This window comes from Heptranchias perlo, chromosome 1 (assembly GCF_035084215.1).
Source record: "Heptranchias perlo isolate sHepPer1 chromosome 1, sHepPer1.hap1, whole genome shotgun sequence".
Taxonomy (NCBI): domain Eukaryota; kingdom Metazoa; phylum Chordata; class Chondrichthyes; order Hexanchiformes; family Hexanchidae; genus Heptranchias; species Heptranchias perlo.
In genome coordinates, this window is record NC_090325.1 from 49,472,127 (window position 1) to 49,604,114 (window position 131,988).

Below are 131,988 nucleotides of genomic sequence, written 5' to 3' on the forward strand. Positions count from 1 at the left end.
CCCTTAACAAATCCATGCTGACTGTCCTTGATTATTCCATGCTTTTCTAAATGATGATTAATACTGTTCCTTAGAATTGTTTCCAATAATTTGCCCACAACCAAGGTTGGGCTGACTGGCCTGTAATTACTCGGTCTAGCCCTTTCTCCCTTCTTAAACAATGGTACGTTAGCAGCCCCCCTGTCCTCTGGCACCATGCCTGTAGCCAGAAAAGCTTGGAAAATGATGGTCAGAGCTTCTGCTATTTCCTCCCTTGCTTCTTTTAACAGCCTGGTGATTTACCTACTCTCAAAGATGCTAAACCTCTTAATACTTCCTCTCTCACTATGTTTAACCCATCTAATATTTCACACTCCTCCTCCTTAACTAATGTCTGTGTTGTCTCTCTCTTTCATGGAGACAGATGCAAAGTATTAATTAAGAACTATACCCACGTCTTCCACCTCCACATATAGGTTTCCTTTTTGGTCTCTAAGAGGCCCTACCATCCTTAGTTGTCTCCTTGCTCTTTATGTATTTATAAAACATTTTTGTTTTTTTCTTGATTTTACTTGCCAATATTTTTTCATTCCTCCCTTTACTTTCCTAATTTCCTTTTTAATTTCACCCCTGCACTTACTATACTCCTCTAGGCTTTCTGCAGTATTGAGCTCTCGGTATCTGACATAAGCTTCCCTTTTTTTGCCTTATCTTACCCTAAATGCTCCTTGTCGTCTAGAGGGCTCTAGATTTGGCAGTCTCACCCATTTTCTTTGTGGGAACTTATTTGTTATGAACCCTCACTATCTCCCTCTTGAATGCCTCCCACTGCTCTGGCACTGATTTATCTTCAAGTAGATGTTTCCAGTCCACTTTTGCAAAATTACATCTCAGCTTTGTAAAATTGGCCTTTCCCCACTTGAGAACTTTTACTCCTGTTCTATCTTTGTCCTTTTCTATAACTGCGCTAAATCTAACTGAATTATGATCACGACCACAAAAATGCTCTCCCGCTGATGCCCCTTCCACCTGCCCAGTTTCATTCCCTAAAACTAAGTATAGACCTGCCCCCTCTCTTGTTGGGCTTGCTATGTACTGGCTAAAAAAGTTCTCCTGAATGCAATTTAAAAATTCTGTGCCCTCTATACTTTTTACACTGGTTCTATCCCTGTTAATATTAGGGTAGTTGAAATCCCCTACTAATACTGCCCTATTGTTTTTGCATGTCCCAGAAATTTGCCTACATATTTGCTCTTATACCTCTTTCTGACTGTTTGTTTGGGGGTCTGTAGTACACTCCCAGCATTGTGATTGCCCCTTTTTTGTTTTTCAGTTCCACTCATATGGCATCATTTGATGATCCTTCCTCTTTAACCTAATTCCCACTCTCACCAAATTCTCAAGTTTCCACTCTGTTCACAATCCATGCTCTTTGCTTCAGCTTCACTGGACAAGTATGAAAAGAATTATCACTGTTTGTTGCTGGAAGTCTTTTAACTTGAATTTAAAAAGGTTTAAAAGGTGTGTGAATTAGATTCTGACCATTGTATTATTGAAGTGAATGAGCGTAGCAATGCAACAGGCAATTACAGTAATTATTAAAAAAATAACTGAACTAAAAAATTAAATTGATGTAAAGCCTCTTCAAACTTTGAAGTCATCCTAAAGGCCTTGAAATCTAATTTTTGTGTTATAAAATAATGTTGAATTATAAATCAACAGTTTCAGCTCTGCTTTAAACGGAAAGAGGCCTTCAGGCAAACAAAAGCTAGACTGAGAAATCTGAGGAAACAGACTAATTGGAAACATATATTACTCTAAAAGCAGTTTTTGCATTCAGAGCAGAAACTACATTAAAGCTGAAAGTTTGTCAAAATCTTTATTGTAGCAAATTCAATACCCATAACAGCATAAGACCATAAGAGATAGGAGCATGAATAGGCCATTCGGCCCCTTGAGCCTGCTCCGCCATTCAATGAGATCATGGCTGATCTGATTTTTACCTCAACTCCACTTTCCCGCCTTTTCCCCATATCCTTTGACTCCCTTGCTTATCAAAAATTTGTCTAATTCAGCCTTGAATGTATTCAATGACTCAGCCTCCACAGCTTTTTGGGGTAAGGAATTCCAAAGATTCACGACCCTCTGGGAGAAGAAATTCCTCCTCATTTCCGTCTTAAACGGGCGACCTCTTATTCTGAGACTATGCCCCCTAGTTTTAGATTCCCACATGAGGGGTAACATCCTCTCAGCATCTACCCTATCGAGTCCCCTTAGAATCTTGTCTGTTTCAATAAGATCACCTCTCATTCTTCTAAACTCCAATGAGTATAGACACAACCTGTTCAATCTTTCCTCATAAGACAACCCTTCCATACCCCGAATCAACCTAGTGAACCTTCTCTGAACTGCCTCCAATGCAAGTATATCCTTCCTTAAATAAGGGCACCAGAACTGTATGCAGTACTCCAGGTGTGGTCTCACCAGCACCCTGTACAGTTGTAGCATAACTTCCCTGCTTTTATACTCCATCCCCCTAGAAATAAAGGCCAATATTCCGTTTGCCTTCCGCATTACCTGCTGCACCTGTATGTTGACTTTTTGTGTTTCATGTATGAGGACACCCAGATCCCTCTGTACCGCAGCATTTTGTAGTATTTCTCCATTCAAATAATATTTTGCTTTTTTATTTTTCCTCCCAAAGTGGATAACTTCACATTTTCCCACATTATATTCCATCTGCCAAATTTTTGCCCATTCGCTTAACCTGTCAATATCCCTTTGCAGACACTTTGTGTCCTCATCGCAACTTGCTTTTCCACCTATCTTTGTATCATCAGCAAATTTGGCCACAAGACACTCTGTTCCTCCATCCAAGTCATTGATATATATTGTAAATAGTTGAGGCCCCAGCACTGAGCCCTGCGGCACCCCACTAGTTACAGATTGCCATTTTGAAAATGACCCTTTTATCCCGACTCTTTGTTTTTTGTAGTTAGCCAATCCTCTATCCATGCCAATATAGTACCCCCAACACCATGAGCTCTTATCTTGTGCAGTAATCTTTTATGTGGCACATTGTCGAATGCCTTTTGGAAATCCAAATATACTGCATTCATTGTTTCCCCTTTATCCACCCTACCCATTACTTCCTCAAAGAACTCTAAAAAATTTATGAGATATGATTTCCCCTTCATAAAACCATGTTGACTCTCCTTGATTGTATTGAGAGTCTCCAAATGTCCTGCTACTACTTCCTTAATAATGGATTCTAGCATTTTCCCAATGACAGATGTTAGGCTAACTGGTCTATAGTTACCTGCTTTCTGTCTCACTCCCTTCTTGAATAGGGGTGTTACGTTTGCGGTTTTCCAATCCGCTGGGACCTATCCAGAATCTAGTGAATTCTGGAAGATTCAACCAATGCATCCACTATCTCTGTAGCCACTTCCTTTAAGACCCTTGGATGCAAGCCATCAGGTCGAGGGGACTTGTCAGCCTTTAGAACCATTAGTTTACCCAGTACTTTTTCTCTAGTGATAGTGATTGTTTTTAGTTCCTCCCTCCCCTTTGCCCCTTGATTTTCTACTATCATTGGTATGTTATTAGTGTCTTCCACTGTGAAGACAGATACAAAATATCTGTTCAATTCCTCTGCCATTTCCTTGTTTTCCATTATTATTTCCCCAGTCTCCTCCTCTAAGGGACCAATGTTTACTTTAGCTACCCTCTTCCTTTTCAGATACTTGTAGAAGCTTTTACTGTCAGTTTTTATATTTCTTGCTAGTTTACTCTCAATTTATTTTCTCCCTCTTTATTATTATTTTAGTCATCCTTTGCTGGTTTTTAAAATTTTCCCAATCTTCGGGCTTACCAGTAATCTTTGCCATGTTGTATGCTTTTTCATTTAACCTGATACCATCCTTGACTTCCTTAGTTAGCCATGGTTGGTTCACCCTTCACGAACAGACCTCTATCTTGCGGAGGCTGAACGCCAACTCTCCGACACCTCCTCCTACCTCCCCCAGGACCATGACCCCACCGCCGAACATCAAACGCACCTCCTGCGCTCACACAGGAAGGTGCCGTAGGGAGGAGAGCGGGTGTTGGGGGTGATGGAAGAGTGACCTTCCTCTCTCTGACCCTGAATGATCAGTCCTCAGCAAAGGCCATAGCTTAATCCCCATATACCCCCACCTTAATGAATTTCGAGCTTGACATCGCCTTCACCTCCCCACCCACTTCTTTGGCCAGGAATCTTCCCCCCGCACAGCGGATCCTTTCTCCCGTCTCCAGATCTCGTTCCACCTGGACACCTCCCTCTGGCCTCTTACAATGCGAACTGCCAGCGTGACATCGGCCGTCTTAATTTCTCTACTCCCCTCACTCACTCCAACCTATCTCCCTCTGAACTCCCAGCACTCCGTTCTTTCAGGCCCAACCCTGACATTGTCATTAAACCTGCTGACAAGGGCAGCTGTTGTTGTGTGGCAAACAGACCTCTATCTTGTGGAGGCTGAATGCCAACTCTCCGACACCACCTCCGACCTCCCCCGGACCATGACCCCACCGCCGAACATCAAACCATAGTTTCCCAGACCATCACTGACCTCATCTCCTCCGGAGATCTTCCTTTCACAACCTCATTGTCCCCCAACCCCGCACAGCCCGCTCCTTCCCAAGATCCACAAATAGGACTACCCTGGGAGACCCATCGTTTCAGCCTGTTCGTGGCCCATGGAACTTTTTTTTTTATTATTTGGTCATGGGATGTGGGCGTCGCTGGCGAGGCCAGCATTTATTGCCCATCCCTAATTGCCCTCGAGAAGGTGGTGGTGAGCCGCCTTCTTGAACCGCTGCAGTCCGTGTGGTGAAGGTTCTCCCACAGTGCTGTTAGGAAGGGAGTTCCAGGATTTTGGTTTGTAGATGGTGGAAAGGCTTTGGGGAGTCAGGAGATGAGTCACTCGCCGCAGAATACCCAGCCTCTGACTTGCTTTCGTAGCCACAGTATTTATGTGGCTGGTCCAGTTAAGTTTCTGGTCAATGGTGACCCCCTGGATGTTGATGGTAATGCCGTTGAATGTCAAGGGGAGGTGGTTAGACTCTCTCTTGTTGGAGATGGTCATTGCCTGGCACTTATCTGGCGGGAATGTTACTTGCCACTTATCAGCCCAAGCCTGGATGTTGTACAGGTCTAGCTGATCAGGTCTGAGGGGTTACAAATGGGACTGAACACTGTGCAATCATCAGTGAACATCCCCATTTCTGACCTTATGATGGAGGGAAGGTCATTGATGAAGCAGCTGAAGATGGTTGGGCCTAGGACACTGCCCTGAGGAACCCCTGCAGCAATGTCCTGGGGCTGAGATGACTGGCCTCCTACAACCACTACCATCTTCCTTTGTGCTAGGTATGACTCCAGCCACTGGAGAGTTTTCCCCCAATTCTCATTGACTTCAATTTTACTAGGGCTCCTTGGTGCCACACTCGATCAAATGCTGCCTTGATGTCAAGGGCAGTCACTCTCACCTCACCTCTGGAATTCAGCTCTTTTGTCCATGTTTGGACCAAGGCTGTAAGGAGGTCTGGAGCCGCGCGGTCCTAGCAGAACCCAAACTGAGCATCAGTGAGTAGGTTATTGGTGAGTAAGTGCCGCTTGATAGCACTGTCGACGACACCTTCCATCACTTTGCTAATGATTGAGCGTAGACTGATGGGGCAGTAATTGGCCAGATTGGATTTATCCTGCTTATTTCCTCCTATCTTGACTCTATTTTTTCTCCCCTTGTCTAGTCTCTTCCGACCAACATCCACGACTCTTCTGACGCCCTCTTCCACTTTAATAGTTTCCAGTTCCCCGGCCCTAACCGTCTCCTTTTCACCATGGATAACCAGTCCCTCTACACCCCCGTCGCCCACCAGGACGGCCTGCGGGCTCTCCACTTCTTCCTCGAACGGAGGCCCATCCAGTCCCCATCTACCTCCGCCTGGCTAAACTTCTTAGGTTGAACAACTTCTCCTTTGACTCCACTCACTTCCTCCAAATAAAAGGTGTCGCTCTGGGAACCCATATGGGTACCAGCTATGCCGGCCTTTTTGTGGGATATGTGGAACATTCCTTATTCCAGTCCTACTCAGGTCCCCTCCCTCATCTGTTTTTCTGATACATTGATGACTGCATTGGTGCTGTTTCCTGCTCTTGCCCTGAACTGGAAAACTTCATCAACTTTGCTTCCAATTTCCACCCTTCCCTCGCCTTCACATGGTCCATCTCCGACTCTTCCTTTCCCTTCCTCAACTTCAGTATCTCCATTTCTGGGGATAGGCTGTCAACCAAAGCTATTATAAGTCCAACCATTCCCACAGCTACCTTGATTACACTTCCTCCCACCCCGCTTCCTGTAAGGACTCTATTCCCTTCTCCCAGTTTCTCCGTCTCCGTCGCATCTGTTCTGACGCTACCACTTTCTGCACCAGTGCTTCCGATATGTCTTCCTCTTTCCTCAACCGAGGATTCCCCTCTACTGTAGTTGACAGGGCCCTCGAATGTGTCCGTCCTATTTCCTGCACTTCTGCCCTCACCCCTTCCCTTCCCTTCCAGAACCATGATAGCGTCCCCCTTGTCCTCACCTTCCCCCTACCAGCCTCCATATTCAACATATCATCCACTGCCATTTCTGCCACCTCCAGCGCGATCCCACCACCAAACACATCTTCCCCTCCCCTCCCCTTTCAGCATTCCGAAGGGACCGCTCTCTCCGCAACACCCTAGACCACTCTTCCATCACCCCAACACAATGCGGTCTCCTCTACATTGGGGAGACCAAACGCAGACTGGGCAATCACTATGCTGAACATCTCCGCTCTGTCCGCAAGCATGACCCTGACTTGCCGGTCGCTTGCCATTTTAATTCCCCTTCCTACTACTCTGACCTCTCTGTCCTTGGCCTCCTACACTGTTCCATTGAAGCACAACGTGAGCTCGAGGAACAGCACCTCATCTTTTATTTAGGCACTTTACAACCTTCCGGACTCGACATTGATTTCAATAACTTCAGATCATAACCATTGCTCCCATTTTTTCGGTCAGCGAATGCTGGTAATGGTTCTGCTGCTGCCATTTACAGCCATTCCTGATCAACCTTTTGTTTGTTAACCTGTCCCGTTACCACCTTCCTTGCCTTGCACCATCATTCCCTTTTGTCATTTAATCACTTGTGCCCTCTACCTGATCACAGACCTTCCCTTTTGTTCTTTCCTTCTCTCCCCTCCCTCCTCCCCTTTCCCTGGTTCTGTACTTGTTCAAAAACTTTAACTCTTTTAACATCTTCCAGTTCTGACGAAAGGTCATCGACCTGAAACGTTAACTCTGTTTCTTTCTCCACAGATGCTGCCTGACTTGCTGAGTTTCTCCAGCATTTTCTGTTTTTATAATACCTTATTCACTATACTCCTTGCATTGAAGTATATACCATTAAGCACTGCCAAACTCCTTTGTTGTCTAGTTTCTAACCTTTGTTTCCTCTGCCTTCCAAACTCACTTACTAATTTTCTGCCTTCCATTTCCAGCTCTGCTTCTCTCCTTTCTGAATCTACACTCAGGTTCCAATCCCTCTGCCAAGCTTCCCCAACAGCACTAGTAAACCTCCCCGCGAGGTGCAACCCGTCCGGCTTGTACAGGTCCCACCTCCAGCAGAACTGGTCCCAATGCCCCAAGAATCTAAAGCCCTCCCTCCTGCACCATCTCACTATTTCTATACTCACTAGCGCGTGGCACCGGAGTAATCTGGAGATTACTACCTTTATCTTCTTAATCTCTTTCCTAGCTACTTAAAATCTGCGTGCACGTCCTCGTCCCTCTTTCTATCTATGTCGTTGGTACTGACATGGACCACCACATCTGGCTGTTCACCCTCCCCCTCCAGAATGTTCTGCAGCTGCTCAGTGACATCCTTGACCCTGGCACCAGGGAGGCAACATACCATCCTGGAATCACATCTGCAGCCACAGAAATGCCTGTCAGCTCCCCTAACTATAGTAGCAGTGGGGGAACATTTAGGGAACAATGATCATAGTATCATAAGGTTTAGATTAGTTATGAAAAAGGACAAGGAGTAATCTAGAGTAAAAATACGTACTTGCAGGAGGGCCAATTTCAGTGGGTTGAGAACAGATCTTGCCCAGGTAAATGGGAATCAAAGATTGGCTGGCAAAACTGCAATCACTGCAATAAAGAGGAGTTGGTTCGGGTACAGTCTAGGTATATTCCCACGAGGGGGAAAGGTAGGGCAACTGAAGCCAGAGCTCCCTGGATGACAAAAGAGATTGCGAGTAAGATGAAGCAGAAAAAGACAGATGTCAGGTTGATAATATAAGTGAAAACCAGGCTGAATATAGAAAGTGCAGAGGAGAAGTGGAAAAGGAATAGCTTTTTGGCAATCAAAGGTATTAAGGGATATGGGCCAAAGGCAGGTATATGGAGTTAGATCACAGACCAGCCATGATCTTATCAAATGGCGGAGCAGGCACGAGGGGCTGAATGGCCTACTCCTGTTCCTATGTTCCTATGACCTTCCTATATCCTATGAAATAAGAGGGGCAAAGAGAATATAAGAATAGACTGGCGGCTAGCATAAAAGGGAATCCAAAAGTCTTTTATTAGCATATATATAGTAAACAGGTAGTAAGAGGAGGGGTGGGGTCAATTAGGGACCAAAAAGGAGATCTACACATGGAGGCAGAGAACATGGCTGAGGTACTAAATGAGTACTTTGCATCTGCCTTTACTAAGGAAGAAGATGCTACTAAAGTCACAGTAAAAGAGGAGGTAGTTGAGATAGTGGATGGGCTAAAAATGGATAAAGAGGAGGTACTAGAAAGGCTGGCTGTACTTAAAGTGGATAAGTCACCCGGTCCGGATGGGATCACCCAAGGTTGCTGAGGCAAGTAAAGGTGGAAATTGCAGAGGTGCTGGCCATAACCTTCCAATCCTCCTTACATATGGGGGTGGTGCCAGAGAGATAAAGTAAATAAAGAGAAACTGTTCCCATTGGCAGAAAGATCGAGAACCAGAGGACACAGATTTAAGGTGATTGGCAAAAGAACCAAAAGCGATATGAGGAGAAACCTTTTTACACGGCAAGTAGTTGTGATTTGGAATGCGCTGCCTGAAAGGTTGATGTTAGCAGACTCAATTGTGGCTTTCAAAAAAGAATAGGATAAACACTTGAAGGGATAAAATTTGCAGGGCTATGGGGAAACAGCAGGGGAATGGGCTAACTGGATACAAAGAGCTGGCATCGACTCAGTGGGCCGAATGGCCACCTTCTGTGCTGTAACTATTGTATGATTCTAGTACCATTCAGTAAACTCACAAACCAACAAGTACTGCTCTTTGCTTATAATATACAAGTGCTACAATGTTTCAACGTGGCAAGCCAGTCTCAATTCATTTTAGCCCTTTAGGGTAGGAACAAGATGATAAGAATTATTCCTTTATTCAGGGACTACAATCAATCTATTGTGCGAAAAATTATGCAGTTTTTAAATAATCTATTTTATGATTGAGACCATTCCTGCCTCAGACTATGTACCGACCTGCGCCATCGTGAACTCTAATCAATTTGCTAAGTGCCCGCTTGGCTCAGTGGTAGTGCTTTTTCTTCTGTCAGAAGGTTCTGAGTTTAAACTCCACTATAGAACTGAGTTACATAATCTAGGCTGGCACTTTAGTGTCATACTGAGAGAGTGCTGCCTCCTCACAGGTACTGTCTTTTAGATGTGACATTAAACCAAGGCCACATCTGTTGCTCAGGTGGATGTAATAGGCCCTGTGTCAGTATTCGAAGAGCAGGGAGTTCATAGTCAACAGTTCTCCCTCAACTAACACCATTAAAAACAGATTAACTGGTCATTCATTTGCTGTTTTGGGGATCTTGCTGTGTACAAATTGGCTACCACATTTGCTTGCATAACTGCAGTGACTATACTTCAAAAGGCTGTCATTGGCTGTCAAGTGCTTTGGGATGTCTTTAGGATGAGCAACAGATGTGGCCTTGGGTTAAAGTCTCATCTAAAAGACAGTAGTTGTGAGGAGGCAGCACTCTCTCAAAACGACACTAAAGTGTCAGCCTAGATTATGTAACTCAGTTCTATAGTGAGGTTTGAACTCAGAACCTTCTGACAGAAGGAAAAGCACTACCACTGAGCCAAGCTTAAGATGTTACAGAAGTGCAAGTTCTTTTTTTTAAACTTGATTTCAGTGAAGTGATTAACCATAGGCAAAATTTTCACAGAAATAAACTATCAAACTGGCTTTAACATCTCTCCCCAGGCTATCAAACTAATATTACAGCCTGCATTATTCAACCCTGAGCAAGTGCATTTGAGAAATTATATTTTCATGGTTCTGGCAGAGCAGCAGCTATAATATTGCACAATGGGAGGGGGTCCAGTGCAGGGGTGGGAAGAGAAGCTATTGCTAGAGCTGCTCTGGCTACAATTGGCTAGGTAAGAGTGGAACCAAGGAGCTGGACACTAGAGGAGAGGTGTTTGAGGAGGATGGTGTGGTTGACAGCATCAAAGGTTGCACAGTAGTCAAGGAAGATGAGGAGGGATATTGCACCACAGTCACAGAGAATGGAGTTCATGACTTTGGTTAGGGCTATTTTGGTGTTGTGGGAGGGCAAAAACCTAATTGGAGATATTTGAACAGAATTGTAGAAAAGATGTGCAGGTCCTAGGAGGCAACAACATGATCAAGGACTTTGGGGAGGAAAGGGAGGTCAGAGATGGGGCAGTAGGAGGGGCAATGACAGCAGATTTGAAAGGAAGAACGACCGTGCCTAAAAGAGAGGGAACCATTTGCACTGTCAGCTAGCATGGGGGCCAGGAAGAGAAGTTAGATGGTCATCAGTTTACTGGGAATCGTGTCAAGGGAGCAGGAGGTGGGTTTCATGGACAGGATGAGCTTGGCAAGGTCTTGAAGGGAGATGGGTGAGAAACTAAAGAAAGACACGGAATTAGGGCTCGGGCTAGGGCCAGGGGGAGCCTGGGGGCAGGTTTGGCTTAGTGGGCAAGGGGAAGGGGGAACCCATCTTAGTGACAAAGAACTCCATGAGGTCCTCATACTTCTGGTTAGAAAACTAGTAGACCAACAGCTTCAAAAAATTTCACACAGTTCCGAAAAAAGCTGATATTTCGGGAATAGCCCTGATTGTAGCCAACAATGTGTGAAAACAAGTCGTTACGTGGGCTTATTAACTTAGCCTGTAGGTATACTTAACAGCCTAGAAAGTCTACAGGGGAATGCTACATGCAGTTACACCAGGATCGTGCTCTCCGCATAATGGAGTCCGGGGAAGGGGCCTCCACAACCAAGTCTACAGTGGATTGGGGAGGGTTGCATCTGTGGCAGCCTCCTAACTAAAGACCTTGGAAATGCCAGAAGTAGCTAGTCGGCTAGCGAGGGAGATGCATGGTAACCCCAGAAGCAGAATTTAGGTGCAAGAGTACAAAGTGGCTGATTCAAACCAGCGCACCCGCATGATGCGATTTAAAGCCCACTATTTAAATATTTGAAAATCTTTTGGGGCCCTGAACATAAGGGGTTTGTGCCCCAACCCCAGCCTGGACCCCTAGGTGGGCCTAACTTGTTCCTGGATTGGGCAGGTACACTTGGTAAGACTGTGAATACCTGCACCAATTGTATACCAGGTTCCAAACTTAGGGAGTCCCTGCCTCATGGCATTGCCCCCACCTTTCGTTGGTGGCTTTGTAAGGAGCAGACAGAAGTTCTGCAACAACAAAGCCAACCCAAAAACGTTTGTGCAAATCCAGGTCCCAGATCAGTTTACACCCATTCCGGTGGATTCCCTCCTGCCAGTCTTATAGTGGGAGTCTGTCAGAACAGTCACACAATTTTGGGATTAACATTCCTTCACTTGTACTGAAAAAACATAATTACATGAGAACCCGAAGGAGGTGGCACAAGTTGAAGGTACAAAATTGGTGGTACATATCCAGGGGGGTCCCGGAGTATGTGCCCGTAGAAAATCTTAAATTTTGACATGAAAAATGATACATTCTGGTAAATTTTAAACAGTTCTTTATTTCACAATTAATAGATTTTTAATCTTAAAAAAAAACAAAGTGACATTTGGATTTTCAAGACACCAACCAGACCATTACTTTCTCAAAAGTTATTTTAACAGTCAGCATAAAATGAGGGCACTCACAAGGTTGATAGTCACCAATAACAAGGATCTTAACATAGGTAAAGTAAAATCAAATCACTATGATTTTTATTTTCTTTTACCTGCGTGTAACCGCATCCCTTTTTATGGAATACAATAATTGCATCTGGTATGTTACAGAGTACACACTGCACATTTCGCTTACAAATGCTACTTTCTGTTACAGTGAAACTTTGAAATGGTCTAGTCGTAAGTAAGAAAGAACAAACCAAATCTATCATTTGATCTGTGTCAAATCTACTGATTTAAACAGAGTACCCAAACATAATCTGAAGTTTTAATTATTTATTAATAATAATTACTTAGAATGTACAGCACAGAAACAGGCCATTTGGCCCAACTTGTCCATGCTGGTGTCTATCCTCTACATGAGCCTCCTCCCACCCCTCTTCATCTATCCATATCAGCATATCCTTCTATTCCTTTCTTCCTCTTCTTACCCTTAAATGCATCTATACTATTCGCCTCAACAACTCCTTGTGGTCAGGAGTTCCACATTCTAAACACTCTCTGGGTAAAGAAGTTTCTCCTGAATTCCCTATTGGATTTATTATCTTATATTTATGGCCCCTGGTTTTGGACTCCCCACAAGTGGAAACATTTTCTCCACATCTACCCTATCAAACCCTTTCATTATTGTGAGTTACCTGTTTTACCGGTTCAGTCATTAATTAAAAAAAAGCTCAGAGATGTTTTGTTCCAAAGTATAACAGCTTTATTAAGAAGTTATAATAAGTAGCAAAGATGTTAAAATACAAGGGTACAACTAAACATATACAACTTGGCAAAGTTTATTACCTCACACCACTCGAAGGTCCACGAGATCAGTCGAGCGGTCCAGCCTCGCTCCGAGAACATTCTAACACATACAATTTAATCTTTATCTTATACGTTTTTAGACACATGGGGCATAATTTTAGCAAGGAGGTGGGAACTCAGCAGGTGGGTAAATAATCGCGTGGGAAACCTGGAAGTAACTTGAGCATGTAGGATCACAACTCAATCGAAGGCACTTAATGTTACTTCTGGGTTTCGTGTCTCCAAACTGCGCAGTGGACGTACTGCGCACCCGCATGATGCGATTTAAAGCCCACTATTTAAAAGGTCAATGCAAAAATGGATTTTGAAGGAGAAAGGAGTAAAAAGTGAAATGGAAGGATGCTTCCCTTGAGGTACTACAGGCTGCTGTGAGAAGCAGGAGGGAGGTGTTATACCCTGGTGTAAGTGAAAAAAAACTGCATCTGCCACCAAGGTGTGGCTGGAGGTGGCAGAAGAGCTGAGCAACAGGAGCACAGTGCCCAGGTTTTGGCTGCAGTGCAGGAAGGGTTTTAGTGATGTAACCAGGTGAGTTAACCTAAAGTGACCTAACCTAAAGTGAATACATTTGCTGATCCATCCTGTGGTGTGCAACACTCCCCCCTCACTCTGTCTTGCTAAGCCTACTCCATCACATAACTTCTCACACCCAGTTAAATTTCAGCATCAACCATCCTTCACTTTCTATGTACTTCCTCAACTCTCCATTTATGCACCCAACACTGCCATTCACCCCAATCCGGAGGTAATGTGATGCATCTGTCTGATAGTCACCCTCTGATGCATCTGTTTTATTGCTAGCATCACCCAAAACAATGCATTTGTAGGGTGAAAACATCACCTTCAGCCACTCACAGGTCTGTTCTTTCTCCCCTTGTAGGAGAAGAGAGTGCAAAATGCAAGGGAGAGGACCAGAACTGGCCACCACATATAGTGTAGCTGACAGAAGTGGAGGAGGAGGCCATGGAAATAAGTGGGCCTATCCATCAGAGATGGAGAGACTGGTGACAGAACTTCAACATCTTTCACACACAGGATGAATTGGTTTTATCAATGAATGAACTGTGCCAGACCTCAGTACGAGCATTGAAGTGATTGTCACTTTTCCAACGAATAATTCATCTGCCAGGGCCTTCACGACTTCAAGAGCAATCGGGGAAATGAAAGAAATCGATTCTTCAGAGGCGCTCATTCCTTCTGAGGGTGCACTGTCACAGGACATACAGCCATGCACCAACACAGATACTGGCACTTCGGTGGGTCCTGTTAGACAGATAGTTGGGTTGTCACCTGGTAATTCACCACTCACAAGTGTGAATGAGCAGACCCTGGTGGAAAGCGCAGCTGTGGAGAGTCCGTGTTGGAGGGTGCACTCGTGACCCAGCACTGCTCAGCTGGACACAGATGTTGAACCCCGGGGGCCATCCTTGAGAATGAGAATGATCAAGGTGCAGCTGCACCGTTGCAAGTTACGGGAAAATGAGACACACACACTCTCCATGATAGCAGAGAGGCTGGAGGAGTCCAACTCCATCGCTGGCGGATTGTTGTCGCAGGTAAGTGCGAGAATGTCTGCAACGGAGAAAGTGACAGCCTCCATTGAGCTTCAAGCATGGTTCTCAAATGAGACTTTTCAGGTCATGACACACCCCTGCAGACTCTGGATGCCAACATGTCTGCCGCCTTGAACAGGCTGACAGATACCTTATCTGTGGCCTTACAATGTGGCACATCTGTTGACCAACTTGCTGTCCAGCAGAGTGGTGGGAGTGATGTTGTGCTGGTCCGGGAGAGCGATGATGGCGAAAGGGAACATGGAAATGGGGACTCCTCTCAAAGCGCTCCCATGTCTCACCCGTTGCCCCCCCCCCCCACCTCAACCAGTACCCATAATGCTGCCTCCTCTCCCAATGGCTGAGTCTGCCCCTGCACAGGTGCAGGTGGAGCAGTCTTTGGCGGGGCCCTCAAGGGCTCCAAAACCCAGAGGGCGTAGGCCGAGAGCATCTCAGCAGTCAAGGCAGGGATCTGAGCAATCTTCCTCTACCTCTGCTGAAGCCATAGGGGGTGCACCACTTAGAAGTGGCAGAAAGTGAAAGGTTAAGCAATTGTAGTTCACCATGGGTATGCATGAGGGTGTTTGACGAAATGTCACGTTGTTCATTTATATATTTTTTTTGTTATGCCACATTAAATGTAATTATTATCACCACTACCACGTCTTAGCCATTATTGCGTCCCGTCTGTGAAGTCGCCCTTTCATTTGCTTCATCATGAATGCCAAGACATGACGGCACCCACTGGGCGGGTGTGCTATGAGTGTATGCGTGGTTGAAGGACTGTTTAGTGCAGGGGGGTGGTGCTGGTGCTGGCGGTGATTGTTCCAGGCGGCCTGAGTATGTCAAATTCTTCACAATGCACGTCTCTTTATGAGAACCTGTTAGTAATGAGAGCAACCTTGACACCACGGGCAGTAATGTGCGCAGCTGCTCTGGCAAAGGGTACCCCTCTTCATACCTCCTCATCCTCTCCCTTTTCTTCAATGTTGGCGCCAGCACAGGATGCTTGATGAGCGCATTCATCCTCCTCCACCTTTAAACCTCTCTGCTGTGCTCTGTTATGCAGGATGCAGCACACATTGATTAGTCAGGACACCCTCGCTGGCGAGTACTGAAAGCTCCAACAGATCTATCCAGGCACCTGAAGCGCATCTTCAACATGCCTATGGCTTGTTCAATGAAACACCTGGTGGTGATATGGCTCTTGTACCGCTACTGTGCCTCGTTGCTGGGGTTTCTCATAGGTGTCATGAACCACGTCTTCAGGGGATATCCCTTGTCGCCAAGAAGCCAGCCCCTAAGCCTGTCTCCTGTCTGGCAGAGGTCCGGAATGTTGGATTCGTGCAAAATGAATGAATCATGATAGCTGCCAGGGAATCTGGTGCACACTTGCAGAAATCTCTTCCGGTGGTCGCACACCAGCTGTGCATTGATGGAGTGATAGTCCTTTTGGTTTATGAACATTCCTGGGTCATGCGGAGGTCCACTGATTGCTACATGTGTGCAATTGATTGTGCCCGTGGGGAGCCAGCAAGAGGGGCGAAACCCACTGCCCTCTCATTCTGGCTGATGTCGTTGCAGGGAAGTTCACCTAATCTGATGTCCTGGCATACAACCCATCCATCACCTGTCTTATACACTAATGTACAGGCGATTGAAACATCCTGGAGATGTCACTGGTGGTGCTTGGAAGGATCAGGAGGTGAAGAAATTGAGGGCAGTGGTTACTTTTACTGTGACAGGAAATGCGTGGCTACCAGGTCCAGCAGGAAGCAGCTCTTCCTGAAGGAGGCTGCAGATATCTGTGACCACCTGCCAACTCAATCTCAGCCTGCATAGGCACTGCTCCTCAGAGAGGTCCAGGAAGCTCAGCATCTGCCTGTAAACCCTTTCACGTGGGCAGTGCCTCCTGCTACGATGGCCCCTCCATTGGCCCCCCTCTCTGCTCTTCTACAGGTCCTTGTTGCGGACCTCTGTCTTGTGTAGCTGTAGATCCCAGAACTGCACGACAGTAATGGTCCTCCTCCTCCTCAGGTGTGCTGTGGAATAGATCCACTGTGCACGCCCCCCCCTCCCCATCCAGATGGTGTCACCCGGAAGTGGGTGCGTTGGAGACGGGATGTGATCCCGCTCAGAAAATCAACTATTTTTACTGCCATCCGCCCCCAGCCCACCCATTCTGAGGTTTAAAATTACCTCCATTAGCTATGACTCATCCTTTAAACAACTGTTATTCACATTACTCGACCCCCTCCCCCCTCCTTATCAAAACTGCTCAGGGTCTGTGCGCACAAAGATTCCCTGGATATCCCAGATAACAGAATACCCAACATCACTATCACATATATTATCATAACCAGAATTTCACCGTGGCCACAACAAAAGTTTGGTTTTCATAATTTAATAGGTTAGTTAACCTCAATAACTCTAATTTCATTCATCAATATCTTAAACTTAACACAATACAGAACAGATAGCTATTATCAAAATAGCACGCGCTTACTAAAACCTAGTAAATCACATCGTCTTTCGTTCTTTCTTTAGGTGCCTCTCCAAAAAAATTGTAAAAATACTGAATATAACTGAAGGAAAAATTAGCTTTCACAGTTAAACAAAATCTTTGTAAAGAGAGGGCAGAACCACAGCATCAAAACATTTGCAAAGGCTTTTGAAAGAGTCAGTAACAGTTCCAAGAACTCCAGGGAACCTTGGATGTCAGGGGATATACGAGAATGGATTAGGAAAAAAAGGAGGGCTTTTGGCAGATACAAAAGGCTAAAGACGGAGGAAGCCCTAGAGGAGTACAAAAAGTGCAGGGGGATACTTAAAAAAGAAATTAGGAGATCAAGGAGGGACCATGAAATAACACTGGCGAGCAAAATAAAGGAAAATCCTAAGATGTTTTATAAGTATATTAAGGGTAAGAGGATGACTAGGGAAAAAATAGGGCCCATTAGGGACAAAAATGGCAATCTGTGTGTGGAGCCGGCAGATGTAGGAGGGGTTCTAAATGAATTTTTTGCATCTGTTTTCACTATGGAGAAGGACGATGTAGACATAGAAATACGGCAGGGGGACTGTGATATACTCGAACATATTAACATCGAGCGGGAGGAGGTATTGGCGGTTTTAGCAGGCCTAAAAATGGATAAATCCCCAGGCCCGGACGAAATGTATCCCAGGCTACTGTGTGAGGCAAAGGAGGAGATTGCGGGGGCTCTGACACATATATTCAGAACCTCTCTGGCCACAGGGGATGTGCCAGAGGACTGGAGAACCGCTAATGTAATACCATTATTCAAGAAGGGGAGTAGGGAAAAATCGGGGAACTACAGGCCAGTGAGCCTAACATCAGTGGTAGGAAAATTATTGGAAAAAATTCTGAAGGACAAAATTAGTCTCCACTTGGAGAAGCAAGGATTAATCAGGGATAGTCAACATGGCTTTGTCAAGGGAAGATCATGTCTGACTAATTTGATTGAATTTTTTGAGGGGGTGACTAGGCGTGTGGATGAGGGTAACGCAGTGGATGTGGTATACATGGATTTCAGTAAGGCCTTCGATAAAGTCCCCCACAGGAGACTGGTCAAGAAGGTACGAGCCCATGGAATCCAGGGTGCCTTGGCACTTTGGATACAAAACTGGCTTAGTGGCAGAAGGCAGAGGGTGATGGTCGAAGGTTGTTTTTGTGACTGGAAGCCTGTGGCCAGTGGGGTACCACAGGGATCGGTGCTGGGTCCCTTGCTGTTTGTGGTCTACATTAATGACTTGGATATGAATGTAAAAGGTATGATCAGTAAGTTCGCTGATGATACAAAGATTGGTAGGGTGGTAAATAGCGAGGAGGATAGCCTCAGTCTGCAGGACGATATAGATGGGTTGGTCAGATGGGCGGAACAGTGGCAAATGGAATTTAACCCGGAAAAGTGCGAGGTGATGCACTTTGGAGGGACTAACAAGGCAAGGGAATACACAATGAATGGGAGGACCCTAGGCAAGACAGAGGGTCAGAGGGATCTTGGTGTGCAAGTTCACAGATCCCTGAAGGCGGCGGAACAGGTAGATAAGGTGGTAAAGAAGGCATATGGGATACTTGCCTTTATTAGCCGAGGCATAGAATATAAGAGCAAGGAGGTTATGATGGAGCTGTATAAAACACTGGTTAGGCCACAGCTGGAGTACTGTGTGCAGTTCTGGTCGCCACACTACAGGAAGGATGTGATCGCTTTGGAGAGGGTGCAGAGGAGATTCACCAGGATGTTACCAGGGCTGGAGCGCTTCAGCTATGAAGAGAGACTGGGAAGATTGGGTTTGTTTTCCTTGGAGCAGAGGAGGCTGAGAGGGGACATGATTGAGGTGTACAAAATTATGAGGGGCACAGATAGGATGGATACTAAGGAGCTTTTTCCCTTCGTTGAGGGTTCTATAACAAGGGGACATAGATTCAAGGTAAAAGGCGGGAGGTTTAGAGGGGATTTGAGAAAGAACTTTTTCACCCAGAGGGTGGTTGGAGTCTGGAACTCACTGTCTGAAAGGGTTGTGGAGGCAGGAACCCTCACAACATTCAAGAAGCATTTGGATGAGCACTTGAAATGCCATAGCATACAAGGCTACGGACCAAATGCTGGAATATGGGATTAGAGTAGACAGGGCTGATGGCCGGCGCGGACACGATGGGCCGAAGGGCCTCTATCCGTGCTGTATAACTCTATGACTCTAACTCTATGACTCTATAACATTCACACAGGCTTTTAAAGAGGCAGTACACTGGAAACAAAAGAACACATTCTGTAGCTTGTAACACTCTCCCATTCTCATTCTTGATTCTATCATAGACTACCTTTTTTCACTTAAACCAAATTTCAATTTCCGATGTTTGTAATTTAATCCCATTCTGTAGTGACTCAAAGTCTCAAGCTCACAGTCTGTGTCCTCACCTTCGGTCCCTCCATCTTTCTTTTTGTTCTTCTTTTCTGCCTCATCTTTCAACCTACCCATCAGAATTTCAACTTCCTCTCTCAACCTCCCTAACTCTTGCGGTTGAAACAAGACTCTCGCTTTCCAATCATCCACTTTGATTTTCTTTTCCTTTACCAGTTTCTTCATCTTAGTCTCCAAATCATACAAAGTCTAACAGATTTTAACTAATAAAACACAAGTTCTTATTTTGTCCTGGATATATTTCTTTGTTTTACCCACCAGAGTTTTTACTGGCTTTCCTCCCATCTTCCCACAACTATCTAAACACACTCTCTATTTTTTTGTTTTCAAAATCACGAGTCCGTGCAAGGATATACTCTCTCGCCACGTGAAACAACCCAACACTAAAATTGTGATTCCGTGCGAGGATATAATCCCTAGCCACGTTAAACAATGCCCCTGGGCTATTACACAGGACTCTCATGACCCAAAACATGTGATCCCAACTTTGTCCGTTTACCATGTACAACAACCCAAATACTTACACTTTGTACAAAACTACGCCTTGCATCCCACATTGGATGTCAACATGTGAGTTACCTATTTTACTGGTTCAGTCTTTTATCAAAAAAGGCTCCGAGGTGTTTTGTTCCAAAGTATAATACGAGAGAACAACATATACAACCTGGCAAAGTTTATCGCCACACAAAGCTCCGAGGTGCACCTCTTGAAGGTCTTTGAGATCAGTTGAGCAGTCCAGCCTTGAGAAGGTTCTAGCACATATGATTTAATCCTCATCTTATATACGGTTTCAGACACATTAGCTCTATATAGGCCAAGTGCAAACATCAATAGCTTTCTCTGTCTCCAAGCAATATTTACCTGAGGAAGGAGGAAACCTCCGAAAGCTTGTAGATTTCAAATAAAAATCGTTGGACTATAACTTGGTGTTGTAAAATTGTTTACAATTGTCAACCCCAGTCCATCACCGGCATCTCCACATCCAAGCAATGACTCATCCTTTAAACATTTGTTGTTCACATTACTCGACTCCCCCCCTCCCCTTTATCAAAACTGCTCAGGGTCTGTGTGTACAAAGATTCCCCGTACATCCCAGATAACAGAATACCTGACATCATTAGCCTCCCTTATGATACTAAACTAAAGACAACACCCTTTACCCATCTTATGTACATGAGATAAAAATGACACAGGTGCTCATTACTCAAGGGGGGCCTCTCTGCACAAGGTAACCCAAAAGCTTGTTGAGGAACAGAAAGCCTTTGTTCACAGGAAAAGCTGACATAATGCTTTCCCCCTAACAAGGTTAGCAATATTATATAGAAAGTTTGTATAAATGCTTTTCTTAGTTATCTTAAAGACCTCTATCTAGTCACTCCTCAACCTTCTCCTTTGTAGAGAAAAGTGCCTCGGCCCTGTTCAATGTATTAAGTATCTAAATACTAGTGAGATCAAAGACTACAATACATCATAGCCATTTTTAAATGATTTTCCTTGAATCCATAAATATAGGGGCAGTTCACCATACACCTGAGTTGCTCTTGTGTCCATTTAGGTTTCTTCTTGTGAGGTGACAAGTAACAATGAGGACAGCCAGTAATTTATACCTCCTGCTATTATCTATTTTTAACAGCTTTTTAAATGTATAAATGTAGTCTCCAGAATGGATGAGGTTATTTACAGATTTCTAATAGAATTATAGCCCATTTATTATTTTTCAGGACTTTTCTCTGGGAAGATAATTCATTTGCACTGGTACCTCTGTGAACAAAATATCTGAGCTTTGGTTTCTGAATCAAACTTGGCAGTTTGTGCCTATGTTAATGTAATTTAAAACCTCTACTGACCCTTTGATTGTTAAAGAGTATTAAAGACCATTCTTTTGCAGGATATCTTAACCCAAGCAAGTCTTTTTAAATACTGGTTTTGCTTGTGTTTCTTTTGGACCATCTTATTAGAGGCAGTGACACAGCAATACTGAAACAGGGCTCCTGTTGTATTATAGATAAATCTCCTCTGCCCATTATCAATGACCTGAACTTTACTTTTGTTCTATTTATTTTCCTTCTTCCCTCTCTTCAGCCAACCAGCACTCCCCTGATGGAGAGTGCAGGGAGCCAACCTGCGCCTAGGCATCTGTCAGTAACCAGGGGGTATATTTTCTTCTTTTTGGGAAAAATAATGAATAATCCTATTTTTTGTAGATCGTAGCTGCTGCCAATTAAAATGGTGGCTGGGCATGATTTTCCTGGCATTGTGAATTCAATGGTGGGAATGATGGTAAACTGGACAATCACGACACACCTCTAATAATGCTCCTTTCACACTGGCACTGAAACTGTTACTGGAGTAGTTCAAACTTTTTAAGAACTTTAATGTCCAACACCAAGAGTGACTCAGTAGTACCACCACTGACCGAGCTTGCCGAATCCTTGAGGACAAAGCTGCAAGACTGGGCTTGTGGCAGGTGGTGAGGGAATAACCTATCTAAATCAAAACCAAAATACTGCTGATGCTTGAAATCCGAAATAAAAACAGAAAATGCTGGAAAAGCTCAGCAAATGAGGCAGCATCTGTGGAGGAAGAAACAGAGTTAACGTTTCAGGTAGAAGATCTTTCGTCAGAACAATAACCTACCTAATCTCGTCCTCAACAACCTACCTGTCACAGATGAATCTGTCCACGATGATATTGGTAGGAGTGACCACCACACAGACCTCATGGAGACCAAGTCCTGTCTTCACACTGAGGACATCCTCCATCGTATTGTGTGGCACTACCACTGTGCTAAGTGGGATAGATTAAGAACAGATCTATCTGCTCAAAACTGTACATCCATGAGGCACTGTGGGCCATCAGCAGCAGCAGAATTGTATTCCACCTGAATATGTAACCTCATGGCCTGGGATATCCCTCACTCCTCCATCACCATCTAGCCACATGACCAACCCTTGTTCAATGAGGAGTGTAAAAAAGCATACTAGGAGCAACACCAAGCGTACCTGAAAATGAGGTGCCAACCTGGTGAAGCTGCAACAGGACTACATGCATGCTAAACAGTGAAAGCAGCATGTTATAGACAGTGACCCCACAACCAATGGTTCAGATGAAAGCTCTGCACTTCTGTCACATCCAGTTGTGAATGGTGGTGGACAATTAAGCAACTAGGAGGAGGCTCCATGAACATCCCAATCCTCAATGAGGGCAGAGCCCAGCATGTGAGTGCAAAAGACAAGGCTGAAACATTTGCAATCATCTTCAGCCAGTAGTGCTGATTCTTCTCGGTCTCCTCCTGAGGTCCTCACCATCACAGATGCCAGTCTACAGCCAATTTGATTCACTCCACGTGATATCAAGAAAAGGCTGAGTGCATTTGACACAGTAAATGCTACCGGACCCGACAACATCCCGGCTGTAGTCCTGCAGACCTGTGCTCCAGAACCACTCGCGCCTCTAGCAAAGCTGTTTCAGTACAGCTAGAACACTGGCATCTACCTGACAATGTGGAAAATAGCCCAGGTATGTGCCGTCCACAAAAGGCAGGAGAAGTCCAACCCGGCCAATTACCATCCTATCAATAAAGTGATGGAAGGAGTCGTCAACTGTGCTATCAAGCGGCACATACCAATAACCTTGGGGGCTTGACAGGGTAGAGGCTGAGAGGTTGTTTCCCCTGGCTGGAGTGTCTAGAACTAGAAGGTATAGTCACAGGATAAGGGGTCGGCCATTGAGATGAGGAGGCATTTCTTCACTCAGAGGGCTGTGAATCTTTGTAATTCTCTACCCCAGAGGGCTGTGGATACTGAGTCTGTGAATATATTCAAGTCTGAAAGAGATACATTTTTGGACTCTAGTGGAATCAAGTGATATGGGGATCAGGCAGGAAAGTGGAGTTGAGGTCAAAGATCAGCCATGATCTGATTGAATGGCAGAGTAGGCTCTAGGGGCTGTATGGCCTACCCATGCTCCTATTTCTTTCTTATGTAACCTGCTCACCGATGCTCAGTTTGCTCTATATAAATGCAAGTAGTAGTTGTTATTGTTGTGTGTTCATCCGGATCTCAGCTCCTGGCCCTGCCAAAGTATCAGAGTTGGGGGAGGTTCCCTCATTTGAATTTAACCAGCAGGCATCTATGGCACTAGGAGCACATCTTGGACTCCCATCAGAGCAAGGGCCACAAATAATGTGGCAATGGGCAGCTGCTCGCTCTTCAGCTGGAAGCCCTGGCTCAATTTTTTTATAGGATGCCCAAGCAGGGCAATCTCTTCCACATGCTGGCTCTTTTCTTTGGAGGACCAGTCCTGGACACCTAAGTGGGCTCCATTTAGCCTGCTGAACTGGCCTCATTTGTCTCAGCACACTGGCTGGCTAATGTAACACAGGTTGGTGCCAAGGAAGTTCCAGCCTGGAGAAATTTCTTCACTCAGAGGGTGGTGAATCTTTGGACTTCTCTACCCCAGAGGGCTGTGGAGGCTCAGTCATTGAGTACATTAAAAACAGAGATTGATAGATTTTTAGATATTAAAGGCATCAAGGGATATGGGGATAGTGAAGGAAAATGGCGTTGAGGTAGAAGATCAGCCATGATCTTGTTGAATGGCGGAGTAGGCTCGAGGGGCCGGATGGCCTACTCCTGCTCCTATTTCTTATGTTCTTAAGGACACCTTCTTCCACGTCCAGAATATTTCCCCCATACTGTTACCTCACTCCCTTCTTTGCTGAATCTCTTTTCACCTCAAGAATCAATTTCTCTAACACTCTCCACAGCAGCGTCTCGAAACTCCAACTTTGTAGCCTGAGCCATCTCCTGCACAGATTCCTACAAATGATGTCCTCAACAAATTGACTTCAAATCCTCATCTTTGTTTCAAATCCTTTCATGGCCCCATCCCATCCCATTTGGAAATTTTTCTTCAGCCATATATCCCAGTCCACACTCTCTACCTTTCTAACTCTGGATTACTGCTTGTCTTCTAACCCGTTCACTCTACCACGGAGGCTGATTTTTCAGCCACTGCCCTTGGAACTCCATTCCAAAACCACTTTTCATTGCTACCTCTTCCTGCCTCCAAAAACCTCTTAAAAAAGGTATATTTTTGATTGCAGCATGGGTCTCTTTCTTCCCCTCCCATCAATTCCTTTAATTCCTGCTCAGTGTCCACTTCTCCCCTTGTAAAAGGCTCAATGACAGTCTTTATATTAGAAATGCAATATATTCTATGAATTCTTTTCTCACCAGTTGAAGAAAAAGTAGTTGTTACTATAGCCAGAAGCTATAAATTGTTCATATTAGGCTAATCCTTCAATTACCACGCCTCTCCTTTTTGGTATTCCCTCCCAAAACTGTCTTAAAAAAAAGCTACCTAAAACCTATTTAGTAGATTGTGCTTTTGTTTTCTCCCCAATTCTTCACCATTCACATCTCCTGTTAGGCAACTATTCTTTTCTACTCCAAGGCGGCCTTTGAGACACACGACAACGCAAAATCGTCGAGCAGAAATTGATAGCCAAGTTCCGCACCCATGAGGACGGCCTCAACCGGGATCTTGGGTTCATGTCACGCTACACGTTACCCCACCAGCGAACAAATGTTATCTGTTTTTAATATAATGGGTCATTTGCTGGCTTTCTCTGCCTTCCGGATGTTTCTGCCTCGGGGGTTCTGCAGGTGACACCTCTCTGTCTGAACACGGTGATTGCCTTGGCAACGGGCAGTTGCAGGGGCATTCTGTAAACACCATGTATTGTTCTATATGTATAAATGCGTAGGCTTCGAGGAGCTCCTGAACATTTACCTGAGGAAGGAGGAAGCCTCCGAAAGCTTGTGAATTTAAAATAAAATTGCTGGACTATAACTTGGTGTTGTAAAATTGTTTACAATTTTCTAAAGTGCTTGGAGACATTTTTCCATATCAGGAATGTTATACAAATACAAGTTGTTGTTGAAGAACAAGTTACTATATCCAGAAGCTAAGTATTGTGCAAATTACATATCTTCTCTCATCAGTTGAAGAACAAGTAGTTACTATAGCTGAAAAAGAACTGCAACTTGCACTTAAGAAGAAAGACTTGTATTTATATAGCATATTTCACAACCTCAGGATGTCCCAAAGTGTTTTACAGCCAATGAAGTACTTTTGAAATGTGGAAACGTGGTAGCCAATTTGCACACAGCAAGATCCCACAAACAGCAATGTGACAATGACCAGGTTGGTTGAGGGATAAATGTTGACCAGGACAAGTAATGGTTTCAGCATAGCAGAATATTCCTCAACGGTTAAGACATAGTCGAAAAGGTAGGTTTTGAGGAAGCTCCTCCCCATCTCCAAGCTCCCCCGTCCCTCCCCTTTCCGAACTCCCCCCGCCCCTCCCCTTTCCGAGCTCCCGCCCCCGCCCCTCCCCTCCCCGAAATCCCCTCCCCCGCCCCTCCCCTTTCCGAACTCCCCTCCCCCGCCCCTCCCCGAACTCCCCTCCCCTTTCCGAGCTCTCCCCCCCCCCCGCCCCTCCCCTTTCCGAGCTCTCTCCCCCCCTCCCCTTTCCGAGCTCTCCCCCCCCGCCCCTCCCCTTTCCGAGCTCTCCTCCCCCGCCCCTCCCCTTTCCGAGCTCTCCCCCCCCGCCCCTCCCCTTTCCGAGCTCTCCCCCCCCGCCCCTCCCCTTTCCGAGCTCTCCCCCCCCGCCCCTCCCCTTTCCGAGCTCTCCCCCCCCGCCCCTCCCCTTTCCGAGCTCTCCCCCCGCCCCTCCCCTTTCCGAGCTCTCTCCCCCCGCCCCTCCCCTTTCCGAGCTCTCCCCCCCGCCCCTTCCCTTTCCGAGCTCTCCCCCCCCGCCCCTCCCCTTTCCGAGCTCTCTCCCCCCCTCCCCTTTCCGAGCTCTCCCCCCCCGCCCCTCCCCTTTCCGAGCTCTCCTCCCCCGCCCCTCCCCTTTCCGAGCTCTCCCCCCCCGCCCCTCCCCTTTCCGAGCTCTCCCCCCCCGCCCCTCCCCTTTCCGAGCTCTCCCCCCCCGCCCCTCCCCTTTCCGAGCTCTCCCCCCCCGCCCCTCCCCTTTCCGAGCTCTCCCCCCCCCGCCCCTCCCCTTTCCGAGCTCTCCCCTCCCCTCCCCCGCCCCTCCCCTTTCCGAGCTCTCTCCCCCCCGCCCCTCCCCTTTCCGAGCTCTCCCCCCCGCCCCTCCCCTTTCCGAGCTCTCCCCCCCGCCCCTCCCCTTTCCGAGCTCTCTCCCCCCCGCCCCTCCCCTTTCCGAGCTCTCCCCCCCGCCCCTCCCCTTTCCGAGCTCTCCCCCCCCGCCCCTCCCCTTTCCGAGCTCTCTCTCCCCGCCCCTCCCCTTTCCGAGCTCTCCCCCCGCCCCTCCCCTTTCCGAGCTCTCCCCCCCCGCCCCTCCCCTTTCCGAGCTCTCCCCCCCCCGCCCCTCCCCTTTCCGAGCTCTCCCCCCCCCGCCCCTCCCCTTTCCGAGCTCTCTCTCCCCGCCCCTCCCCTTTCCGAGCTCTCCCCCCGCCCCTCCCCTTTCCGAGCTCTCCCCCCGCCCCTCCCCTCCCCTTTCCGAGCTCTCCCCCCCCGCCCCTCCCCTTTCCGAGCTCTCCCCCCCCGCCCCTCCCCTTTCCGAGCTCTCCCCCCCCGCCCCTCCCCTTTCCGAGCTCTCTCCCCCCGCCCCTCCCCTTTCCGAGCTCTCCCCCCCGCCCCTCCCCTTTCCGAGCTCTCTCCCCCCGCCCCTCCCCTTTCCGAGCTCTCCCCCCCCGCCCCTCCCCTTTCCGAGCTCTCCCCCCTCCTCCCCGAGTTCCCTTTCTCTCTCTCAGCCTCCGGCTGCGGCTTTAAGGACTCGGCGGCGTCTGCCACATCCCACTGTGACGTCACGCGGGCCGACCCGCTGCCTCCGCCGCCGCCATATTAGTGGAAAGTAACCCAGTTACGGGCTTCTCGGCTCCCCCGGAGTTTTCACCCACACCGCCGGCGTTGAGCGAAAACAACCGCTCCCTTCCGTATTAAATTTATGAAGCCTCATTGCTGACAAGGGAGAAGCAGCAGCGGCCGCCCCCGACCTCCTCGAGCCATGTCGACTCTCACCCAGAGGAGCTCCGGCCTCGTTCAGAGGAAAACCGAAGCTTCCAGGAATGCGGAAAAAATCCCCGACGACGACGAGGACAGGAGGGATGAGCAGGACGTAGAAGACGAGAAATGTGACTCCAAAGAAACTCGCCTGACCCTGATGGAGGAGGTCCTGCTCTTGGGGCTGAAGGACCGGGAGGTCTGATTTGTTTTATTCGGTATTCCGTTAGATGCGATTAAATCATTATTTCTGTCTTTTCTTTTAAAAAAAAAAGGTACGCGTTCTGATTTATATAAGTGTAGGCCTCCAGTATTGTACTAGGCAACCCAACCTCGTTAAACGGAAGGACTTTATGGGGGAGGCGGGTTATTTCGAGATGATCGACGTACTTGTTGACCAATGGTGATCGAAACAGCCATTCAAAAGGAAATGTGGGCTGGAATTGGTCCAATAGGACTGAGACGGGGGCGGGTCTTCCGCGAATCAAGTGCGGTTGGTTGTAAAAGTACACAATACCCCCACTCAAACTCAACACCAGCTCAGTTCCGGTTGACTGGGGACCAGGTGTTGGTGATACGAATAATAATAATAATATAATACAACAAATATACCCACTGTGGCTGGGCTTGTGGAATAGGCATTTAATGGGCATTTTTCAAGCGCGTGGTGAACTGGATAGGAGATAAAAAGAAATAACTGGAAATCTGAAGTTAAAATAAAAAATCCAGGACCGCCAACTGCTGAAAAGTGGAGATAGGTTAATGATTCGGGTAGAGACTGTGAGAATAGAGCTAACATAAAGAGTCCAAACATGAAACATTAGCCTAACTTTTTTTCTTTTCAAATACTGATGGGCCTGTTGTGTACTTCCAGTACGTCAATTCTTTAATGTCTGCTAATTTTTTTTAGACATGCCTACAGTTTGATGCCAGGGAAGGCATGCATAATAACTTAAAATATATACTTAGTGGCACAACTATGTTGCTGAAATCTTGAAATGTCCTTAGAGCTTACATTTCTTTTGTTTAAAAACTCTGAACCAGGAGGCAGGTATAGTTTAAAAATACTTTTAACAGCTGGGCTTCTGGATTTGCTAAAAATGTCTGTATGGCTTGCCATGACTTCAAAAAAACGCATTTGAAGTCTGTTGACATCATACAGCACTGTTCAATGGAGGTTTACATTTTTAAGTAAAACTACAGTGGAATTTTTTTAGGCCGTGATGCTTATTTGTTACAAACTGAATTTTCGGAATAGCGATCTAAATCCAAAAGCAAATCGAGGCCTGTCAAACTTTCCATGCACAGCACATAAAAACTTGCTGATGGATTTTCTATAACAAATTTTTTAATTAAATAATGCTTTTTGCCTCTTGATTTGTGGTTGCAGTACTTCAATAAAGAACATGTCCATAGCAAAGTTTGCTTATTATTTTTGATTTGAATGGTATTTATATTTTTCTCCATTTCTTGAGTACCTTTCTTGCATAATTTTCATATGAATATAAAAAACCTCACATCTACACCAGAAGTTTTTTGCTCTGAGTTTTGGGGACAAAGTTTTTTTTTACTTGTTTGTGGGATGTGGGCGTCACTGGCAAGGCCAGCATTTATTGCCCGTCCCTAATTGCCCTTGAGAAGGTGGTGGTGAGCCGCCTTCTTGAACCGCTGTAGTCCGTGTGATGAAGGTTCTCCCATAGTGCTGTTAGGTGGGGAGTTCCAGGATTTTGACCCAGTGACGATGAAGGAGCGGCAATATATTTCCAAGTCGGGATGGTGTGTGACTTGGAGGGGAACGTGCAGGTGGTGGTGTTCCCATGTGCCTGCTGCCCTTGTCCTTTTAGGTAGTAGAGGTCGTGGGTTTGGGAGGTGCTGTTGAAGAAGCCTTGGCGAGTTGCTGCAGTGCATCCTGTATACGGTACATACTGCAACCACGGTGTGCTGGTGGTGAAGGGAGTGAATGTTTAGGGTGGTGGATGGGTTGCCAATCAAGTGGGCTGCTTTGTCCTGGATGATGTCGAGCTTCTTGAGTGTTGTTGGAGTTGCATTCATCCAGGCAAGTGGAGAGTATTCCATCACACTCCTGATTTGTGCCTTGTAAATGGTGGAAAGGCTTTGGGGGTCAGGAGGTGAGTCACTCGTTGCAGAATACCCAGCCTCTGACCTGCTCTTGTAGCCACAGTATTTACGTGGCTGGTCCAGTTAAGTTTCTGGTCAATGGTGACCCCCAGGATGTTGATGGTGGGGGATTTGGCGATGGTAATGCTGTTGAATGTCAAGGGGAGATGGTTAGACTCTCTCTTGTTGGAGATGGTCATTGCCTGGCATTAGTCTGGCGCGAATATTACTTGCCACTTATCAGCCCAAGCCTGGATGTTGTCCAGGTCTTGATGCGTGCGGGCATGGACTGCTTCATTATCTGAGGGGTTGCGAATGGAACTGAACACTGCGCAATCATAAGTGAACATCCCCATTTCTGACCTTATGGAGGGAAGGTCATTGATGAAGCAGCTGAGGAATGAGGTTATTTGAAATCAGTAAAACTGAGCTGTACTTGAACTGATAAAATAGGAATTGAATTGACTAGTTCAGGTAATGTTGTGTGCTGTAGCAATGATTCAATGTTTGTTGGGGATTTGGTCAACTACATCTTTAATGGAGATTATGGTTGTCTTCAATTACAAGTAAATCTTTCATTTGGTGTTTTTGCAAACTGTCGTTAAAGGAAAAGATCATATTTCCCATTTTTACTCAATGCAGAGGGAGTACTGCAGATTGGAAGGTGTCATAGAATCTTACAGCACAGAAGGAGGCCTTTTGGCCTGTCGTGCCTGTGCCGGCTCTTTGAAAGAGCTGTCCAATTTAGTCCCCCCTTAACCCTGCAAATTTGTCCTCTTCAAGTACATGTCCAATTGCCTTTTGAAAGTTCCAATGGAATTTGGTTCCACCACTCTTTCAGACAGTCCCGTTCCAGAAAACAACCCTCTATTGAAGAAAAATCTCCTCGTTTCTCCTCTAGTTCTTTTGCCAATTTTAAATCGATGACCTCTGGTGACCGACCCACTTGCCAGAGGCAACAGTTTCTCCCTATTTGCTCTATCAAACCTCATCCTTATTTCGAATACCTCTATCAGGTCTTCCGTTAACCGTCTCTGCTCTAAGGAGAACAATCCCAGCTTCTCCAATCCCCACATACTTAAGTCCCTCATCCCTGGTATCACCCTGGTGAACCTCCTCTGTACCCTCTCCAAAGCCTTGACATCCTTTGTGGTGCCCAGAATTGTGCACAATACTTCATCTGCAGCCTAACCAGTGATTTGTAAAGGTTTAGCATGACTTCCTTGTTATTGTATTTAATGCCCCTATTTACAAAGCCAAGTATCTCCTACACTTTCTTAACTGCCTTATCAACTTGCCCTGCCATCTTCAAAGATTTGTGAATATGCACCCCCAGGTCCCTCTGCTCTTGCACCCCCCCTCAAAATAGTACCATTTAGATTGTACTGTCTCTCCATGTTGTTCCTTCCAAAGTGGATCACTTCACACTTATCCACATTAAATTGTACCTGCCCTCTGTCTGCCCATTTCACCAGTCTGTCTATGTCCTTCTGAAGTCTGCTACTATCCTGCTCACTAGTTACTATGTTGCCAAGTTTTGTATCATCCGCAAACTTCGAAATTGTACTCTCTGTACCCAAGTCCAGGTCATTTATGTATAACAAGAATAGCAATGGTCCTAATACTGATCCCTGAGGGACCCCACTGCATACTTCTCTCCAGTCAGAAAAACATCCGTTCACCACTACTCACTGCTTCCTATCCCTTAGCCAATTACGTACCCACATACCATCGTCCTTTTAATCCCACGTGCTTCTACTTTCCAAATAAGTCTGTTATGTGGTACTTTATCAAATGCTTTTTGTAAGTTCATATATACAACATCTACCTTCATCAATCCTCTCTGATACCGCATCAAAGAACTCAATCGTGTTAGTCATACACTATTTGCCTTTAACAAATCCGTACTGGCTGTCCCTTATTGACCCATACCTCCCCAAGTGAGAATTAGTTTTGTCCTTGACAATGCTCTCTAGTAGTTTTCCCACCACTGATTGGCCTGTAGTTACCAGGTTTCTCCCTCCCTTTTTTTGAATGGGGTGTAACATTTGCAATCCTCCAGTCCTCTGGCACCACTCCCATAATCCAAGGAGGATTGAGATTGTGGTCAGAGCTTCTCGTATCTTCACCCTTGCTTCCCTCAGCAACCTAGGATGCATCTTATCTGGACCAGGTGACTTGTTAACTTTGAGTGATACCAACCTATTTAGCATCTCCTTTCTATCTATTTTTATCCTGTCCAATATCTCTACTCCTCCTCTACTGTGACATTAACTTCATCCTCTTCTTTTATGAAGACATGCAAAGTACTCATTCAGCACCTCAGTCATGCCCTCTGCCTTCACAAGAAGGTTTCCCTTTGTCCCTAATCGGCCCCACTGTTCCTTTTACTTTTTATATGTTTATTGGTGATTTTTGGTTCTCTTTTATGTTACCTGCTAATCTTTTCTTCTCTCTTTTCCCTTCTTGTATCCTTTTTCAATTTCCCCCTGCACTTTCTGTATTTTGCCTGGTTTTCTACTGTATTCTGTACCTGACATTTGTCATAAGCCTCCCTTTTCTGTTATATTTTAACCTCTATTTCCTTTGTCATCCAGGGAGCTCTAGCTTTGGATGCCCTATCTTTCCTCCTTATGCAAGTATGCTTGGTATGTACCTGAACTATCTCCGCCTTGAAGGCTTACTGATTAAGAAAGTTCTCCTGTACACATTTTAGGAATTCTTCACCCTCCTTGCCCTTTACTTTTTTTCCCAGTCTATATCAGGGTAATTGAAGTCCCCTACTTTTCTTGCTCTATTATTTTTACATTTCTCTGAAATTTGCTCCTCTATCTCATTCTCACTGTTTGCTGGGTGTTTACTGTAGACCTCCAATGTAACAGCCTCTTTCTGTTGCTTAACTCCAATCAAATAGATTAAGTCTTTGAACCTTCTAGTATATCGTAATATTACCCTTGATCAATACTGCCACCTCTTCTCCTGTCTTTTTCCGTCCCTATCCCACCTGAATACAATTTAGCCAGGAATGTTTAGTTCCCATTCCTGCCCATGTTTAAGCCAGGTCTCTGTTATAGCCACTATATCATAACCCCATGTGGCAACTTGTGCCTGCAGCTCATCAACCTTATTTGTAACACTCCTCACATTGACAGATATGGATTCCAACGCCATGCTAGCCTGCTTAGCTTTTTTCCTCCATCTAATTCCTGCTCTTTCTACATTATTCTTTATTCTGTTCCTGTTTGTCCCTGCTAGTTTTCATTGCACCTTGTTTCTCTGCACTGCTGCTATGTCTTGGTTCCTCTTCCCCAAAGCACTAGTTAACCTCCCTGTGAGGACATTGGTCTTTTATATTAAACCAAGCTCCATCTGGATGCAAATTATCCTTTGGCACTATTTTTAAGAGGAACAAGGAGTTTTTCTGTTGTCTTGGCCAACATTCTTCTCTCAACCAACACTACCAAAAACATTATCTGGTCATTTGTTCATTTTCTGGGACCTTGTATGCAAATTGACTGCTGTGTTTATTGTCATAACAGTGGCTGTACTCCAAAAGTAATCCATTGGCTGCAAAGTGTTTTGGGACATCTTGAGGATGTGAGATGGTGCTATATAAATACAAGTTTGTTCATTCCTTTATGGGCTCATCTGTGCAAAAGCTTTCATTTGTAGGTTCAGATCATTTATCAGTCAATTACAGTGAATCTAACATAGAATCTTATAGATTATAATGCATTTAAAATTTACCGTTGTTGGAAATTTAAAGAAGTAAATACCTAGTCTAAAAAAATTAGAAGCAATATATACATATATAACTAGAAATTTTCTGATTTTAATAAAATGAGAACAGTTCATTATGTCTGACAACAATGTTAATATTAATGCTGAATAAAACTCTGGCCTGTTTAGACTGGGTTTATATAGTCAACATAGGATGCACTGCAGTAACTCATCATGGCTTTGACAGAACCTCCCAAACCTGTGACCCCCACTATCCAGAAGGGCACGGGCAGCAAGTGCATGGGAACAGCATCACCTCCAAGTCTCATACCATCCTGACATGGACATATGTTGCTGTTCCTTCATCATCGCTGGGTCAAAATCCTGGAACTCCCTACCTAACAGCACTGTTCACCATACAGACGCATGGACTTGACCACCACCACCATCTCGAGGGCAGCTAAGGATGGGCAATAAATTCTGGCCTTGCCAGTGATGCCCACATCCTGAGTGAATTTAAAAAAAAATGGCAATTGTGGCACTGATAAATAAGAACAAAAATAAATTGATGCAGCTGTTTTGCTAATTTGGCGATGTCAGGTATTTGCAGTTGCTCTGATCCCATTTTGCAGAATGCACTTTTTCCCCCTTCAGCCAATTTTCTTGCTCCTGTGCTGAAGCCATTGATTCCTTGTTGGGGTATAGTTTTGTGGTCAATGGTCACCCTCTGTTATATTGTTCAAGTGACTATTTTTCATGCATGAACATAGACCGCAAGTGTCAGGATACTTAACTGTCAGGTATTGAAGCTTGGCTTGACCCTGTCCTGACATGACATTAAATCCAATTATGTGTATTTCCAGGAGGGGGGGTCACAGAATAGAAGTCAGGTGTGGGAGGCCAGTCTTATTTTCTTCTCTATACCCCAGATCTGCTGATTCCTGATGCATAGCACAGTTCTGCGAATGAATCTGGCTTAAAAGGCACCAAGTCCCGTTCACCCATCACCCTCGCTGACCTACGTTGGCTTCCGGTCTGGGAACGCCTTGATTTTAAAATTCCCATCCTTGTTTTCAAATCCCTCCATGGCTTCGTCCCTCCTGATCTCTGTAACCTCCAGCCCTACAACCTTCCGAGATCTCTGCGCTCCTCCAATTCTTGCCACTTGAGCATCCCCGATTTTTAATCGCTCCACCATTGGCGGCCATGCCTTCAGCTGCTTAGACTCTAAGCTTTGGAATTCCCTCCCTAAACTTCTCTGCCTCTCTCTCCTCCTTTTAAGATGCTCCTTAGAACCTACCTCTGCGACACAGCTTTCGGTCAGCTGTCCTATATGGGTTGGTGTCAAATTCTGTTTGAAAATAGCTCCTGCGAAGCGCCTTGGGACGTTTTGCTACGGTAAAGGCAAGTTGTTGTTGTTGTTTCTCATTGCCTTAATTAACTGAGCCACTTGGGGCAGCTTTCTTTGTACTTATCACACTACCATGGCATTGGCTGATGGCTATCTTATTTAATTGGCAAATAGTTGCTCAGTTGTAATACGTCTCAGACTTTTCCCACCAAAATAGTTGCCAAGCAGACACCTTTATCTAAGTATGCCTTTTCTTAGAAACCCATAAGGAGACACTGATTTACCCCAGTGTCATCGAACCAAAAAATCTAATAAAAGTGCCCCTTTTTAGAGGGGAACAACTAATAGAAACCCAATTCATAAAAATTAAAGGAAACGTATCAAATTAAATAACACTGCCACCCGTGTCCAATATGCCCTCCAGTCCCTGTGGTGCCTACCTGTCGAGGAAGTTATCAAGTATGTACTTGTAATCTCCTAATGGTGTTTTAATTGATGCTAGAAAAGAGTTTTTGATTGTCTCTCCAGTCTGGTTGCTGGAAGTTCTTGAGCAGAGAATTGGCATGGAACAGATGTAATTGGCAGTGATATTACAATTTTGCTACGCAAAGTCGCTGCAAACTGTATTCTAGTACTAAACAATATCATCTATTATATGTTAAAGAATTATCTTGAGTACATTGCAATATGGTTTTGCTTTGGTGCTGAAAGTAGTTAGTAAATAGGCAAACTGTTTGGTAGTGGTGCAGAACCATCACAATGAATGTGCTGAGACATTCGGAGTGTTCCATCTTCAAAATGGTACTTGTAGAATAAGTCAATGGCAGAGCCATGAAGCTAAGCCAAACATATGTCTCCATCTCTGTTTTTAGTGTAGCAGCTGCACATCATAAGTGCTTCCATGGAAACTGCTCCTTCAGACCAGTCGTGGAATGTTAAATGCAAAATAAAATGAGTGGGTGTACTGTTGAGATTTTGCTCAGTCTTTTTCTTGTATAGACTTACCTTGTGTTGTGAATAAGACTGAATTGAAAACTTATTGTGAAGAAAAATTTGTTGGGATTTGGGTTATTACCTGCAATTCTTACATGGTGAATTCCTAATTGTAATTAAGTCTCCTGGAATTGGTGTACAACACAAGGAACAGATGGGGATGAAAGCCAGGGGGTCGTCATGATTACTAACGCATCTTGCAGGGCCAGTTACTTTACAGTGTTTCCAGTAGCCTTGGAATAAATTGCCAGTCTTTCATCTTAGTGTGGGAGTTCCAAAAAAGAAAACAATTTTAAAAAGTTGTCTGAAAATGGTACAATAGTGATGGTTTTAAAAAAAAGTTGGTTATTGCACATCAAATAGTGTACTATAAAGGATGATGCCCCACCTTGGTAAGTTATTCTGACCACCCTCTTAGAGCAGTAATGCTTTCTTGTAACCTGTCTGAATCTACCCCTTTTTTGTTTTACCTTGTCTTTACCTTGTTTTGATGACTGATCCTGTATATCCTTGAACCTTACTAGTTTGAATACCTCCATCATGTCCCTTCCCGATTTTCTCCTCTCATGAGGCATTCTAGTTTTCTGAGTCTGTCCTTATTTTTTTTTCACTTGTTCCTACATGCTTCCCATTGTGACGATTCTAGAACTGCACCCAGTACTCTTGGGTGCAACCTGACTAACAGGTTGGTTGGCATGGCAGGACCATGGCCGGACAACATCCTTTGTTGTACAACAACTATTTGCATTTATTGTGCTTTTAACATAGGAAAACATCCCAAGGCTCTTCACAGGAGTGTAATCAGACAAAAGGTGACACTCAGCCAAAGGAAATATTGGGAAGAGTGACTAAAAGCTTGGTGTAAGAGGTAGGTTTTAAGGAGGGTCTTAAAGGAGGAGAGAAAGTTTGAGAGGCAGAGGGTTAGGGAGGGAATTCCAGGGCTTAGGGCCTAGACAATTGAAGGCATGGTGGCCAATGAAGGAGGTTAGAGATCGGAGGAGGGTGGGGGTGGGGAAGGCTATAGAAGGATTTGAACATAAGGATGAGACCTTTAAATTTGAAGCATTGGAGCCAATGTAGGTCACAGAGCACAGAAGTGATGCATGAGCGGGACTTGCTGTGGGTTAGGATACAGGAAGATGGGATGCGGGCTACAAGAGCATTAAAATAGTCGGGTCTGGAGGTAACAAAAGCATAGGTGAGGGTTTCAGCAGCAGATCGGCTGAGGCAAGGGTGGAGATGTGCGATGTTAGAGGTCTTTGTGATGGAAAGGGAATGGGGTTTGAAACTCAGCTCGGGGTCAAATAGGTCAAAGTTGTGAACAGTCCGGTTCAGCCTGGGGTTGGAATTGGTGGCCTGGGAACGGAGTTTGTGGTGGGGGCCAAAGACAATGTTTTTAGTCTTCTCAATGTTAATTGGAGGAAATTGCAGCTAACCAAGACTGGATGTCAGATAAGTGGGCTGACAACGCAGAGGCAGTGGAGGGGTTGAGCGTGGTGGTGATGTAGACCTGGGTGTTGTCAGTGTACATATGGAATCTGACATGTCTTCAGATGGTGTCGTTGATGGGCAGCACGTAAATGAGAAATAGAGAGGGCCAAGGAAGGGTGTGCGGGCAGGAAGGGAAGGCATTGCAGGAGATTCTCTGGCTATGACTGAATAGGTAAGAGTAGAACCAGATAAAGGCAGTATCACTCAGCTGAGCAACGGAGGAGAGATGTTTGAGGAGGAAGACATGATCGAACGTGTCAAAGGCTGCAGAAGTTGAAAAGGATGAGGTGGGAAAGTGCACCATAGTCACAGCCACAGACTGTAATTTGTGACTTCGATTAGGGCTGTTTCAAAGCTTTGGCAGGGCAGAATCTGATTGGAGAGCTTCAAATATAGAGTTGTAGGAAAGGTGGGCACGGATTTGGGAGGCGACAACACTTTCAAGGACCTTGGAGAGGACAGGGAGGTTGGAGATGGGGCAGTAATTTGCAAGGACAGAGGGGTAATGGGTGGGTTTTTTGAGGAGGGGTGATGGTGGCAGATTTGAAAGGAGGGGGACAATAAGGGGAGGGAACAATGTATGGCAGCATGGGGACCAGGAAGTTTGGTGGTCAGCAGTTTAGTGAGAATAGGGTTGAGAGCGCTGGAGATGGCTCTCATGGACAAGATGAGCTTGGTGTGGGCATGAGGGGAGATGGAGAGAAACTAGAGAAAGGTGTGAATCCAGAGCTAAGGCAGTGGGGAATCTTAGGACGTTTATGGCATGACGGGCAAAAGGAAGTGGAGGAGGCAGCTGAATGGAAGGTCTCAATCTTGGTGACAAGGAAGTCCATGAGCTCCTTGCATTTGTTGGAGGGAGCAGGGGGTTTAAGGAGGCAGGTGGCAGTGGAGAAAAGCCAGGGGTTATCTTTGCATTCCAGGATGATCCTAGAGCAGGACCCGATAGTTCTTGATGTGGTACAGCCAGATGTGGCGATGAATGGCTAAACTAGTGTGCCATAAATATTCAAGTTTGTGCCCCTTGAACTCAAGGGAGCGAAGATGGGGGCCATGTGAGGGAGAACAACCAGAGTGGGAAAGAGTAAGAGATCTACTGGGGACAAGGGCAGTAACCAGATTTCCAGCTGCAGAGGTGTTGAACAGAGGGCCAAAGGCTATCTGTACTTTTCCTCCTTTTTTGTAACCGCACATCCTGTTTGCTTTCTTGATGACATGAAAATGAAAGTCACAAAAAGACCAGCTGGTCCATCAAGTCTGTTTTATGCTGTAGTCGTGCGACTTCTATACAACATTATCTCCATTCTCCCTCCCCAGGTAATCTGGGAGAGGCAAAAAGGGAAAAATCCGTATGCTAATTTAGCAAACAACTCTGGGAGATTTCTCTCCAACGCAACAAGTTCTGGGAGACACACATCCCCCTCCCCCTCCGCCCCTAATACATTTTATATTAGGTTATGTTGGCCAACTCAGGAACTCATACAGCTCCCTTTTGATTACTTATAGCAAATCTGTACTCACTGCACGTACCCGCAGCTTGGTTCAGAGGTTTGATGACTCTGCGAAAATAAGTACTTCCTAAAATCTAATAGTTGTATGCATGTCCTCTGATCCTCCCATACCTATCTAGCTCGAATAACCTATCCACGTGGACTGAGCCTAATCCTTTTGTTATTTTAAAGACCTCAGTCAAATCTCTTAAAACTTTTCTAGATTAAAAAGTTCTAGCTCTTTCAGCCGATTGTGGTAACTAAGGGCCTTTAAACTAAGTATCAATCTAGTGGCCTTCCTCTGAACCTTTTCCAGGGCCTCTTTAGCACCCGCCATGTGAAGGAACCAAAACTGGACCCAGTGTTCTGGATGAGGCTTGACCAGTATTTCTTGTTTTGCATTTAATAATGTTGCAGAACCATTAATATTAATCATTACCTTCTACACGAATGCAACCAGTTCCTTATCCAACCCAAAATTTGCCACTAATCCCATAGAACTCTATCTTATATAGTAGCCTTTTGTGTGGCACCTTGTCAAAGGCTTTTTGCAAGTCAAGATACACTGTGTCGACTGGGCTACCAACATCCACCAATCTAGTATATGCCTCAAAAAATTTAACCAGATTAGTGAGACAGAGCTACCTTTTCCAGAAGCAATGTCGAAATTCTGTAATAACCACTTCTCTGTAAAGGTGGTCGTACAGTGTATCTTGAATGATCCCTTTTATCAACTTGCCTATAACTGAAGTTAAACGAATGAGCCAGTAATTTCCTGGTTCTGGCGTTTTAAATATAGGCATCGCAGGGCTGCACTCCAGTCAATGGGAATAATCCCAGACACCTCTATTCTGAGAGTCAACCCAAATCAACAGCAGCTCGCGTGAGTAAAATATCAAGACCAAATCCAGGCTTTTGGTGGAGGCCTTCAAGTAAGTACCTTAATGAAGATATTAAACACACAAGTTAATTTAATGGGTAAATTTAATTGTGAAATGCAAATTTTTTGATTTTATTTTGTCTATAACCTTCAGAGAATCATAGAAAGTTATGGCATGGAAGGAGGCCATTCGGCCCATTGTGTCCATGCCGGCCGAAAAAGAGCTATCCAGCTTAATCCCACTTTCCAGCACTTGGTCTGTAGCCCTGTAGGTTATGGCACTTCGAGTGCACATCCAAGTATTTTTTAAATGAGTTGAGGGCTTCTGCCTCTATCACCCTTTCCGGCAGTGAGTTCCAGACCTCCACCACCCTCTGGCTGAAAAAGTTCTCATCAACTTCCCTCTAATCCTTCTCCTATTTATTTTGAATCTATGCCCCCGGTCCCTGACCCCTCTGCTAAGGGAAATAGTTCCTCCATATTCACTCTATCTAGTTCCGTCATAATTTTATATACCTCAATTAAATCTCCCCTTAGTCTCCTTTGTTCCAAAGAAAACAACCCCAGCCTATCCAATCTTTTCTCATAGCTAAAATTCTCCAGCCTTATCAACCTTAATTGGGACATTAGAAATATCAGGTACTGAGAAAAACGTTGGGACAATTTTTTAAGTGTTTGAATGATTTGGTTGGTTTACTGTTTTTATTAAACATATTTTTGATAGGATCTCCTGGTCATTCAGGCTTACTTGTTTTTATAACTCCTTAGTTTTTCATTGGCAATTTTCTCACCATTTTCCTTGCTTTTGATTTGTATGTTCCTTACCCCTTCAGTTCTGATTTGGCTCAAAGTAAAACAGCAGCAATCAACAAAATGTGATAGAGAAAATATTATAGGAGGTGTTTATTGTATGTGATACTTTTAATATATTAGCCATAGATAATTATATTATACATAATATGTCCTGTTGTGCATTTTTGGTCACCTGTGAGACTGGTGAGATTTGTGTTTGGTCATGGTCCTTCATGATTGCTTTTGCAGACAATCTCAAGCTCTTTAGAAGCCTCGAGTTGAGGCTTGAAATGGATTGTGACCAAATTCTATAGATGTTCTTTGGACTTTGCCAAGCCTCTGTGACTTTCTTGATTTTGGGGGGTTGGAATGGGAGATGAAATGACACATTTTGCCTTGGTTAACTGAGCGAAAGGTGGGAGAAATTATTTGTTTTGATACTTTTGTAGCTGTTTGATTAATTCAATGCAAATCCCATTTTACTCTTAGCATTTGGCAAGCAGCTACAGATTACTGCAGACACTAGCTTTGTGGTGAAATTGATTTAAATAATGTCAATAAGAATAATGTTGCATTATTTAATAGGTTAGTTGATGCTTTTTAATTTGGCTAATATACTGTATGGAAAAGTCAATCTCCCAGAATTTGAGAACAATATCATAATAAATAAATCATTTTATTTTTTGGCTGCTAGGGTTAGTACAGAGTTTATGGTGGTCACTGTAGGTAGGTAGCTCAGTGGTTCAGTTATTGTGAAATCATAGCTTGTAAAGTGTCTTTGCACTTGACCAAACAAGTCCAAGGCTAGCAGTGTTAAGTCAATAACTTTTCAGAATTGTTATGGATTCTGAATTTAAAGTATGTAAATATATGACCTAAACTTCAGTGCATTTATCAGAATTGTGAGAGCAAATGTGTTTTGCTAAAGCTTTTTATGAAGTCCAGGCTACAGGAAACCCATAATTTGGAGGAACTATTTTAATTTTAATATACTTTTTGTTTCTGCATTTTTGTGCTTAAAAGGTGAGGGATGTTGGTACTAGGTAATAGAAACACTTTTCATTTTGTATCAGTATCGAACTCAGCGTGCTTGAATCTAAGTATAACAGTTAAATGCAGAGTGAAAACAGAAAATGATGGAAACAGTCAAAAGGCTAGGCAACATCTGTGGATAGAGGAAGATAGGATTAACTTTTCAGATTGATGATCTTTCGTCATAACTGGAAGATGTTACAGATAAAAAAAACTTATTAGGAGCAACAGAGCCAGGGAAAAGTGGGGGAGGGGGGAGAAAAAAAGAGGTGGGGTACAGGAGATGTTTAATTGACAGAAATGATGATGGTACAAGACAAAATCATAGAATCATACAACACAGAAGGCGGCCATTCGGCCCATCGTGTCTTTGCCAGCTCTTTGAAAGAGCTATCCAATTAGTCCCACTCCCCTGCTCTTTGCCCATAGCCCTGTAAATTTTTTCCCTTCAAGTATTTACTAGTTCCCTTTTGACAGTTACTGTTGAATCTGCTTTCACCACCCTTTCAGACAGTGCATTCCAGATCATCATAACTCACTTTGTACAAAAAAAATGTCCTCATCTCTTCCCTCCCTGGTAACATCCTAGCATACCTATGCTATACCATTTACATTGCTTTTATCTTTCCAATAATGGAATGCTCATAGTTTTATGCAGCACTCCATCTGTGGCCTAACTGTAATTTTGTATAAGTTTAACATTTCCTCCTTGCTTTTGCATTCTGTGTTTCTAGATACATAACCAGGGGTTCCATTTGCTTTTTTAATGCCGTATCTACTTATGCTGCCACTTTAATGACCTTTGTATCTGCACAACGAGGACCTTCTGCTTCTTTTCATTAAAACCTTACCATTTAAAGTATATTTCTTTTCCCTATTCTTCCAAAATTTTACTTTAGACTTTTCTACACCGAGTTACATCTGCCGCCTATCTGTCCATCTGGCTAGCCTACCTATGTCTTACATCTTTCACACATCTCATCGCAATCTGCCAATTTGGCGTCATCAGCAAATTGCAATTATTATTCGTTGTATTTATTCAGTGGCCTCCACTTAAAGCAAGACTTGCGTTTATATAGCAACTTTCACATCCTCAGGATGTCCCGAAGTGCTTCACAGCCAATGAATTACTTTTGCAAAGTAGTCAATGTTATGTAGGCAAACTCAGCAGCCAGTTAACTTGTTTTTGGTGACGTTGGCCTAGATGAGCGTCGGACAGAGAACTCCTTGCTCTTGTTTGGAAAAGTGCTATAGGGTCTTTTATATCCACCTGAACATGTCGACGGGGCCTCAGTTTAATGCATTATCGGCAAATCTGCACCTCCAATAATGCAGCAATCCCTCACTGATGTGTTAGTTTAGATTACATGCTCAAAATTCTAGTGAGGCTTGGACCCAACCTTCTAACTTCGAGGCAAGAGTACTACCACAGTGCCAAGCTAACACAGCAGATGTACTTGTCTAATGGTAATTACATATAACTGATTAGTCCTGAAAACCCATGCTCGTTGAGCAAATGTTTTTGAACAAAAATTGGGCTAAATTGATAGCATTGAATGGTTACTAAAATTCTATCTCAACTTTTGTCACCTCATTAACATCTTATTGCCTGCAACTTCAAATGTGAGTTTTGCTCCCTTAGTTGTGCTTAGTTTTAAAATGATTACAGAGCCTCCCAACGTAGCCAGGACCTGCCTGTTTAAATATTCTCCTTTGCCGGGTGAGTGGAGTGCTCTTTGAATGTAGCACCAGCTGGGTTCTGTAGCATCTTGTCGTCAACAACAACAGCAACTTGCATTTTATATAGCATCTTTAACGTAGTAAAACGCCTCAAGGCACTTCATAGGAATGTTATCAGACCAAATTTGACACACTGCTACATAAGGAGATATTAGGATAGATGACCAAAAACTTGGTCGAAGAGGTAGGTTTTAAGGAGCGTCTTAAAGGAGGAGAGAGAGGCAGAGAGGTTTAGGGAGGGAATTCCAGAGCTTAGGGCTTAGGCAGTAAAGTCAACATTCATTCCACTGTGCTCACCAGCACTGTTTAAAATTAAAATGCTGAAGAGTGGAGCAAAGCACATGTTGACTGTGATCAGCATTTAACATGCGTTCCACTTGCTGGCACAAGAACATGTTTAAATAGGCAGGTCTTGACTGCATCAGGAGGCTGCAATAACTGACATATAGTAACCTCTATAATGTTTAAACCTGCTTTCTGCAGTCTCTGACGATATGTTTAATGCTTCTCATGGGCAAACTATCCAATGAGTTTGTTTTAAGTGGCTTGTACTGCTACAATTAAAATAAATTTGAACTGAAATATTGTGCTCAAAATGTCAGTGTCTTTCCCAGATAGCAGAAGTAACTGAAAGGTGTTGGTGTGTTAATTGGTCATGATATTTCAAGCTTGTCAGATTTAAAGGCAGTATTACAGACATCATCTACAGAGTATAATGGAAAGTTATTTAGCAGTTGAGAGGAAATTATTTGCGAGGGAAACTAGCCAGCCTAATTTGTACTAGTAATACTCCTGAATTAGTTTAGTTTTAACTTTTAGCATTATTCATTTTAACAGCCAACGGAGCTTTGCATGTCTTTCTGTGATGCACGCTGTCTCTGGAGATGTTTGCTACGCATCCTATGCCCATTGCACTGCAATAGCTAGCAATGGACGCAATACAAATCCAGATTAGCCACTTGGGTGTTGCTAAAAGGAACTGTATGTATGAGTCTATTGTCTTGCAGCATGTGGATTACTTTCTGAATGCCTGAAGAGATCTATCTCTGGCCCATCCTTAGTACAATGACATGATATGCACATTTTTAAAGCTACTTTACATTACATTGAAAAATATTAAGCTATGTGAAATTAAATTTTGTTTCTGTTCTGGGCCTCAACAGTCAATATTTCTGGCAGCATTTTGGAAGTCTGGTCAGTGTGTCAGCTTTTGCTGACCAGGCTCCCACCCCCCAGCCCAGCCTTGCCCGCATCCTGACACTGATGGACAAGACCAGGGTCTCTGTTCTTAACACTGCTTCTGCTGCGAATAGAAGGGATGCTGGCTTCTGGATACTGTATGGAAGGGATTCCGGCTGCTGTGTATAATGGACAGGAATTCTAGTGAGAACAGGAGTTCCTGCCTAAGGTATGCAGCAGCTGTAATCTCTTCCGTAAGTGCATTGAGAGCAGAGTGAACTAGTGTGGTCCTTTTTTAATGGTAGGAGCAGGACTTAGGGAAATGGGATGGCAGTGAAGGGAGGGGGATTGAAGGGGAGAGGGGAGTGGGTAACTGGGTGGGGACAAGGGAATTGGTGACAACAAAGGGAACGGGGAAATGATGACACTAAGGGGAGAGGGAAGGGAAAATGGATGGCAATGAAGGGGAGATGTGAGAAGCTGGAATCTTTACTTTGGGGTGGAAAGAGGGGAGAAGCTGGGATCGGTGCTTTGAGGTGGAGGAGGAAGAAGAATGCCATCATTAACTGGGGATGGGGAGGAAAGGAGTATAAGCATGAACTATGGGTGGGCTGGAAGTAGAGTACTGGCTTTAGCTGAGTTAGTGAAGAGTAGCAGGTTGAATTGAGGGAAGAGGATGAGAAGAGTATTGGCATGATTAAAAATTCATCTGTTAAATACAAAACTGGTTTAAAATAAACCAGAATAGATCATTTTTAAAGTAAACATTTAATAGGGAGTATGTCCCTGGACCCTTTATGTGTGTGCCCATAAGTGACGAGTAGGTTTTTGCAGAGTTTACTGTAGTAGACTGCTTTCTTTATACTCTGGTTTATAGTGACTGAATGAGTCAGTTGGATCCAGAGTATTAAATTTGCCTTCTGGGAATAACCACAGTCTTATTAATGTGTAGGATTACAGGTTTTATCCCATCGTGTAAAAACAGACTACATTCTTCCAGAAATATGGCAAACATGCACTACTGTGTCTTGATAAATTGAGCATAGGCTCTGTAAGAGTGGGCTACATTTATTGTCTCATTTTATTTTCAGGAGTTTGCTGGAGAATGTGCTAGTTCTTTAAGGATACTGTTTCATTTGGGTGTAATGGAATAATCCTTTTAAGTTGTTTCCATGACACCATTGTGCATCATTGTTTCCCCTATTAAAGAATGTATCCCCAAGTGTTGGAGAAACTTGAGTAATCTTGGATGGAGATGGACAATTCAAAAGTGTGTTGACTTGCTCTAAGAAACACAAAAACAGGAGACTTAACATTGGAACAAATACTGTAGATGCTGGAAATCTGAAATAGACACAGAACACCAAGCATAGCACCTGTGGAGAGAAGTAGAGCTAATGTATCAGGCGTATTACCCTTCTTCAGAACCAGAAAGTATTACAGATGAACATCTTTTTTTATAAGGAGGTTCACAGCAAGGGATAGAGAAGGGGAAAGAAAAAAAACCATGTAGAATCATAGAATGGTTGCATCACTGAAGGAGGCCATTCGGCCCATCGATATGCACAGTAAAAGAAAAATATGAGCTGTCATGTATTAGGTGGAGGACAGGGACTGGTTGACTGACAGATGTTAGAAAATTGGAGACATAGGAGACCCAGAGAATGTCTGAAAAGTTAAAACTGGTTAGTTTAAGTTGGAGGGAGAGCATGAAAACCTGGCAAAGAGCAGGCTTCAGGAGACTGGTGAAAGAAAAAGGCAAGTCAACGTGAGGGGAACAGATGACCTTTCCAGCGGTGTACTGAAAACTAACTCCCCCACCTGTTTCCTCCCCCATCCCCAGAAGCACTGGTGCACCCATCCTACATTACCAGTACCCACTGTCAGAGAACGTAGGAGCTGTAGTTAAAATCTGAAGTTGTATAAGTCAATGTTAAGGCCAGAGGGCTGTAAAATGCCTAATAGAAAGACTATGTGCTATTCCAATGAAGCTCAACACAAGCTTGAGGATCAGTGTAAGAGGCTAAGGACAGAGAGGTCAGAGACTGAGAATTGAAGTGGAAAGTGAACGGAAGCTCGGGTTGCTTCTTGCGGACAGAATGGAGCTGTTCGGCAAAGCAATCTCACAATCTGAGATTGGTCTCACAATCTGAGATTGGTCTCCCCGATGTAGAGTGAATACAATATACTAGGTTGGAGGAAGTACAAGTAAATCACTGTTTTACCTGGAAGGTGTGTTTGGATCCCTGGATGATAGTGTGGCAGGAACTGAATGGGCTGATGCTGCATCTTACATGTGTGGGAAGGTGCCAGGGAAAGGAGAGCAGGTGTTGGGTGTCATGGAAGAGTAGACCAAGGTGTCCTGGAGGGCACGGTCATTCATGATTGCTCAAAGGGGAAGGATGGGGAAATTGAGTTTAGTGGTGGGATCATGGTGGAGATGGCGGAAGATGATCTGTTGACCTAACATTGGCCCTGATTGCAGAGGTTTTTAATATTGACATTGAAACTGGCGCACTTGAGAAAGTTAATGAATTGACACGTACATGTTGGGAGGAAAAAAAATTGTTCCTCAGGTATCATTTTTATAAATAGCCAGACTGGGATCCTGGTAAATGTTGTTTTATATTGTATGCCTTTTTATTTAAAACATTTTTGCCCACTAAGTTTGAAAGCGTGAGCTGATAATTATGCAGCGAGGGAAACAGGGCATCTGGGATCTGAGTGAACAGGGCAAGCAACAGAGTATCTCCTTAACCAATCAGATTGAAGGATTGAGAAATAAACAGCGGAAGGACTGAGAAGGAAGTGTGAATTAGAGTGGGTGAATTCAATGTCAAATGGAAAGAAAGATTGAATTGAGAGAGAGGAAAAAAAAAAGGCAGAAAAAGAAAATTAAATTTTAATTTGACATTTTTTAAATCTCCAACAATTGTTACCTGAAGGAATGAGACTCCATACTTGTAATAGTTAATTTTCAGTGTCAGAGGTTGATTGTCAGTAATTCACACCTATCATTTTGTTAAAAGTATACTTACGCTTAAAATGATAAGACCTAGCTTTCTGTGGCGCGTTTAGTTCATATTTATCGCATAAATACAGCAACTTTAAGACATTCAATGCATGGTCAATGGTGAAGCAAACAGCAAAATGCAGTTTTCACGAAGCTAATGGCGGAGCGGCGCAACTCGGACAGCAACGAATTTTATACGTTTCAATAAGATCACCCCTCATTCTTTTAAACTCCATATAGGCACATTCTACTCGATCTCTCCTCGTAGGACAACCCTCTCCTCTCAGAAATCAATCTAGTGAACCTTTGTTGCAACCCCCCCTCCCGTCCAAGGCAAGTATATCCTTCCTTAGGTAAGGAGTCCAAAACTGTACACTGTACTCCAGGTGTGGTCTCACCCGGCCCCTATCTAATTGCACCATGACCTCCTTACTCTTAGCCTTTATTGCAAAGGGGTTGGTGTATAACATACCATTTGCCTTCCTAATTGCTTGCTGTACTTGCATGTTAACTTTCTGTGATTTGTGTACAAGGACACCCAAATCCCTCTGACTACCAACATATCTTAGTCTCTCACCTTTTAAAAAATATTTTGTTTTTCTGTTCTTACCAAAAGTGGGTAATTTCACATTTCCCCACATTACACTTCATCTGCCACCTTCTCGCCCACTCAATTAACCTGTCTATATCCCTTTGCAGCCTCTTTGTGTCCTCCGCTCAGCTTACTTTCCTACCTAGCTTTGTATCGTCAGCACACTTGGATACATTACACTCAGTCCCCTCATCTAAGTCATTGATATATATTGTGAACAACTGAGGCCCAAGCACTGATCCTTGCGGCACCCCACTAGTTACAACCTGCCATCCTGAAAATGACCCATTTATTCCTACTCTTTTTTTTTTAATCTGTTAACCAATCCTCAATGCATGTTAATATATTACCTCCAATCCCATGAGCCCTAATGTAACACATTATTGAATACCTTTTTGAAAATCCAAGTATACTACATTCACTGGTTCCCCTGCTAGTTACACCTTCAAAAAATTCAAATAGATTTGTCAAATACTATTTACCAGTGTTGACTCTGCCTAATCACATTGTAATTTTCTAAGTGCTCTGTTACTACGTCCTTAAAAGATTCAAGCATTTTCCTACTACCGATGTCAGGTTAACTGGCCTATAGTTCCCTGTTTTTTCCTCTCCCTCCTTTCTTGAACAGCGGGGTTACATTTGCTACCTTCCAATCCATGGGGGCTGTTCTAGAATCTAGGGAATTCTGGTAGATCAAAACCAATAGTTCATGAGCAGTGAAATGAGGAGCAGGTAATTATAAAACATGAAAACCTGTTGCTTGCGGAATAAGAAGGGATCAACTGCATATGCCACTGTGCAGTAACATTTGCTGTTTCAAATGCACCAAAGAAAATTTGGTCAAAAATTCTGTAGCTTTTATATTTAATATAAGTAATGTTTCTTTCATATCTGTCTTGAGACTGAGTTTTTGGATACAAAATACCTGTGGGTAAAATGTCTTAGTTTGAGATGGGGGGAGGACACTTATAATTACTAAATTCCCACAAGCCTTGAATGTAGATTTTGGACAGGATATGTGGGTTGCTCAAATGATTCTTTTTGCTAGTAGGAGCAGAGGAAGCATTTGGGAGGTTTATTGTGCAAAAAGGAATTTTTTGTCTCCTCCTTTATTTAGGTTGGTCCCAGAGAATTGGAAAATAACGAATGTGACTCCCATCTTCAAACAAAAGGGCGAGAGTAAGTCTTTCAAATACTTTTCCAATAGCAGATGAAAGTATTTGAAGGGATAATATAAGAAAGCATCTTGAGCATGAGCTAGTCCGAGACATCATGGTTTTAGCAGTGGGAGGCCATGCTTAACCAATTTTTGGATTTCTTTTGCGATGACTGCCCTAGTAAATAGGGGGAGACGATGGATGTTATCTACCTGGATTTTAGGATGGCACTTGACAGTGTCCCACATAATACGCTAGTACATAAGGTCCAAGCCCACGTCGTGCCATTTTTACACTGTTTTTGCTAGGGTGGTAAGTATGTGTAAGAGATTACTGGCATGGGTGGTGGAGCAAGGAACCTTAATGGGTTTCAAAAAGAACTGGACAGATTATTGTTAACAAATGGGATTGAAGGTTAATAAAAGTGCATCAAGGGAAAACTACATGGGCTGAAGATCTGGCTGAAACTGTTACTATATTACAAATTATTACTCGTCGTGTTCTGTCTGAAAAGGTGGGCTTGCAAACCGGCTCCCAAACTAATCTTGTTGAACTAGCTGCAAGGAGTGGGCCATGGTGACTCACTTGCTTAGTGGAGAAGAGCCTGTCTTCAGTATTATGCCTCCCCTTGATGGCATGAAGGATATTCGATATTTTTACTTGGCTACAGGAGTTAGATTGAGCAGTTTGATTTCAAGGTTCCATAAATAGGCACCCCTGTTCCAGATATGGAATGGCCATCATTTTAATTTTTATGCACATAGGTTAAAATTGATTAATATATCATTTTCATGTACATATACTTTATTTTGAACTGGGACCTTTCAACAAAATGGATGGTTTTGAAAAGTGAAATTCCCTTGTTTTCAATTTATAAAAATGATAGTTGCACCATTAACGCAAGACCAATATTTTTAACCTCAGTCTATTGTTGGTTAGGTTTGGTTTGTTTGATTCACAACTTGTGAAAGGAATTCATTAATGCATGAACCAATTCAAAGATTATTCAGCCTGTCCAGTTCAGTGTGATTGAGGACCTGTTTCAGAGCCTAGTCGGAATGTTAGACTGAACAGAATTTATCAGCCAATAATGTTTAGTGAAAAATTAGACTAACCATCTTGTGTAATATGTTAAAATTCAATGATAAAATTTGTTAGCTGAAGGGTAAATGCTGTCAAAGTGCCTGGTCCTCTAAACCTCAACATCAGTCTAAATATTAAACCCAAATGTTCTATTACTGTGACAGATGGGGAGATGGATCAGATTCAAATCAAAAGAAAACTGTATTTTTTATATCTGTGGGAGTTTGGTGGTAACTTTAAAAATGCTCAGTGAAACTGAATCCACATTTAACCCTTTCTTAAATGTAATCATCCAGTGGAGACAGGCTGTTTGCTTTGTTCTGAAATTTTGGTAATTGTAGAAATGAGAAGTGCCTCAGTCTGTCCAAGTATGAGAAACAGCTTTGTCTCCTTCCCATGAGTTAACCATCACTTAAAGCTGCTGATTTACCATGAGTGTAGATCCAGTACAGCAGCTATCTCTGTTTAAAATCCTTTCAGAACAGCTTTATTTAATTGTGAAAGATAACCTTTTGATTTCCTTTGTCCCAGTTTAAACTTCAAAGAGCGGGGAGGAGAATATATCTCACTTCAGCTTGCAGTAGATCCTTAATTCTTGTTCCATTGTACTACAGCCCATACAGAGGTGAGTGTTCCAAGCCTCCATAGAGATAGACTATAGCTCATGCATCATGTATGGTAGTGCCATGGTTATGTTACTGGACTAGTAATCCAGTGGCCTAGACTGCTAATCCAGAGAACATAAATTCAAAGCCTGCCATGGCAGTTTGAGAATTTCAATTCAGTTTTTAAAAAAAAAAGCTGGAATCAGTAAAAGTGGCTCATGAAGCTGTCTGATTGCTGTAAAACCCCAACTGGTTCACTAATGTCCTTTAGGGAAGGAAATTTGCACTCCTTATCCGGTTTGGCCAATATTTACTTAAAAGGTTGGCAGTACTCAAAGTTGAAAAATAACCCGGTTCAGGTGGGATGCATCCTAGGTTACTGAAGGAAGTAAGGGTAGAAATTGTGGAGGCTCTGGCCACAATCTTCCAATCCTCCTTAGATATGGGGATGGTGCCAGAGAATTCCATTCGCAACCCCTCAGATAATGAGGCAGTCCGAGCCCGCATGCAGCAAGACCTGGACAACGTCAGGCTTGGGCTGATAAGTGGCAAGTAATATTCGCGCCAGACAAGTGCCAGGCAATGACCATCTCCAACAAGAGAGAATCTAACCACCTCCCCTTGACATTCAATGGCATTACCATCGCCAAATCCCCCACCATCAACATCCTGGGGGTCACCATTGACCAGAAACTTAACTGCCAAGCCACATAAATACTGTGGCTACAAAAGCAGGTCAGAGGCTGGGTATTCTGTGGTGAGTGACTCACCTCCTGACTCCCCAAAGCCTTTCCACCATTTACACGGCACAAGTTAGAAGTGTGATGGAATACTCTCCACTTGCCTGGATGAGTGCAGCTGCAACAACACTCAAGAAGCTCGACACCATCCAGGACAAAGCAGCCCGCTTGATTGGTATCCCATCCGCCACCCTAACTGTTCACTCCCTCCACCATCGGTGTACCAGCCACAGGATGCACTGCAGCAACTTGCCAAGGCTTCTTTGACCGCACCTCCCAAATCTGAGACCTCTACCACCTAGGACAAGGGCAGCAAGCACATGGGAACAACACCACCTGCACGTTCCCCTCCAAGTCACACACCATCCCGGCTAGGAAATATATCGCCATTCCTTCCTCATCGCTGGGTCAAAATTATGGAACGCCCTACCTAACAGCACTGTGGGAGAACCTTCACCACACGGACTGTAGCGGTTCAAGGTGGCGGCTCACCACCATCACCTTCTCGAGGGCAATTGGGGATGGGCAATAAATGCTGGCCTTGCCGGCAACGCCCGCATCCCATGAACGAATAAAAAAAAAAGAATTGGAGGATTGCAAATGTTACACCCCTGTTCAAAAAGGGGGAGATGGGTAAACCCGGCAGTTACAGGCTAGTCAGCCTAACACGGTAGTGGGAAAACTTTGAGAGAATAATCTGGGACAAAATTAATAGTATGGACTGATAAATGAAAGTCAGTTCGGACTTGTTAAAGGAAAATTGTGTTTGACTAACTTGATTGAGTTCTTTGATGAAGTAACGGATAGGGTTGATCTGGGTAGTGCGGTCAAAAGTCATTTGATAAAGTCATTTGATTCATTCAAAAGTCATTTGATAAAGTACCACATAATAGACTTGTTAGCAAAATTAAAGCCTATGGGATTGAAGGGACAGCGGCAGCATGGATACAAAATTGGCTAAGCATCAGAAAGCAGAGAGTAGTGGTGAACGATTGTTTTTCAGACTTATGGGACGTATACAGTGGTGTTCCTCAGGGGTCAGTATTAGGACCACTGCTCTTTTTGATATATATTAATGACCTGGACTTGGGTATAATTTCAAAGTTTGCAGATGACACAAAACTTGGAAATGTAGTAAACATTGTGGAGGATAGTAACAGACTTCAGGAGGACATAGAAGAATGGTGATATGAGCAGACACATGGCAGATGAAATTTAATGCAGAGAAGTGTGAAGTGATACATTTTGGTAGGAAAAATGAGGAGAAGCAATATAAACTAAAACTGGTACAGTTTTAAAGGGGATACACGAACAGAGCCACCTGGGGTATACAAATCTTTGTAAAACACACGTTTGGCTGCAGCTGGAGTATTGTCTTCAATTCTGGGCAACACACTTTTTAGGAAGGATATCAAGGCCCTAGAGAGGGTGCAGAAGAGATTTACGAGAATGGTACCAGGGATGAGGGACTTCAGCTATGTGGAGAGACTAGAGAAGCTTTTTTTTTTATTCGTTCATGGGATGCGGGTGTCGCTGGCGAGGCCAACATTTATTGCCCATCCCTAATTGCCCTTGAGAAGGTGGTGGTGAGCCACCGCCTTGAACCGCTGCAGTCCGTGTGGTGAAGGTTCTCCCACAGTGCTGTTAGGTAGGGAGTTCCAGGATTTTGACCCAGCGACGATGAAGGAATGGCGATATATTTCCAAGTCGGGACGGGGTGTGACTTGGAGGGGAACGTGCAGGTGGAGTTGTTCCCATGTGCCTGCTGCTCTTGTCCTTCTAGGTGGTCGAGGTCACTGGTCTGGGAGGTGCTATCGAAGAAGAATAAAGCAGAATAGGTTAAGAGGAGATTTGATAGAGGTGTTCAAAATCATGAACGATTTTGATCGAGTAAATAAGGAGAAACTGTTTCCAGTGACAGAAGGGTCGGTATTCAGAGGACACAGATTTAAAGTGATCAGCAAAAGAACTGTAGAGGTGATATGAGGAAACATTTTTTTACACAGCAAGTTGTGATCTGGAATACACTGCCTGAAAGGGCGGTGGAAGCAGATTCAATAGTAACTTTCAAAAGGGAATTTGGTAAATACTTTTCTTGAAAAAATTTACAGGACTACGGGGAAAGAACAGGGAGTGGGATAGTTATTTCATAGAACCGGCACAGGCACGATGGGCTGAATGGCCTTCTCCTGTGCTGTGAATACTATGAACTCAAAACTCATTGAAGGAAACTATCCCAGTTTTTGCTTTTAATCAATGGGCAACGGTAGACTAAACCCAAAGAGTGAAGACCATACTGACAGTTGGTATTCTAACTTTCCTACAGTGTGCAGAAATTGCAGTGCTCCAATCCTTCCAGTCCTGAGACACCAGCAAGCAGAATTAAGAGTTGCAATTGAGAACTGACTGTGCCATTCAGGTACAATCCAGAGATTAGAACAGTTCACATGGTGGTCTTTCCAAATTCTGACTTGCCCAACTGAAACAACATCCTGTTCCAAATGTTTCAGCTTGCCTCAGTGGTAGCGCTTGTGCGTCTTGAATCAGAAGATAGTGGGTTCAAGCCCCACTCCAGAACCTGAGCGCACAAACTGACACTTCATTGAGGAGTGCTGCATGGTTGAGAAGTTAAACGGAGGCGGGTGGAAATAAAAGATCCCTGGCACTATTTGAAAAGCAGGGAAGTTCCTCCAATAGCCAATATTTTTCCCTCAGTCCGCACCTCTAAAACAGATTAGCTGGTCATTTAAATAAAAAACAAAATACTGCAAATGATAGAAATCTGAAACGATATCAGAAAATGCTGGTAACACGCAACTGGTCAATCAGAGAGAACGATCGACGTTTTGGGTACAAGCCAGAACCGTTGACTATCTGTTCTCTGCAGATGCTGATTAGTTGTGTTTTTCCAGCTTTTTCTGTTCTTGTAGTTGGTCATTTATCTCATTGCTGTTTGTGGAACCTTCTTATGTGCAAACTGGCTGGCAAGCTTGCATACATAACAGTGACTACACTTTAAAAGTGAAGCGTTTTAGAATATCCTGAGGACATGAAATGTGCTATATAAATGCAAGTTCTCAGTTTCTTTAGATAGACTGACATCCTAGAGGTGTAATTAACATTTCCTGTTGTGGTGATCTGACTTTCAGCATTACTGTCTTTTTTTCATTTCAGTTCAGTTTTATATATCTTTCTTTTGCTTGAGGAAATATAATGTATTATTGATTGTGTTCGACATCATTTTTAATTTGAAGTTTTTGCTAAGGAACTGATGGCGATGCATATCTAATGGATTTCTTTCAAATTATTGATTGAAGAGTTAAAATTTGATTAGGCAACAATATTTAAAGTAAATCACCCACAGCAGGAGCTGCATAATGAAATCTGCCATTCTTAGTGGTGAAGGTGAATTTGACACACATCTGTACAACAGCCTTTCTCAAGGGGAACATTATTTAACTATATTTTAAAATTTACCATACCGACATGTCACTTTAAAAACAAAATACAAATTTAGTACACTGCTGCCATTATATTGTCTTTCTTGCATCTCCAATCTCACTCTGATAATAAATTGGAGTAACAAAATGGTTTCTTTTCTGTGTATTTGCCCTGCTACTAGCTTACTAGTGTCCTAGCATAACTGCTATTGTTAATTGACACTGAACTCATTGTGCAATGCTTTTCTTTCTCATCTAATACTCCCATCTTTCCTGATGCTACATCCATTAGAAATTGCTGATTAGCCACAATTGTGGCTACAGCAACACTGTTTTAGCTACATGCACTAATTTTAGTAGAAAACACTTTGCATACACTCACAATACAGGTAAATGTACTTCAGGTGTATATTTACTTAAACATCTGCCACCATTCAGTAACCAAGGATGTAAAGCACTCAATGATCAAAAAACATATTGGACGACTGTGTCATAATGGTGGCAACTTAAGATGTGGTACAGTTCCACAAGTAATGACAGGCCTTTAATGCCTTACTGAAATGGCTATTTCCATACATGCACTGGGATAGTGAGTGTTAACAGGCCATTGAACCATATGGGCATCAGATTTAAACCCAATCTTTTACTGGCATGATGCTCACACACATGCATTCCAGTAGGGAGTTGGTAGTAATGATCAAAGTGGGAACCCTGGCCAATTTTTTTTTCTTTGCAGGCTGGAGATAGTGAGTCCAGTTGTAGTTCTCATGTTTTGCCCCCTTCCCCCATGCCTATCCTGTCCATACCAGTCCGAGCCAATAATTATATTTACAAGATCACAAGAGATACAGATGAAGAAAGCCATTTGGCTCATCCTAACTCCATTTAGAAAGATCCTTCAGACCCCTATCACAGCATTCAACCCTTTTTTAAAGGATTCAGGATTTTAACTTCCATTGCTCTACCTGGAAGTCCGTTCCCTACACAGATCACTTTGTGTAAGAAGAACATCCGTTTACTTGTTTGAGCCTGTGTCCCTGTGTCCCACTCATGGTGTAGTGTTCTGTATCAAACTTTTCCAATGTGTCAGTGAGTCTTGGCAATGGTTTGCCAGAAGGTTACCCTAAATTTCTACAATATACTGTTTTTGGAGCATTCACTGAAATACAGGTTTGGGGTTCACTGGTACCTATGTCATTGCAGAGAAGTAAGTAAGGCAATGGAGGAAGATTTATATCAGTAAGGCATGGAAGGGAGATGAACACACAGTCCAAAAAGAAAGGTAGTTAATAACATTTGCAGAACAATTAAATAAGAAAGGGAATGTTTTGATGGATAGCCTGGAATGTTTTATACAAATGTAGGAAATATCAGTGATAAAGTACTGAAGTTAGAAGTCTCTTCAACAAGTGAGAATATTGCCACCTCAGGAACATGACTAACACCAGAAGATGCCTGAAGGCTGGAGCTGAGGGAATAAAGGCCTAGAATTTGCTGTAGCCGGTCAACGAACGGCATCCGCTGTTAAATAGACTTGCCCATGCCTGTTTAATCTCAATGATATTTTGCATTGCAAGTTGCTGGAAGAGCGAGATGGAAATGGTGTAGCGCCCTCTACAGGGCATCTGGGATCTGAGTGAACAAGGCAAGCAACTGTGTACCTCCTTAACCAATCAGATTGAAGGATTGAAAAATGAAGAGTGCAAGGACTGAATATGGGAGTGCAAGCTAGAACAATGGATTCAATGTCAAATCCGGTACAGAAAGAAAGATGGGAACAAGACAGAGAAAAGAGACAGGGCAAGTCTTTTTAAAAAAAAATTAATTTAAAATTTTTTCAAAAAAATCTCCTACAATGATTAAAACTGGAAGGACTGAGACTGCACACTTGTAATAGTTCATATTCAGTGCCAGAGGAGTTGTTTGGTAGTAATTAACACTTATCATGCCGTTAAAAGGGTACTTGGACTGTAATAGACAATCCTAACTTTCTGTGGCGAGTTTAGTTCGTATCCACTGCGCAAGTACAGGAACTCCACGCCGTTTGATGCAATTGAATGGTGAGTCAGACAGCGAGATACTGTTTTTGCGAAGCTAACGGTGGAGCAGCGCATCGGTGCATCCCAGACAGCAACTTTTGGATTTTTGTGTTTAACTACACATCTTGCGTTGCCTGAAATTGCTGTGTGATTTGTGCATAAATAACGGTGTGCGCCATTAACCTCACCGTTATTTTGACAGCAAATTTTGGGCCAAAATGTTTTTCAAAGATAGACGTATAAAGAGAGTTGGAAAAGTTGTTTTATGGATGTAGCAGCTATAGAAAGGTTGGATATAGCAGTAGATAAGGTTGAAACAATATTTATAGAACTGAGCAATGACAAGAGTGGCAAATTATTAATTGGTAACAGTTATAGATCAGCATCACAAGGTGAGCAGGCAGATGGGGAACCTATTTAGGAGAATAAGGAGGGCTGCAGAACATCACAACATGTTCATAGAGGATTTCAACACCCCAATATCACACGGACTGCAGCAGTTCAAGAAGGTGGCTCACCACCACCACCTTCTCAAGGGCAGCTAGGGATGAGCAATAAATGCTGGCCATGCCGGTGATGTCCACATCCCAAGAATGAATTTTTTAAAAACCCATAGGTTGAATGAACACATCAGGGATGAGTTGAAGGGAGGAGATAAGAATATAAATACATTCATAGAGGCAGTTTGGGGATGGTTTCCTCATACATTAGTTGATTGAGGTCAGTGAGCACGGATTTCTAAAAGGCAGATCACGCTTGATCAACCTTTATAGAATTCTTTGAAAAAATAATAGAGGATAGATAAGGGAAATGCAATGAATGTGGTTTAAGTGGATTTTCAAAAAGCATTTGATAAGATAGCAGATAAGTGGCATGGCAAATATAATGGCTCATGGAGTTAAGGCAAATAACAGAAGGCTAAGGGGAGATTTGATACAGGTGTTCAAAAATGATGAGGGGTTTTGATGAATAAATAGGGAGAAACTGTTTCTACTGGCAGGAGTGTCAATAACCAGAGGACACAGATTTAAGACAATTGGCAAAAGAACCAGAGGGAAGATGAGTTTTTTTTTTAATGCAGTGAGTTATTATTTGGCATGCACTGCCTGAAAAGGTGGTGGAAACAGGTATGATATAACTTTTTCAAAAGGGAATTAGATATATACTTGAAAAGGCAAAAAATTGCAGGGCCATGGGAAAAGAACAGGGGAGTGGGACTAATTGGATAGCTCTTTCAAAGAGCTGGCACAGGCATGATGGGCTGAAAGGTCTCCTGTGCTGAGAGATTCTGTGAACAATGGCTAGGGAGAATTCAGGCCTTGGGGAACTAAATTATGTGGACTAGACTTCTTTTAACTGGACAAAAGAGCATTAAGGGCTGGCATGATAACTGGTTTTCAAAGAACAATATTAGGTTGAAGTAACTTGGACCAGAGGGTACAAAGTACAGAAGTTCATAAGCACAAGAGGTTAATTTTTAAAAAAAATTCCCACAGAATAATGGAAATTTGGAACAGATTCTCAAAGAAGCTAGTCAATTTGGGGTCAATTGGCAACATTGAAAAGGAGCTGGATGGATATTTGTTGAGTGGGGGATTGAGGGTTTATAAGAGATAGTAATAGGTCGACTTAATTTTGTTTTTGGCAAGCTAGGAGAAGTAATTTGATGTTCCCTAAACTTGGGGATCATCAGCTGGGTGGCATTCTCTAAAGCAGTGGATCAACAGATGGGTGGGAAGGAATTCTTGATCGAGTAATCATACATGGACACTGGATAGAGCAGGCCGAATGGGCCAAATGGTCTTTTTCTCATTCTGGATTTCATTATTCAAGTGCATCTTGAATTGAAGTTAATCATGAGAACGAGAGCATTGAATAAGACATTAAATGATGTGTACCCTCTGAATTAATACTGTCTTTTATGTTGCATCCGGGTATGAGTCAGAGAAAACTAACTAACCATCTGATTCATAACCTTAGAAGGCACAGCAGCTCATAAATTTGTTCGGTAACATTGTGTGCTGAGTCCCGCAGAGAAGACAGTCTGCCAGCCTCATGTTTGTTGTCCGACAAAAAGCACACACTGAATTCTGTAGCTGTAGTCTTAAAAAGTAACCCTTTTCATTTGTATGATTCATTGTGTTACATAAGCACTTAGCTATTCACTTCACAGCACAATGCAGGCTAGGTATTTATACAGTAGAAGGCAAATTTGTACATTTCATTGTTTTTAAATGCCTTTCCAAAATAAAGGACTATTGGATAGCATTTTGATCCATTCAAGTGTTAATATATTTTGAAAATGGTACTGCTTGCTGAGTAAATTTTCTACCAATTTCTTTTCCATTCGTCAGTGCTGTGGAGGCCTGCATTTTGATTGTGGTAATGGTAATAGAGGGTACGGTGGATCAGGTTACAAGTTTGCACTTTTAAAATGCTTTTATATTGTACAAGACCTGAGCTAGTGATACAGCTTTAATTGTTTAAATGAATATAATGGTAGCAACTTTATAACATTTAAATTATAATATGTGCTGAATAAGTGTTTAAATATGTATATTTAAAATGGTATTTGTTGTAGTTTCCACCTTAATGAAAGCATTACGTGAACAATCTTGTGTACAATCTTGCAACTTCACAATGAAATTTAGCTTTTTTAAAAAAAATGTTCATGTACTAAGTTTAATTTATTACAGGAGTTCAGCATACTGTTCCTGTAAGTTGTAGTAGTTTACCAGACATTGAAATGATCACACTACAAGGCAGCAGTTGCAAACCCAAATAAAATTTGGGCTCATCAGTAGACATCCATTCATTCTTTATTCTGCTCTTTTTTTTCTTCGCCCCACACCTTATCTGAAGGCATTGAATCCTTGGATGGTTACAGTTTCAAAGGTGGCAGGCATCCTCTGTCAACTTACTTAGTCATTATTCCTGTATGTGCCATAATGACGAGTGTCAACAAGCTGTTCCACCACGGAAGCATCACAGCTGAGCCTGATTTTTCAGTTCCCCCTGACTGATTTTCTCCTCCTTAAACCAGGAGTGCTGAGGCTGATTTAGAGCACCTACTGCCGTCCAAACTGAGATCAGATAACTTGGCACAGACTGGCATTCTATCCTGGGACACTTGTTGAGTAGCTAAGCCATCGGGGAGCTCGATTGTTTTTCTTTTAAATGATAGATTTAGCTTGGTGATCTAAAATCCAGAATCATCCTTGTCCTTTGTATCTCCGTAAACTTGAGCTCATCCAAAACTTGGCTGCCCGTATTCTAACTCGCACCAAGTCCCATTCACCCATCACCCTAGGCATTCCGACCTACATTGGCTCCCAGTCCAGCAACGCCTTGATTTTAAAAATTCTCATCCTTGTTTTCAAATCCCACTATGGCCTTGCCCCTCCCCAGCTCCTCCAGCCCTACAACCCTCAGACCTCTGCGCTCCTCCAATTTTGGCCTCTTGCACATCCCCGACTTTAATCGCTCCACCATTGGCGGCCGTGCCTTCAGCTGCCTAGGCTCCAAGCTCTGGAATTCTCCCCCTAAACCTCAGCCTCTCTCTCCTCTGTTAAGATGCTCCTTAAAACCTACCTCTTTGACCAAGCTTTTGGTCACCTGTCCTAATATCTCCTTATGTGGCTCAGTGTCAAATTTTGTTTGAAAACGCTCCTGTGAAGTGCCTTGGGACATTTTACTATTTAAAAGGTGCTATATAAATGCACAGTGACCATATAAGCACAGTGACCATAATGGGACAGAATATTCACAGGTGACCGTGTCGTATACTAATCATCATTTTATAAACCCTAAAAGTTTTATCCACATCTCTCCCTAGTTATGCCCTCATTTCCTTAGTACTTTTAATCTGGTACTGTTGCATATGAATATTGAAGTACTGTGGCTTTACTGAAGGCCACTTCATTACCAATTTCTGTTTCTCCACAAGCTTAGAAGCATTGAGCATCTTTTTGCAAACTTCTTGCACTTGTTGGAGGAGTGCCCTGGGGCCATCTCCCTCTCAAACAGATATTCTGCTTTGGATACTGTTGGGGGAGATGGCTTATCAGGGGAAAGCAGCAAGAGCCGCGTTCGTGACACCACGGGTGGCTCTGCTGTACAGGAGGGGAGGAAGAGGAGTGGCAGGGCTATAGTGATGGGGGATTCAATTGTAAGGGGAACAGAGGCGTTTCTGCGGTCGTAAACGTGACTCCAGGATGGTATGTTGCCTCCCTGGTGCTAGGGTCAAGGATGTCACGGAGCGGCTGCAGGGCATTCTGGAGGGGGAGGGTGAACAGCCAGTAGTAGTGGTCCATATCGGTACCAACGACATAGGTTTAAAAAAAGGGATGAGGTCCTGCAAGGTGAATTCAAGGAGTTAGGAGATAAATTAAAAAGCAGGACCTCAAAGGTAGTCATCTCAGGATTACTACCAGTGCCACGTGCTAGTGAGTATAGGAACAGGAGAATAGACAGGATGAATGAGTGGCTGCAGGGATGGTGTAGGAGGGAGGGATTTAGATTCCTGGGACATTGCGACTGGTTCTGGGGAAGGTGGGACCTGTACAAGCGGGACGGGTTACACCCAAGCAGGACCGGGACCAATGTCCTCGCGGGGGTGTTTGCTAGTGCTGTTGGGGAAGGTTTAAACTAGAGTGGCAGGGGGATGGGAACCTGAGCGGGGAGTCAGAATGGAATAAAGTTGAGAGTAGCAAGAGAGGGGAAGACCCAGGGGAAATTTACAATACACATAGTACAAACAGTTGTTCAAGAACAAGTGAAAGGGAAAAGCGTAGAGCAGCAGAAAGAACGTGTACTTTAGACACTACAGATAAAGTGAAAACCAGAAGGCGTAAGGCGATTATCCCAGCATCAAAGCTGAAGGTCAGGTTAGGGTGTGTGGCCCAACTAAGAGTTCTATATACAAATGCGCGGAGTATAAGGAATAAATTAAATGAACGACAGGTTCAAATTCAAATTGGAGGGTATGACATGATAGCTATTACTGAGACATGGCTGCAGGATGGTCAGGATTGGGAACTAAATATACCGAGTTATAAGGTCTACAGAAGAGATAGGGAAAATGGAAGAGGGGGAGGAGTTGCAGCCTTAGTGATTAGAGATGAAATCACTTCAATGATAAAGGAGGATATAACGAGAGGTAAGCAGCCAACAGAGACCTTATGGGTTGAATTGAGAAATAAGAAAGGATCTAAGACTATAGTGGGAGTTGTATATAGGACCCCAGGCAGCAGCTCTGAAGTGCAAGATTGTATAAATGCAGAGATTAGACAAGCTTGTAAGCAAGGCATAGTGGTCTTAATGGGGGACTTTAACCTTCACATAGATTGGGGAAAGCAGACTAGCAACTGTCAGAAAGGTAGTGAATTTCTTGTGTGTCCAGGATAGTTTTCTACAGCAGTATGACCTAGAGGCAACAAGGGGGCAAGCCATACTAGATTTAGTAATGAGTAATGAACCAGATCTAGTTAACAGCTTAACTGTGCGTGAACATCTATCCAATAGCGATCATAACATGATCGAGTTCAATGTAGTGTTTGAAAGGGAAAAAAGTGAGTCAGCTGCTAAGATTCTAGACTTTGGTAAGGCTGACTTCAATGAGATGAGACAGAGACTGTCCGCAGTAAACTGGGCAAATCTGTTAATGGGTAAAACGACTGATGATCAGTGGGAAATGTTTAAAGAAACATTTAACGTGATACAGAACTGGTTTATAGCCCTGAGGGGCAAGAACTCTTACTTGCCAAAAAAAACAACCATGGACAACTAAAGAGGTAAGGGACAGTATAAGACATAAGGAAAGGGCATACAAAAAGGCAAAAAATGGCACAGATCCTGATGAATGGGAAAGATACAAAGATTAACAAAGGGTCACAAAACAGATAGTAAGAGCTACAAAAAGAGAGTATGAAAAGAAACTTGCAAGGGATACCAAAACCAATACAAAGAACTTGTATAGTTATATTAGGAAAAAGAGGGTGGTCAGGAGCAGTGTTGGCCCCTTAAAAACTGAAAGTGGGGATATTGTTATTGACAATGGGGAAATGGCGGACACGTTGAACAATTACTGTCAGTATTTACAGTAGAAAAAGAAATGCCGGAAATCCCAAGAAAACTAATATTGAATCGGGGACAGGGACTCGATAAAATTAACATAAGTAAAGCAACAGTAATGAAGAAAATAATAGCACTAAAGAGTGACACATCCCCAGGACCAGATGGTTTCCATCCCAGGGTTTTAAAGGAAGTAGGTGAGCACATTGCAGATGCCCTAACTATAATCTTTCAAAGTTCTCTAGATTCAGGAACTGTCCCTGTAGATTGGAAAATTGCACATATCACTCTGCTTTTTAAGAACTGAGAGAGAGAGAAACCGTGGAATTATAGACCAGTTAGCCTAACATCTGTTGTGGGGAAATTGCTGGAGTCTGTAATTAAGGATAGGGTGACTGAACACCTCGAGAATTTTCAGTTAATCAGAGAGAGCCAGCATGGATTTGTGAAAGGTAGGTTGTGCCTGACAAATCTGATGGAATTTTCTGAAGAGGTGACTAAAGTAGTGGACAGGGGAATGTTAATGGATGTTATTTATATGGACTTCCAGAAGGCATTTGATAAGGTCCCACATAAGAGACTGTTAGCTAAGATAGAAGCCCATGGAATCGAGGGAAAAGTACGGACTTGGTTAGGCTGAGCGAAAGGCGACAGAGAGTAGGGATAATGGGTAAGTATTCACATTGGCAAGATGTGACTAGTGGAGTCCCGCAGGGATCTGTCTTGGGGCCTCAATTATTCACAATATTTATTAAAGACTTAGATGAAGGCTTAGAAAGTCTCATATCTAAGTTTGCCGATGACACAAAGATTGGTGGTAATGTAAGCAGTGTAGATGAAAACATAAAATTACAAAGCGATATTGATAGATTAGGTGAATGGGCAAAACTGGCAAATGGAATTCAATGTAGACAAATGTGAGGTCATCCACTTTGGATCAAAAAAGGATAGAACAGGTTACTTTCTAAATGGTAAAAAGTTAAAAACAGTGGATGTCCAAAGGGACTTGGGGGTTCAGGTACATCATTGAAGTGTCATGAACAGGTGCAGAAAATAATCAATAAGGCTAATGAATGCTGGCCTTTATATCTGGAGGACTAGAGTACAAAGGGGCAGAAGTTATGCTGCAGCTGTACAAAACCCTGGTTGGACCGCACCTGGAGTACTGTGAGCAGTTCTGGGCACCGCACCTTTGGAAGGACATATTGGCCTTGGAGGGAGTGCAGCGTAGGTTTACTGGAATGATACCCGGACTTCGAGGGTTATGTTACGAGGAGAGATTACACAAATTGGGGTTGTATTCTCGAGAATTTAGAAGGTTAAGGGGTGATCTGATCGAAGTTTATAAGATATTAAGGGGAATGGATAGGGTGGATAGAGAGAATTTATTTCCGCTGGTTGGGGATTTTAGGAGTAGGGGGCACAGTCTAAAAATTAGAGCCAGACCTTTCAGGAGCGAGATTAGAAAACATTTCTACACACAAAGGGTTGTAGAAGTTTGGAACACTCTTCCGCAAACGGCAATTGATACTAGCTCAATTGTTAAATTTAAATCTGAGATAGATAGCTTTTTGGCAACCAAAGATATTAAGGGATATGGGCCAAAGGTGGGTATATGGAGCTAGATCACAGATCAGCCATGATCTTATCAAATGGTAGAGCAGGCACAAGGGGCTGAATGGCCTACTCCTGTTTCTATGTTTCCTATGTTGGTATCAAGCCTTCCCCACTTCTTGCACTTGTTGGTATTAAGCCTTCCCCAGTTAAGTATGAGTTTAGATGTAGGGTAAAGCTCTTCAACACCTCACCAACAATTTGTTGTAATGCAACTGAGTAAATTTGCTTCAGCCAAATTGAGGACTAGCCACCAGGTGAATACAAGGCAGTGAGGGTAGAGCTTAAGAAAGTTGTGGGGAGTTGTTTAGCAACACTTGAGCAAAGGGCAAATGGAATATCTTTAAAGCATATTGCTGAGCATACAGGATAAATATATACCTAGGATTACCTCATTTAGTATTTATGGTCATGCTTGTTTAGACATCAACAAGATAATCAGAAATAAGGATATAAGGAAGAAAAACAGACTCTACAAATATGTTGGAAGAAAGGTTGAGGGGGCTCATTGGGATGAATAGGACAATATTCAGACATGTTCATACGGTAAGAAATTCTTACAGTATTGTAACAAAAGGAGGTTAGGCAGGGCAGGTAAGAATCCTAAAGATTCTAATGGGTCAAAACTGAGAATGAACATAAAATACTAAGATTATTTCCTGCAAATTTTACTAGAAAAAAGAATGAGTAATATGCTCTCCATAATCAGTGATAAACTAAGTAGGATTAACATCTCAATGTGGAATCATGGAACGTTACCACACAGAAACTGGCCATTCGTGCACACACAGTCTCTGTTGGTGTTTTTCTCCACCTAGTCTAATCCTGCTCTCTTGCTCACTCGCCATCTATTTTATGCATAATATATTACTTAGAAAATGTACGGCACAGAAGGAGGCCATTTGTCCCATCGTGTCTTCTCTGGTCGAAATAGAGCTACCCAGCCTAATCCCACTTTCCAGCACTTGGTCCATAGCCTCATAGGTTATGGCACTTCAAGTGCTCATCCAAGTACCTTTTTAAACATGATGAGTGTTTCTGCCTCTACCACCCTTTCAGGTAGTGAGTTCCAGACCCCCACCACCCTTTGGGTGAAAAAGTTTTTCCTTAGCTCCCCTCTAATTCTTCTACCAATTACTTTTATTTATGTCCCTTGGTTATTGACCTCTCTGCTAAGGGAAATAGGTCCTTCCTGTCCACTCTATCTAGGCCCCTCATAATTTTGTACACCTAAATTAAATCTCCCCTCAGCCTCCTCTGTTCGAAAGAAAACAACCCCAGCCTATCCAATATTTCCTCGTAGCTAAAATTCTCCAGTCCTGGCAACATCCTCGTAAATCTCCTCTGTACCCTCTCTAGTGCAATCACATCTTTCCTGTAATGTGGTGACCAGAACTGTACGCAGTACTCAAGCTGTGGCCTAACTAGTGTTTTATACAGTTCTAACATAACCTTCCTGCTCTTATATTCTATGCCTCGGCTAATAAAGGAAAGTATCCTGTTTGCCTCCTTAACTACCTTGTCTACCTGTCTTGCTATCTTTAGGGATCTGTAGACATGCACCCCTAGGTCCCTCTGTTCCTCCACACCTCTCAATATCCTCCCATTTGTTGTGTTCTCCCTTGCCTTGTTTGACCTCCTCAAATGCAGTTTCCAGTCCACACTTCTCTGGATTGAATTCCATTTGCCACTTTTCTGCTCACCTGACCAGTCCGTTGATATCTTCCTGCAGTCTACAGCTTTCCTCCTCACTATCAACCACATGGCCAATTTTTGTATCATCTGCAAACTTCTTAATCATGCCCACTACATCTAAGTCTAAATCATGTTGATTGTCCTTCATTAAACCGTGCCTTTCTAAATGAAGATTAATACTGTTCCTCAGAATTGTTTTCAATAATTTGCCCACCACCAAGGTTGGGCTGTCTGGCCTTTCTCCCTTTGTGAACAACAGTACAATGTTAGCAGTCCTCCGGCACCATGCCTGCAGCCAGAGATGCTTGGAAAATGATGGTCAGAGCCTCTGCTATTTCCTTCCTTGCTCCTTTTAACAGCCTGGGATACATTTCATCGGGCCTGGTGATTTATCTACTTTCAAAGATGCTAAACCCCTTAATACTTCCTCCCTCACTATGTTTATCCCATCCAATATGTCACACTCCTCCTCCTTAACTACAATGTCTGTGCCGTGTCTCTCTTTCGTGAAGACAGACGCAAAGTATTCATTAAGAACCGTACCTACGTCTTCCACCTCCACTTACAGGTTACCTTTTTGGTCTCTAATAGGCCCTACTCTTTCCTTAGTTATCTCCTTGCTCTTTATGTATTTATAAAACGTCCTTAGGTTTTCCTTGATTTTACTTGCCAATATTTTTTCATGGCCCCTCTTTGCTTTCCTAATTTCCTTTTTAATTTCACCCTGCACTTTCTATACTCCTAGGCTTTCTGCAGCATTGAGCTCTCTGTATCTGACATAAGCTTCCCTTTTTTTACCGTATCCTATCCTGTATGCTCCTTGACATCCATGGGGCTCTAGATTTGGGAGCCCCACCCTTTTCTTTTGTGGGAACATATTTGTTCTGAACCCTCTCTATCTCCCTCGTGAATGCCTCCCACTGCTCTGGCACTTTCCCTTCAAGTCGCTGTTTCCAGTCCACTTTCGCCAAATTACATCTCAGCTTTGTAAAATTGGCTTTTCCCCACTTGAGAACTTTTACTCCTGTTCTATCTTTGTCCTTTTCCATAACTGCGCTAAATCTAACTGAATTATGATCACGACCATAAAAATGCTCTCCCACTGATGCCCCTTCCGAATGCCCAGCTTCATTCCCTAAAACTAAGTCCAGAACTACCCCCTCTCTTGTTGGGCTAAAAAAGTTCTCCTGAATGCATTTTAAGAATCCTGCCCCCCTATAACTTTTACACTGATTCTATCCCCGTTAATATTAGGGTAGTTGAAATCCCCTACTATTACTGCCCTAATGTTTTTGCACTTCTCAGAAATTTGCCTACATATTTGCTCTTTTATATCTCTCTCTGACTGTTTGGGGGTCTGTAGTACACTCCCAGCAGTGTGATTGCCCCTTTTTTGTTTTTCAGTTCCACCCGTATGGCCTCATTTGATAATTCTTCTAACAGATCATTCCTCCTCACAGCTATAATTGTTTCTTTAACCAATATTGTGACCCCCCCACCTCCTTTTTTAATCTTCCTCTCTATCTCGTCTGAAAACCCTGTACCAGGAAAGTTGAGCAGCCATTCCTGCCCCTGTTTAAGCCATGTTTCAGTAATAGCTAAGATATCATACTTCCACGTATCTATCTGTGCCCTTAGCTCATCTGCCTTATTCACTAGACTCCTTACATTTGTATCATGTAAAGCCATTCGATCCCCTGTGGAGTTGCATGTGGGAGCCAAGAACAAGTGTAGTTTTCGGGTGAAGCGGGTTAGAGGCTGGGCGATAATTGAACTAGGGCACACAGACATCATTCAGTTCCCATTTTGAACTTGGGCATTATGTCCTTATTTTTATATTTTCATTATAAACGTGGACATAGGAATTTATAATGGAAACTGCCTATAAGCTGGGAAAATGTTGATGAAAGATGTGTGCAGATGTCAAGAGTTTTAGTATTATATGGATGAAGGCTACTCATTTATGGTTTTCACAGAATAGTGGATAGAGATGTGGAATTAAATTTCAAAAGCACTAGTAAAAGGCTCAGAATACCATGTAATGAAACATTGTTTGACTTAGTTGGTCATGACGTGTCAGTGGCCCTAATGTTATTCCTTACATGGAACAGGAGATCTGCTAGTAATATATTAAGTCTTGCAAAAGTGCCACACTTAATTCCCTGCTGCACTTCTTTCCCCAGCACACTTTGAGCAGTGCCGCAGAAGATTTGCTAGTATCCTTTTAATATGTCTTTTTCAAACAACTAGTTCATTTTTAAAATAATTTGTGGCCTTTGTTTCAACAGTGGTTTGTAGCAGAAAATTCCTCATTACAACCACCCTCTGTAAAGACATTTCTGATCAACTCATTCTAACCAAATAGATGGAGGCCATGACCCAGGTAAAAAGGTTCTTAACAAATGAATCTGCAGGAGTGACTTATTCAGTTTCTTTCTTTCTTTCTTTCTTTCATTCTCTTTCTTTTTTCTGTTTCTCATTCTTTTGCTTTCTTTTCTTTCTTCTCTCTCCCAACCCTCTTTTAGTCTTTCCTGTCACTCCTTCTCTCTGCATCATTTTTCTTGCTCTTTCTGCCTTCTTTCTTTTGCTCTTCTCTCCTCTGCTTGTCTCTCCCTCCATGTCATTCCTTATCCCTCTTTCTCTTTTTCATTCTTTCTTTTTCTTCATGTCCTTTTCTCTCCTGAGCCCTCCAACCTCTGCCTCTTTATTTATCTCTCCACTTCTCTCCCTCTCTTTGTCCCCCTCTACGTCTCTCCCCATCTGTTGGTTTCTCAAGCTTTTTTCTCTCTGCCCCTTCTCGCTCCCTCCGCCTCGGGCTTTTTTTTAATGCAATTGCGCTCTCCACTTAGAGATTCCTGTATGCACCCTCCCTGAAAACCATAAGATCCTGTTTTAGTTATATCAATGAATAGGGAAATTCTAAAGATATAGTTTAAAGCCTAATTCAGTTAGGAGGTAGATGTAGGGTTCCGAAGAAAACACTTAAATGAAAGAGGCGGACTACTGGGAATAGTGGTCAGCAATATGGTTTTGGGAAGTAGATTGATGCTGTATTATTAATTGTGGAATTGCTATGTTACCAATGCCATAAGCATCCTACATTGGCACAAGTACACCAGTAACATTGGGGCACAAATCGCTCCCGAAATAACGGATACCTCAACAGCGCTCTCCGTTGTTAGTGGCGAATTGAAGAAGCAATGCCGGCATTTGCACATGCGCAGTGAAATCCGGAAGTTGCTCCTAGTGGTTTGCCAGCGATATGACAGCTTTGAATTAAAGGGACATCGCATGCTGCAATCAGGGAAATAATTGAAAAAGCTCCAACTTGATTATCTGCCCAACTGGAAAGTAACTAATTACGCTTAAAAATACCAGGTCTAAAGTAAGTTTTAAAAGTCTTAAGTTTGAAGCCTTAATGACTGCCAAACAACTAAAAATTAACTTTAAAAAATGTGGATTCTCATTGCTCCTTATTTTAATAGTTTTTGGTCATTAAAAATGTTTTTTTTTAATTTTCCCTTCTGTCTCTAATTTAATTCAGCTATTTCTTTGGCTTTTTATATAAAAAAAATAAATTTTTATTTACAATGACGTATAGAATACTAACTTTAAATGAATGAAGTCTGCTTGCCTGCTTGAGCAATGATGCCTGAATCTGTGGGCACGACTTCTCTTCCTGACAGATTTTGTGGGTGTGGCCTGTCCTCTCTCACTTTTTCATGCTGCTTAGAGGCTGGATTGATAGTGCACGTTTTTTTTTGAAGTTCAAATTCAAGCAATTCAATGCCACAGAGCCTGCAGTAAGTAAATTCGTTAATTTACTTGCGCAATTTCTGGCCCACTGTGTTACCAGCTGATGGAATTCTCTACAATCCACTAACCAAAGAGCTCCTTTTAAAGTGACTGGATGTGTAATGAAAGTATGGGTGGAGCAGAAAGAAATGGACTATAATTTTAAAAGCTCTGAAATCTGCTTTGTGAAAGCTTATTGACTGTTCTGCAATGATTAATCTATGTTGTAAGCATAATTGTTCTGTCGTAGTCTGGGCAACTGCAGAAGGACCCTCCCATTTGCCATGGTCTTCCCCCCCCCCCCCCCCCCTATTAGGGTTGCAGCAGCATTAGGTCCAACACAGTCTGCTGTGGTGATGCTGTATAGCCTTATCAGTGCTTTAGCCTTTATTTGACTCCCGGGGTGGGGGGGGGTTTAAATTTTTAAAAATTTGAAACCCAACCCTAACCTGTCGCAAGCGTACCTACTTCCAGTTCAACCGGAGCGGATTGGAGCTTGGACGAGTAACCTGCTCTTGAGAGGTGGATCAGTAGTTTAAATATGTTTGAGGCCTCAGACTTTAGCAGCTGTTTAGATTTAATAGCTGCTGGCCGGGCTTCCCAAGGCTTTTTATAGCACTCCTTGTGGGCTAGGAGGAGCAGGAGTACCCCCTCCAGCCCCCCCCCCCCCCCCCCCAAGCTAACCTGCCCCGATTGGCCTCCCTCCACGCGATCCGCCGACCCATGATCTCTCTTTCTCTCCCTCCTCCCTCCCTCCCCCCCCACCCCCCACACCACCAAATTCGATGCCATCCCGCGATCTCATTAACACCCGGGCAACCCCCGCCCCCTGTATAGTTCAGGATTTCTTTTGTTGATGGTACATCAGTTGATCCTCAACTGCCAGTCATGGCTCAGCGATAGCACTCTCTCCTCCTGAGTCAGAAAGTTGTGGGTTCAAGTCCCACCCCAGGGACTTGAGCACAAAATCTAGGCTGACGCTCCAGTGCAGCACTGAGGGAGAGCTGCACAGCTGGATGTGCTGTCTTTCGGATGAGACATTAAACAGAGGCCCCATCTACCCTCTCAAGGGGGCCTTAAAAGATCTCATGGCACTGTTTGAAGAAGAACAGGCGAGTTCTCTCCGGTGTCCTGGCCAATATTTATCCCTCAACTAACTCCGTTTGTTTAAAAAAAGAACATTATCTGTTAATTATCACATTGCAGTTTGTGGGACCTTGCTATGCACAAATTGGCTGCCACATTTCCTGCATTGCAACAGTGACTATACTTTAAAAAAAAGTGCTTTGGGACGTCATGGGGTCGTGAAAGGCGCTATATAAATGCAAGTCTGCCTTTCTTTCTAAAACACCATGATTGTGGGCTTTGCTGCCTTTCTGGTACTGATCTTTTTTTTTTCCTGGACCATATTGACATACTCGTGAGATTACATTCTATATCAAACAGGTCTGACCAGTCAGTATAACTGGTGTAAATATGACATTGTATTCTACATGAGTACAGCTGTGATGTGCTGAATGGTGATGTGGTTTCAGGTGGCACTCAGTCTTCCTGAATATGTCTCAGACTGCCTATTTGACCAACGTTCACTTACCTCGTGTCTTACCTTATTGTGGTTGGAACTTACATGGAGTCGCCCCTGGACTTCTCACTATATTGGTTTAACTGTACTTGGCACCATGCACAGTGCTTGGCTCTTTTGTCCTGTGTTAAGTCAGAAAAACAAATAATACAGACTTTGTTACTGTAACTTTGAACCATAGAACAGAAAATTTGAAATACCTCTTTAATATGTAGTGCCAAATTGAAGTCTGAATGGAAAAAATAATTTTGTAACTTATAGTACAGGTTTATTAAGGCATTTGCTAGAACATTCCATCAATCTCCTTGAAACTTTCCCAATCTGCTTGTGTCGTGCTTTCTGCAATTTGTAGTACTGAATGGAGTAAAGTAAAATTGGTGAAATTTTAGCAACCTTGGAGGTTTTATATCTTAATTCATATATTTTCTGAGTAGAATGGGGAGGGGATTTATCAATGTTGTAGTTGTGTTCTACACAGAAATGTAATTACATTTCTGCACTGTTAAATTCTAGGTGACAGAAAGTAGATGTGACTGTGTTTTGGTACAGAAAGGTTTCTTTGTGACAACCTGTGGTAACTCTGGGTTAATAAACATGTGAATAGATCTTTGGTGCAAATTGTAGCATTTAGGTCAAACTATTAATTGGTTTGAAAAACATCTTGGATTTTTGTGTTGTACAGGAATGGCTTTGACTCTTAAGTCCTTCTGGACTTCTAATGTTGAGGATCATTGCATATGGTTAATGTACTTTATCCTCCTGACACTCTAGATTTGTTGCCACTTGAAACATTGAAACTGATTTAAAGTTCCTCCTAGTAATTGGTATAAATTAACACTTTCATTGTTCTTTTGATAGCCTACATGCAAAATTTCAAACTTTGGCTTCTGCTAATGCAAGCTGCTTTCTACAAGGATTTCAGTAAATCTTTGGCCACAAAAAATGAGAAATTAGCTTAATGAGCAACTGCAACAGTCCACACTCAGCTTCTCTCTCTGGTGGTTATTTTCTACACTCTTTGGTTAACTTCACTGTTAGCATCTCTGGTTTGGTTATCAACCCTGATGTTGGATACTACACTTCCTCTGTTTTCCCTACTGTAGCTGTGATGTGTTTGCCTAAAGGAGATTCAGGGCTACAGAAATGAAATCTGGAGCTATAATGTAGAACTTGGCTGGACTGGTGCCACATTGAATGGTATCTAGCAGCACTCAGCAGTGGCAAAGATTGAGGACTGTGTAGAAGTCACATGGCATCCCCTTGACCAAACCACCTTCAGCTGCTTCATCAATGATCTTCCCTCTGTCATAAGGTCAGGAGTGGGGCTGTTCATTTCTACACCACTGAGCTCCATTCAACTCAGCATTTGATAAAGTCCCACTTAAGAGACTGTTAGCTAAGATAGAAGCCCATGGAATCGAGGGAAAAGTACGGACTCGGTTAGGAAGTTGGCTGAGCGAAAGGCGACAGAGAGTAGGGATAATGGGTAGGTACTCACATTGGCAGGATGTGACAATTGGAGTCCTGTAGGGATCTGTCTTGGGGCCTTAATTATTCACAATATTTATTAATGACTTAGATGAAGGCATAGAATGTCTCATATCTAAGTTTGCCGAAGACACAAAGATTGGTCATGATGTGGAGATGCCGGTGATGGACTGGGGTTGACAATTGTAAACAATTTTACAACACCAAGTTATAGTCCAGCAATTTTATTTGAAATTCACAAGCTTTCGGAGGCTTCCTCCTTCCTCAGGTGAATGCATTTCCACAGCATTCACCTGAGGAAGGAGGAAGCCTCCGAAAGCTTGTGAATTTCAAATAAAATTGCTGGACTATAACTTGGTGTTGTAAAATTGTTTACAAAGATTGGTGGTATTGTAAGCGGTTTAGATGAAAACATAAAATTACAAAGGGATATTGATAGATTAGGTGAATGGCAAAACTGTGGCAAATGGAATTCAATGTCGCCAAATGTGAGGTCATCCACTTTGGATCAAAAAAGGATAGAACAGGTTACTTTCTAAATGGTAAAAAGTTAAAAACAGTGGATGTCCAAAGGGACTTGGGGGTTCAGGTACATAGATCATTGAAGTGTCATGAACAGGTGCAGAAAATAATCAATAAGGCTAATGGAATGCTGGCCTTTATATCTAGAGGACTAGAGTACAAGGGGGCAGAAGTTATGCTGCAGCTATACAAAACCCTGGTTCGACCACACCTGGAGTACTGTGAGCAGTTCTGGGCACCGCACCTTCGGAAGGACATATTGGCCTTGGAGGGAGTGCAGCATAGGTTTACTAGAACGGTACCCGGACTTCAAGGGTTAAGTTACGAGGAGAGATTACACAAATTGGGGTTGTATTCTCTAGGGTTTCGAAGGTTAAGGGGTGATCTGATCGAAGTTTATAAGATATTAAGGGGAACAGATAGGGTGGATAGAGAGAAACTATTTCTGCTGGTTGGGGATTCTAGGAGTAGGGGGCACAGTCTAAAAATTAGAGCCAGACCTTTCAGGAGTGAGATTAGAAAACACTTCTACACACAAAGGGTGGTAGAAGTTTGGTACTCTCTTCCACAAACAGCAATTGATACTAGCTCAATTGTTAAATTTAAATCTGAGATAGATAGCTTTTTGGCAACCAAAGGTATTAAGGGATATGGGCCAAAGGCAGGTATATGGCGTTAGATCACAGATCAGCGGGCTCGAGCGGCTGAATGCCCTTCTCCTGTTCCTATGTTCTCTGATAAAGCAGATGGAGCCAGCCTACAGCAGTGTGTGACCAACATTCAGGCTTAAGCTGATATGGTAGGTAACATTTGCGCCATTATAAGAGCTAGCTAATGACCATCTCCAACAAGAAAATGGAGATTTAAAGTGGCCTCTTGAAATAGAGAAAAGATTCCTTGACCCCAGTAACTTCCAGATTTGTGCCACCTCCTAGATGGGAGAGTTTTTAGGGCCTACGAAGGAGTCTGCTGTGATTTGAGAAGAAAGTTTAATTAAGAAAAAAGTGATGGTGGAAAGGAAAGAAGTTGGCGTCTTCCTCTCTCCATCAGTGGATATATGGGCTTGAAGGGCTGTACCAAGTGATATTTTCACAACCTGAAATACCAAGTGTAAACATCAAACACAGCTGGTACAGTACATAGAAATAAACTGAATAAGTAACTATCAATCTCATTCATAGGGTCTGTGGATGTCAGTTTGGAAACTTAAGAGGTCACTAAGTGAATTTAAGGTGTCTGTGATTTTTTTCCATCTGAAGTGTAGTATCCCAGTCACCACAAGAACAGTCTTGAGAATCTTGAATTCTATTTTTTTTCCTGCAGTTTATTGAATTACTGATGCATTATTACTATCATGTAGTAATAAAGAGAGTTTTTTGCAATAATAGCACTGTTTTCCTTTTAGTTAGCTAAAACAGGCTTTCAAAAATTAAGAATCCCTGTCACAGGAATGTGTCCATATCGCCACAAAGTTGCCCTCCACTATAGAAAAGCTTGAGACCACTGATCTTATCTACCTCTGGGTATATTAATTCAATTTCCTAGTGACTGTCAAAACTGCCTGGTAAAATGATGTCTGTTGAATTCCCTGCCTCTCCCCAAAGAGAAATGCACAAAAAAGAGCCTTTCAAGTAACCAGGTAATTTTTAGAAATTAGTATCACACAGAATTTGTTTTCACAAGACTGGCTATTGGTAGGTGCTGGCTAAGCTGCCTGCATTCAGCACCCTCCATGGTAGACTTGTGTAGGGAACAGCAAGGAGCTTGGGGGTAGGAGATAACTAATTTGTGATGGTGACATTTTTTGGCCAACCAAAGGAACCTCCAAATTAGTTTTAAGTCTAAGTGGGTACAGCACTCCATACTGCCTCAGTACCAATCTAAATGGGTTGAATTCACAGCCACCTTAAATATCACCAGTTGGATAAGTGATATTCATCTACATTGTGATTCCCTAAGAGCACCACAGAGTACCTTTGTTTATAGTTTAATAATTAAAGCACAAAGGCTCGTCTTGTCTCCATCACCTGACCAGCTATAGAATATTATCTTGACAATTATTTTTATAAGGTATTTATGCCCTACTTCTGACAACTGAAAGCTGGGCTGTAGAAGACCAGATACATCCTTTAAGGGATTCGATCTGGAAGATTAAGATGTGTTGGGATGTTAAAAAATGCAAATTCAACATTGCAGATCCAGTCATTTTGGTGCAGTGATTTGAGACACAAATGCACATCAGTAAAGGATGTGTTATGAAGAAACTCAATAGATTTGAGGGGAGATTTTCTATGTGCATATTGGAAAATTGTACACCCAAGCCAATGATTTTCCTTCCATGAATTTTAATGGATGGGAAATCACAGGCTGGGGTTGTGTAATTTCCTGATATACATGTGATGAGAGCACCAAAGTGGAAAATCACCCTTTAGTGCTTACCAGTTACCTGGTATCCACTGTAGAATGCTGAAGGAAATTAGAGCAGTAATTTGGAAAAATTCTGGTTAATATTTTCATGAGGTTCATAAACATAGGAGCTGTACTGTAGGGCTGGAAGATGGAGGCATTATACCAATATTGAAACGGTCTTAAACATGTAATAAAAATGACAACTATATTGCCAGCTGAAGTTGTCAATTAGCAACATTAACAGAAGTCTGGCAAAGTCAGCGAAAAAACCTGCCAGGTGGCAATCTTGGTTGTTACCTACTTCAATCCATCCATTTGCAAGAAAAAATTAAGTATGGTGTATTAGTTTTGGCTAAACTAAAAAAATAAGTTTTGCGGAGGTCTGGATGTTGGTGATATCAAAGATAAATGGAAATTGTTTGAGATATCTACTTAGTATTCAGGACAAAGCTGGTGCTTCTAGTTAGCATAAAATTAATGAAGAGGCAAGCTGAGTGTCTTAATGTGATGTTTCTCAGTTTGTTAAAGCTAGCCAAAATCCTGCTCACTGTTCTCGTAGGAGCAGCTATAGTTGAGCAGAATCTTAGTGCACTAGGATGATGTCTTAGTTTTGTGTTTTTTTTTGTAATCAGTTGGAATTTTATCACCTGCATATTTTAGTCAAAGGCTCCTCCATTCAGACTTGTGATGTTTTGAAAGGAATTCTGGATGTTTCAAAAAATAAATTGTTCACATGAACATATTAACTAGTGTGCTAAAATCAGCACTTAATAGAGTTTTGATCCCTCAGTAAATTGGTCAGAAAAGTACAATTTCACAGGTTATGTAGAGGTGTGATGAATATATTCACACAGTGCTCATTTATGCACTTACGATAGCTTCACATGCAAGTAAAAAATGTTGTATGTGCAGTTTTCTGCAATGTGTCACTAATTGGTCCATGGCATTCTTCATATAAAAGACTAAAAGCAGTTTATACTAGCAGATTTCTCATGATGTTGCTAACATTGAGTTGGAGGTTTTGTAAGAACGGTGTGTTATGCCAAAAAGAATTACCAGCAACATTGGCTTATCAGCATTGGGGGTGGCGCTGGGTAAGGGGATCCTTGGTCTAGCACCACTGGGATGAAGGCTCTGGATTTAGTGTTATTTTGAGAGGAGTCTCAGCACTGGGAGAGGGTCCAGGGATTACAGGTTCATTGGAGGGGAGGCTTTGGGAGCACTGGGGCAGGATCTGGGATCATTAGCAAGGGTTCCTGTGATCTGGGAGCATTAGGGAGAGTGATCTCACTCGGTGAGCACTGGAAATGCGAGCAATGAAAGGAGTTCCTAGCATCTGGCAACTCTCTGAGGAGGTTTTGGAGCACTTGGGGGCCAGAGTCTGGCAGTAATGGTGGTTGCTGGGTTCTGGCAATATTGGAGAGAGCAGAGTCTAGCAGCACTGTGGGGGAGAGGATCCTAGGATTGTACCCAGAACTCACTGTCAAGAGTTATTTAATCAACCTGTTATATTTATGGCTTTTAATTATTTAGCTCAGTAATTCATTTCTGGCTAATTGTCTACACTATTTAGAAATGGGATCTAAACCCAGCTGAAGTTGAACTGCTGCTGCTTTCATCTGAAATGCTGTTGCATCAGTCCAGAATTGCTGGCATAGACATAATTATTTGCACTTCAATTTTTTTCATGGGGCCTTACCAATTGCATGCAACTGTGAAAAAATTACACATTTAATGACTGCAAATAGAAAAGGCTATTCCTGAATACAGAATTGGCATGGGGACAGAAAGCAGAGAGTAATGGTGAACAGTTGTTTTTCAGACTGGAGGGATGTACACCGTGGTGTTCCCCAGGGGTCAATACTAGGGCCACTGCTCTTTTTGATATATATTAATGACCTGGACTTGGTTATAGAGGGTATAATTTCAAAGTTGCAGATGTCACGTAACTCGAAAATGTAGTAAACAATGTGGAGGATAGAGTTCTGACAAAAGGTCTTCAACCTGAAACATTAACTCTGTTTCTTTCTCCACAGATGCTGCCTGACTTGCTGAGCTTCTCTAGCATTTTCTGTTTTTATTTCAGATTTCCAGCATCCGCAGCACTTTGCATTTGTTCAAAAGCAAGGAAGTTGTGCTAAACCTTTATAAGACACCGGTTCGGCCTCAGCTGGAGTATTGTGTTCAATTCTGGGCACCACACTTTAGGAAAGATATCAAGGCCCTAAAGAGGGGGCAGAAGAGATTTACTAGAATGGTGCCAGGGATGAGGGACTTTAGTTATGTGGAGAGACTGGAGAAGTTGGGGTTATTCTCCTTAAAACAGAGAAGGTTAAGGGGAGATTTGATCGAGGTGTTCAAAATCATGACTGGTTTTGACAGAGTAAACAAGGAGAAACTGTTTCCAGTGGCAGAAGGGTCACAGTTTTAAGAAGATTGGCAAAAGAGCCAGAGGTGACACCAAGAAACACTTTTTTGCTCAGCGAGTTGTAATGATCTGGAATGCACTGCCCGAAAGGGTGGTGGAAACAGATTCAATAGTAACTTTCAAAAGGGAATTGGATAAATACTTGAAGGGAAAAATTTACAGGGCTATGTGGAAAGAGCAGGGGAATGGGACTAATTGGATAGATCTTTCAAAGAGCCGGCACAGGCACAATGGGCCAAATGACCACCTCTTGTGCTATACCTACTATGATGCTATGATAGTAATTGAGTTTAATTTGGCAAAGAGCTGTCCTGGGTTCCTTGCTATTCATAATTAGTACTTGTAGTAATATAAAATTTGCTGATAACAGATTGCATGGTCAGGACAAATTTAAGGGAGATAAATGGCATTGAAGAGCTCTGAACTTATTAAGCAAATGACCCAACGAATTGCAGATGGACTTCAATATAGATAGATAAATGGTAATGTTTCCTGTTTCAACATACATAAAATGTGTGCACAACACAGAGTCAAAAAATAGAGCTCTAACTTAACATTGAGACATTTTCAGAGCTGAACTTGTTTGCATTGGAGAAAAGAACAATGAGGAAGAGTATGATTCAGGTTTTTAATATGCTGAGGGACCTTGAGAATTTAGGTGTAAGCAGCCTGTTTGACTTGGATTGTGACTGCAAACTGGATGTTTAATGTGATACATTTCGGTAGGAAGAACGAGGCGAGGCACTATAAACTAGAGGGCACAACTCTAAAAGGAACAGAGAAATCTGGGGGTATATGTGCACAAATCGTTAAAAGGTGGCAGGGCAGGTTGAGAAAGCTGTTTTTAAAAAAAAAGCAGACTGGATCCTAGGCTTTATAAATAGAGGCATAGAGTACAAAAGTATGGAAGTCATGATGAACCTTTTATAAAACGCTGGTTCGGCCACAACTGGAGTATTGTGTCCAGTTCTGGGCACCGCACTTTAGGAAAGATGTGAAGGCCTTAGAGAGGGTGCAGAAGAGATTTATTAGAATGATTCCAGGGATGAGGGACTTTAGTTATGTGGATAGACTGGAGAAGCTGGGGTTGTTCTCCTTGGAACAGACGTTTGCGAAGAGATTTGATAGAGGTATTCAAAATCATGAAGGGTCTAGACAGAGTAGATAGAGAGAAACTGTTCCTATTGGTGGAAGGGTCAAGGACCAGAGGACATAGATTTAAGGTGATTGCAAAAGACCCAAAGATGACATGAGGAAAAACCTTTTTTATACAGTGAGTGGTTAGGATCTGGAATGCACTGCCCGAAGGGGTGGTGGAGGCAGATTCAATCATGGCCTTCCAAAGGGAACTGTATAAGTACTTGAAAGGAAAACATTTTGAGGACTACGGGGAAAGGGTGGGGGAGTGGGACTAGCTGGAATGCTCTTGCATAGAGCCGGCACGGACTCGATCGGCCAAATGGCCACCTTTCTATGATTCTATGAAGTTTACAAGCCTCAAAACTGGCAGATTTTTTTTCTCCCTCAGGTTTGTGGATGTTTGCAACAGTGGAATATGCAAATACATATACTCTTAGTTTCTTAACAGAAAGCTAACTAAGATTTTTGCTTGTGTTACAGGGTTACACATCATTTTGGAATGACTGCATCTCGTCTGGGTTGCGTGGATGCATGCTGATTGAATTGGCACTAAGAGGACGTTTGCAACTGGAATCTTTTGGGATGAGACGCAAAAGTTTACTAACAAGGAAGGTAAGAACAGCATTGCAAATTGTGTAGAGTTTGTTTTGCAAGGAGAAATAATCGTGCAGGCACATGTTTCGAGTATATTTAACAACATCAACCAAATGTCTGTCCTTTGATCTATGCATCTTTTCAATTCTGAGCCCCACTGCATGTAGAGGTGTTAGTTCCATTTCTATTGCGTGGCTACTATCTATCTGAAACTAAATTTGTATTTTCACTTTGTAAAGATGACTAGTACTCTCAAAATTAAGAGTCCTTTTCAAAGAAAACTGATTCCTCCTTGAGTCTAAGTATGTTAACTTCAAATAAAAAGACATATCGTATATTTACATTGGACCCATAAAACCAACATATCAATGAGCATACCAGCATTGCTGTGGTAGTATAGCTGTATTTGTATATCTGGGGCATGTACAAAAGTGTGAAACAAGGGTGTTTTTACAGTATGCCAGAGTTAGACTGTATGTCTGTCCTTCAGATGAAATCTTAATCTGAAACTCAGGTCCTCTCTTCACATAGATGTTCAAGACACCATGGCATTATTCAAAGAAAAATGGGGCGTTTTCTGTGTGCAAGCCAACATTTCTCCTTCACCAGTACCACCAAAAAAAACCGATTAACCAGTTATTCATCTCAGGACAGCGGAATGACTGCTAGGTTTGCCTACATAACCCGTCAGTTTACTCCCCCAAAAAAATATTTTTTTTGTGTGAAGCAGCTTGAGATGTTTTTACAGTGTTATAAGACACTTTATAAATGCATTCTTTCTTTCAGATCTTTGTGTTCATTGTCCCTTAAATCAACCTTGATGTAACTGAGAGGATTGCATCGATATCCTCACTTTTGTGTTGTTTGGAACGAAGTACAGATTAGATTCTAATTCTCCCTTACACAAATTAAAATTTTCTTCATACATTTTTTCCATAGCACCCATTTGAGAGTTTGAGGGATAAGCTAAAAACTAAGACAGGTGCCCAGTTCCTAAGTTGAACAGGTTTGTCTTTTTCATCATTCAAAATAGAAACGAGGCTCCTTTCGAGGTAATGGTGTACCTGAACGTGAATTTAAGAGGCCCATGCAGAAAAGCCAACGGGAAGCTATGTTTAAAAAAAAAAGTTCTTGCCGCGCATCATTGTAGTCACTAGAGGAATTAGAGGTTGTTGAGTCTGATACTTTTCTAATCAAATATGATTGGAAGGCTTAAAAAAACTAGAAGGACATTCCTTCACCTCTGTAGAGTTGTCTCAAAATTATTCAGTCGTTTAGAGGTGCTCTTGCCTAGAAGATGCTGGTGCTAATTTTTATGTCCTGGTATGTCAGTTCTAATTGGCTGTGAATGGGTCCAAATCTCTTCAAAATGGTAATGTGCTATTAGCACTCAATTTCATAGGCTGAAAAATTGCATGTAGGTGAAATGTAAAGGGGTGTGAGCAATTACAAGGATGTAGCAGAATAGGGGACAAAAATTCTAACCACGTTTGAAAAGGCTCTACAGGCAAGGAAGAAATGGGAAAAGAGGAAAGGAGATCCAATTGTAGGCATGAGTTTGCACGCAAATGACAGAGCAGCTCAGCATTCTGGCTGCTGAAATGGAGGTGATTCAGCTTGCGATGGTTGGAAAGATGGTTGCTCCTGTTTGCTATTCCGTATCACCATTCCCTAAAGTGCTCATTGCAGTGTGCCTGGAAGGAGGTGGAGTCTGGCTTGAGTCTACATCTAACCATTACTGTCACTGGCTGTGCCCATCTTTGCTGTATCATGACTGTAGGTGTCCTGGCAGATGGCACATCCCTGCAATTAACTTTCTGGAGCCCAGTTCCTGAGGATACCTCCCCATGGTTGTTGCCAGTTAAGTATGACAATGGCAACAACACTGGCTGTTGATTACCTTGGAATGGCTTCTTTCATGCAGTACTATTGAATGCAAGGTATATTGAGGGCTGCTTCTAAGGAATCATCCAGCATTATGGTTGGTTAGGAATTTACATGTTTTATTTATGCCATTTCAGTCTGGTGTTTCAGCTTCATTTGCCACAAAGGTTCATGAAAGTCTAAATGGAATACCTTTTGTGCGAAGAAATGCTCCCTGATTTCGCTCCTAAATGGCCTAGCTCTAATTTTAAGATTATGTCCCCTTGTTCTTGATTCCCCCACCAGAGGAAATAGTTCCTCTGTATCTACCCTATCAAGACCGTTTAACATTTTAAACACCTCAATCAGATCACCCCTCAATCTCCCATACTCGAGGGAATACAAGCCAAGTTTATGCAAAAGTGGGATGCTTGCTGTGAGTGAAGGAACACTTGTAGATGGATGTTGAGGGGACAAAGAGTGCCGTAGAATCTCCTGGACATTATTGGTAAGCTCTTGAAGCACTTCAGCAATGAGGGGAATGTGGTTATAAGTGGAAGCATGCTTAGTACAGTGCATTCTTGGCAGGTGTGGCTGACTCGTGCCTTGTCTGATCTGTTACGGTCATCAATCTTATGGCACTGAGTAGCCATGAGGAGGGTTGTGGATGTTGCACTTACTTTCAGGGCCACCTCCTTCCACTGGGTCTCGGCAGTTTCATTATCCAATGCTTTTTTTTTTTGCAGCCTAAACAAGGCCCCCTTCAACTGAATCTGGGTCAACAGCATTTCTGTATATGACTCTGAATATCTGCGCCCTGTGCCTGAGCTCTAACATTTCACCAAAAGCTAATCCTACTTGCTCAAAAAATTCTTCGCTTGCTATGCTTGGCCTTTTTTAAGCTGATGCAGGCATTCAAGTCCTGCAGCAGCGTGCCATTTCCCACTCTTCCTCCTCCTCCCCCCGACTCCCCCCTCTTTTTTTCCCCCTCCCCCACGCACCAAGGTGAGCTCTCAACCTTAGATGAGACTACCAGTGGGAGCCTGTCTTTGTTATGTAAATTGAACTGACCCCAGGAAAGTCAGCAGTTAGTGCTGATGCAGTTGGGCAGACAGAAGTCTCGCCCTGCCACACTTCTGATAGATTTTGCTCTACGGCAATATGACTAAGCTAATGTAAGAACACAAGAAATAGGATCAGGAGTAGGCCATATGGCCCCTTGAGCCTACTCTGTCATTCAATAAGATCATGGCTGATATTCGACCTCAACTTCACTTTCCTGCCTAATCCCCAAATCCCTTAGTGTCCAAAAATCTGTCCATCTCATTCTTGAATATATTCAATGACTGAGCATCCACAGCTCTCTGGGGTAGCGAATGCCAAAGATTCACAACCCTCTGAGTGAAGAAATTCCTCTTTATCTCAGTCCTAAATGGCCAAGCCCTTATCCTGAGACTATGCCCCCTAGTTCTAGACTCTCCAGCCAGGGGAAACAGCCTCTCAGCAGCTACCCTGTCAAGCCCCCTCAGAATCTTGTATGTTTCAATGAGACCACCTCTCATTCTTCTAAACTCCAGAATATAGGCCCATTCTACTCGATCTCTCCTCATAGGACAACCCTCTCATCCTAGGAATCAATCTAGTGAACCTTTGTCGCACCCCCTCTAAGACAAGTATATCCTTCCTTAGATAAGGAGATCAAAACTATACAGAGTACTTCAGGTGTGGTCTCAGCAAAGCCCTGTACAATTGCAGCAAGACTTCCTTACTCTTGTACACCAACCCCCTTGCAATAAAGGCCAACATACCATTTGCCTTCCTAATTGCTTGCTGTACCTGCATGTTAACTTTGTGTTTCATGTACAAGGACACCCAAATCCCTCTGAATGCCAACATTTAATAGTTTCTCACCATTTTAAAAAAATAGTCCATTTTTCTATTCTTCCTTCCAAAGTGAATAACCTCACATTTCCCCACATTGTACTCCATCTGCCACCTTCTTGCCTACTCACCTTAATCTGTCTATATCCCTTTGCAGACTGAGTCCTCCTCAAAGCTTACTTTCCCACCTAGCTTTGTATCGTCAGCAAACTTGGATACATTACACTCGGTCCCTTCATCTAAATCATTAATATAGACTGTAAAAAGCTGAGGCCCAAGCACCGATCCTTGCGGCGCCCCACTAGTTACAGCCTGCCAACCTGAGAATGACCGGTTTATTCCTACTGTCTGTTTTCTGAAAGTTAACCAATCCTTTATCCATGCTACTATATTGCCCCCAACCCCATGAGCCCTTATCTTATGTAACAACCTTTTGTGTGGCACCTTATTGAATGACTTTTGAAAGTCCAATTATACTACATCCACTGGTTTATCTAACTTGCTAGTTACCTCAAAAAAAACTTCAGTGGATTTGCCAAACACTATTTCCCTTTCATAAAACCATGTTGACTCTGCCTAATCATATTATGATTTCCTAAGTGCCCTGTTACCACCCCCTTAATAATAGATTCCATCATTTTCCCAACGACTGATGTCAGGCTGACTGATGTCAGGCTAACTGGCATTTAGTTCCCTGTTTTCTCTCCCTCCTTGCTTTGAATAGTGGTGTTACATTTGCTACCTTCCAATCCATGGCGACTGTTCTAGTATCTAGGGAGTTTTGGAAGATCACAACCAATGTATCCACTATCTCTGCAGCCACCTCTTTTAGACCCGTAGGATGTAGGCCATCCGGTCTGGGGATTTGTCGGCTTTTAGTCCCATTAATTTCTCCAGTACTTTTTCTTTATGAATATTAATTACTTTAAGTTCTTCACTCTTATTACTCCCTTGGTTCCCCACTATTTCTGGAATGTTTTTTGTGTCTCCTACCGTGAAGACACATACAAAATATTTGTTTAAAGTCGCTGCCATTTCCTTATTCCCCATTATAATTTCTCCTGTCTCAGTCTCTAAGGGGCCAACGTTTACTTTTGCTACTCTCTTCCTTTTTACATACTTGTAGAAGCTCTTACAATCTTTTTATATTTCTTGCTAGTTTACTCACATATTCTATTTTCTCCCTCCATCAATTTTTTGGTCATCCACTGCTGGTTTCTAAAAAATCTCCCAATCCTCAGGCTTACTGCTCTTCTTGGCAACATTTTAATCTAATACTATCCTTAACTTCTTTATTTAGCCACGGATGAATCACTTCCCGTGGGGTTTTTATTCCTCAATGAGAATTATGAAATATTTCTTTAAATGTTCGCCATTGCTCATCTACCGTCATATCTTTTAATCTAATTTCCCAATCAACTTTAGCCAACTTGCTCCTCATACCTATGTAATTGGCTTTGTTTAAGTTTAAGACTCTAGTTTTGGACTTAGAATTTCTTATTGAGTTTGAAAGTGACACATTATCATATTATGATCACTCTGTTCCAGAGGAACCATTAGAATCATAGAAAATTTACAGCACAGAAGGAGGCCTTTCAGCACATCGTGTCTGCGCCGGCCCAAAATGAGCCACCCAACCTAATCCCACTTTCCAGCACATGGTCTGTAGCCTTGTAGGTTACAGCACTTCAGGTGCATATCCAGGTACTTTTTAAACATGAGGGTTTGTGCCTCTATCACCCTTTCAGGCAGTGAGTTCCAGACCCCTACCACTCTCTGGGTGAAAAAGGTTTTCCTCAGCTCCTCTAATACTTCTACCAATCACTTTAAATCTATGCCCCCTGGTTATTGACCTCTCTGCTAAGGGAGATAGAATAGAAAGGAAGGACCTATCTAGGCCCCTTGTAATTTTGTACACCTGACCAGTCCATTAATATCTTCCTGCAGTCTACAGCTTTCCTCCTCACTATCAATCACATGGCCAATGTTTATATCATCTGCAAACTTCTTAATCATTTAAGTTCAAATCATTGATATATATACCACAAAAGTAAGGGACCTAGTACTGAGCCCTACGGAACCCCACTGGAAACAGCCTTCCAGTCACAAAAACGCCTGTCGACCATCACCCTTTGCTTCCTGCCACTGACCCAATTTTGGATCCAACTTGCCACTTTCCCTTGGAGCCCATGGGCTTGTACTTTTTTGACCAGTCTGCCATGTGGGACCTTGTCAAAAGCCTTGCTAAAATCCATGTAGACTACATTAAACGCACTACCCTCGTTGACCCTCCTTGTTACCTCAAAAAATTCAATCAAGTTAGTCAGACACTTACTATGAGATTACTAATTAACCCTGTCTCATTACACAAGACAAGATTTAAAATAGCCTGTTCCCTGGTTAGTTCCATGACGTATTGTTCTAGGAACTGTCTTGAATGCATTCCATGAACTCGTCCTCAAGTTGCCAATTTGATTTGCCCAGTCTATATGAAGATTAAAGTTCCCATGATTATTGCATTACCTTTGTTACAAGCTCCTCTTATTTGATTAATGCTCTGCCCAACATGTTAGGGGGGCCTATAAACTACTGCCACCAGTGTTTTCTGCCCCTTGTTATTTCTTATCTCCACCCATACTGATTCTATTTCCTGATCTTCCGAGCCAAGATCCTTTCTCACTACTGTCTTTAGGTCATCCTTTATTATTAGTGCTACGCCCCTTCCTCTTCCATTTTGTTTGTCTTTTCGAAAAGTCAAGCACCCTGGAATATTTAGTTCCCAACCTTGGTCACCTTGCAACCACGTCTCAGTAATGGCTACTAGATCAAACCCATTTGTCGCTATTTGTACCATTAATTTGTCTATCTTGATACGAATGCTTCATGCATTGAGATAAAGGTCCTTTAATTTTAACTTTTTACTATTTTTCCCTGATTTGACCTTATTCACTGATGCACTATTACCGTTGAACACTCTGCCCTTCCTAACACACACTGCTTATCTTCACCCAAATTGCTACACTACTGTACGGCCTTGACTTTTCTCTCTTAGGTTTATAAATTTACCCTTACCTGAACATCCCACCGCCCCCCACATCCCACCGCCCCCCACATCCCACCGCCCCCCACTTTTTAGTTTAAAGTCCTATCTACTGCCCTAGTTATTTGATTCGCCAGGACACTGGTCCCAGCCCGTTTTAAGTGGAGCCCGTCACAATGGAGCAGCTCCCTCTTTCCCCAGTACTGGTGCTAGTGCCCCATGAATTAAAGCCCCTGTCTCCCACACCATTCTTTGAGCCATGCATTTAACTCTCTGATCTGTTTGACCCTATGCCAATTTGCATGTGGCTCAGGTAGTGATCCAGAGATTATTACCTTTTGAGGTTCTGCTCATTAATTTGAACCCTAACTCCTCAAACTCCCTCAGCAGAACCTCATTCCTAGTTCTACCTATGTCGTTGGTTCCTATGTGGACCACGGCAACTGTATTCTACCTCTCATGCTTCAAGTTCTTCTCCAGCTGCGAGGAGATGTCCTTAACCCAGGCACAGGACAGGCAACACAGCCTTCGGGACTCCCGGTCACGGCTGCAGAGAACAGTGTCTATCCCCCTGACTATATTAACTTTTAACACTACCGCATTCCTTTTTGCTCCTCCCACTTGAATGGCTTCCTGTACCACGGTGCCACGGTCAAATTGCCCATCCTCCCTGCAGTCTTTGTTCTCATCCACATAGTACCTCGTACCTGTTGGACAAGGTCAATGGTTGAGGCTCCTCTATCACTGCATCCTGGGTCCCCATACCTGCCTGATTCGCAATCACATCCTTCTGTCCCTGACCACAGACCAAATCTAAATTACTACCTAATCTAAGTGGTGTGACTGCCTCCTGGATCAAAGTGTCCAGATAACTCTTTTTTCCCCCCCCCCCTCCCCCCCCCTCCCACCCCTCTCCCTGATGCATCATAATGGCAGCAGCCTGTACTCCAGCTCAACAACTTTGAGCCAAAGTTCCTAGAGTTGCAGACATTGCAGATGTAGTTGCTCGGGATCTCGCTGGTCTCCACCAACTCCCACATGCTGCAGTTACGACACACCACCTGCCCTGCCATCCCTATCTAACCTTGTTTTATATTTAATTAATTAAAGTTTTTATTCACTTGATATTTTTAGTTTTATTAACTAATGTATCTAGTTTGTTATTAATTTAATAAAGTAATAGCTCTTAGTTTAAACCACTGCCCTAGCTTAGAGATCAAAAAAAACGGTAATACTCACCAACTTGACTGCTGTCCTGTGACGTCACTCCTTGATTATTTTTTGATTTCACCCTGCTCCACGCTGCCACCGCTTTTTAAATCTTCCCCTCAGCCTCTCCCGTGGTGCCCTGCATTGCCGATTCTGCTGCCACCGCTTTTCAAATCATCTTGGCCTCTCCCATAGTGCTCCGTGCTGCTGATTCTGCTGCTGCCGCTTTTTGAATCACCTTCGCCTCTCCCATGGTGTCCAAGAAAGGGGTACTATAGGCTACAGTGGAACACTAAAATTCAGATGGTGTAAACTTGCATGTTTTATGTAGGTTTATTTTTCATCTGATAGTTCAGCAAGTCTAATTTCTTTTCTCAGCTATTTGGAGATAGAAGTTTGTTAAATCGGCAAACATTACAGTGGACGTACACTGGGGAATTTATATTTTAAAAGCCTATGTCACAAACTTTAAAATTTTCAAAAACATTTCCCTCAACTTGGAGGCCACCAGTAGTGCTATGCTGTGGCAGGCCTCTAAAGCCTACCAAAGAAAGTCTCTGACCCACTACTGGCGGACTCCTTAGTAAAAGCTGGACAGCCCAACAAAAATATTTAAGTGGAAGAAATGAAGCTCATCCAGGTCAGGAGCACATCGTTGTGATGGGTAGAAATCAAGCTCTGCTGAGCGTGAGCCCCAACTCTGCAAATACAGTCCCCACTGCTTATAGCGGGCGGGTTCGTGCAAACACGATCTGCCCGCTATACACAATGACTGGAATAACGCCTGAAGAAAGTTTATTTTTCTCATTGTCCCTGTAACAAGCCACCCGCAGCTCTGCGAGGATGACGTCCGGATAAAAAATGTGGAAATGTCAACTTTTCCAAGAAGAACAAACTAACCGATGTGGAAAGAATATGTGAAGCAAAACTAATGAAGGCTGGAGGAACAGAAATTGGAAAGGCTCTTGCAGGAAAAAAAATTGTGGCCTTTTCAGTGCCAATGACTGGCAATGTCAAACCTGCAGGACTGTGAATTGGACAAGATGATCAGAGTACAATATATGCAACACTTCAAAGTATGCCAAACTGGAAGAAAGGACTGGATACGGAGGTGGATTTAAAGAAACCTTAATGAGGTGCTAACTACTGAGTAAGCACAGCTTTTACTGCCCAAAATAAATGGAGCACTTAAGTCGTTATAATTGGCAACTTTGAAATTTCCGTTAATGCAAATGGCTAATGATTATCGCTTTTTGGCCAATCTAAGTGACTGCCTGTTTTAAACGTAGATGTTTTAAGTGGTGGAGACTGTACTGAATATTTTTGGCTATTGAGTTTGGGTGCTCTTGTCATCTGATGACCTGTTTAGTTTGTGCCCCCTTGTGATTGGCTTGTGGAGAGTCATGTGACCAATGATTTAATTGATCTTGTAGTAATTTGACTGGGCTGTAGGACCCACATGACTCTTAGCATTGGCTATATAATCACTGATCAGTCTTGCCCCTTACAGGACTCCTGGATTGAACTTCAGACTCACTTCCCTTTGGGGCCTGCTTCCTGCTCCTTGGACGATCGCAACCTGCAGCCTCCACGGAGTAGCACTGTGCTCATGAATCACAATTTTTTTTTTTGTGTAAATTTTCTAAAGCATTAGTGTCGCTAAGATTAAAATATCTTGCCAAAAGCTTTGCTGTGCTATTTTTTTCTTCTCCCCTTCTGCTTCCCCCCCCCCCCCCCCCCCAAAAGTTGCAGACGCTCTCTCTCACTGTCAGACCTTGGTGCTGATTAGAGGCATAATTACTTGGTCTCCGGGCAACTGTGCAGCAGATCCAAGTTTCTTTGAGTTAAAGCCATGGGGCTCATAGGGGTTGGAAAATATTTTTCTATTTGCTTCATTCATTCTTCCACATTCACATTCTTCCAGTGACAGTTCAACATGTTAGGAAAGTGGAATTGTCACAGACTTCGCTAATCTAAACACTTTAACTTTTTTAGTTTTATTAACAGAAACTTAGAGTGTAATAGAACATTAATTGCTACTAAAAGTTTAAATCATGAGTTAATTTTTCTATATAAGGAAACATGCAGTGTATTCAAACTAAAGACATCGGGTATGCAAGAAGGGACCATGGTTGTTTTTGCATCGTCACACTCTTTCCTTGTAGAATAGTGTGAAGTAGTAGAAGAATTTGCAGGCTGAGTAGCTGTCTGATGGGCCACGATGTGAGTCCTCTTTTCACAGCCATAATCATCTTTATACTAGCTGCAGGGTGGTTACTCCTATATGGCGGAAGGATTTTATCCGCTTGCACAGCCCATACATTGGGGTACGTGCTCAGCGCGGGCATTGCCGTTAGATACCAACCCAGAATTCAGAAGCAGAACTCTGGTCTCCACTTGTGAGACTGTCGGGGGTGGGTAGATTCGAACCCTGAAACTTCTCACTGAAGTGGGATTGCTACCACTAAACTAAAAGCTTGCGCTGGTTGCCATGGTAACAAGCTAGCTTGGTTAGGCAAACTCAGTTTGCTTAAGGAGGAAGTGTACAACCAACTCAGAGGACAAGAATTTGTGGGATTTGAGTTGGGATATTGCTTAGTAAATGACCATTTTGGTATGGTCCAAGATATGTGTAATGTGTTTTATTACTTGATCCATTACACTTGCAGGTCATTTTTTTACCATTTTTAAGTGATTCTTCTTGGGGCGCCTGTACATTTACCATTTTAATACAAATCGCTAGGAAGAAGAATTGTATTAAAATGGTAAAATTGGTGTAGGATACAACGTTACTGTTTCAAACTAAACGTGGAACAATCGGGGATGGAGATCCAATCTTGACATATTAATTTATGTGGCCATGTACACCATGCAAAAAGATAATCAGCTGCCATTGTATTCTTCCTCTTCCCATTGCCTGCCTTCACACTGGACGTGCAAATGAGAATTGGGCACATTCCTACATCACATCTAGATCTGCCTGCATTCATTTTTCTCATCTAAGATCCTTATATCTCATCTTTGCATCATTTGTAAACATGTGACTTATTGCATTGTGTGGCAAACCATTCAGTTATTTCAAACACTTTTTTCCATTAAGGTGGTTCCTCTCACTTGCCTGATGACTCAATGGGTGAAAGTGTTGCCTAGTGCAGTACTAAACCATATAGAACAGGAAGCTATGAAGTTCAATGTCTGGTCTGTGCCAAGTTAGCCGATTTCTGCCAGAGCAGTAGTTGGGGTGCTACGCTAGCTTCACTGCCCCTGTACCATAGAATGGAAAAATCAGACAGGAATCCTCCTGCTGTTTGCTATCCAGTGCCAGTGCTGGGAGGTGTCCATGTATGGATATTTAGTGAGGCCATAATAGACTTGCATGTGAAGCCCTGCATTGTCATATAGTCAGCCAGCAGTCAATATCTAGGCTCTTAAATGAAAATTGGTCACTTGGTGGTGGTGCCACAGGGCAGTCATCCAGAAGCATCCCCCAACATGAATCAAGATGTGGAGATGCCGGTGATGGACTGGGGTGGACAAATGTAAGGAGTCTTACAACACCAGGTTATAGTCCAACAGCTTTATTTGAAATCACAAGCTTTCGGAGGCTTCCTCCTTCGTCAGGTGAGTGATGAAGGAGGAAGCCTCCGAAAGCTTGTGATTTCAAATAAAGCTGTTGGACTATAACCTGGTGTTGTAAGACTCCTAAACATGAATCAACACCTTCAGAAGGGAAGGATAGAAAAACTACAAAAAAGTACCCATCATGTGTTGTAGCAGAGATAAATTATTAACAAGCTGTATAAAAGCTTTGGAAATTATTTTTTTTAAAAATGTAGCTGTTTTCCCCTCTCTTTTAGGTCATCTGTAAGTCGGATACTCCTACTGGAGATGTTTTGCTTGATGAAGCCTTGAAACACATTAAGGAAACACAGCCTCCAGAAGCGGTGCAAAGCTGGATTGAACTTCTCAGTGGTGAGTGAGCAAAAGAGCCCAGAATGGTACATAGAACAAGTACTATAATGTAAAACAAAATTGATTGGTTTGCATTTCTATCATTTCAAATATTGCACAAGAGAGACAGCTAAACTTTAATTGCTTTTAATATGTACTTTAGTTCCCTGGGTAGGTGTGCAAGGGCATGCAGAAATGGTTGATCACCTAAAGTGGATGTGATCATTCAGGGAAAGCTGGCTCATGATCACCCTGGCATGCTGCCTTTCATGCAGTACTGCCTAAAGCATGATGTATTGTGATTGAGGTGCTTCTGAAGAACTATCCAGCACAATGGTTGGTCAGGCAGTCACATATTGTAATAACACATCAGAAGACTGCTGCTGGGAAGAGGAGCCAGCACCAGCACATCTGCCAGAGTGAGGTAATTTCACCCCTCTATTCAGATGCAGGTGCTGGTTGGAGGACATGGAGCATCTCTTGGGCAGCCTGACATTCCTCCATTGGTCCTCTTCTTCCAAAGATCAGCTTGGAGGATTCCTATTGGGAAGCCCTTGGTGCTAGTAAAGGGAGCTGGGAGGAAAAAAATTATAATTAATTGGCACAAAGGCTTATGAAAGCCCAAGTATGAGCCGAAAACCCCGCAGAAATGACCCAAAATCACATCTTTTTTAAAACTGTGACCTTTAATTGATCTCCTGCCTAAAATTTCTGCTCCCAGAACCCCTGCACAATATTTTCCTGAGCTTGCTTTGAGTTTGGTGTGTGGTATGCTGACCAGCTGGGCAATTGAGAAGGGAATTTTTGCATCCTTTTGTATATTGAAATGGAGCTTCTACTTGCTTGGGAGCTTCCAACGCATGGCCCAGATTGGACTGGAAATTGGAGCAGTGCCATTAATAGGTGGATATCAGGCAGAACTGGTTTCGACCTAATTTTGCTGTCCATTATGCCTAAACATCTCATCTGTTTAGACAGGGCATAATGACACCAAAATTGGCCTCATTGTCACCTTTGTGCATGATTATTTCTATGCAAATACATTTATCTTTTTATATGGCTATTCTCACCACTGGTGACAAAAATAGTTGCTGCTCTTTCTCACTACCCCCCACCCACTCCCCAACCCCTAAAGCCTACATGGAGATATATCAGAAAGCTTTGCTGTTGCAAAATAGGAAATTAGTTTTTTTTTCCCCAGAGCTATTTTCCTTTCAGAGCTGAATTTCTATGAGCCAACTCCCCAAAATAATAAAAATGCAGCATCCTGCCAATTAGAACTGGAAGGTATGTGTTTTTGAAGTGCTTTCCTCCATCCATCACTGCTTTTGTTTGTGGATAAGCAATAAGTGACCTTTTTTCTGCACAGTACCCTGCACTTTACAGTTGTGTCCACATGGTGTCACTTGTGCGACATGCAGCATAGGAAATGCTTTTGTAATTTACAGTTGTACAAAGTAACAAGTCCTTTTTTAATAGTGAGAAATAATGCAAACTGCAGTAAAAAAGTTTCCAGTGGTTGGTGCAGTGCACTGATAATTACTGTATTACTAGTATCTTACCAGGCAACTCTTTGAAATTCATTATCTTGTGAAGTAAATAAGTGGTTGGTTGCGACTATTATGCTTTACAGCCGCTTGACTTGGAAAATTCTGTCATGAATGACAACGATCTGCTTTATACATTCTTGTTTGACCAAGCTTTTGGTCACCTGTCCTGATCTCTCCTTATAACACTCCTGTGAAGTGCCTTGAGAGGTTTTACTACGTTAAAGGTGCTATATAAATGCAAATTGTTGTTTATATTAACCAAAGTATCCTAAAATCCTCCGGTTTTATGAAGTCTTACTTTGAGCTTTAAATATGCAGAAATGCTTCTTCGGAAGTTATTAAATACAAAATTTGAGTTTGATTAAAGACAACCTGTGTTTTATTTTAATTGTTTAGTTACTAAGAAAAGTATGTTGTGTTCTGTTCAGCTTATCTGAGGCCTCCATCAATAGTCTTTTTGAGCCCATCCTAGTGATGACTCTCTTGCTACTGACTGCTTCCCTATCCTGGTCCCCTCTACTTGGCAACAGAGTTGAGATTGGGACCTTGAAAGAATTGTAACTGTATGCTGCTACCAGAAAAGTGTTCTCTAAATAAGCAACGGTGTATTTCACTTTCTGCTCCAATTTTGTTCTTGTGCAAATCTTTTGAAGGCCTCTGACACTGTGAGGTTTTTGCTTCAAAACCAGCGTGTGCTGATGGCACTGGGATCTTTTTTGCAATTGCGTCTCAAGTGGTTAAGTGTGATTTGTTTTTGTCGTCATGTTTCTGTTTTAAAAATATCACTAATATTTCTCAATAGTAAAAATGTTATCCAGCAATCTACAAATAAAATAATGTGAATAGCTTTGATGGTAATAAAGTACTCCTGAAGGTAGGCCTGGGTTCTGAAATGCTACTTATTTGTACAGGAAATGAAGGATTTGATTCTGCATATTCTTTTGTAAACAAAAGAGACAAACTAATTTTGATGTAAAAAATTTGAATTAAACTTTTCATATTTAAAGATATATACTTCAGATCATACTGCTTTGGGATTTTAAAAACATCTCTACAGAGGCTGCGCTGTGGGATCACCTGTGCATAGTAATCTTTGAATTTTCTGCAGTGTTGTGATCTTTAATAGTGTAATGTATTAGACTGCTTCTAAACTGCTGTTTGGAAAGTAATGTAACCTTTCCTGGAAATGTCTGGATGGACTTAAAACTGAATAGCATGTGCCCACGACTATTTCCTCCTAGTTGGGAAGAAAGTGTTTTGCGGTGGGTGGGGTGGTGGGGGGGGGGTGGGTAGATCATTGAGTTAAAACTGTCATTGAGAGTGAGGAGAGGTTAGGCGAAATGTATTTATGTGGAGATGTAGGAGCATGGAATGCTTTGCCACAGGGAGTGGTTAAGGCAGAGACCAGCTCAGCATCATCTTTCATTCCTGTAATGGGACTCTGCATCCAATCTAGAGAGCACCTTTACTGACCATCTAGTTAAACACTAGCATGACCCCAGGACATAACAGTAAGGCTCCTTGTCATGTGTACTGGATTCCAGGATCTCTCATGTGCATTCTCCTATCTTTTTGGTAGGCAGATTGGAAAGCACTCTAGTGAGACAAGGCAACTGCAAGCCCACAAACTGATTTATTTTACATGAAATATATGAATGAACAGAATACAGCCTTTTAGTGAAATACATCTATTTCCTACCATTCGTCATAATATCAGAATAATTAAATGTGACACAGTCCATTATGGTCCCTGTACTAACTGGCCTTAGAAAGTGAGATGTGTACGTGTGTGTGTTTCACTTCCACATGCAAGCTACCCTAGACTGGCTGACTTCTCCAGAGAAAGATAGAGACAAAGACTGACTTCTGACCCCTCCCTCAGTGCTTTGGGTCAAGGATTGACTGAGCCACCAATCAAAGTTTCCACTTGTGAGTAGAATGGTAACAAGCAGCTGAGAGCATTGTACACAACAAAGGTCATAGACCTGGACAACACCCCTGCTATAGTACTGAAGACCTGTGAGGGCTGAAGTGATCGCAATCATCTTCAGCCAGAAGTACTGAGTGGATGGGTCCTTTTCTGCCTCCTCTTGAGATCTCCAGCATCACAGATGCCAGTCTTCAGCCAATTCAATTTATTCCGCATGATATCAAGAAATGGCTGAGTGCACTGGACAAAGCAAAAGCTACAGGACCCGACAACATCCAGGATGTAGTGCTGAGGAGCTGTGTTCCAGAACTAGCCACACCTCTAGCTAAGCTGTTCCAGTACAGTTACAACACTGGCATCCATTCGACAACATGGAAATTTGCCAAGGTATGTCATATCCACAAAAAGCAGGATAAATCCAACCTGGGCAATTACTGTCCTATTAGCCTACTCTCCATCATCAGCAAAATGATGGAAGGAGTCATCAACAATGCTATCAAGTGCCACTTGCTCACCAATGCTCAGTTTGGGTTCCACCAGGGCCACTTGGCTCCATTACAGCCTTGGTCCAAACATGGACAAAGAAGCCAAATTTCAGAGGTGAGAGGAGAGTGACTGCCCTTGATATCAAGGCAGCATTCGGCCGAGTGTGGCACCAAAGAGTTCTTGTAAAACTGTAGTCAGTGGGGATTGGGGGGGAACTCTTCAGTGCCTTGAGTTATACCTAGCACAAAGGAAGGTGGTTGTGGTTGTTGGAGGCCAGTCTTCTCTACCCCAGGACATCGCTGCAGGAGTTTCTCAGGGCAGCATCTTAGGCCCTGACTTCAGCTGGTTCATTAATGACCTTCCCTACATCAGGTCAGAATCTGTTCACCGATGATTATACAGTGTTCCGCTACATTCGCAATTCCTTTAGATAATGAAGCAGTCCATGCCTGCATGCAGCAAGACCTGGACAACTTCTAGGCTTGGGCTGATAAGTGGCAAGTGACATTCGTGCCACACAAGTGCCAGACAATCACCATCTCCAACAAGAGAGAGTCTAACCACCTCCCCATGACATTCACATGTCAGGAGTGTAATGGAATACTCTTTACTTGCCTGGATGGGGGCAGCTGTAACAACACTCAAGAAGCTTAACATCATCCAGGATAAAGCATTTGCTTGATTAGCACTTCATCCACTTCTCCACCATCAGCACACCATGCCTGCAGTGTGTACTATTCACAGGATGCACTGCAGCAACTCGCCAAGGCTTATTTGACAGCACTTCCCAAACCCACGATATCCACTGCCTAGAAAGACAAGGGCAGCAGGTGCATGGGAACACAGTCACCTCCAAGTTCCCCTCCCAAGTCACACACCATCTCGACTTGGACATATATCGCTGTTCCTTCATAGTCACTGAGTCAAAATCCTGGAACTCCTTACGTAACAGTACTGCGGGAGTATCTTCACCACATGGACAGCAGAGGTTCAAGAAGGCGGCTCACCACCACATTCTCGAGGGTGACTAGGGATGGGCAATAAATACTGGCCTTTCTAGCAATGCCCATATCCCGAGAATGAATAATAAAAAAAAAAGCTATCTGACCCCCTTGCCAAGCTGTGTCCAGCACAGCTATGACACTTGCATCAATCTGACAATGTGGAAGATTGCCTAGGTATGTCCTAGCCACAAAAAACAGGATAAATCTAATCAACCAATTACCTCATCAGTCTTCTCTCAATCATCGGTAAAGTGACAGAAGGAGTCCTCAATAGTGCCATCAAACAACATCTACTTACCGATAACCTACTCACCGATGCTTAGTTTGGGTTCCAGACCTCATCTGTGCCTTGATCCAGACATGAACACAAAGGCTGAATGTCAGAGGAGAGGTGAGAGTAGGTGCGCTCGATATCAAGGCATCATTCGACAGAATATGGCACCAAGGGCCCGTGGCCAAACTGAGCTCAATGGGGGTCAAAGGGAAAATCCTTTAGTGGCTGCAGTCATACCTGTTGCAAAGGAAGATGGTTGTGTCTGTTGGAGACCACATCATCACAGCCCTCAGACATTACTGTAGGAGTCCCTCAGGGAAGCAGCCTCAACCCAACCATCTTCATCTGCTTCATCAATGACCTTCCTCCTGTCATAGGTCAGAGGTAGAGCTGTTTACTGATGATTCTAGTGTTCAGCCCCATTCACAACTCCTCCGATAATGAAGCAGCCTACAGCAGGATCTGGCTAACATTCAAGCGTGGGCTGACAAGTGGCAGGTAACATTCACACCACCTATGTTTCCGTTTGAGTATCTTGAACAAGAGAAAGCCCAGCTATCTCCCCTTGAACTTCACTAGAATCACCATCAGCATGATTTAGATGAAGGGACCGAGTGTAATGTATCCAAGTTTGCTGATGATACAAAGCGAGTTGGGAAAGTAAGCTGTGAGAAGGACATAAAAAGTCTGCAAAGTGAGTGGGCAAGAAGGTGGCAGATGGAGTATAATGTGGGGAAATGTGAGGTTATTCACTTCGGTAGGAAGAATAGAAAAACAATTTTTTAAATGGTGAGAAACTATTAAATGTTCGTGTTGAGAGAGACTTGGGTGTTTTCATACGAGAAACACAAAAAGTTAGCGTGCAGGTACAGCAAGCAATTAGGAAAGCAAATGGAATGTTGGCATTTATTGCTAGGGGGTTGGAGCACAAAAGTAAGGAAGTCTTTCTACAATTGTACAGGGCTTTAGTGAGACCTCACCTGGAATACTGTGTACAGTTTTGGTCTCCTTATCCAAGGAGACGGTGCAGCGAAGGTTCACTAGAGTAATTCCTGAGATAAGGGTTGTTCTATGAGGCAAGGTTGAGTAGAATGGGCCTATACTCTGGAGTTTAGAAGAATGAGAAGTGATCTGATTGAAACATATAAGATTATGAGGGGACGTGACAGGGTAGATGCTGAGAGATTGTTTCCCATGGCGGGAGAGCCTGGAACTAGGGATATGGGCCAAAGGCAGGTATATGGAGTTAGATCACAGATCAGCCATGATCTTATCAAATGGCGGAGCGGGCTCGAGGGGCTGAATGGCCTACTCCTGTTCCTAAGTTCCTAGGGGGCATAGTTGCAGGATAAGGCATCGGCCATTTATGACTGAGATGAGGTGGAATTTCTTCACTCAGATGGTTGTGAATCTTTGGAATTCCGTACTCTTACCTACTCAGAGGGCTGTGGATGCTGAGTAATTGAATATATTCAAGGCTGAGATATAGATTTTTGGAATCTAAGGGAATCAAGGGATATGGGGATCAGGCAGGAAAGTGGAGTTGAGGTCGAAGATCAGCCATGATCTGATTGAATGGCGGAGCAGGCTCGAGGGGCCATGCAGCCTACTCCTGCTCCTGCTCCTATTTCTTTTGTTCTTATCACTCGAGTCCTTCACCATCAACATCTTGGGTGTCACCACTGACTAGAAACTGAACTGGACCAGCCATATCAGCCACTTAGCTACAGGAGCAGGGCAGGGGCTGGATACTCTGCAATGTGTGGCTCACCTTCAGAGTCTCTCCACCATCTACAAGGCTCAAGCCAGGAGTGTGATGGAATGCTCAACAGCACTCAAGCTCAACACAATTAATCACAGAGCAGTTTGCTTGATCAGCACCTTTGACACTGAATTCTATCTTCCTCTACCACCACTGGTGCACTGTGACTTCAGTATAAGAACATAAGAACAAGGAGCAGGAGTAGGCCAATCGGCCCCTCGCGCCTGCTCCGCCATTCAATAAGATCATGGCTGATCTGATCCTAACCTCAAATCTAAATTCATGTCCAATTTCCTGCCCGCTCCCCATAACCCCTAATTCCCTTTACTTCCAGGAAACTGTCTATTTCTGTTTTAAATTTATTTAATGATGTAGCTTCCACAGCTTCCTGGGGCAGCAAATTCCACAGACCTACTACCCTCTGAGTGAAGAAGTTTCTCCTCATCTCAGTTTTGAAAGAGCAGCCCCTTATTCTAAGGTTATGCCCCCTAGTTCTAGTTTCACCCATCCTTGGGAACATCCTTACCGCATCCACCCGATCAAGCCCCTTCACAATCTTATATGTTTCAATAAGATCGCCTCTCATTCTTCTGAACTCCAATGAGTAGAGTCCCAATCTACTCCTCATCCCCGGGATTAACCGAGTGAACCTTCTTTGTACTGCCTCGAGAGCAACTATGTCTTTTCTTAAGTATGGACACCAAAACTGTATGCAGTATTCCAGGTGCGGTCTCATCAATACCTTATATAACTGCAGCAATACCTCCCTGTTTTTATATTCTATCCCCCTAGCAATAAAAGCCAACATTCCGTTGGCCTTCTTGATCACCTGCTGCACCTGCAAACTAACTTTTTGATTTTTTTTGCACTAGGACCCCCAGATCCCTTTGTACTGCAGTACTTTCCAGTTTCTCGCCATTAAGATAATAACTTGCTCTCCGATTTTTCCTGCCAAAGTGCATAACCTCACATTTTCCAATATTGTATTGCATCTGCCAAATCTCCGCCCACTCACCCAGCCTGTCTATATCCCCTTGTAGGTTTTTTATGTCCTCCTCACTCTCCACTTTCCCTCCCATCTTTGTATCATCTGCAAACTTTGATATGTTACACTCGGTCCCCTCCTCCAAATCGTTAATATAGATTGTAAAGAGTTGGGGACCCAGCACCGACCCCTGCGGAACACTACTGGCTACAGGTTGCCAGTCCGAGAATGTACCATTTATCCCAACTCTCTGCTTCCTATTAGATAACCAATCCTCCACCCATGCCAGAATATTACCCCCAATCCAGTGATTCTTTATCTTGAGCAATAATCTTTTATGCGGCACCTTGTCGAATGTCTTCTGGAAGTCCAAATACACTACATCCACTGGTTCCCCTTTATCCACCCTGTACGTTATATCCTCAAAGAACTCGAGCAAATTTGTCAGACATGACTTCCCCTTTGTAAAGCCATGCTGACTTTGTCCTATTAAATTATGTTTATCCAAATGTTCTGCTACTGTCTCCTTAATAATAGACTCCAAAGTTTTACCCACCACAGATGTTAAGCTAACTGGTCTATAATTTCCAGCCTTCTGCCTACTACCCTTTTTAAATAAGGGTGTTACATTGGCAGTTTTCCAATCTGCCGGGACCTTTGCCGAGTCCAGAGAATTTTGGAAAATTATTACCAAAGCATCCACAATCCCTACTGCCACTTCCCTCAAGACCCGAGGATGTAAGCCATCAGGTCCAGGGGATTTATCCTACAAGGGGATATAGACAGGCTGAGTGAGTGGGCGGAGATTTGGAAAATGTGAGGTTATGCACTTTGGCAGGAAAAATCAGAGAGCAAGTTATTATCTTAATGGTGAGAAACTGGAACGTACTGCAGTACAAAGGGATCTGGGGGTCCTAGTGCAAGAAAATCAAAAGGTTAGTTTGCAGGTTAGTATGTGCAATCTACAGAATGCAATGCAGCAACTCAGCAAGGTTACTGTGACAACAACAACAACATGCATTTATATAGCGCCTTTAACATAGTAAAATGTCCCACGGCACTTCACAGGAGCGTTATCAAGCAAAATTTGACACCAAGCCACATAAGGAGATATTAGGACAAATGACCAAAAGCTTGGTCAAAGAAGTAGGTGTTGAGAAGCATCTTAAAGGAGGAGAGAGAGAAACTGAAATGTTTAGGGGGAGAAAATTCCTGAGCTTAGGGCCTAGGCAGCTGATGGTACAGCCGCCAATGGTGGAGCGACTAAAATCAGGGATGCGCAAGAGGCCAGAATTGGATGAGCACATAGGGTGGTGGGGCTGGAGGAGGTTACAGAGGTGAGGGTTTCATCAGCAGGTGAGCTGTGACAGTACCTCCCTCCCTGCAACCTCGACTACCAAGAAGGGCAAGATCAGGCTGTCATGTGAACAACATCACCTCAAACTTCCCCTCCAGGTCACATACCTTCCTAACAGACACATATCGCCATTCCTTTTTCACTGGGTCAATATCCTGGAGTTCCCTACCTAACACCATTGTGGGAGCCTTAAGGACCGCAGCAGTTCAAGGAGGACTACTGCCACCACCATCTCTGGTCGACAGGGATAGATAATAAATGTGGCCTTGCCAGCGTCATTCAGAGACTGAGAGCAATTTTTTAAAACATAGAAACATAGAAAATAGGAGCAAGAGTAGGCCATTCGGCCCTTTGGGCCTGCTCTGCCATTCAAAATGATCATGGCTGATCGTCTAACTCAGTACCGTGATCCCACTTTTTCCCCATATCCCTTGATCCCTTCAGCATTAAGAAACATATCTATCTCCTTCTTGAATACATCTAATGACTTGGCCTCCACTGCCTTCTGTGGTAGAGAATTCCACAGGTTCACCACCCTCTGAGTGAAGAAATTTCTCCTCATCTCTGTTCTAAATGGCATACCCCTTATTCTGAGACTCTGACCCCTGGTTCTGGACTCCCCAGCCATCGGGAACATCCTCCCTGCATCTAGTCTGTCTAGCCCTGTTAGAATTTTATATGTTTCGATGAGATCACCTCTCATTCTTCTAAACTCTCGTGAATATAGGCCTCGTCGACCCAATCTCTCCTCATACGTCAGTCCTGCCATCCCAGGAATCAGTCTGGTAAACCTTCATTGCACTCCCTCCATTGCAAGGACATCCTTCCTCTGATAAGGAGACCAAAAGTACACACAATACTCCAGATGTGGTCTCACCAAGGCCCTGTACAACTGCAGTAAGACATCCCTGTTCCTGTACTCAAATCCTCTTGCAATGAACGCCAACATACCATTCGCCTTCCTAACTGCTTGCTGCACCTGAATGCTCGCTTTCAGCGACTGGTTTACAAGGACACCCAAATCTCGTTGCACCTCCCCTTTTCCCAATCTATCGCCATTCAGATAATAATCTGTCTTTCTGTTTTTACAACCAAAGTGGATAACCTCACATTTATCCACGTTATACTGCATCTGCCATGTTCTTGCCCACTGACCCAACTTGTCTAAATCACATTGGAGCCTCTTTGCATTCTCCTCACAGCTCACATTCCACCCCAGCTTTGTGTCGTCTGCAAACTTGGAAACGTTACATTCCGTTCCCTCATCCAAATCATTGATCTATATTGTGAATAGCTGGGGCCCAAGCACTGATCCCTGCAGTACCCACTAATCACTGCCTGCCACCTGGAAAAAGACCCGTTTATTCCTACTCTCTGTTTCCTATCTGTCAACCAATTCTCAATCCATGCCAGTATATTCCCCCCAATCCCATGTGCTTTAATTTTGCACACTAACCTCTTGTGTGGGACCTTATCAAAAGCCTTCTGAAAATCCAAGTACACCACATCCACTAGTTCGCCCCTATCTATTCTACTAGTTACCTCCTCAAAAAACTCCAGTAGATTTGTTGAGCATGATTTCCCTTTCATAAACCCATGCTGACTTTGTCCAATCCCGTTAATACCCTCCAAGTGTTCTGTTATCACATCCTTTATAATAGACACTAGCATTTTCCTCACTACTGATGTTAGGCTAATTCGTCTGTAATTCCCTGTTTTTTCTCTCCCTCCTTTTTTAAATAGTGGGGTTACATTTGCCACCCTCCAATCTGTAGGAACTGTTCCAGAGTCTATAGAATTTAGGAAGATGACCACCAATGCCTCCACTATTTCCAGGACCACTTCCTTTAGTACTCTGGGATGTAGATTATCAGGCCCTGGGGATTTGTCAGCCTTTAGCCCATTAATTTCCCTAGCACTTTTTTTTTACTAATACTGATTTCCTTCAGTTCCTCCCTCTCACTAGACCCTTGGTTCCCTAACATTTCTGGGAGGTTATTTGTATCCTCCTTTTGTGAAGACAGAACCAAAGTATGTGTTTAATTGTTCTGCCATTTCTTTGTTCCCCATTATAATTTCCCCCACTTCTGTCTGTAAGGGACCTACATTTGTCTTCACTAATCTTTTTCTCTTGACATTTATAGAAGCTTTTACAGTCAGTTTTTATGTTCACTGCTAGTTTACTCTCATACTCTATTTTTCCCCTCTTAATCAATCTCTTTGTTCTCCTTTGCTGAATTCTAAACTGCTCCCAATCCTCAGGCTTGCCGCTTTTTCTGGCAATTTTATATGTCTCCTCTTTGGATCTAATACTATCCCTAATTTGTTTTGTAAGTCACGGTTGAGCCACCTTTCCTGTTTTATTTTTGTGCCAGACAGGAATTAATAATTGTTGCAATTCCTGCACACGTTCTTTAAATATTAGCCATTGCCTATCCACCGTCATCCCTTTTAGTAAAGTTCCCCAATCTATCCTAGCCAACTCACACCTCATACTTTTGTAATTTCCTTTATTTAGATTCAGGACCCTAGTTTCGGATTCGACTACTTCACTTTCCATCTTAATGAGGATTTCTATCAAGTTATGGTCGCTCTTCCCTAAGGGATCCTGCACAACAAGATTGTTAATTAATCCTTTCTCATTGCACAATACCCAGTCTAGGATCGCCTGTTCTCTAGTTGGTTCCTCAACGTATTGGTCTAGAAATCCATCACAAACACACTCCAGGAATTCCTCCCCCACAGTATTATCGCTAATTTGGTTTGACCAATCTATATGTAAATTAGTCATCCATGATTATAGTTGTACCCTTCTTGCATGCGTCTCTAATTTCCTGTTTAATGCCCTCCCCTACATCTCCACTGCTGTTTGGGGGCCGACAGACAACCCTCACCAACGTTTTCTGCCCCTTGGTGTTTCTTACCTCCACCCATACAGATTCCACATCGTGATATTCCGAGCCAATATCCTTCCTCAAAATTGACATGGCATAGAGGCACAGTATATTGGAGTGCCAAAATGTGGTACTGAGAGACACTGGTTTGAATCTCTGACTTAAGTTCCTAATCTTGATCATGAAGAGGAGAAAATGGAAGTCAAGTTATTGAGGCTAGTCACCTGCATCTTCTGGCCAGCTTTAATATAAGTATTGCCTGAATAGGAGTTGGAGGGTGACATACACTTACATTTTTTGAGTAAGAATGGTGTAGTGGTACCATGCGTTAGTACTCTAAATGCTCAGTTCTACGAAGCAGACTCAAGTTGCATTATGCTCAGCCGCTGACCTGAACTGCATTGAGCAGGTAGGTGTTGAGCAGAGACTTTAGTGTCTTAGCGGGGTAGTACAATTGGACAGAGAGCTGGGCTGAGTGGCTCCTAGTGGCTGGCTACAGGGAGGGGAGAGTTGCGCATAGAGAGCGACCTGTGAGCAGGGTGTATATGTGCCCTTTGGCGGCAGGTTCAGGCCAAAAGGGCAAAGAAACACAGGATTAGAGAGAAATGCACAAATACCTCCAAAAGGGTAAAGTTTAAAATGTGCATAATTGTGCTTTAGATACTCAGACATAAGTAGAAATTTGGGTGATTGGAATTTGAGAATAAAGTTGTCATCATGTATGTGAGGCATTGTCATGTATGGTACTGCAACTCACTTGTGGAACACACTCACCCACTCCTAGCCTTTACCCCACTATTCTCTCTTTTCCGAACTCTCTACCAGTCTTCTAATTACTTTTCTTTGGCTTTTGGTGTTCCGCCACCTCTCTCCAGTTCCTGGTCTTCATTCCCTAATTGTGTTTATGCGCAGCAAGTCAATGCAAAGGGTAGTCAGCATGCATTAAAATCACTCTTCCTGTATCCCAGGGAACCCCGATTGCTGATATGGCAACTCCCCAAAAAGCAGGAAATTTGATTTTAATGCATGCTACTTGATACATGTGCTATGCACTACTGCCACTCTGCACAAACACAGTTGGGGAGTGGCCGACCAGGAGAGAAGCAAACCAGAATTATCGAAGAAACAATTCTAGTAGGAGCTTAGTTGTTGAGAACATTCGCTCTTATGACCTTCACCTTGAGACCTCATCATAAAATTGCTTTTACTCTTTGAAATTCCACAATAACCTTCTGATGGGCTCAAACTAAGTTGTGTTTCATAAGATATTTATGGACGAGCGAGGCCGTTCTTAATACATCTATCCAGAACAGACCCCTCCACCACCTCCCTCCCTTCTTCGGCTGCATCTCATTTCTTAAATAAATCCATGGCTTACGGTTCCACCACTCTGCCTGGATGTCTATCCTATGTGTTGATCACTGACTGTGTTTAAAAAAAAAACTTCCTGCTATCAATCCTAAAATTACCTTTTACTAGTTTGAACCTGTGTACCTTTTGTCCTACTCCCACAGATTAATTTTAAAATTGTATTTTGGATTTGGATTAATGTTTTCCATAGTATTTATTGTCTAATAAAGTTCTAAGATCATCCCTCAGATGCCTCCATTCCAGGCTGATGAGCTCAAATCTCTTCAGTCTTTCCTCATAATGCCGACCTCTAACACTGCAATCAGCCTTGCGGCTTTTCTGTGCACTGCCTCCAGCACTTGAATATCTCCCTTATTTCTCTGTGAGGTCTGACCATAATTCCTTGTGGCATTCTATGGATGAAATAAACTTCTTGTTGCCCAAAAAAGAAACCAGAACTTTGTGTTGTGGTGAGAGCTTCCACCATGTTCTAGTTGAAGTTTGATCTGGTGCTGTTTGAAGTTAGGGCTCCTTCTGTTATCTACAGCTGTTTGAAGGGATTTTGCACTGGACAGTAGAAGTGATCACCTTGTGTGATAATAAAAAGAACAAATACCTGAGAAGACATCTTTTTGTTTCACCCTTCTTAAGGGGCTAATGGGGTCAATAGATCATGTGCTCTAAGTACAGAGAAAGGTTAGGGCAGGTTCTGAAAATTGCTTTGATCAGAGTAATAGTTTCCTTGTGTTCATGTGATCAAGTATAATTGTGCAATATTTCTGCTTGGAATATATGAACTGCAAAGCTTGATCCAGAAGTTGCATTGGTTAGATGCCAAATTTGAAATATTACAACTGAAAAGAACAAGGTTCACGTTATACCTCCTGAAAGAGAACCGAATAAGAATTTTATACAAAATTAACTGCGTCATTAGCTTATAAGTAGTTTTCTGTGGGAGGTATTTTACGAAGATCTGAATAAGTGGAGCTATTAATTTAAAAAAAAAAAGAAATCTGAGGCTTTTGAAGTACTTGGTTTACTTGGTACTAAGGGAATCAAGGGGTATGTGGATAAGGCAGGAAAGTGGAGTTGAGGTAGAAGATCAGCTATGATTTTATTGAATGGCAGAGCAGGCTAGCGGGGGCCGTATGGCCTACTCCTGCTTCTATTTCTTATGTTTGAACCAGGTTGGAACTGAGTTTATTCAAAATTCAGTTAAGCTTAAGCCATTCATTTGAAAATGGGTCATTTTTCTCTGCCGAGGTATTGCAATCGTGAAAGGAAATGCTCCTTTATACTATTATCCAGGTTTAAAATTAAATTTCACATGCACAAAACCACCATTGGCTTGATAAAATGTTTATATAAGAGACGCCCATTTAAAGGTGTCCAGATTCAAGGTCACAATTCTCTGCGCTTGTTTTACAATCTTACGCTTGCTATTTGGTGAGGTTTGATCCAAACTTAGGCCAACCAATTACCTAATGTAGAGGAGAAATCCGAAGACAGACCACAACATAAGAATCTTAATAAAAAATACTTTTGTAGTTAATTAGGTGCTTTCTCAAAGCATTCGGAATTGAACACTAAATTAAATACATTCTTGTTTCGACTTGTCACCTACCCCCCCCCCCTTTAGTTATCAAGTATGGGGGTGGGGCTTCCTTTAGCAATTATGTCATTTGAAAATTTCCTGTATCCGGATTGTGGCAGGAAGACTACAGTCCTGATGGATGTGGGAAAATATTCAACCCGAGAACTTGTTTTGAGTTAGTATTTGTACTTGGCAATTCAGTGATGTGTGAATTATTATTTGTATTGTAGCACTGCAGACTTCAAGTTACAAATCCATTTAGTTTGTAATTTTAACTTGTTAGCTTATTCTCAATTATATGCACCTTCTGCTGGAAAGTAGTCATAGAGTCATAGTTATACAGCACGGATCGAGGCCCTTCGGCCCATCGTGTCCGCGCCGGCCATCAGCCCTGTCTACTCTAATCCCATATTCCAGCATTTGGTCCGTAGCCTTGTATGCTATGGCATTTCAAGTGCTCATCCAAATGCTTCTTGAATGTTGAGGGTTCCTGCCTCCACAACCCTTTCAGGCAGTGAGTTCCAGACTCCAACCACCCTCTGGGTGAAAAAGTTCTTTCTCAAATCCCCTCTAAACCTCCCGCCTTTTACCTTGAATCTGTGTCCCCTTGTTATAGAACCCTCAACGAAGGGAAAAAGCTCCTTAGTATCCATCCTATCTGTGCCCCTCATAATTTTGTACACCTCAATCATGTCCCCCCTCAGCCTCCTCTGCTCCAAGGAAAACAAACCCAATCTTCCCAGTCTCTCTTCATAGCTGAAGCGCTCCAGCCCTGGTAACATCCTGGTGAATCTCCTCTGCACCCTCTCCAAAGCGATCACATCCTTCCTGTAGTGTGGCGACCAGAACTGCACACAGTACTCCAGCTGTGGCCTAACCAGTGTTTTATACAGCTCCATCATAACCTCCTTGCTCTTATATTCTATGCCTCGGCTAATAAAGGCAAGTATCCCATATGCCTTCTTTACCACCTTATCTACCTGTTCTACCGCCTTCAGGGATCTGTGAACTTGCACACCAAGATCCCTCTGACCCTCTGTCTTGCCTAGGGTCCTCCCATTCATTGTGTATTCCCTTGCCTTGTTAGTCCCTCCAAAGTGCATCACCTCGCACTTTTCTGGGTTAAATTCCATTTGCCACTGTTCCGCCCATCTGACCAACCCATCTATATCGTCCTGCAGACTGAGGCTATCCTCCTCGCTATTTACCACCCTACCAATTTTTGTATCATCAGCGAACTTACTGATCATACCTTTTACATTCATATCCAAGTCATTAATGTAGACCACAAACAGCAAGGGACCCAGCACCGATCCCTGTGGTACCCCACTTGCCACAGGCTTCTAGTAAACCAAGGCAACTTTTTTTTCTAACCTACAAGAATTTCTAGCAGTAAATTATGGCCCTATGCACTATATTCCTCTTGCGCCACACCAAGAAAATTTGTCATTTCTCATAAATAAACTATCCCTCCGATGAATTATACATCTGAAAGTTGGTAATGGACTTTCCTTGGTGAACAATGTACTGTAAGTTAAAAAGGAGGTGATCTGAGGCACAATAATTTGTTGAAAGTATTCCTGTGAAACTGAAATTTCAGCAAGTACTGCACTTAAGGTGGAACTGTTTCATTGTGGTTTATCAAATAGTAATGTGATCAACATTAATGGAAAGCAATCTGACCAGATTTGCTTATCATAGTAGGTACAGCACAGGAGGAAGCCATTCAGTCCATTATCCCTGTGGCGGCTGTTTTGAAACAGCTATCCAATTAGTCCCATTCCCCTGCTCTTTATAGCCCTGTAAATTTTTTCCCCTTCAAGTATTTATACAATTCCCTTTTTAAAGCTACTACTGAATCTGTTTCCACCACCCTTTCAGGCAGTGCATTCCAGATCATTACAACTTGCTGCATTTTTAAAAAAAAATGTTTCCTCATATTGCCTCTGGCTCTCTTGCTGATCACCTTAAATCTGTGTCCACTGGTTACCGACCCTTCTGCCACTGGAAACAGTTTTTCCTTATTTACTCTATCAAAACCACTCATGATTTTGAACACCTCTATCAAATCTCCCCAAAATCTTCTCTGTTCTAAGGAGAACAACCCCAGCATCTCCAATCTCTCCACAATTCTGAAGGCTCATATCCCTGGTACCATTCTAGTAAATCTCTTCTGCACCCTCTCTAAGGCCTTGATCTCCTTCAAAGATTTGTGTACATACAAATGTGTCTCTTCCTTCAATCCCTTTAAAATTGTACTATTTAGTTTACATTGTCTCTCCTCATTCTTCATACCCAAATGTATCACTTCACACTTCTCTGCATTAAATTTTATCTGCCATGTGTCTGCCCATTTCACCAGCATGACTGTCCTCCTGAAGTCTTTTACAACCCTCCACATTGTTTACTACATTTCCAAGTTTCATGTCATCTGCAAACTTTGAAATCATACCCTGTGTACCCAAGTCCAGGTCATTAATATATATATCAAAAAGAGCAGTGGTCGTAACAACTGACACCTGGGGATCGACGCTGCATACTTTCCTCCAGTCTGAAAAACAACCATTTTCTCTGCTTTCTGCCCCTTAGCCACGCTGCCACAGTCCCTTTAATCCCATGGGCTTTAATGTTGCTAACAAGTCTATTATGAGGCACTTTATAAAATGCCTTTTGAAAGTCCATGTACATATCAACTGCACTACCTTCATCAACCTTCTGTTGTGAATGTGGGCTTTCAAAAGGCATTTGATAAAGTACCTCATAATAGACTTGTTATTTCATCAAAGAACTCAATCATGTTAGCCAAACACGATTTTCCTTTAACAAATCCGTGTTGATTTTCATTTATTGGCCCTTTAAGTGCCGGTTAATTTTGTCCTGGATTATTATCTCCAAAAGTTTCCTCACCACCGACGTTGGGCTGACTGGCCTGTAATTGCCAGGTTTATCCCTCTCCCCTTTTTTGAACAGGGGTGTGAGGGTACAGTTTTTTTTTTAAAAGTGTGTTTTTTCTGCCTCACGTTCAAGATAGCCACTAATTAATTTACAGAATATTTGTGTTCACTTTGAGGATTTGGCCTTGACAAGGATTCATTGAAATAGAGATTGTTTCTTTGTATTGAAACTATTTGACTGGAATAGATTGTTATTTAGTAAACATGATGGTTCGTGAAAGAATTTGGAGTGAAATTGGTCTGCACCACTACCATGAAACGCGCTCATAGTGAATCGGCAGCTCGTTTTACACATGGGGCTACTTTACATGGCCAACTGTTTAATCTAGGGGACTGTTGATGCAATTTTTACTATGTGGAGTATAACATTTGCTGATAGAAAAAGTGGGAAAAATGGCAATTTTTAAATCCAAGAATAGTAAGCTGAACTTTTTTGAACTTTGCTGTTAATGAGAAACAAAGCTCGTCTTTACTAGGACCATGGCCCTGATGCTTTCTTGAAGGCACAACACTTTCGCATGGATTTTCTTGGTTACAGCATTCAACACGTATAGAATCATAGAAGTTTACAACATGGAAACAGGCCCTTCGGCCCAACATGTCCATGTCGCCCAGTTTATACCACTAAGCTAGTCCCAATTGCCTGCACTTGGCCCATATCCCTCTATACCCCTCTTACCCATGTAACTGTCCAAATGCTTTTTAAAAGACAAAATTGTACCCGCCTCTACTGCTGCCTCTGGCAGACACTCACCACCCTTTGAGTGAAAAAATTGCCCCTCTGGACCCTTTTGTATCTCTCCCCTCTCACCTTAAATCTATGCCCCCTCGTTATAGACTCCCCTACCTTTGGGAAAAGATTTTGACTATCTACCTTATCTATGCCCCTCATTATTTTATAGACTTCTATAAGATCACCCCTAAACCTCCTACTCTCCAGGGAAAAAAGTCTCAGTCTATCCAACCTCTCTCTGGTATAGCAAGAAAATTCCCTTGACACCAACGCACCCACTATAAGCGGTGGAGACAGTAGTAGGAAACATTCATGTGTTCATCGTAACTTTTCACTGAATGCTATGATGGAGAATTAACATAGTAGAGGAATGAACTTTGGGCTGGATGGCCTTTTCCTACCCTGATTTTTTTTTAAGGTTCATAGTTGTTCTAGACTAATAAAATGAAGTTATTTATCACCAGGCCTCAGACTGCCCCTCTGGCAGCGCCCACCAGAATGAGTGAGTATTTTTTCAGTACTAAGTGGAATTTTACTTGGAGCTGGTGTTCTTGGGCGCACCGCCTTTGTCCCTTTCGACATAGCGTGCTTGGTCAACTCCCCGAGCAGCAGCAGACGCACAGTGGCCTGGATCTCCCGGGAGTTGATGGTGTGGCACTTGTAATGGGCCAGGCGGGAAGCGTCACCCGCGATGTGCTCGAAAGCATCATTCACATTGGCATTCATGATGCTCATGCCCTTGGAGGAGATGCAGATGTCAGGGTGAACCTGCTTCATCAAAATGTAGATGGAGTAATTCTCCTTCCTTTGCTTTCTCCACTTCTAGTTGCCCTTCGCTGGCGCTTTATTCAAGGTTTTCTTGGCGGACTTGGATTGATTCTCCTGCTGACCTGTTTTTGCGAAGTTCACCTTGCAGGAAAACTGGCCTTCACCCGGCACCTCTGCATAATAACACAAGTAGCTTGCTGTGTAAATAGGGAGCACAAATCATCAATCTGCAGTTTGCCTCTTGGTTTGATGGAATTCCAACACGCTCCACCTCACAACAGTGAAGCTTTTCACCATTACAGTTTAAAAATGGACAGTAGTTTTGGAACTATAACCTTTGAAGCCTTGTATGGTATATTTCACTAATTTTTTTTATTTGTTCATGGGATGTGGGCGTCGCTGGCGAGGCTAGCATTTATTGTCCATCCCTAATTGCCCTTGAGATGGTGGTGGTGAGCCGCCACCTTGAACCGCTGTAGTCCGTGTGGTGAAGGTTCTCCCACAGTACTATTAGGAAGGGAGTTCCAGGATTTTGACCCAGCGATGATGAAGGAATGGAGATATATTTCCAAGTCGGGATGGTGTATGACTTGGAGGGGAATGTGCTGGTGGTGTTGTTCCCATGTGCCTGCTGCCCTTGTCCTTCTAGGTGGTAGAAGTCATGGGTTTGGGAGGTGCTGTCGAAGAAGCCTTGGCGAGTTGCTGCAGTGCATCTTGTAGATGGTACACACTGCAGCCACAGTGCGCCGGTGGTGAAGGGAGTGAATGTTTGTGGTGGATGGGGTGCCAATCAAGCAGGCTGCTTTGTCTTTCATTTCTTAAGACATTCAAAGCTTGAATGTCTTAAGAAATGTACATGCCATGATGGCTCCTTTTTTAAGAACATTAAAGCGACTACAGATAAAGTTAGATTATTGTGACAATCACATGCTTGATTCGTATTTTGCTAATTTTACACTGAGTCTTATATTGGTTCTAATTTCCTGAAAACTGCTTTTGAATATTCAGTGCAGTACAGTTTTTAATTTTGTAGTTATGTTTTTGCTGAAGGTGAAGTGTATTTGTGCTGGTGAATGGAGCACTTTTCCACTTTGTTAACAGCAAGCGCTGTTAGGTGAGGAATAACGCAGCTAGTAGCAAAGTATAACCACTTCTGCCCCAATGTGTGCCTTAACTCCAATCTTGGAAGGGCACCCACTGCACCTATATGAATTTTTCCTGTTGCTTATACAAACCAACCTCTTTGACACTGACAGGTTTGTGCTTACAGCTGCTTGTTGGAACCCATTTGAGACTGTGTAACTCATTTCATAAGGACCTTTGCAGCCAGCAGAGAGGAGACTCACAATGTTAGTTGGGGCAGGTTTAGAACCCAGCCTCATGAGTTGAAAGGACAGTGTGCTATCTCATTGCACAACCCAAGGTTCCTTACAATGATTGAAGCATTTGTTATCTAAATAAAAGGGCCTGTCGGAGAGTAATCTCTATGTTCAATGTTACCTTGTTCCTGCTTTGCTAAAGTTATTTTATAAACATTATACTCGTAAAAATGGTTAAAATGTTAGTGGATTGTTGGGTCTCCTGACATTATTCAGATTTATAGAAGACATCACTTTTTTAAAGAATTTGAACTTCAGGTCTGTTTATAAATTTCTGAAAGCTGCACAATTTGTTCCAGCTCCTTTTTATACACAAAGCTGAAGTACTAATTATGCATTTTTCTTCTTTCTCCCCCCCACCCCCCTCAAACCCTAAGGTGAAACGTGGAATCCATTGAAACTACACTATCAATTACGAAATGTCCGTGAACGATTGGCTAAAAACCTGGTGGAGAAAGGTGTACTGACTACAGAGAAACAGAACTTCCTGCTGTTCGACATGACAACTCATCCCCTCACCAACAACGTCATCAAGCAGCGCCTCATCAAAAAAGTGCAGGAAGCGGTGCTGGATAAGTGGGTGAATGACCCTCACCGGATGGACAAGCGTTTGCTCGCCCTCATTTACTTAGCCCATGCCTCGGATGTACTGGAAAATGCTTTTGCCCCGCTCTTGGATGAACATTATGACTTGGCCATGAAAAGAGTACGACAGCTGCTAGACTTGGATCCTGAAGTTGAATCTATGAAGCCTAATACAAATGAATTGCTTTGGGCTGTAGTGGCAGCCTTTACTAAGTAAAAATTTATTGAATTATATGAAGTTTATTCTTTTTCCTGTTTTTTTTTCCCCCCTCCAGTTGTTCTTCGTGTCCTCCTTAAACTGTTCCTTTTTTCCATGAAATTTATCCTTTCCTTTCAAAGCTGCTAAAGGCTTTGCTTCCAATTAATCCAGAAAGATTGATTCATAAATGGCCTTTGAAACATTGTATTTAGTACAGTCAGAGATACGGTATACTTTTGTGGCCTGTCCAGTTTTACCCTCTGGTTCATTTAAGTGATGGTGTCAAAAGAAAATCAATTGCAGTCTATTCCTGATAAATTCATAACCAGTCTGCCATGATATTTTATGTCTGTCAGCATTTTTATGTAATAGCAGTAAAAGGGGATGGTGGGTTTTATACTTGGATAAAGTATGAATTTATCTGGACTTTAAACTGCATTGCCACTTGGAATGACCATCATATGCAGTTGCTTTAAAAAAAAAAGATTCAAGTGCTGCAGTGTAAAACACTAAAGATCTGCCTTTTTACTGAAGTATTTTCTGCTACAGATTAAAATGATGTCAATCTTCTTATAAAGATGATATGTAAGAGAACGTGTGTAGTGTTTTGTTCCCCCTTTTTAAAGCGAGTTACTTAAATTTAGGGGGTCCACGCACACTACATTTTAGAAGTTTAAGTGAAGCTTTGCAGTATTACATTATTGTTTGTGTGTGGCATCAACTGTAAAATGCCACCAGAAATGATATTTTCATTCCAGTAAAAATAAGTATTCATTGTGATGACAGCAGTGAAACTATTGATCTATTATGACATTACTGCTCACAATGGACATTTGAAAAATTGGTGTGCACATGTAAATTAATAAAATCATAAAACAAAATAAAACACATATAATAAATCTTAAAAATGCATTGTCAGGAAGTGACACCGTCTTCTGGTTCATGTCTGAAAGGAACATGGGAAAATATTTACATAGTCACAATTTGGTTGTGCTTTCTCACTTGGATCTCCTCCACTTGGACTAGATTGTGAGTGTGTATTTTCTCCCCCTTTTCAATCCTGCACCTGTAATGGAACAGAAGAATAACAGTCTCTTTAAAGTCTGAAGATTTCTGTTGGTTTTCGTAAGTTTATATGTTTTTTGTTACATATATACTTTTTTGTAAGGCATCTCTGTTTTTAAATTATTACATCAACTTAGTTGGCAGAGGAGGCCTTCTAAAAGTGGTCCATCAATTCTCAATTTTAAATGGAAGCAATTCTGGGATAGCCAACATTCCAGTATATTATGTATATAGTTCGACTTGTATATTTACCTACCCCATCCTAGTTTTTTGCAAGACACAATGAATTCGACACCTGGCCTCATCTGTGCTTAGCCACTAACATATGGTGGAAAGGGGCTTCTTCTGTAAAGCATGTGCAAAACTCTTGTATGTGATTTTGATGTATGTGGAAAAGTACCTTGCAAGTACTTTGACCTATGCATAGCCTTTTATTATGTTATTCAATGTACAGTACAAGTTGGTTCTATGTCATTGTAAAGAATATATTTCATGTCAAAGAACGTTTGTGACCGATAGCAAGCTGAGTGCAATTTTTTCATTTCTCTGTTCTTTGTACACTGAAAAAAGGATGTGAAATCACAAGTTTTGTTTTCTGCAAATATAGTTAATTTTTAATTAATACCAACTTTGGAAATGTCCTTTTATAGGCATGGCATGTGGATTGTTTGTAGCAATGACAGCCACTGTAATTAAGGGTATTTCTTTGTGGGATAGGAAATATTCCAATTATGGCACAGATTTTATTAGTTTTACATATAACTTGATTTAGCATATCATCTTGTGAAATTATTGGCTTTTTTTAACCTGTGAGCTCTTTCCACTGCTTGCTTCACTGCAGCTGGTTTCACCATATGTATATATAACAAGGAGATGATTAGACATACAGTGATTCAAGATATACTGCATACTAATGATGGGGCTTACAGGTGTTTGTGAATTATTTTTGTTTAAATATTCAAAGCAAAAATACTAGATGGTGTAGAACTGTAGACTTGAAATTAAAGGGATCCCTGATCTGTATACTAGCTTTTTACCTTTTCAGTTAATAAACTATGATTTTGAAAGTGCCTGAAATAGAGCACATCATTTATGCATTTATTCATCCTCATAAGCAATATTTATAGAGATGGGTATTGTTTTGACGTGTCACACAAGAAGGCATTATGCAAAAGTATAAGCTCTGATTGAATCCTAGATCTCCATGCTAGAGACCCAAGTTTAAAGTGGGTTTGAATTCCACCATTCTCCATGAGCATGTTATGCTGGTATCCCCTGACATAGTGGAATACTCCATGTATACAAGGAGAAACTGATGAGGAAGAAGCCTGTCTGCCTCCCGTTGGCTCATTATGGCACAGCAATGATGACTGTGGAGAATGCAGTGGCCCAAACGGTCCTAACTTGGGACTTCAGACAAGGAGATGTGATTTTTAAAAAAAAAAATACAGAATAACAGCATTTATATCTATCATTTTTAGAATATGCTTTCTGTCGTACATTGTGGTCATATTCTGATTCATCTGAAATATGACTACTTCCCTCAAAATCAGCTTCTAATTTCTGTAAGCATTTGAGTTGATCTTATTTAAATTTAACTGTATTTCCATGCTTGTTTTTTAATTTCTATTCCATAACTTATCATTCATGCTGCCAGAAAGGAAGTTACAACCTTCGCAGTAACAAAAGAAACCTGTTTTTGAAGTGTGGTGTGTAAAATGTTTTCCTGTGAACTACTTCAACCAGACAATGCAAGTTCCAACTTTTTTACTTTTTAAATCATGATGCTATTAAATTCTGTGCACAGACTTCCTGCCAACTGACTAGCATGGGGTTATGTTTAAAAAAAGATGCAAAATACCTACAATAATCTTGAGTGAGTTGTAATCCACAGATGCTTTCATTATGGAGTTCTTAATTTAGTTTTGGTATTTTGGGTTGAGGTTACATTATTTACCAGTTTTGTGTGGGTTATAATAAGCCTAACTCGATTGTACTTTTAATGAAGTTGTGTTTAAAAACTAGATTAAATGCTATGAGTGTGGTTATGATTTTCAAAAAAAGTCAATGTTCTATCATAGGACTGCTCCCTTCACTTTTTTTTTAAAAGAATCTATTTTTGTATTGCGTAGCAATAGCTGCATCATGTATGTGGTCAGGGAGAAACCCAAGCAAAACTACAAATTTCATAAATAAAATCAACCGATGAGGAAGCACTACAAAGCCAACAAATTAAAATTGCTCAAAACATTTATCAGTGATTTCTGCTGCTACCTCTATTTCTCAATGCCCCTAGCATCTAGTCCTTAAAAAAAAAAACATTTCTAACATAAATGCAATATAAGAAAAAAACACTAAAGTTTGATTGTGTTGTGAATGTTATCAGTCACAGGTGTACTTCAGGCTCGACCTATAATATTTAAAATAACTCACTCCAGAGCTAGGGAATTGTGCCAAAGAGCTGGACTACAATTCCCTAGGTGTCTTTCAGTAAGATGCATGCATCTACCTTTTCTTAAGTCATCTACCTGCCCAGTGAGTGTTACTTTCCTATCTGCCCACATGGAATATTACTTCTGTATCTGCTCACATGGAGTCTCACTTCGCTACCTGCCAACTAGCTCCCACCCAACTGATTTTGCCTGACCTTGAGTGCAACAGTCAGTTCCCAAGCTGTTTACTTCACATTTCAACAGACTAAACAAAGACGGGACAAAGCAATGATGAAGGTCAATGAGAAGCCAGCTGGATTTCTCCTCAAATCTCCGGAGAAATACCTATGCTCCTTTATCCAGATGACTTGGAATGAAAAGAGGAGGCAGAGACTCGAGCAGCATCTGTGCGATGCACACCATTGCTATTTTATCACATGGACTATTGTGCTGATGCATCATGTATATGAATGCTAACTGGATCAGTGTGCTCTGCAGGTACTTACTGCTCCATTCCTGAAGAAAGCTTTCTGTGTTTGACAGGAATATGATGTTGAATCTCAAAAATGAAAAATGTCAGTGTGGAGACTTGATTAATGGATGAAAATTAGACTGATCAATTGTCTTGAGGCAGGATTCATTATCAATGTGTTCATGCCAAAGTACACATGACAGCATTTCAGTAAATGAAGGTATGAGGGAAAAGATTAAATGAATGTTTTCATAAACTTTACCATATCTCTATAATAAAGCTGAATAAAATGAGTGTTACATTACATGACATACTTTCCTTCTAAAACAGCATATCCCCAACTCAATGACCAATGCCTAAGGAGATCCACTTGCCTTTGTAATAATTGTTTTATCACTGGTGAGGATAGTAAGATTTTAACTGCAGGGAGTGCTTAGTGATGTAAGAGTGCATATGTAAACTGCCATTATGTTTGTGTTTTTTCAAACTTAAGTAAACACATCAAAAATAAATCATTTATCGGGCAATGCAGAATTCTATATAAACAAATTTATAACAACTACAGCTGTTGATCTGTTTCCTATTGATTTTGTACAGAAGATGAGCAGAGGTCAGTGGAAGTTTAAAAGCACATTCTTACATTTCCAGACAATGTGTGTGGTGGGAACATGTGGAGCAATTCAACTACATACAAAAGCTATTCCTTACCAATATTCCTGCCCAAATGGATGTTCATTATTCTCAATTTATCATTGTAAGAAAATTTATCTCAAATCCCTACTGTTTACCTCTATGGACTGGGACATGAGACTTGTACAACTTCCTCAGAGCTGTTAGCACTGAGGAATTAAAATTTATGTTGTTGAGTTGAGGACATTTTCCTTGTTACTGGCCAGATGAATACCTTAACCTAGATGTATCCTTTTATTTACACATTATACCCCAATTTTGGTGGGGGTGGGGTTATTCCAATGAATGTAGTGTTACGCAGGTGCGTAGCGCTAATGCCAAGCATGTGTATACCATGCTGAATTCTGTTGAGCGGGAGAGAGACCTAAATGTTATAGTACACGAGTCTCAAAGTTCACAACCTGTGTCGCAGTACTTGTCTTGATTTTCCAATCACGCGAGCAGCTCCACCTCTAGCAATAAATAGAGCTTCAGACTCTCCACATTCCCATTGCTAACTCAGCATTGTATAAGTTCAGAACCTGCATAGCTCCAGGGCACAATCAACCTTACAGCTTCCCTGCCAGGATATTAGAGGCAGGATTACATTTTTATTTTAACATTTTTAACCTGTTTGTTTACTCTTCCTGCCCCGTACCCCCCACCCCCCTTCCTGAAATTGGGCCTCCAGGCCCAAATCAGTTCCATTGGTTCAAGGTCCTTTCATGCTCCATCTTTGGCCTTTCCCCATGTATTTCTTAAGAGTCTAAGTTATTTTTGTTATTCTCTTATAAACTTTCAAAGGACAAGGAGCAATCTTAAGTAAAAATACTTAATTGGAGGAGTGTAAACAATTTTACAACACCAAGTTATAGTCCAGCAATTTTATTTTAAATTCACAAGCTTTCGGAGGCTTCCTCCTTCCTCAGGTAAATGTTCAGGAGCTCCTCGAAGCCTACGCATTTATACATATAGAACAATACATGGTGTTTACAGAATGCCCCTGCAACTGCCCGTTGCCAAGGCAATCACCGTGTTCAGACAGAGAGGTGTCACCTGCAGAACCCCCGAATACACATTCAACAAAAAAACAAACAGGAAAAAAAAACAGAGAGAGGCAGAAACATCCGGAAGGCAGAGAAAGCCAGCAAATGACCCATTATATTAAAGACAGATAACATTTGTTCGCTGGTGGGGTAACGTGTAGCGTGACATGAACCCAAGATCCCGGTTGAGGCCGTCCTCATGGGTGCGGAACTTGGCTATCAATTTCTGCTCGACGATTTTGCGTTGGACGTCTCGGCACTATACACCAGTATCCCCCACGATGACGGCATCGCTGCGACAGCATCAATACTCAACACCAACAACACCAATACTCAACACCAACAACAGCCAATCTCCGGAAGCCATCCTACAACTCATCCGCTTCATCCTGGATCACAATGTCTTCACCTTCGATAACCAGTTCTTTACCCAAACACACGGAATAGCCATGGGGACCAAATTCGCACCCCAATACGCCAACATTTTCATGCACAAGTTCGAGCAGGACTTCTTCACTGCACAAGACCTCCAACCAACACTATACACCAGATACATCGACGACATTTTCTTTCTATGGACCCACGGCAAGGAATCACTAAAGAGACTACACGATAACATCAACAAGTTCCATCCCTCCATCAAGCTCACCATGGACTACTCCTCAGAATCAGTTTCTTTCTTGGACACACGAATCTCCATCAAAGACGGGCACCTCAGCACCTCACTCTACCGCAAGCCCATGGACAACCTCACGATGCTCCACTTTTCCAGCTTCCACCCTAACCACGTCAAAGAGGCCATCCCCTATGGACAGGCCCTGCGAATACACAGGGTCTGCTCAGACGAGGAGGAACGCGATGGACACCTACAGACGCTGAAAGACGCCCTCGTAAGAACGGGATATGACGCTCGACTCATCGATCGACAGTTCCGACGGGCCACAGCAAAAAATCGCATAGACCTCCTCAGGAGACTAACACGGGACGCAACCAACAGAGTACCCTTTGTCGTCCAGTACTTCCCCGGAGCGGAGAAACTACGCCATGTTCTCCGCAGCCTTCAACATGTCATCAATGAGGACAAACACCTCGCTATGGCCATCCCCACACCTCCACTACTCGCCTTTAAACAGCCACCCAACCTCAAACAGACCATCGTTCGCAGCAAATTACCTAGCTTTCAAGAGAACAGCGTCCACGACACCACACAACCCTGCCACGGTAACCTCTGCAAGACATGCCAGATCATCGACACAGATACCACCATCACACGAGAGGACACCACCCACCAGGTGCATGGTTCATACTCCTGTGACTCGGCCAACGTTGTCTACCTCATACGTTGCAGGAAAGGATGCCCCAGAGCATGGTACATTGGCGAGACCATGCAGACGCTGCGACAACGGATGAACGGACACCGCGCAACAATCGCCAAACAGGAGGGTTCCCTCCCAGTCGGGGAACACTTCAGCAGTCATGGACATTCATCCACCGACCTTCGGGTAAGCGTACTCCAAGGCGGCCTTCGAGACACACGACAACGCAAAATCGTCGAGCAGAAATTGATAGCCAAGTTCCGCACCCATGAGGACGGCCTCAACCGGGATCTTGGGTTCATGTCACGCTACACGTTACCCCACCAGCGAACAAATGTTATCTGTCTTTAATATAATGGGTCATTTGCTGGCTTTCTCTGCCTTCCGGATGTTTCTGCCTCTCTCTGTTTTTTTTTCCTGTTTGTTTTTTTGTTGAATGTGTATTCGGGGGTTCTGCAGGTGACACCTCTCTGTCTGAACACGGTGATTGCCTTGGCAACGGGCAGTTGCAGGGGCATTCTGTAAACACCATGTATTGTTCTATATGTATAAATGCGTAGGCTTCAAGGAGCTCCTGAACATTTACCTGAGGAAGGAGGAAGCCTCCGAAAGCTTGTGAATTTAAAATAAAATTGCTGGACTATAACTTGGTGTTGTAAAATTGTTTACAATTGTCAACCCCAGTCCATCACCGGCATCTCCACATCATAATTGGAGGAGGGCCACTTTCAATGGGTTGAGAATGGATCTGGCCCAGGTAAATTGGAATCAAAGATTGACAGGCAAAACTGTAATCAACAATAGGCAGCCTTTAAAGAGGAGATGGTTCGGGTACAGTCTAAGTAGATTTCCACCAGGGGGAAAGGTAGGGCAACCAAAGCCAGAGCTCCCTGGATGATGAAAGAGATAGAGTGTAAGATGAAGCAGAAAAAGGAAAAATGGGGTCTCTGACAGTTGTCAGGTTGATAATACAAGTGAGAACCAGGCTGAATATAGAAAGTACAGACGAGAAGTGAAAAAGGAATTAAGAAGGGGAAAGAGAGTGTGTGAGAATAGACTGGCGGCTAACATAAAAGGGAATCCAAAAGTCTTCTATGGGCATATAAATTGTAAATGGGTAGTAAGAGGAGGGCCAATTAGGGACCAAAAAGGAGATCTATGAATGGAGGCAGAGGGCATAGCTGAGGTACTAAATGAGTACTTTGCATCTGTCTTTTCCAAGGAAGAAGAAACTGCCAAAGACACAGTAAAAGAAGAGGTTGTTGAGATACTGGCTGGGCTAAAAATTGATAGAGGAGGTACTAGAAAGGCTGGATGTAATTAAAGTAGATAAGTCACCTGGTCCGGATGGGATGCATCCTAGGTTGCTGAAGGAAGTAAGGGTGGAAATTGCAGAGTTGCTGGTCATAATCTTCCAATCCTCCTTGGATATGGTCCAGAGGACTGGAGAACTGCAAACGTTACACCTTTTTTTGAACAAGGGTGTAAGAATAAACCCAGCAACCATAGGCCAGTCAGTTTAACCTCTGTGGTGGGGAAGCTTTTAGAAACAATAGTCCAGGCCAAAATTAATAGTCACTTGCACAAGTGTGGATTAATAAAGGAAAGCCAGCACTGATTTGTTAAAGGCAAATCGTGTTTAACTAACTTGATTGAGTTTTTTGATAAGGTAACGGAGAGGGTTGATGAGGGTGATGTGGTTGATGTTGTGTACATGGACTTTCAAAAGGCGTTTGATAGAGTGCCACATAATAGGCTTGTCAGCAAAATTGAAGCTCATGGAATAAAAGGGGCAGTAGCAGCATGGATATAAAATTGGCGAAGTGACAGGAAATAGAAAGTAGTGGTGAACGGTTGTTTTCTGGACTAGGAATATAGGAACAGGAGTAGGCCATTCAGCCCCTTGTGCCTGCTCCACCATTTGATAAGATCATGGCTGATCTGTGATCTAATTCCATATACCTGCCTTTGGCCCATCCCTTAATACCTTTGGTTGCCAAAAAGCTATCTATCTCACATTTAAATTTCGCAATTGAGCTAGTATCAATTGCCGTTTGCGGAAGAGAGTTCCAAACTTCTACAACTCTGTGTGTGTGGAAATGTTTTCTAATCTCGCTCCTGAAAGGTCTGGCTCTAATTTTTAGACTGTACCCCCTACTCCTAAAATCCCCAACCAGCAGAAATAGTTTCTCTCTATCCACCCAATCTGTTCCCCTTAATATCTTATAAACTTCGATCAGATCACCCCTTAACCTTCGAAACTCCAGAGAATACAACTCCAATTTGTGCAATCTCTCCTCGTAACTTAACCTTTGAAGTCTGGGTATCGTTCGAGTAAACCTATGCTGCACTCCCTCCAAGGCCAATATGTCCTTCCGAAGGTGCGATGCCCAGAACTGCTCACAGTACTCCAGGTGTGGTCTAACCAGAGTTTTGTATAGCTGCAGCATAACTTCTTTCCCCTTGTACTCTAGTCCTCTAGATATAAAGGCCAACATTCTATTTGCCTTCTTGATTATTTTCTGCACCTGTTCATGACACTTCAATGATCTATGTACCTGAACCCCTAAGTCCCTTTGGACATCCACTGTTTTTAACTTTTTACCATTTAGAAAGTACCCTGTTCTATCCTTTTTTGATCCAAAGTGGATGACCTCACATTTGTCTACATTGAATTCCATTTGCCACAGTTTTGCCCATTCACCTAATCTATCAATATCGCTTTGTAATTTTATGTTTTCATCTACACTGCTTACAATGCCACCAATCTTTGTGTCATTGGCAAACTTAGATATGAGACTTTCTATGCCTTCATCTAAGTCGTTAATAAATATTGTGAATAATTGAGGCCCCAAGACAGATCCCTGCGGGACTCCACTAGTCACATCCTGCCAATGTGAGTACCTTCCCATTATCCCTACTCTCTGTCGCCTTTCGCTCAGCCAACTTCCTAACCAAGTCCGTACTTTTTCCTTGATTCCATGGGCTTCTATGTTAGCTAACAGTCTCTTATGTGGGACCTTATCAAATGCCTTCTGGAAGTCCATATAAATAACATCCATTGACATTCCCCTGTCCACTACTTTAGTCACCTCTTCAAAAAATTCAATCAAGTTTGTCAGGCACGACCTACCTTTCACAAATCCATGCTGGCTCTCTCTGATTAACTGAAAATTCTCGAGGTGTTCAGTCACCCTATCCTTAATTATAGACTCCAGCATTTTCCCCACAACAGATGTTAGGCTAACTGGTCTATAATTCCCCAGTTTCCCTCTCCTTTCTTAAAAAGCGGAGTGACATGCAATTTTCCAATCTAGAGGGACAGTTCCTGAATCTAGAGAACTTTGAAAGATTATAGTTAGGGCATCCGCAATGTGCTCACCTACTTCCTTTAAAACCCTGGGATGGAAACCATCTGGTCCTGGGGATTTGTCACTCTTTAGTGATATTATTCTCTTCATTACTGTTGCTTTCCCTATGTTAATTTTATTGAGTCCCTGTCCCCGATTCAATATAAGTTTTCTTGGGATTTCCAGCATGCTATCCTCTTTTTCGACTGTAAATACTGACGCAAAGTAATCGTTCAACATATCCGCCATTTCCCCATTGTCAATGACAATATCCCCACTTTCAGTTTTTAAGGGGCCAACACTGCTCCTGACCACCCTCTTTTTCCTAATGTAATTATTGGTTTTGATATCCCTTGGAAGTTTCTTTTCATACTCTCTTTTTCTAGCTCTTACTATCTGTTTTGTGACCCTTTGTTGATCATTGTATCTTTCCCATTCGCCAGGATCTGTGCCATTTTTTGCCTTTTTGTATGCCCTTTCCTTCTGTCTTATACTGTCCCTTACCTCTTTAGTTGTCCATGCCTGTTTTTTTTGGCAAGTAGAGTTCTTGCCTCTCAGGGGTATAAACCGATTCTGTATCAAGTTAAATGTTTCTTTAAACATTTCCCACTGATCATTAGTCATTTTACCCATTAACAGATTTGCCCAGTTTACTGTGGACAGTCTCTGTCTCATCCCATTGAAGTCGGCCTTACCAAAGTCTAGAATCTTAGCAGCTGATTCACTTTTTTCCCTTTCAAACACTACATTGAACTCGATCATGTTATGATCACTATTGGATAGATGTTCACGCAGAGTTAAGCCGTTAACTGAATCTGGTTCAATACTCATTACTAAATCTAGTATGGCTTACCCCCTTGTTGCCTCTAGGACATACTGCTGTAGAAAACTATCCCGGACACACTCAAGAAATTCACTATCTTTCTGACAGTTGCTAGTCTGCTTTTCCCAATCTATGTGAAGGTTAAAGTCCCCCATTAAGACCACTGTGCCTTTCTTACACGCTTGTCTAATCTCTGCATTTATACAATCTAGCACTTCAGAGCTGCTGCCAGGGCTCCTATATACAACTCCCACTATAGTCTTAGATCCTTTCCTATTTCTCAATTCAACCCATAAGGTCTCTGTTGGCTGCTTACCTCTCGTTATATCCTCCTTTATCATTGAAGTGATTTCATCTCTAATCATTAAGGCTACTCCTCCCCCTCTTACCTTTTCCCTATCTCTCCTGTAGACCTTATAACCCGGTATAATTAGTTCCCAATCCTGACCATCCTGCAGCCAAGTCTCAGTAATAGCTATCATGTCATACCCTCCAATTTGAATTTGAACCTGTTGTTCATTTAATTTATTCTTTATACTCCGTGCATTTGTATATAGAACTCTTAGTTGGGCCACACACCCTAGCCTGACCTTCAGCTTTGATGCTGGGTTAATCGCCTTACACCTTCTAGTTTTTATTTTATCTGTCGTGCCTAAAGTACACTTTCTTTCTGCTGCTCTACGCTTTTCCCTTTCACTTGTTCTTGAACAACTGTACTATTTGTATTGTAGATTTCCCCTGGGTCTTCCCCTCTCTTGCTGCTCTCAACTTTTCTCCCTTCTGACTCCCCGCTCAGGTTCCCATCCCCCTGCCACTCTAGTTTAAACCTTCCCCAACAGCACTAGCTAACACCCCCGCGAGGACATTGGTCCCGGTCCTGCTTGGGTGTAACCCGTCCCGCTTGTACAGATCCCACCTTCCCCAGAACCGGTCCCAATGTCCCAGGAATCTAAATCCCTCTCTCCTACACCATCCCTGCAGCCACGCATTCATCCTGTCTATTCTCCTGTTCCTATACTCACTAGCACGTGGCACCGGTAGTAATCCTGAGATCACTACCTTTGAAGTCCTGCTTTTTAATTTATCTCCTAACTCCTTAAATTCACCTTGCAGGACCTCATCCCTTTTTTTATCTATGTTGTTGGTACCGATATGGACCACGACTACTGGCTGTTCACCCTCCCCCTCCAGACTAGAGGAAGGTATACAGTGATGTTCTCCAGTGGTCGGTACTAGGACCTCTGCTTTTTTTGATCTATAGGAATGACTTGGACTTGGGTGTATAGGGTACAAATTCAAAATTTGCAGATGACACAAGGCTTGGAAGTGTAGTAAACACTGAGGAAGATAGTAATAGACTTCAAGAGGACGTAGATAGGCTGGTGGAATGGGTGGACATATGGCAGATGAAATTTAACGCAGAGAAGTGCAAAGTGATACATTTTGGCAGGAAGAATGAGGAGAGGCAATATAAACTAAATGGTACAATTCTAAAGGGGGTGCAGGAACAGAGAGACCTGGGGGTATATGTGCACAAATCTTTGAAGGTTGAGAAAGCAGTTAAAAATATATAATGCTCCTGTGCTTTATAAATAAAGGCATAGAGTACAAAAGCAAGGAAGTTATGTTGAACCTTTATAAAACACTGGTTCAGCCACAACTGGAGTATTGTGTCCAGTTCTGGGCACCGCACTTTAGGAAGGATATGAAGGCCCTAGAGAGGGTGCAGAAAAGATTTACTAGAATGGTTCCAGGGATGAGGCACTTCAGTTACGTGGATAGACTGGAGAAGCTGGGGTTGTTCTCCTTAGAGCAGAGAAGGTTAAGAGGAGATTTGATAGAAGTGTTCAAAATCATGGGTTTAGATAAAGTAAATAAAGAGAAACTGTTCCTACTGGAAGAAGGGTCGAGAACCAAAGGATACAGATTTAAGGTGATTGGCAAAAAAAGCCAAAGGCGACATGAGGAAAAACTTTTTCACGCAGCGAGTGGTTATGATCTGGAATACATTGACTACAAGTGTGGTGGAGGCAGATTCAATCATGGCTTTCAAAAAGGAATTTGATAAATACTTGAAGGGAAAAATTTTGCAGGGCTACGGGGACACAGCGGGGAATGGGACTAACTGGATTGCCAAGAGCTGGCACGGGTTCAATGGTTACAGCGCAGAAGGAGGCCATTTGGTCCATTCAGTGATTGTTAAGACTTCATTCTCCCACATAACGTCTCCACATCATAACATTCTTTTTAAATTTTCAATTAATATAAATGTATAAGCATTTAAATTTCAATACAAATTAACTACTACTCATTTCTAATTCATTAAAAAAACTGTTTTTGCATTTTATTCATTTCCATTAGTTTTTGCATCATTTTAATATTTTACTGTCTCATTGTATAGCCAGAATTTTAATATTTTTATCAGTAAGGTTAGCTAAACCATTATCACGACTTTCCATTTATTATTTTATCTGAAATTTATATTATTTTATAATCTTACTAATTAACAATAGGTTACCATACTCAAGATTATGGGCGAATTAGACCATGATACAATAGAGAAGGACATAATGAAAATTGACGCAGAACCATCAATATCTCCACAATGACAGCAGCGGCACGTGAGTAACAACTCACTGTGGGTAACATCTACCAGTAAAATATATATGTGGCTAAAACCACTTGAGTAGAGTGTGAAGTAGGTGTGAGTGAGTAGGGGGACAGTGCAAGTTTAAGGTTTGTACTGATTTCTCATGTCTTTTAAATATAAAATATTGAACTGCACAGCTGGGAAGTGCTGTTCTGTGTTGTCAGTCACTGAAGAATGGCTGAATGTTGTGTAGGCTGGACAATGAGCGCTTGCAAGGTTGAATCTCGTGCTCTGTTTCTATTTCCTCCTTCCATCAGTGTTGTCGAAGGATTTAATTTGTCCTCCAGCCTCTGCTCTTAATTTTAAAGGGCTACTATGAGGAAAATGCGGCGCCAATTTAAAGGATTATAGGCTTTCTCCTACCCCTATGTCTTATTCAGAGATATTTAGAACAGGTTTACCTTTTATTAGTTTTTCTTAGATCGTTGTTCATGTATTGCACAGGCTTTTTTAAGTCCTTTATCAAAATGGCCCCAAGGTTTATTTTGTGCAGCCCTTTGTAACCTGCCATTTCGTGGCCCTTGTTTTTTTTTTAAAAATGTAACTTATATTTTCTCTTATATGCAGGTCAAAAGTAGGGATTCAAACAAAAATTTGAAGTTGTTTCTTTTCTCATGAGATTCAGTTATTTGAACGGTTAGTTCTTACTGTTATATAGGTGTAAATACTAAATCTTTCAATGTTATGAGTCAATGCCGTGACAGTTCAGTTGCTCTATCATTTGTGCAATTAAATTTTGTATGAGAATAAAGGTTTGAATAGCAATTGAAACTCAATGGCTGCTATCCTTGGTGGGTGAGATTTCTCATGTCTTTTAAATATAAAAAGAGTCAATCAGAGTTTCATTGTTGTTTTAGATTTTTGGAGAAATCGCTGTCTTCTGTGCAAAAAAAATGTGTAGATTACCAATACTTTCAGTGTATGAGTGTTTTCTAGAATGCCACTGAATTTTGCAATACGAACTGTTAGGTAGAGATACCAATTGATTCTATCACGTTTTTTTTGTATTAGTCATTAAATGAGTTCTTCTGACCTCTCAGGTGTTCCCTAAAACAAAGGAAAGGGGTAACCAGTAGGCGGACAAAACACTAAGGGGGTGAAATCGGGCCGTGTAGTATGCGTTTTGTAGGTGTTACGCGGAATCCTAAGCCCCGAAAATGGCGTCCGAGATGCGTGCGCACACATCTGATGTGAAGTGCACAGGGCGCCATCTTGGTAAAGGCGGATGCGCATGCTCACCTAACGAACGCCGGCAGCATGTAGAGTAGGGAGATTATGACGTAAATCAGTGTGCAATGCTGATTTGAAGCAGTCGGCCACTTTTTGGAATTCCACGCTCCAGCCAAGGCACTGTCTTAATCTCACACAGCTGAACAGGACTTAAACGGCATCAAGGACTCCCCCACCAGCGCTATTTAAAGGGATCATGCAGAAGTTACAGGTTAGTTGCTAGATTAGTTATTCTGGCTTCTGGTGCAATTGTAGGTGTTTTTGGAGGTTTCCTATACATGGAGAAAGTTGCAATATTCTATAGAGAGTGGACTGGCTGGTCTTGCCGTACTATTAGTGGCATTTAAAATAGTGTTCTGACCAAAGCTGCTTCCAGACATGGGTGGCCTGCTAGGGCTTCCTTTGGGAATTGAACATGACAGAGCATTCAAAGAGGCCACGCAGAGCACGACAAGCTGCCAGAAGAGGGAGAAGGAGGAGGCGCAGGGCAATCAGCAGGAGGCCATATCCAATGAGGGCCTTCGGGGACCAATTCCCTTACCTCAATTTCAGCGATGACCAGTGCATCCGATGGCTGCGGTTCACAAAAGAAGTCTGAGATTTGTTAATTGCTGCAGCCACAGCTGCAGCCTCAGAGCAGGGCAAGGACAGCATTGCCTGTGGCTGTCAAGGTAACTGTGGCACTTAATTTTTACAGTTCTGGCTCCTTTCAGGCTGCTGCTGGAGAAACAAGCAACATCTCGCAGTTTGCATTGCAATGCTGTATAAGTGAGGTCAGAGGCTCTGTACGCAATGAGAAACAGATTCACCTCATTTCCTCTTACCAGAGACAAGCAGCAGAAGCAAACACAAGGGTTTGCTCGCATTGCAGGCTTCCCAATGGTGCAGAGTGCCATTGACTGCACACATATTGCCATGTGTGCTCCACATCTGAACTCGGCCATATTCGTGAACAGAAAGGGATTCCACTCCCTCAATGTGCAGTTGGTCTGTGACCACAAACAGCACATCATGCAGGTCAATGCCCACGATCCTGGCAGCAGTCATGATTCCTTCATTCTGTGGCAGTCCAACGTGTCACCTATATTTCAACCAGCACGGCAAGTCAAAGGCTGGCTACTGGGCGACAAGAGTTATCCCCTCATGAAATGGCTCATGATTCCGGTCCAGAGCGCGCACACACGTGCACAGCAGGCGTACAATGAGAGCCATGCTGCCACACGGAACATCATCGAGCACACCATAGGCGTCCTCAAGCAATGCTTCCGCTATCTGCACTGCCCTGGAGGAGCCCTGCAATACTCAGCTGAGCGGGTATCGAGATTTGTCATTCTCTGCTGCATGCTGCACAACCTGGCCATGATGAGGGAACAGCCCTTGCCACCGCCTATCCATGACAGTTGAATGCACTCGCCTTGATCACTCGTGTCAAATCATTGAACTTCTTCCTGCACTGCATCCATGTGCGTGGTGCAATGCTCATGGCATTTACTCCATCCGCCACAGCCTCCCACTGCCTCTTCAGCATATGTCTGGAGGGCCTCCTGACCCCCTGCTGATTTAGGATGACCCTCCTTCTGTCCACTTCTTCCACCAGACTTCAAATGCACCGTCCAAGAACCCTGATGCACGCTCTCTCCCAGGCGCAGCTATTCTTCAATATCTTCTAGCACAGAGTTACTTCGCAAAGGACTTTCTGCAGTCACAGTCCACCTCCCCTTTAAGAGGTGCAGGCTGCCTTTAAGTAGTGAGAGCCTCTTCCAATATCGGGGCCCCTTGCTGGTGCGTGCAGCCAAACAACAGCACAGGTAGCGCTGGCTGCACGCAGCAATCATTGAAATCATCAGGCAGCACGAATGTTACGTGCTGCCTGCAATACTACGACCGGGTGTGGGTTAATCGTGCACCGCGATCCCAATGCCCGTTTTCGGGGGTTATCCAATATAACCCCCAATGCACCTTCTCTGTAATGAAAGACTTCTCTAGAGTGGTTACTGTGTAATGACATTCTATTCACGCCGGCAAATCTTTATTAAGCAAGAAACCTCTTTCTGCCAATCTTCCACGTCCTAAACTTGCAGATGGTTGGAGTGGAGATCTAGGTTTGCCAAGGTCAGAATTGTGTCTGGAATTTTGAACTACTTACCAACTTACTCTGACTGTGAAGCTCACCAACAATTGACAGATAATCCAAAGTGCAGACTAGAAACTCCCAACAGTATCTGTATGAGGTATAGGCTGAAAGTACAAGAAATTATATGAAAACTGCTAGAAATTCTTGAGTGGTTTAGGCTGAAATTTAAATCTAGATTTGTGATTGCTGATTCGGGCTACTTTGTATAAGGCCAAACCATGCAGTTTTACAGCTGACGCTACAAGTTACAAGGAGTGAAACATGATGAACCATTATTCTGTAAAGCTGCAGTGGAAGTATTAGTTGTGATCATGTGTCAGTCCTTGATGAAGCAACAGATCTGGAACAAAACGAATGTTAGGAAGGTGGCTGAAACCTTAACTACCACTTTAGGCCAGTCCCTGTGAGATACTGTTGCAAGAAATGTCTCAGCTGAATTTTGAATCAAGATTATGGCAAAGCCATTGACAGCAAGGATCTTGTATAAGAAGCCACCTGCTTCAAATGTGCATTTTGTTTTACTTTTTGCTTTTTATTGAAGTATTTTCATAATAGAGAAAATAATGTTTAGACCACACAAATCAGAGCAATAAAGGAAACAAACATAGAACCATAGAAAAGATACAGCACAGAAGGGGGCCATTCAGCCCATAGTGTCCGCGCCGGTTTGAAGAACAACCAG

The 131,988-nt window shown here is 42.7% G+C and overlaps 1 protein-coding gene across 1 annotated transcript; it reads left to right on the forward strand.

The window, feature by feature from the left end:
* Window positions 1–27,351: 27,351 nt before the first annotated feature.
* Window positions 27,352–116,254, forward strand: golph3a (golgi phosphoprotein 3a). The gene is made up of 4 exons (XM_067984859.1): window positions 27,352–27,779; window positions 80,258–80,389; window positions 92,222–92,336; window positions 113,713–116,254. Exons 1-4 carry the CDS (start codon window positions 27,585–27,587, stop codon window positions 114,135–114,137), a joined length of 867 nt encoding a protein of 288 aa, XP_067840960.1. The 5' UTR covers window positions 27,352–27,584; the 3' UTR covers window positions 114,138–116,254.
* The last annotated feature ends 15,734 nt before the right edge of the window (window positions 116,255–131,988 follow it).

Coding starts and splice junctions, on each gene's coding strand:
- golph3a (XM_067984859.1), top strand. CDS start 27,585: ATGTCGACTCTCACCCAGAGGAGCTCCGGCCTCGTTCAGAGGAAAACC. Junction 80,390..92,221: donor AAAGTTTACTAACAAGGAAG/GTAAGAACAGCA, acceptor CCTCTCTTTTAG/GTCATCTGTAAGTCGGATAC. Junction 92,337..113,712: donor CTGGATTGAACTTCTCAGTG/GTGAGTGAGCAA, acceptor TCAAACCCTAAG/GTGAAACGTGGAATCCATTG.